At 49.8% G+C, this 126,356-nt stretch overlaps 1 protein-coding gene across 1 annotated transcript; it reads left to right on the forward strand.

Annotated features, from left to right (window-relative positions):
* The first annotated feature begins 13,683 nt into the window (after nt 1–13,683).
* Nucleotides 13,684–112,493, forward strand: LOC144125022 (mRNA-capping enzyme-like). Its single transcript, XM_077658053.1, has 6 exons — nt 13,684–13,806; nt 89,833–89,904; nt 91,071–91,171; nt 101,663–101,732; nt 102,856–102,979; nt 111,631–112,493. The coding sequence occupies exons 1-6, from the start codon at nt 13,684–13,686 to the stop codon at nt 111,756–111,758; spliced, it is 618 nt and encodes a 205-aa protein (XP_077514179.1). The 3' UTR covers nt 111,759–112,493.
* Nucleotides 112,494–126,356: the final 13,863 nt, after the last annotated feature.

Below are 126,356 nucleotides of genomic sequence, written 5' to 3' on the forward strand. Positions count from 1 at the left end.
AAAGTTGGTATATAAGACGCACCCGTGTATAAGACGCACTCGCCATATATGAAGGCTCTCAGTGAAAAAGTTGGTATATAAGACGCACCCGTGTATAAGACGCACCCCAATTTACCCACTTAGGCTAGTCAGGGTTAATTAAACACGCTTGATCGACCATCGCGAAATGAACCATGGGTGGACTCATCTGATCGCATAAAAGCTCCGTAGAGCTAAATAAAGTTATCCTACCCACCTACCTACCTATCTGTGAGAAGTTCTTGGTTTATGGTTTATGGGGTTTAACGTCCCAAAGCGACTCAGGCTATGAGAGACGCCGTAGTGAAAAGCCCCGGAAATTTCGACCACCTGAGGTTCTTTAACGGGCACTGACATCGCACAGTACACGGGCCTCAAGAATTTCTCCTTCAAAGAAATTCTAGCCGCCGCGGCCGGGATTGAACCCGCGTCGTTTGGGTCAGCAGTCGAGCACCATAACCACTGAGCCACCGCGGCGGCCTGTGAGAAGTTCTTAAGCAACGCTAAGTGATCGCAAAAGGCAACACTCACGCCATACCCGCCCACGTTTTAGCAAAAAAGAAAGAAAAATACGACGAAAGAACTCTCCCATATGTCCATAACAACATTTTATTTTTACTTAAAACCATCGAAGTCTTCATCTTCGGATGCGCTCTCAAAAAGCTCGCCCATTTCTGGAGGCAACGCGGCTGAAGCATTCTCTTCATACTCAGAACCGCTGGTCTGATTGTCGTCGTGCTCGGTTGGCGATGAAGCTAGCAGGCCAGCCTTCCGGAACCCTGCAGTTATGGTTGCCACTCTAACAGCACTCCAGGCCTCATGGACCCACTTCGCAATTTCGCTGTAAGAAGCGCGCCTCATGCGTCCAGTAGCTGTGTAGCTGTGCTCGCCTTCCGTCATCCACGCCTCCCAAATACGTCGCAAAACAGCTTTAAAGCTGCGGTTGACGGAAATATACAAAGGCTGTAGAACCTTCGTCAAACCACCGGGTATTATTGTAGGGGTACAGTTCTTCGCCTTGATTTGCCTCAGTGTCAAGTCAGTAATGTGCGCCCGCATGCTATCCATAACCAGAAGGCCTTTCCGGGAGTGAAAAAATCCATCCGGGCACTTCGAAAAGCACTTTTCGAGCCAAACTCCCATCATTTGCTCATCCATCCAGCCCTTCTGGTTAGTTGTGACAATAACACCAGGCGGAAAGCTTTCTTTTGGCATCGTTTTCCTTTTAAAAATTATCATCGGCGGCAGCTTTGTTCCGTCAGCACAGCACGCAAGTACGACAGTGAAGTGAGACTTTTCCTGCCCAGTTGTTCGTACTCTGACAGTCTTATCACCTTTCTGAGCGACACTTTTTGACATAGGGATGTCAAATGTTAGAGGCACTTCGTCCATGTTTACGATGTGGCTGTCGATGATGTTATTCTTTTCGACTTCCTTCTTCACAAATTCATGGAACTTCTCCACTTTCTCTCCGAAATCGTCTGGTAGTTGTTGAGACATTGTCGTTCGCGCTCTTATTGACAAGGCTTTGCGCTGCATAAATCTATAGCACCATGACGGCCCACCAACAAAATCAGCGGCACCGATTTCACTCGCCAAAGTGCGTGCTTTCAAGCGCAACTGCACGGTTGACAAAGCCCTACCTTGAGCCCGTTGTTCAAGAGCCCACTTGAGGAGCCGGTCTTCAAGTTCAGGCCACCGCGCCTTCTTCCCGCGGTCAGCCTTCTTTCCGCTCTTAATCGCCTGCAGTTTGGCGGACGACTGTCGCCACGTGCAAATCATCTTCTCGGTGACGTCGAAATGGCGGCCCGCAGCCCGATTTCCGTTTTCGGTAGCATACTCGACCGCAGATAATTTGAACTTTGCGGTGTAGCTCTTGCACAACTTCGGTGGCATACTGTAGTAAGACCGAGCACGACAGGTGTAGGTAGTGGAAAACACACGCCGAAGTCACCAACACAGACGTAATACGTACACGGTTGCGAAGTTGCAAAGAATGACTAAAAAAGAACGCCGGCTAGGCTTGTCTTGACAATGTCGAGAAGCGCGACTGTCGCCATCTTTGGGAATTTCACATTACTTTTGCTTGCGCCTCCGAAACGACCGAGTGTTTGCGATTCTGGAAGTCGTCATCCCCGCCGTTTCATGATAAAGTTCACCTAAAAAAAGTTGCGCACGGCGGTCCCCGTATTGAAGTATTAACCGTGCTACTACCGCATCATTGGTAGTGATATTTTTTCGGTGAAAAAAGCTTGACCATGAACCTGAATAATTTCTGAACCCGCAAAAAAAACGAAAAATTCGCATATAAGACGCACCCTTGTATAGGACGCACCAGCAAGATTTTTGGAAAAAAACCGCGTCTTATACACCGGAAAATACGGTATCTAGAGGGGGTGTAACTCGACAACGGGTAGACGTGCATCGTGATTTCAATGATAGATGGCGCTAGTCGTCGATCGCTCCGCTAGGTGGAAAAGTTATGTTACTTTCCCGAACCGCCCAGGGTTTTCTTCACTGGCCCCGCTGGATGTGGAAAGACGTTCGTTTTACCCATGGCCAATAGAGCTAACGCTCGTTACTTCAACGTCTTCCAGACGATGGCAGCCTATTTCTTATAACCTGCACACAAAGCTATTTCATGTGATCTGCAACATACGTACTTAAAGAAAAGTAATGCTTGAATTGGCGAACCAATCGGCCAACCAAGCGTACATTACTGTCCACAAGATCACTGCATTGAATTCAGGCCGAGGCGCCAAAATTCCAATGGACACGAATTGCAAGAACATACGTTCACTGTGTGACGTCAGTGCAAATTACAAAGCTTTATTTTTTCCCAGATTAATTTGTAAACCTTCGCTACAACTACTCTGCCTCATTTTCCCATTTGCTTCACCTGAAGCGGCGGTTTAGTGGCTATTGTTTTCGACTGCTGAGCCAAAGATCGCTGTAATGAATCCCGGTCATGGGAACCTCTTTTCAGTGAAGGCAAAATCCAAAACCCCGTGTGCTCTTCATATGCTTTGACAATAGCTTTTATTTTATTTGTGTTGACTTGAAATCAAGCAAATGCGTAGCACTTCGCCATTTTGAGAATGCTGGCAAAATCACTGCTGGTCACATTCCATGGTTCCATTCCTAAGGAAAGTTCGGCTCTCCATGCATGCACCGGGGCGATAACGAACTGCGTGGCATTTCTTTCCTAAACCAGTTGTTGGGCGAGTTGGTGCTGACGATGATCCATAACAGCGCGACAGACGGGACAAAGAAGAGGAGACACAACACAAAGCGCCGACTCACAACTAAAACGTTTATTGGCTGCCAGCCAGTATAAATACTGGCCTGGTGGCTGGGAAAAAGATACAAGCACGCTTGACTTGCGTGATATCAAAACATCGCCAGTTCATCAGGCACGTGTCAACATACAAGAGTCATCAGTGCAAAATATCACCCCTACAGCAGGCACGAGTTTTCATTCACAATCAAGGTAGCGGGTTTCCTTATCCGACAAGGCTACAGAGGGAGTGCTGATACACTCATCTGAAGTCCTAGCTATCAGGTGGGCTTCTATTATTTCCCTAGTTAGCGAGTCGCGGTTCTTACCTAATACAGAGCATTCCTTGTAAAGGGGAAAACAAGTTTTTGAGTCGTCGTTGTCTTCCTCGTCATCGTCATCTTCGTTGTCTTTGCAGTTTCTGCAATGTTTTGCTACGTGGCCTGTGATAGCGACACGAGAGACATTATATTGGTGCTCCTTTAATCTTTCGTTAACACATCGGCCAGTTTGGCCGATGTAACATTTGCCACATGACAGAGGTAGAGAGCAGATGACGCCTTCCCGGCAAGGCACGAATTGTTTCGCGTGCGTTATCAAGCAGCTGCGTGGTTCCCTTCCTACTGAATTTACTTTTTTGACCATGCTAGACAGTCGCTTAGGCGCCGAGAAGACAACTTCGACACCAGCATGTTTCCCAATTCTTTTCAAGTTATGCGAGACTTGGTGCAGATACGGTACTACGGCAATCTTTCTTTTCTTTTCCTCCTGTCTCGCTTCACCTATCTTATCCAGTCAGACCTTTTTCATCAGTTTCTCTGCAACAGAACCCAAAACGTCTGCATGGTAGCCAGCCTTGGACAGGCGGTTAAGTTGGTTGTAGAAGCTGTGCTCCAACCTGTGCGCACAAGATTTCATTACAGCGTTGTAAAGCACAGAAAAAGCGATCGCTCTCTTCACCAGCTTTGAATAAGCTGATGAAAAAGGCAAGATTGGCTTTGCACCACGGGGCTCAAAAGCCCAACAAACATGAGATGGAGTGAAATGAAGCGAAAGATCTAAAAACCTAATAAAATCATTCGATGGTACTTCGTGTGTTAAAATCAACGGATTAAGGCATTCTGAGAATACCGATAACACGTCATGCAATTGCTGCTCGAAATCGAGGTTGTCACAGTCTAAAAACACGAAGTAGTCGTCCACAAATCTAAAAATACGACAAACACTGGACCTGTCAAAACGCTCCTTCAACATTCTGTCGCGTGCAGCTAGAAACACATCGCTGAGAAAGGGTGCTAAACACGAACCAATACAAATTCCCTCTTTTTGAATAAAAACCTCGCCTTCCCATTCGGCAAACGCCGAGACAAGATAGAGTGAAAGCAATTCGAGGAAGCCGCCAGTGGAAATTCCGCCCTCATTTTGAAACGCTATAGCACCATGTTGGTCAATGAGGTCACTTACAGATGACAGAATTTCTGCTTGAGGCAGGGTGTAATAAAGATCCTTTACATCGACTGAAAATCAACAGAGCTTCTTATTGTAGTTGCATTTCAAGAATTCAATCATATCGTCCGAGCGATTTATTCTAAAAGGATCATCAATCGACAAAACATTCAGTTTCTGCTGCAGGAATTTCGCTACATTCTGCTGCCATGTTCCAATTTCGGAGACTATTACGCGGAACGGCCATTCAGGCTTATGGGTTTTCGCTGTGAAGAAAACTTCCAACAAGGATTTAGAGCTGCTGTTGATCTTACTTGACAGCGCATTTAATTTCAAATTATTGACAAGTTTTGACCTTGGCAATTATTGACCTTGGCAATTGACACATCGTTGCGCTTTTCAAACACAGCAAGAACAGCTTCTGATGCTTTTGACACATACACATCCCTGTCCAAAACGACAAAACCTCCGTCCTTGTCAGCAAGTAGGAGAGAGGGTGAATTATCTTTCAGCCAGCTAATGGTCTTCTTTAGAGGTGCCTTGCCGGGAAGGGGTCATCTACTTTCTACCTCTGTCATGTGGCAAATGTTACATCGGCAAAACTGGCCGATGTGTTAACGAAAGATTAAAGGAGCACCAACATAATGTCTCTCGTGTCGCTATCACAGGCCACGTAGCAAAACATTGCAGAAACTGCAAAGACAACGAAGATGACGATGACCAGGAAGACAACGACGACTCAAAAACTTGTTTTCCTCTTTGCAAGGAATGCTCTGTATTAGGTAAGAACCGCGACTCGTTAACTAGGGAAATAATAGAAGCCCACCTGATAGCTAGGACTTCAGATCAGTGTATCAGCACTCCCTCTGTAGCCTTGTCGGATAAGAAAACCCGCTACCTTGATTGTGAATGAAAACTCGTGCCTGCTGTAGGGGTGATATTTTGCACTGATGACTCTTGTATCTTGACACGTGCCTGATGAACTGGCGATGTTTTGATATCACGCAAGTCAAGCGTTCTTGTATCTTTTTCCCGGCCACCAGGCCACTATTTATACTGGCTGGCAGCCAATAAACGTTTTAGTTGTGAGTCAGCGCTGTGTGTTGTGTCTCCTCTTCTTTGTCCCGTCTGTCGCGCTGTTATGGATCATCGTCAGCACCAACTCGCCCAACAACTGGTTTTGTTAAACTTCATTTCTCGTACAAAGGGCTCTTTTGTTTGTGAGACTGAACCTCTTCAATTTGTGTCTGTCATCGCGGCTGCGTCGTGCATGGCAAGAACGCTCGGTTTTTGCATCCGCAAGAAAGTCCTCCCGCCCGGAGTCTTGGCTCTATTGGGTGGTGTCCAGCCGTCTGCCAGCCATGGAAGAAGACTGTGCAAGTTGCTCAGAGCGGAATGGCAGCAAAGGGTGAGAGTGTACAGGGAGCAACTCAAGCTTCGGATGCAGCTTTCCGTGGGACCGGTCCCCTGAAGCAATCAATGGCATCAGCTATCACGGTGTATCGACCACACCACAGATTTCCTTTGGCAGCAAACGCTTCCCGGTCTTCGTGCGCTGCTGCCGAAGAAGAGTGCAACAACTGCACAACAGATCTACACCACTGAGAGCGTCCCGTTTCCTGGATACGTCAGGAAAGTCCTGAGCCTGGGGCCCAAGTTTGCAGTGGAGCCAGAGATCGAGACCTGAACTTCTGGCCATGGTGAGGCAAGTGGCTAAGCAGGCCGACAAAACTGAGGTGGACCGATGCATATCAGAAGGTGTAGACGTGCTAACAAGGTACAGGTCGTCGGGGAAGAAGCTACCTCTACAGAAGACCATTAGCTGGCTGAAAGATAATTCACTCTCTCTCCTACTTGCTGACAAGGACGGAGGTTTTGTCGTTCTGGACAGGGATGTGTATGTGTCAAAAGCATCAGAAGCTGTTCTTGCTGTGTTTGAAAGGCGCAATGATGTGTCAATTGCCAAGGTCAAGAGCAGGGCAAAAAAAAAACTCGTCAATAATTTGAAATTAAATGCGCTGTCAAGTAAGATCAACAGCAGCTCTAAATCCTTGTTGGAAGTGTTCTTCACAGCGAAAACCCATAAGCCTGAATAGCCGTTCCGCGTAATAGTCTCCGAAATTGGAACATGGCAGCAGCATGTAGCGAAATTCCTGCAGGAGAAACTGAATGTTTTGTCGATTGATGATCCTTTTAGAATAAATCGCTCGGACGATATGATTGAATTCTTGAAATGCAACTACAATAAGAAGCTCTGTTGATTTTCAGTCGATGTAAAGGATCTTTATTACACCCTGCCTCAAGCAGAAATTCTGTCATCTGTAAGTGACCTCATTGACCAACATGGTGCTATAGCGTTTCAAAATTAGGGCGGAATTTCCACTGGCGGCTTCCTCGAATTGCTTTCACTCTATCTTGTCTCGACGTTTGCCGAATGGGAAGGCGAGGTTTTTATTCAAAAAGAGGGAATTTGTATTGGTTCGTGTTTAGCACCCTTTCTCAGCGATGTGTTTCTAGCTGCACGCGACAGAATGTTGAAGGAGCGTTTTGACAGGTCCAGTGTTTGTCGTATTTTTAGATTTGTGGACGACTACTTCGTGTTTTTAGACTGTGACAACCTCGATTTCGAGCAGCAATTGCATGACGTGTTATCGGTATTCTCAGAATGCCTTAATCCGTTGATTTTAACACACGAAGTACCATCGAATGATTTTATTAGGTTTTTAGATCTTTCACTTCATTTCACTCCATCTCATGTTTGTTGGGCTTATGAGCCCCGTGGTGCAAAGCCAATCTTGCCTTTTTCATCAGCTCATTCAAAGCTGGTGAAGAGAGCGATCGCTTTTTCTGTGCTTTACAACGCTGTAATGAAATCTTGTGCGCACAGGTTGGAGCGCAGCTTCTGCAACCAACTTAACCGCCTGTCAAAGGCTGGCTACCATGCAGACGTTTTGGGTTCTGTTGCAGAAAAACTGAAGAAAAAGGTCGGACTGGATAAGATAGGTGAAGCGAGACAGGAGGAAAAAAAAGAAAGATTACCGTAGTACCGTATCTGCACCAAGTCTCGCATAACTTGAAAAGAATTGGGAAACATGCTGGTGTCGAAGTTGCCTTCTCGGCGCCTAAGCGACTGTCTAGCATGGTCAAAAAGTAAATTCAGTAGGAAGGGAACCATGCAGTTGCTTGATAAGGCACGCTTAACAATTCGTGCCTTGCCGGGAAGGGGTCATCTACTCTCTACCTCTGTCATGTGGCAAATGTTACATCGGCCAAACTGGCCGATGTGTTAACGAAAGATTAAAGGAGCACCAATATAATGTCTCTCGTGTCGCTATCACAGGCCACTTAGCAAAAAATTGCAGAAACTGCAAAGACAACGAAGATGACGATGACGAGGAAGACAACGACGACTCAAAAACTTGTTTTCCCCTTTACAAGGAATGCTCTGTATTAGGTAAGAACCGCGACTCGCTAACTAGGGAAATAATAGAAGCCCACCTGATAGCTAGGATTTCAGATCAGTGTATCAGCACTCCCTCTGTAGCCTTGTCGGATAAGGAAACCCGCTACCTTGATTGTGAATGAAAACTCGTGCCTGCTGTACGGGTGATATTTCGCACTGATGACTCTTGTATGTTGACACGTGCCTGATGAACTGGCGATGTTTTGATATCACGCATGTCAAGCGTGCTTGTATCTTTTTCCCGGCCACCAGGCCAGTATTTATACTGGCTGGTAGCCAATAAACGTTTTAGTTGTGAGTAAGCGCTGTGTGTTGTGTCTCCTCTTCTTTGTCCCGTCTGTCGCGCTGTTATGGATCATTTCTTTCCTCTCGTTTAAAAGAAAGTAAGCCTTGGGAAAGGAGAGCCTGGTAGCAGAGCCCTAAGCTGGAGTATCTTGGAGTCCCCGTGCCGTTGTTCGGCGCCGCCACACCAACGTGAAACGCCCTCAGTTTTTTGATGGCCGTTGTGTCATCAATCCTTATCGTTTGCGAGATGAGAACGGTTGTTAGAGCAATAAGAGTCTGGGAAACAGCCGCTGGAAGTTGCCTACACTCGTAAGAGAGCGCGTGGGAGGTTTCTTCACGAAGGTCGGATGTGGAGACGTCAAATGCCTCGAGATAACCACCGGTTTACGGCTGCTTAAGGAGCGTCCGCCTTGAGGTATGCGCTTTATAAGGCCACTTTACACTATGCTATATAAAGCTTAATTGTCTCGCACGGATCTTGTTCAGGATATACTAAGCTTCTGAGTACATCATCTCTTTACTCGATAAACAATATGTAGGAGACGGCACGAACTTCATTGCCAGTATCTGGTACCCGTGTAGGCTGCCATGGCTTTATTGTACCTCTCAAGGGCCCGACAAATGTTGCAGAAAAGCATGTGAAGAGAACATTACGAAAACATGGAACAAATCCTGGCCTACTCTATTGATAGAATTGCTGAGACCGCCTGGCTAGTGTAATTTATTCTAGGTCAATGACAGTAGTAAGCAGTGGATCCTGTCAGGGCGCTATTAGGAATGAAACCTAAAAACATTTAACATTTAAACACTGTCGAATGAAGCCAATCCAATTGCAGCACTCTAAGGTTATTTGACACTAAATGAGGCTTAGGAGGGCGTAGCGACGGCAAGGTGCCTGCTCGACTGCAAAGTGTTGCAAACAACACACGAATCCCACTTCACAGGAGAGAAAAAGGCTAGAATCCCTTTATACATGAAGAAAATCGGGAAACGCCGGTGTATCGTTTAACATTTACCAATGAGTAGCAGTCATTGAAATGAGTATTGGGCATGATAAATGTAAGACAGTAAAGGTAGCATAGCTGTATTTACTAAAACAAAATCAATTACTCAAAACGCGTTGATATGGCTGTAATGTAAAAAAACACATCATTTTATCTTTCATTCATAGATACTGCACTCTAGAACAAACTTATGACTGCATAAGTACTGAAAAGTACACACGCATGCCATAAAAACAAAATCATTGTATGCAAAGCGATTACTGGCATCTTCAAGGGACATTAGAAAATTTCATGTGAAAGTTTCGTTCATCTTTTTAGCACAAGCACGGGAGGACACAAAAGACAGACAAACACGGGCGCTTTTTGTTTTTGACAAACATGGTGTGTTTGTCTTTCTTTTTTCTGTGTCTTGTGGTGTTTGCGCTAAAAAGATAAATGCTTTGTCAGAAAACCAACTAGCCCAACATTTGCTGCTTTTAAAGCTTTCATATTAAGATCAATCCAATTGAAAACCTCTATAGTGAAGAAGATATACTTGAAACCTGCATTTCGTGCAATCAGAGGTTTTATTTTAGAGCATGCATTCGTCTGGTGTTATAAACCAATACGTAACACAGGTATTTGAAGTATATGCTGCAGTGACCCTGGACCGATGGAATGAAATGATTTTATCGCAAAACTTGATTTATTCAGACACAGGGCGAACCGACGGGAGTTCAAAAGCTTGGTACCAGAATTATGGCACTGGTAATTAAAAATAAACAATCGGCGTTCGTTACAGTTCGCTAATATTCGTAGCTGCCAATAGATCCCAAATGATTACGCCATATTCCATCAAAGGGTGAATAAAATAGTTCTACGTTAGGAGTCATACACCTGCTGTCGGGGATTTAAAGAATTCCCGAAGAAAAACAGTTTACAAAGTGAATTAGCTGCAGAAATATCAATGTACTTCATCCAGGAAAGTGTACAAAAGCCATAGGTCCAGATATTTGCACTGCGTTGCCTCTGAGAGTGAAATGTTAAAAGCGTACACAAACAGAAAATGACATATCGTGTGCTTAGTTCTTACAAAAACTAAATAGAAATTTGCAGTAACTCTCATGAAACAATCGCTTCCTTGAGATCATTATTTAATGGCATCTTATCACTGTGCGAACTTTTTCATGCAGTACGCAGTCATCTGCACAGAGGATGAAATGAATCTAAAGAGTAGTAATAATGTTGTTAATAACCACTGGGAACTAAAGCGCTCCCTCAACACATCCCTGGAGCCACTTGTCTCAAGAATGACACATGTAGAAGTGTTGTTAAAGTGAGGAACTGAAGCCTTTTGGTAAGGTAGGCTTCTATCCATGACGTTTACTGTATGTTTTTGGCATACTGCAGCTTCATTTTTAATTTATTTCTTGTGCGAAGCGTTTTGCACTCTGTTGAAAAAATTCATATATATGGCTTATGTGCACTTTGATTTCTCGCCTTGGTTAAGAACTGCACAGTCTTAACTAAAAGCGTATTTGTACAATAGCTCCGCTTAAAGCCTACTGGACATATCATGTGCCTTGTGTTCCTCTAACAAACCTAATTTTTGCGTAGTAATTACATTCTTCCAAATTCTTGCATGCTCTTTATACCAATCAAACAGGCCGGATATTTAGTGTTTGTGTCTCTCGTTTTATGCAAAGCCTTAAGCTGTGCAGTCGACCAGTAATCCGGTAAAGAAGTTTCGTGTAACGACCTAGTGAATAAGGTATGAGAATACACCCCATACCATTCGACGCCGCGTTTAAAGAAAAGCGTTCGGAATATCATCAGGATCAGGCGATTTTTAAAAATTAAGCCTAAGCAGCCATTAAGCGTACCACTTATAAATAACATTAGTTATGTGGGACAATGATATGAAAAAAGGTGGAGGGCAACCACTGTTCTTCGTCAACAGCGAGTGGAAGAAATTTTGAAAAGCAGAACAAGCAAGTCTCATTAAGCACACATTTGCCGACAACATAGGCTTGTCGTCAGAAACAGATCAATGAATTGGCGCAGGAATGTCTAGGAAGATGTCTAAAGTCGACGAGAGAAAGATCCCACTATAATATTACTTTTGTCTTCAGTTCTAATATCTTATCAGCGATTGGTTTAAAAGTTACATTTATATTTCTTTACTTCTTGCCTCCAAACTTCACGCTCACATAATAAACTGATTTTGTTGGATTGTGATGACAGCTTTGATGAAGGCTCGCCCCTTCGCCCCTCCCCTAACGGTTGCGCATTTCGACATTTAGAGTAATAAATTGAAATTAAAATATTAAACTGAATTAGTACTTCACCGTCAGTTGATCACCGTTTTCTTCGCGTTTTCATTGGCGTTCTTTACGTCGTTCCTGATTTATATGTGATGTAGAGCCGATGTCCAGCATCCACTCATGCATGCGAACGTGCTTTGGTGAACGTGGCCTATGCGTGGGCTGTAGCTTGCGCCGAAATCCGCAGTTTTAATTAATCAATACGGGAACACACTGCGAAAACTGTCACTCACCGATGGCAGCTACTGCGATGAAGTTGAGCAGTGTCTTCAAGCGTCGATGCTGCCCATAAGTGCATGAATTACGGACCTCGCTTCATTATTCCAGTGACATGCGGGTGCGTCACATGCGTAGCATTTCTGTTCGCATTGTTTCTTGCAATGTTCTTTTTTTACTTTTTGGTGTTGTATTAGTATAGTCATCTTTCGGCGAAAAGTCATGGTCTCTGCGGCAATGTGAAGTGGATCGGTGCAGATGGGGCACTTGTCTCCTCCGGAGGGCTTTGTGGTGGATGAACCTCCGCCCAAGCAGCCTGAAAAATGCAACACACACACACACACACACACACACACACACACACACACACACACACACACACACACACACACACACACACACACACACACACACACACACACACACACACACACACACACACACACACACACACACACACACACACACACACACACACACACACGCACGCGCACGCGCACGCGCACGCACACGCACACGCACACGCACACGCACACGCACACGCACACACACACACACACGCACGCACGCACGCACGCACGCGCACGCACGCACACCTCTGCCGTTTTGTAGGCCTTCTCTCAACAGCCGCTCACCCACTGCCGCTCACCTTAACTCTCCAGAAGCCTCCACCCACCAGAAGCAGACGAAGAAGCAGAACAAAACAGCGGCGCCGAAGTCAAGTTGAAAGACCCAATGGGAAGGCACTGAGTTTAAAAGTGATATATCTGCCGGGGGAGGCGGCGGGAGCGCGCGTTTTTTGCACTCCGCTTCGCAGCTCGGAACCAGAAATTCGGTGGCAGGGTGAGACTGACATTCCGTGCGCTGCCCGTATTCCGAAGGAAGTCTCACTGGCGGCGCGGAATTCCACGTAACAGTGGAGTGGCTCTCCCGTAGCTGCTTCCGGTTTTCCCATGAGGGAGCTTGCCCCCATGCCGTGGCGGCACTGTGGATAGGATGATGATCGGCTGCGTCGAGGCGGAGAGTTTTAAACTCGGTCACGTTGCATAATTTTCGCCAGTAATGACGCTTGCATCGGGACTCATCACGGGCAGCTTTTGGCACTTTTGGAAAAAGACGCATTTAGCTTTACAGATCTAAGCAGGGCGCGAGGTAAGTTATTGGCGTTCACATGCCTAAATGAGCTGTGGCCCTGATTTTTAATCTAGGCTGTTCTTCATACTCCTCAACGTGGATAGCAGACAGGATAATGATTATGGAAACAGAACCCTCGTGGTACCTCTCTCGATTGTCGCAGTAGGAAAAAGGAATATCCCAGACAACTTGTTCGATATAAGACATCTCTTTGTACATGCGATAAATTTGCTTTATTCATTCAAATGACAACTGCGGCTTACGAGGACCAGAAAGCAATATTCAATTTATTTCGCCTTTGTCTTGATAGTACTGAAAAACTTTAACGGCCATTTCCTGAGAAGGTAACAAAGGGCACATAGACATGTGCTTACTCGCCTGCTTCACCGCCATGCATAAAGAAACACGTAATCCCGTTGCTAAAAATCGTCATCCGACTGACTCGGACGACAGTGTTGGTCGCCTTTCGGTGGAAAGGAGCTGACGCATGCCGCCTTTGCGTTGGAGGGCACCCAAGCTGAGGCACATTCTGGAAACATGAAGGCCCGTATCGAAGACGGCATCGTACTGTCTCCTTACCCGAGCATCGAGATCCCTATGTGCTCCTTCTACAACTTGGCCAGAGAGAAGCTGCTCACAAACCCAGGGAAGACAGCGCTGGTGAGCAAGTTTTTTTTTCGGTTCTACCCGATCAGATCTCTGCTATACTTCAGTACCGTGATTGCACGGCTAGTTCTAACTGGTTGTCTCTGGTGGTCGGAACTCGTTGCGTTTGGTGGGTGGTGGGGCATCCCGTGAGCAGGTCCGCAGCATTGGATCTTGACGCCCTTCCTCTCCTGGCCAGGCAGGCCAGCAATGAAGTCAACACGTTCGAAGGATCAGAGCAAAAAACTCGCTGTCCCCATTCCCATCCCTATGCACATAACTTTTTTTCCCGACAACCATACAACCTATCCATTTACCCATCCTCTCCGCTATGTCTCCCAGGGCAGATCAGGGGAGTCTCCCCGGGCACCCGGCTGCGCTTCGCTATGTAGCTTTTTACCCCACCCCCTTATTTTTTTCATTTTCCCCACCTACGTGTGGTAAAATTATACCGTTACCCTCGGGCCTTTTCATTTATCTTCACATTGAATTAAGCCTGTTATACGTAAGTGATGCAGGCAAGGGCATTTTATTTTTCAATCTTTTTAGGTTTCCCCTAACTAATATATGCGTGTGAGACACGTGATAGCAGCAGGTTATGGGCCCACGGCCCATCGATGCTTTCATTGGTGTCAAAATGCACAAAGACACCTTTCCGAATAGCATGCTCTATACAGATGCCCTTTCGGTGCGTGAATCCATAATGATGTTTTTTTTAAACATCTTCTTCAACCATCCTTTAAATTTGTGCCTCTGAAGCGTCATTAGCTTTTGTTTTTCGGCCTCATGTCATAATTTTTCTCTGTGTATTTTCATCTGCTCAGCTCATCTCATCATAGAAACCGCAGTTCATTGCGGTCTTAAATACGACCACTTTTCTCGTTTCACATTCCGAAAAGCGGTTGAGAGTCCGTGAGACAGGCATAACAGAGCCTAAAGTTGCTGTTGGCTCAGGAGTTACATTTTCTATGTTAGATACACAACATAAGTACGCCACACGCTCGCATCTTTCATGACAGTATATGTGAGATGAAACGTTCTTCAGTCGCCATGTGGGTGCTCCCGGTATAATATATCTCCATTGACTCCAGCGGATGTGATTCATGAACTTACTGACAATTTCTGCGAAAGCGAAGTAAGGTAGGACAACCCCGCTGCATGGAGGAGTGAAGAGTGGACGAGTAAACCAGCTTATTAGTTTATTCTCCAACACAAAGAATTTTACGCATATAAAACGCTATGCCACTGATTGCAGGTCGGTGATGTCACAAGCCTTACTCGTGCGGAGGTGCTGGCTCACATGAAACGGTACGCCATAAGGTTACGGCAACGTGGCATGGTCGCTGGTGACCACGTGTGCGTGCACCTGAAGAACAGCGTGGAAAATCTTATCGCGCTTTACGGCTGCGTTCTGGCAGGAGCGACCATCGTCCTGGCTAAGACATCGCTCACCGAAGGTAAGACGATGATGGAGAAAAGAATCGTGAGGTGAGGATATATGGTCAGTCGCTGAACAAGCGCGCATGCCTCATATTCAACCTACTGAACAATGCGTAAAGGCTGCACAGAGGACCGCGAAAAATTGGAAGGAATTAGGAGGTGGCCATACGGCAAATAGAGTAGCCTGCGGCTTACAAAGCTCGCGGGTATTGTCATGCATTTACCTAAGTATAACGCTCCATTATGCTCGAGTGCATCACCTTGCTGAGGATGCCTCATTAGTCCGTATTACCAACTAGCTAAAACGTGCGCACTGCTTCAAGTAACGTTACATTGAAGGTTTCGTAGTATAGCGAAGCACACCTAAAGTATGCCCCCACTATGGTTGGACGGACGGACGGACTGATGGATGGATAGATGGATGGATGGATGGATGGAATACTCGTAAACAGTGAGGTACTGTAATGAAAATATGGAAGGCAATGGTCCATCCTTTCAATGTGCACCAAAATCATTAAAAATTTTACCATCGCTTGAATCGAGTAGTTGACGATAGCAAGAAACGTTAACAGAATAAAAATGTAAGCATGTAGATGGGAGATTATTATATTCAGCTCTTCTTACACATGAGAACATGCGTTCATACACTCTTTTTTGTTGAAAAATGCTTTTGTCTTAAGTTATTGTGATGAAATGGTTGAGAATAAGAGAAGGCAAGCCTGGGTAACTGATGTGCGCAGGGGGGAGTAAGCTTTTTTCTCTTGCTAAACATGCTTGGTGTGTTGCACGTGTAATATTATTGGTGACCAGCTTTTGTTATAATTTACTAAGCATGCAGTGTTTAGCAGTAGAAAGCGCGCTAACGAAACTCACTTTTTTTTTGGCGAGTAAAGCCCTCCGCCAGTAACATAATGCAAAAAAAATTTCAGACTAACACCAACAGCGGCGTTATGCAGATGGTAGAGGCAAGGCCAGTGACCGCCTCATTATTCGGACGTTTGACGCCCGGCTCAATTTCCGAATTTACTATATGTGAATTAAGAGAAATAAAAGTAGTCAAACTGTTTGCTTGCACATGAAAGAGCATTTGCACATGAGTGATGGCTCTGCAAATAAACTGTTTTGGGGATGCGCGTGCGCAGTAATGTGCATCAAAATAAATATACCAAGCGTTTATCTCAATGGTAGTGATTAGACAAACTATAGCATTTTTTCTGTTAGCCATAAGCGAGCAGCTGGTAGGGGCATTTCGCGTGTGTTTTAGTTTTTCTCTTCATGTTCGAATTAAAATTATTTCCATTATTATGCAGTGAAAAACGTAAAGAAATCTCAACTATTTGGCCAAAAGAGTTGCGTGCACTGAGCTGTGTCCACTATTTCGTTGAACCTACATCTCAAGAGTGTACTTTCGCGATAGAAAGAAATGCGATCAGAGCGGCGCATACGCGCTCCGCTGTTATAATTTATTTCCGTAACGCTTATAGTTGGCTTGGAACACAAATACGCTAGAATCGCCCATGATGCAATAATATACCTTGCTAGCATCTTTTGGTTACCATTCAGGTACAAGCGCACTGAAGATAAATTCCAACGTCGGCGCCGCGCTGTTGGGATTTCTTTCTATCGCCCCTGTGCATTTTCCTAATCCTCTGAAGCTCATCAGCGTTCAAGCACGAGGGAAAAAGCACGCGACTGCGCGAACGGATTTGTAGGCAGGTCAGCGCGCGCGAAGCACGCGCAGAACTGGCCTTTGTCAGGAGAAAGCACGCTACTCGCGCAGCTACTCAATGGAAGGGGCGACCGGCCTGCCCGGTCAATTGTGGGGAGTCGGCCGGAGGGGGCGCTTTTCATTGGCGCCTGCAGCGTCCCCCTGCGAAGCTGCGGTCCCCGGGCGTAGCATGATTCCCAATCACAGCTACTTTGCTGCATCATTTTAGCAGGTTGCGTAAAGTTGCGTTGCTGCCTTGTTATAGCGCGAAAAGACCGAGAAAGTGGAAGGAACGTCACCACGAAGTCGTTTCCGTCCGTTCGTAAACGGAATTCTCGGGTTCACTACGTTGTCCACTCGTGGCAATATGCCTGACGAAATCGCATTCGGTTGCTTCGCTCATGTTATGGGGCGGATTGGATGGAACCTATGTACGAAAAGATTTGTGCAACGAGGAATCTGGGCATTATGAACAATCCTACCGGTGGTGATATTATTCCAGAGCCCTGCACTACGTCTGACCTCACTGCCAGTGTTTATTTAAAAAAACGAGAAAAAATATTCAGGTGCCGAAATGAATTCAGCAATTTGCCACGACCTTGACTCTGGAGTGTACGCTTAAAAACTTCACCATTGTTTATGAATAAAAAAAAACGATGCTCTAATCGTAGACAGCTGACACAGTATCGCAGCAGCATTACATCTAATCTCATATCATTGGTAATGCGTTTTGCTCGTGGAAACCTCGGTTGCATTTCCCCGGTGAACGACCGCATAACACATGGCGTTTAGGAACATACCCACAACTTGGCGTAATCTTATTGGGAAGGCCGGTTTTCCCTATATCTCTGAGTGTCAGCATCGCTTTCGTCATGTAGTCTGAGGTGTTTTCTCTGCTTACAAAATAGCTCCCGCGATGGTAATTGACTGGGTGAAATTATAGACATTACTCGAAGTAAATCTCAACTATCGCAGTACATTCATGTAAAATGTGAAACAATGAAACGCAAGCGGAAGAAGGGAAAACGTAACACCGAAATTAATTACGCGAATACGGTATGCGAGGCATATTCGAAAAGTAATGGCCGGTTGGTCGTAAACCAAGTGTATTCCTCTTAATGGCGGTTTTATAGTTTTAAGGCGAGAGCTTTTAATGGCTAATCGTTGTCCGTCTGTCCGTGAAATCTGTAACACTGTGACGTCATGAATGGCATAATTGCTATAACCCATATAATTTAGCAATTACTGTGTAATGAGTTATCAGTAATTAGTCAATATTTAATAATTAGTAATTGAATTTGTGAGTAATAAAAATAATAAAAATAAAATAAATAAAAAGGTAAAGGAAAATACGAAATAATAAGAATAAAAACATTAAATAAACAAAAACTTAAAATTTGAAAACAGATCACGACAAAAAAGAATAAAAACAAAAGCAAGAACGAAAACATAAAGAAACTGATAAACAAGAATTAAACAAAACACAAAGATTACAAAACAAAAAAAAGATGCAATGCCTATAGGCACCGTGGAAAAAAAAAAACCCGCGTTGTAAGAAGTTCCATGCCTTCGAATTTCTGCACGTAAGCAGACTTTAGTGCCCTCAGAATTAAAAAAAAATGGTGCGACTACGAGCCCTAACTAGAAAAATTTACTGCGCCATTTCGCATTTAAATAGCACCAGTCGCAATCAAAGAACACGGGGAAAATGAATGAAAGAACTGAAAAGAGTGAAATATGAACAAATTTTACCAGAAATGATAAACACGATGCTTAAATTGCAAGTCCACGTAAACGTCTATTGGGCCACGTCTCACCAGCAAGCGAGAGGTTGAGTATTTCTCGCATAAGCGATCAATTTTTTTTAGGGTTAACTTAGCTGATGGGGCGCAGAGGGATGAATATTTCTGGAGGGCTGTGCAATCTGCCTGGATGATTTCCCAAGTCAGATGGGCGATCTTATTAGCCGCAGTGTGCAATTCTTAAAGAAGTGGCTTGCATCTACAGGATCTTAGTTGCAATCGAACCACTAGACAGGAAGGTATATGGTCAATTTCGCATATATGGGCATTAGCCCTTCCAGATGGTTGACTATAGATTTAGCCGCACCTGAGGCACAGTGATTAAACAACATGATCGGCGCAGGAAGAACAAACCCTTTGTGGTGACTAGTATTACATTATCGATATTGAACCCACGGAGCGCTTATAAGGTACCAAATTATTCCCAGCTTGTTGCGAGCGGAGTCACGTTAATGCATCGGGGATGCAGAAGTTTTGGTAAGCCTCATAGCCACTTTACAGTGCGCCGACAGGCAGGCAAGAAGCAGTTTGCATACACACGTGCTCACATCTCCTGTGGCATGTTGTAAATGGCCGCAGGCAGAGTATATAATAAAGCGAGCTGGTGCGTCTTAAGTTAAACTCAGATGCTGCAGGCAGGCACTGACGGCGGTGATCAAGACGCCCGATATAACAGGTCCGCTGTAAGCTGAAGGGTGTCCCAGAAGCCTGAAAATTCACCTAAGAACCTGTACACCTATAACACTTTAGAGCACGGAAAACAGCTCGACGAGGTCCTGTCCAAGGTGGCAAGGCATGACTAGCTGAGGGTGGGTGCTGTTGATGAAGAAATGCTTATAGTTAAGTACGTGCTTTGACTCGCTGAAAAATGGCGATTCGTAGACCAATTCGGCGTTTAAGGCAAGGGGCCAATCGTAGACGTCGGAGCTGGCCGGAGGTGTCATCTGCGCCGTGGTCTGCTATGGTGCGCGGTGCGCTTTTATTCAGGTATCGTGCCGTTTGAGAACTCTTTTTCATGTAGAGCTGTTTAGTCTGTCCATACTGCACGAAAATATTAGTGAGCAAATGCAGCGCAAGCGGCACTATGTCGGACTCCACAAGAAACTTGGAAGTCCAACTCGAAGAACCCAGCTGACAGAGTACATGTTCAGTGGCATGGCCAGCTTCACAGCATAAATTTATTTTGACTTTTATAAAGATAGCATCGAAATGACGTTGCATACTTTGTCACACTCTTCTTCAACGCGCTCGCGAACAGGAAAAATATTAAAGGAAAAATATTCTGAGGACACTTAAGTCTTTTTACGTGCAGAAATGCGAAAGCATGGGACTTTCTAGAACGCGGGTTTTTTCCACGGCGCCTGTAGGCATTGCATTTTGTAGCGATAGCTACATTATTGTAGTATTTCGAGCCTTCAGCGTGGCGGTGGCGCCATGCTGTCATATGGTTGGTCACTTAGTGCGGAGCAGCTGCCGGCGGTGCGGCGCCGTGGCTGATCACGTGGGTCGTCAAGTGGTTGGTCACGTGACCAAGCTCCACTCAGCCAGCAGCAGCTATCGCGTCACTCCAGGTTTAACCAGAGATAAACCACCGGAAATTTTTTTCTGCGGGTTTTAATCTTTATGGTTTGTTTTGTTTTGTTTATTTTAAATTGTTCTTTTGTTCTTGTTGTCTTTCCTTGGTATTGCATTTTTACTTATGTTTCAGTGTTTATCTTACATTTTTAACATTTCCTTTTTTATGTTGTTTTCCGTTTTTCTTTTCAATTTTTATTTGGTTTTTATTTTTTACACTTTATTTTTCAAACTTTTTATTTATTTTGATTTAAAAAAATTGTTTAGTTTTATTTTTATTCTTTTTCAGTTTTTCATTTCGTTCTTTTTATTTTTACTAATTACTAATCAATGGTTAATTACTAATCAGTCATTACTTAGTAATTGCTAAGAGTATATGGGTTAGAGCAGTTATGCCTTTGATGACATCATAGTGTGGCAGATTTCGCGGTCGGACGGACAACGATGAGCCAATAAAGGCTTTCGCCTGAATATTTAGAGAAATATTTAAGAAAGATTTGTTTAGCGTGTATTTGTATGGGTGGCGCTCCGACCAGGTGCATTCACAAGCTTGACTAAGATATATTATACTTGACTTTTCTCACGAAGGGAGGGCAGGTTATGTGCACTGTGAAACAAGAAGACTGCTTTTCGAGCTTTTAGAGGGCTAGCACTAAAACACCCCGTCGTCGATTTCCCCACTGTTTTTCTGGCGACATGTGTTGAGCAGTCTGGGCCTCACAAACCCCACCGGCTGCAGCACCTGCCATCGCAAGGCACTGGCACACCACTGAGCCGCTGCAACACTGCACCAGGAGTGGTATGAAGACTCCTAGCGATCTAATGATGTAAAGTCGAGAATGATCAATTTCGCATATATGGGCATTAACCCATTAACGATATCGCGTCGTATACTCTTAAGATAGAGCTTAAGTGGCTTTGATAGTTTTAGTGCGCTAGCACTAAGCCCCCCCCCCTCCCCCCCCCCCCCCCCCCCCTCTAACCGATTTTGATCACTGATTTCGCCGATGTTAGTCCTGTGCCTACGTGACCTTGAAAACCGTGCCTCGAACCGAAACTGAGTCAAAACCGATCATTTTTTCCGATAATTCTTTGTTCGCATGCAAAATGCAGGCTTGTAACAGAGGTTCATTTCAGAAGAGGAGCTGACGTCTGTCCGTATCACAAAAAAAAACAAGTTGGCCACGTGCAACGGTTCATTGAAGGCGGCAGTGAAATTAATGAAATTCAGTGCAATCCCTACCTGTTAACTTCAGAACTTCGCATCAGCTCTGGTCGAGAGATATAGACAGCCTACCAAACAACTATCCGTTCCAAAGTGAGCCTGATGGGAGCTCGGGATGAACAGCATGGGTCGCGCAAGACCCACCGGTGGCTGTGTTTGAGACACTTGGCGGGGCAGCGGCACATCGCTTAACCGCGGCACGGCAGCGCCAGTAGTGGTATGAGGACTCCTAGCGACCTATGAATCAATGAGAGAGAAGGAATACTGGCACGCAGGGATCCCCAATGGTATCGAATTTTACTCCTAAGGGCAGAATAAGTACCAGCCATTTTTTTTTTCTACGGGCCGAAATACCAGGTTTTATCCCCGGCTGGCAGCAGCAGCGCCATCACATTTGCTTACGAGAGAGATCAATGTTGTACTTAATAGCTTTTCACGAGACTCAGAAGAGCCGGTGCTTTGGACTGTGGGGAGAGCTTTGCTCGCTCGCGATAACTCGGTCCCGTTGATCGAGCGCAGTGAAATGTCAAATATACTGACACTCTTCGACATGTTTACGAAAACGGTTTCCCCTTCCCTCCTAGGACACAACCCAGCCGAGCTACTGATCGTACTCGAAACTCGTACAAGCGTTCAGGTTCTTGCGTGGGTTTTGGTACTTCCGAAAGACCACACTGCAGCCTGCAGAAGGTCGTGGCGGACAAACCAGTGCTCGCAGAGGGATGCGGGTGATGCCAAACGAATCTTTGTTTGAAGATGTACAAGATGGGATCCGAATTTATCGAAAGCGTAGGTGACACAACTTAGCTAACGCTCGTGATTTCATTTTGCATTCGCGAATCATTCGTTGATGTAATAAGTTTGCTATTCGTTCGCGGGTATTCCTTTGTAGTTGATCTGTAGTACTTAGCAATTTCACGATAGGTGAGCATGCTATCCTTTTCTACTGCTAGGACAGGTTCAGAATTTTTTTCTCCCCTTTGAAAAAATAAGCCGCCGCCGTCTGGTAGACGTTGAAATGACTAGCGTTAGCTGTTTGGTAGTGCAATGTATCGTCCATCAGATTAGGCTACTTTTCTATCACAGTGAGCGGGCGCCTTCCACCTAATAATAATATTAATAATAGGATTTAGGGGAAATGAAACCACTGAGCCGCCGCGGTGGCTCAGTGGTTAGGGCGCTCGGCTACTGATCCGGAGTTCCAGGATTCGAACCCGACCGCGGCGGCTGCGTCTTTATGGAGGAAAAACGCTAAGGCACCCGTGTGCTGTGCGATGTCAGTGCACGTTAAAGATCCCCAGGTGGTCGAAATTATTCCGGAGCCCTCCAATACGGCACCTGTTTCTTCCTTTCTTCTTTTACTTCCTCCTTTCTCTCATGCCTTAAGGCGCGGTTCAGGTGTCCAAAGATATATGAGACAGATATTGCGCCATTTCTTTTCCTCAAAAACGAATTATTATTGTTATTATTATTATTATTATTATCTCTTTGGAGGCCCATTTTTTCTTATCTCAAGGCGGTAGTTGCCCCGTCCCCATGAGGTGTAAAATCATCAGCTGCTGAGTGCTGACGCTGCGGCCGCCATATTAATTAAGCCTAAACTTAACTAAATATGAGCCTAATTGGGCGATATTTGTGTCTAACATGTTCTGCTTATCGAACCTGTTACGAATATACCCTTACATTATGACGTAATCTGGTAATTAATTATAAGCAGACAAATTGAAGCCAGATATAAATAAATATTACCTTAATTATTTAATACTGGTGTCTAACGTGTTCTACTTATCTAGAGGATTTCAAATATAATTCGCTTTATCACGACCTTATTAATTACTGTGTTATAAGGGAATAAACATAGTCACGTGACTAGTTACTATGACGTCGCGAAATCAGTGACCTCACCAATCAATCACAAAATCGATATACTAATGACATCACAAATAAATCACCAATTGGGTTGTTATATCGATTTATATGGGGCCGCCATCCTGAATTTCTCGGACATGGAAAATTTCATGCCGAAGGTAGGTGGTAGCAGACCCCAAGAAATCGAGAAACGTGACGAATAAGAGCTAACGCTCTTAAAAATTGCTGGTGGTTTAACTCTGGTTAACCCTGGTCGAAAGGGAAAAGCTGAATCTCCCTGGCTACGTTTGGGGTTGAACGACTGGCGGGAGACACAGATAGCCATATGGAGATGCACAGTAATAGACATTTTTTTTATTGGGTAAGCATCTTGCTTTCTTCGAAACATTAAAGGCACACACACAAGACAGAATATATTCAATATAGCTTCGGTGATATTTACAACAGTATTATTGCTCGTTGGAGGCGGAGATATAGAAACAAATGCGGTTCCAAACGGCGCCCAAACCCTGCACATAATTTTTGAAAGCTAAATTGAAAAAGGAATTGGTTTTTCAGGGAAAGGAAATGGGGCAATGTGAGACAGGCGTCATTTCCTTTTCTTAAAACCAAGTTTCATTATCCTTCGCTTACGATGCGATTCGTGTCTGCACCGACGTATGCGAGACAGGCGATATTTCATTTTCTTAAAAACAATTATTATTTCATTCTCTTTCCCTTTCGCGTGCGCATTTTGCGCCACTATCACTGGTCGGGACTCCGATTCCTTGGCGTAAATTGGTGCGGTACCTTAGCCTGGACATCGACTGGCGCCATTACTTCCGCCCCGCGGCGACCAAGGCCTGTCTGCAGATGAAGAGGATCACCGCCGCCGTGTAAAAGCTCACCGCTCGAGGCCTGGGCATCTCCCAGCAAGCCGTGCTGCGGCTATACAGTGCCGCAGCTTTGGGGGCGGTGCTCTATGCGCTGCCGCTCGTCACGGTGCGCAAGCCGTGCTGGAAGAAACTGGAGCTCCAGCACCGGAAGTCCCTGCTCGTGTGCCTAGGCCTGCCCATAAACTCGCAGTACGCCGCAACGTTGGCCGAGGCAGGAGCGTGGCCACTTGATCTCCAGGCAAAGCGCAGGGCACTGAATCACATCGACCGGCTTCACCGCGCACGGGACGGCGGCTCGCTGCTGCAGCGTATGCGCACGCACCCGCACTCACGAATGGGCGCGGCGCTGCTCGAGTATGAGGAATTGATTCAAGGCACACCCCCCTACGGCTCCTGCGCGCCCTGGCCTGCTGCCTCGGAGGTACAGCGAGAGATCGTAAGCATCGCGGGAAAGCGGAGCACACCCCTCTGTGCTGTGCAGCAGCTGGCCAGAGCCGTCATACACGAGGAGCTCCATTACCATCTCCTCGTGTACACCGACGGCTCAGTGACCCGTGACAGCTGTTCCCTTGCAGCGGCGGCTACCATCCCCGCCCTGCGATTACACAGCCAGCAACACGCAACTTTTCTGGGCTCCTCAACCACAGCGGAGTTGATGGGGATCCGGCTCGGGCTGGACCTGCTGCTCACCCTCGGCCCTCCGCCGCCCATAGTGCTCTGCTGTGCAACTGCCGCGCCGCCCTCAGCCGCCTAAAATTTAACGGCCGCGGTACCCTACTAGTGCGGGAAATTCGCTCGCGTATCGAGCGCCTCGCGCAGAGAGGATGTGCCGTGCGTGCGCAGTGGGTGCCCGGTCACTGCGGCATCGGCGGCAACGAAGAAGCTGACGACCTCGCGACCGCTGCACATCACTACCTGCCAGCGATCTGCTCCTTGCGCTGGAAGACGTGAGTGCGGCAATCCAAGACCATCTCCGAAAGCAGCACCCCTACCCACGCATCGCAGTAGGTGAGCGCATCGACAGTATCACCGGCTTTCGCGCACTTACTCGGTCGCAACGTGTAATGATCCTCCGCGCGCGCATTGGCTGCGTGTGGCCCGGGGAACGACGGGAGTGTCACGGAATCGCGACGAGTGATGTGTGAGACGGATTCGGTGCAGTGGAAATACTAGAACGCCTGCTCCTTCACTGTGCCGCGTTCGCCGATGCTCGTCGCGATATGCTTGCGGCCTATAGGGCGCTGGGCATACTACCAGGCTCCCTCAAGACGCTATTGTGACCGCAGGGCAGTGCGCGCACTCGTGAGCGAACCTTGGTGAGCCTCTGTGCACTCCTCGAACACACGGGCTTGACGTCCCGCCTGTTCTCCGTCAGGTAGTTACACGCACTGACCGAACGCTACGTGAGTTCTACCTTGAACGAATAATAACTGGACGCCCCACTCAAGATGTAGCCTACAGAGTGTTGTGCGCGTTTTAATTCCTCCAACATGAACTAATCACGCGCACAACCTGGACACATTTCTTATTGTGTAAATAGTTAGTATAGATTACTTCTCCATTATCCTCTCTTCCTGTCCCCTCACCTCTTTCAGTTCATTTTTCCATTCTGCCTGCTATCCTTTATTTCCGCTGCCCCAGCTCAGGTGCTTCAGTATTGATGTCAGTTGCCAGGGCTAGCAATAATCTTTTCCTTCCTCTTTGCTATTATTTTAATAAAACCACCACTACCACCACCACCCTTACGGGCGCTGTGCGGGTGTCCACCCAGGGATTTGAGACAGGCGTCGTTTCCTTGTTTGACGTCTAGCTACATCCATGGTAAAACTTGGTGCCCTGCTTGCGGGTATTTAGGCAGCAGATTCCGCCTAGGAGAGGGAGTAAGAAAAAAATTGTTTAAGTGGAGTTGGGTGAGCTTATAGGTGGGGCCCACATTCCAGGGCTCAACTGGCTTGAGCTGCCTTGCTGACCTGTTGTATGAGGGCCGCTGATCCTCCAAGTTATCGCTGGTCAGCAGAGCCTCCCACCGCTCAAAAGACGTGTTTTTCACCTGTAGAGTGTTTGGTTTGGCCCCGCATCCCCTCGAAATGTGGGATAGTGTAGGGCGGGCCTGGCACCAGGGACAGGTGTCGGATATAATGTTGGGTGGGTGAGATATAGTCTATGGAGGTTTGGGAACGTGTTCATCTGTATCTGCCACCAAGAGACGGCATCTGGGGTGTCTAATTGCCTGTGAGGCGGAAGGAAGTGTGCTTAGAAGACGCGGAAACTCGATGCGTTCGCTATACCCAGAAGGTAGAGGGGTAAAAGCGAACACGGTTTGTGGCCCCGATCGGTTGATTATGCCTCGAGCTGGAGCATGTGCCTTCTCATTTCCCTCCAGTCCCTCGTGGCCTGGGGTCCAGGTGATTTGGTGCTGCTTGGTGAGGAGTGTAGTGCCCATGAGCCGACTGACTGGTTTGGGAACTCGGCTTCTCAGGAAGTTTCGACACGCGTGTAGCGAGTCTGTGATCATATGAGCGCTTTGGCCTTGGGATTTGTAATGCCTAATGGCAATGGCCGCGGCGGTGGTCTCCTTGGCCGCTGGTGTTTCGGCTCTTACATAAGTAGTGAATAGAGTGGAGAAGCGGTGATCCACTGCCACCACTGCGTGCTTGTCATGGTCCGGATGTGCTGCGGCGCCCACATAAACCACGTTCGGGGTATTGGCTAGGCGTTAGCGTAGGTAGGATATTCGCGCTCGTCGTCTGCCTGTGAACGTTTTTAAGCATATGTTTCGGTATCGGGGCCACGCTATGTATTTCGTGTGCTGTTTTTCTAGAGAGGATTGAGCATCTAGCGCGCGGATGTCCGAAACTGTGCCTACTCATCGTAGGATAGCTCGTCCAGCTTGGGTGGTCTGAAGTCTTAGTGTTCGAGATGCACACAGATGGCTTCTGTTCGTTCCGCAAAGGTGTTGAATATTCCTAGTATGGTCAGACGCTCCGTCGAGGTGTTTTTTGTACAGTTAAGAGCCGTCTTGTATACCCTCCTTATGATGGTCTAAACTTGCTGTCCTCTCCCATTTTTAGCGTGTGAAAGGGTAGTCCGTATGGGATTCGGCTAAGTACCAGTGCTTGCACCAACCGAAGAGTGTCTTCTTCTCGCACTCCTTGGCGATGCTTGGTAGTGCGGCTGATCATGCGAGCTATCTGGTTTGCGATGGTTTTGAGAGTCTGGATTGTGTAAGTAACACAGAGGTTGCTTTGTATCCAAAGATCAAGGATGCGGACCAGGTTAACTTAACTGATGGCTTGACCCTCGATCGGGAGGTTGATGGGACCTGGGGAGAAGTATCTCGGTCCATGTACTCGTATGACCTCCGATTTTTCCGGGGCGCAGTGGGGACTGCTTGGCGAGGCGAAGTCCTTGACGATCTAGGCTTCTGATTGTAAGGTTGTTTCTTTTTCGCCCAGGGAACCTTTTGTGGCCCATATATTATATTATCTGCGTATATGGTAGAGCCGACATTTGAGAGTGCTTGTATTGCTCGCGATAGCCTGAGCATGGCAATCTTGAAAAGCACGGGATAAATAATAGCTCCCTAAGGTGTGCCATTGTGTGGCATATTTTTGACCTCGGAGCTGGTTTGTCCGATGTCTATCGTGGCCGTGCGGCCCGTGAGGAACGCCCGCACGTAAGCAAATACATTTTCTCCGCAGTTAAGGTAATATATGGCTTGAAGGATCTCTTCGTGGGATATGTTGTCGAAGGCGCCCATTAAATCTAAGGCCAAGATGAGATGTTCTTGACCTTTGGATATGTTGGTAAGCACTTCATGCAGGAACAGGAAGGCGCCCTGGGCCGAAAGCCCTGGCCTGAATCTAACCATAGTAGGGGAAGAGATCATTGTCTTCAATATAATTTTCCAGGCGGGTGTGGATCACCCGTTCATAGAGTTTTCCTAAACATGATGTTAGGGAGAAGGGCCGGAGGGAATCAAGAGACGGCCGCTTGCCAGGCTTGAAAATGGTGATAATTTCGGCACGACACCAATCCTGAGATACAATGCCCTTCTCCCAGAGAGATCATTGAAGTAGTCAGTGACGGCTTTGATATGCGCATGACTGAGGTTACGAATAATAGCATTTCTGATTTTATCCGCTCCAGGAGCGATGTTGCGCTGCTATTCGTGGGCTGCCGCTTGCACCTTGGCTATTGTTATTGGGGCATCAAATCTGTGGTTTTGGAAGGCCATTATAGGTGGTGGGACACGGTGGTATTGGAGTGTCGCCAATGTAACGCATCTAGATAGCGTCTGTGTGTTCTTTGTCGGTCGCATGAAATTGTTGAGCTATTGTTTGGAGTGAACGATTTGTGGCCGATTTGGCTTTGTCGGGTTCAATGAGACTGCGGAGGACAGACCAGGTTTGAGCAGTACTTAGGGTTCCTTTCAAGGCGGCACAGAAGTGTACCCAATTTTGTTGAGCAAGTTGGGTGGAATGTTGCTGAGCTTCTTCCGTGGTGGAGGCAATGCGCAGGCGGAGTTGTTTATTGAGTCTCTGCTGTTTACAACGTCTTATGACTTTTTTTCTCGTCTCATACATCTGTAGAAAATGTCGATCGATTTTCAAAATGGCGGCCGTACGTTTTATGATTCGGGTACCGGAAGCATGAGTATCTCGTATGTGTCGTGTCCACTCTGTTATGCTCGTGATCCTTCCTTAGAGGGGGGGGGGGAATTTACGAAACGTTTCCCAATTAGTGATGAAACGTCTGAGCTTGGGAGTGGAGATTACTGAACTCAGGATGTAAAGTTCACTCTCTAGGGTCTCACCGAGGTTGGTCCATGCGACGTTAGTAGCGTTTTTTGTAAGATAGATCAGAAGTGGTGTCTGCATACGCTATTGCCGATTCTGGTAGGTGTCGTAAAGTCCGTGGCTATATCCCGAGTCCTTCCCTCTCTGCTGCTTCCAACAGGGAGGTGCCTTCTCTGGTGTCCTTTGTATACCCCCAGTCCGTACGGGGCGCGTTCACGTCGCCTAATGCTACAAGCTGGTTTTTGCCTGCTATTCGAGCGCATTCATAAAGTATGTTTTCAAACTGTTCTTGTTGCGCACGAGGTGGCCTATATAGGTTTAATATAAAGGTGCGGTGTTTCCCCCGCTTTTGTGGGAGGACTTCTAGTAATATGTGGTTAATCCCGGTAATTGAGGTGGAGTGGGAAACAGAGGCTATGGATCTTGATACATACACTGCGACGCGTGGTGAATTCCGATTTAAAATTCTATAGTAGCTTCTTAGGGTGGCGGATTGTGTTCCCATTTCTTGAGGGCAGAATATTCCGCCTAAATACTCAGCGGAAAGTATGATCGGTCCGGGACAGATTTCTGCCGCGGCGGTGAGGAAATTGCATTCCGCGGCGATAAACATTGCGGCGCTCTTCGAAGCAGGACCACTCGCTTCGGACTAAATTCGTCGTTTTTACTGCCTTTTTTGTTGCGTTCATTAGCCATAAATTTGGCACCAATCTCTCGGTGGTCTCAGCTCACGCATGAAAAGACGCACGAGTGAAAGATTTGCGCTATTTTTTTAATATCAAGTGACTATTCTGGCCCTTCTAGACTTAAGAGTAAAGTAGGTTTGTTGACAGAAATAGTTCCCTTCCTAACAACCAGATGGCGCCACTAGGCTAAGCTTATCTTCGCGTCTTTGTTTGCATTCGATAAACTTAAATTGGGGAATGTCAAAAATGCTAAATGTCCCAAAAATACCTGTGTTTAATATACATAAGCGTGCATACGATTATTGTACGTAGACAGCGTCAATTTACCTCCTTTTCTAACCACATCCGTGTACGCCGAGAGCGCCCAGGTTGCGACGAATTTCGCTCACTCTCGACGTGCCAGCGAGCTATAAAGCTGTACTAAGGCAAAAAGTAGAACGTAGCGTCGTCCGACCACGTTGTCATGTGAACAGTGGACGCAAAACTACTTTTGCTGGTGTCGCCTCGAATACCGGGAATACTGTAGCCACCTGGAGCCGGGAAAGACTAGTGTGGTGTTGTTGCCAGACTTGATGAGTGCGAGTAGGCCGAAATGTCCGTGGTCCGCCGCCAGAAGAAAATGCCCTCGCATTCCTTGCACGATTCAGTCCGCGCAACGTGCGCGGACTTCGTATACCGGAAGCTATGCCCCACCTGACCGCTAGTCTGCGGACTGAAACAGGTCCGTGGTGTGGATACCCCTTAACGGACGGAGGGACGGACAGGATCGCGAGCATGAGCCTTTAAAAGCTTTCGCCTTAAAACTCATCATCGTCGTGGGCGTCACAGCTCAAACGCCAGTAAATGTTATTTTTCATCACTTGCGTCTTTCGGAGCGAAGTCCTTCATCACTATGACAAACACGATAGGATTCTACCGTCCTTGCACTCGACGTACGAATAGGAGGGCGTTGCCATCTTCGATCGTGCACAGATCACGGCAGCGCGAGGAAATGTGCAAAACACTGGACGAAACAAGTTCAACGTGGACGAGCGAGCGTCAGCGCGTGTTTTCGCAGCTCCCTTGGTCTCCTCACTCTCAATTGAACAGCAGGAGAGAAAAACACCTGTCTCAAAGCAAGGCGGGAAAGGCGGGGGAGTACTTCTGCATGAAGTAAACGCGCTGTGACCGGACGCACTTAACAAGTAGTAGACTGAGACCCTCCTCGCCACTTCGTGGAAGCTAATGATGCTGAGTTTTTATGGCTCAAGGCCAGCTTTGGCCATAGAGCGCCATGGCACAAGCTAGTTTTCATTGCACAAGGTGGGGTCAAAGACCCATTTCCGAAGCATTTCACCCTAAAGAAGCCGAGCACCAGGCAGGGGAAACCTTGAACCCATTGTATCACCGGTGGGTACCCGGCGGCACTGGGAACGAACCCCGCACCTCCCGCATGCGAGGCGGACGCTCAGGCCACTTAGGCCACCGTAGCGGTGTTACTTCGTAGAAGCGTCGTGTGGGAAGGTGGGGGCGGCTTTTAATGTTGGTAAGTGCATCGTAGAGTGGGCCTCTCGTCGCCATTTCGGGGAAAGTGGCTGTAAAGGACAGGACAGAGACATAGAGGAGCCCTCTGGGAAGGAACAAAGCTCAACAGTAAAACCGGTGATAAGCAGGTTTTTTGGTTGCGAATGGACACAGAGAAAGCAGGTAAGGCGATGGTGAGGCGAAAGAAAAAGCTTGAATAACAATTTGCGCAAAGACATGCCACTCGTGTGACGTTTCTGAGGGTGTTTTTTGTTTTTCTTTTGTTCTCTCGAGTGCTGTCTTTTCGCTAGCCCGAAGTGTGGCCCTTTGAGAACACCCCAAGCTGCCGTTTCTGGAGAGCTAGCCTGCTCTCGCTCGTCGTTAGAAAGGTTCTGGGCGACTTGTGATTAGTATATCTTCCTTATATGCTGACGGGCGAGGCGTTTTCAGTGGTACGTGTTAGCTTTTCTTGGACAAGTTGCGTTACCATTGGGCTATCACATAGTGAAGAAGGAGCGCAAACAATGCCTGCACGAAAGCCGAGAATTTGCATTGTCTTCATCCACGCGTGGCTACTGCAGACGGCGGCTAGTGGACGTTAAGCTGCTGTCATGAGCGACGCCACTGACAAAGCTTCTGCAGCCTCTGGCGCAGTCGCCGGAGGCTCACTAGGTTAATCAACCAGTCGTGAAGGCCATGCGCCACATGTTGCATGGAGGCGATGAAAGCGCTTGTATTGCTAGCTTAAGTGAAGTGGCGACCGTACAACGCCATTAAAAATGCAGGGGTATATGCAAAAAATGCACAAAGAATCGCAGGTAAGGACGCGAGTTTTATTTTTATTATGACATCCAAACAGCAGCACTTCACAAGAGTGCAACATGCAAGGTTTTGGTATTTGGGCACGCTTAGCTGTTTTACATCCGGAGTAGGATATACAGGCAGGCTAAATGCGAGAATGTCGACTCTTTCCGTGTAGAGCTGATGTACGTGGGACTGTCGACAGGTGTTGCCATCACAACTCGCTATTTTGCGTATGACGTTTCTGCATTGTGAAGCCCAGATTAATCTGCGCAGGGCTCACGAAGGCTGCAGGCGGAAATATACTAGCTGTTTGCCCACAGACAGCCGCCTTGGTTTTGTCAGCGCGCTGCACGGGAAGTCCCTATTGCAGTTGCCCGCAATTCATTGTCATCTAGCCCGCGTCTTTCATGCGCACACTGCACGTTACAGTACTGTGCAGCCCACGCATAGCCCTTTTCTACTGGATATGAAGGATACAGGAGGGTAAGTTGTGGGAATGGCAAATGTGATCATGCCTAGCCCATGTATTTTCTATGCAGGACCCCTGTAGGCTACAGGCGGGAATACCGGTGTTAGCCCACAACAGCCTACTGGCTCCGTAAGGATGCTGCGCGGCAGGCAGCCTCTATTTGCGATGTCCGCATTTCAAAAGTGATGTAGCCCCATCTTTTATGCACACGAACTTCATGCAGTCCATGCTTAGCTCTTTCATACCCGATTTAGAATACAGGCGGAGCAGACATGGCAATTGCAAATGTGCCCATGGCCACCCTGTGCGGGACCGTCGCAGGTGTTGCGCAAGCAGACCAAACTACATGCCTATAATGCTTCGCCACTGTATTTTTTACGCGGGACCCATGTAAGATGAAGTTTGGAATACGAACTATTTGCCCACACAAAACCACTGCGGCTCCCTCACGGTGATGTACGGGCAGCCCCTTTTGGGGTTACCCACACTTCAGCATAATACAGCCTGCATCTGTGCTCATATGTATCTGCGGTGGGAACTAGGTGGGCTGTCCAGTCCGTTTAAGCCCACACATTGCCGACGGGGGTCCCATTCAGGTACGAAATGTGCAGCCCAAGCGTTCTGTGCCAGCAATGCACCCACGAGGGACACATGCAGGTTTTCTGCAGCCACCCACCAGCCTTTATTGCCCATGTCGGACCCACATGGGCTTGCCACCCTGTGCTAGTGGGCCAGCTAGCTTGTGGCCTCGAAAGAAGCTACTGTCATCTAAATTTTAATCTTGACATCACATCTGGTCAACGTTGTCTTTTATTATTGATAATATATTTTATGTGCGTTTTGCTTTTACGGCGTTGCGCTAGGATGCGCTTTCTCCATGTTTCAGCGGTTTTTTATTAGCTCGATAGCGAAAACTGTGACGTTAACCTGCTAGCTGAACAGAGTAATTTCAGGTTAGTCAGAGCCCTATGGGAGATGCAAGTGGAGCGGCTAAGGCTTTCGACAATGTGCCACTAACGCGCTCACATGGTCGATGTGAGCTTTAGGGCAGGCGCAGCCATGAAGACGAGGAGTGGGATTACTTGACGGTGTCCTCGCGTAATACTCCAGTAAGAGGCTGAACAGGAAGCTTTCTGGCGTCGCTTCTTTTTCTTCCAGGTGATTAAATCATGCGAACTCATGAGCGAAAGTCATGGTGTGATAGACACATCCGGCCATTTAGATTGTGAGCGTCTTTCTTGTGGCCATCACTTGATCTCCAGCTGCACAGTTGAAAAAACTAAGGATATTTTGGATTTATATTTTCTGAATGGGCGAAATTGTGTCTTTATAAGTGCCTGACATTGCTGGTTAGAAACATCTAGATGGTACAAGGGATCAACCTTTTGGTGTAGTTGTCAGGAGCAGCGAGGAGCTGGCGTCGCAGGCTACACATAAACAACTATACAAAACTGGTGTTTTTCTTCCCGTTATACACCCAAGTACTTAAGCACTCTCACGTCTCAGGAAACTAAGCTGCCACAGTGAAAGCTAAGATTGTTAGCATATTTGATAGTTCTCTTGAATTGTATGTGCGTGCCTATGTTTGTGCTTACGTGGTTGCTAGATATCTGCCATTAACTTTGCAGGTATATGGAGTATGTATGTTAATGCGAAACATGTAGGTTTTATTATGTCTACAATATTTCTGTTGTAACGCAGGAAGCTTCGAAGCTGTCTTGTTCAGAGTTTTTATGTGATAGGATTAGAAGCCCGATCGAGATGAAAAACTTTCTTCGCAAGGTAAATTCGCTGATTCGCGGGAGTGGTGTCTCTAGACAGGAGCATTCTTATTTGCTGCGAGACAGTGAGGTAATTTCTGGTTGAGAAAGAACCCTAGAGCGATAAAATTAATCACGTGCTTTCAACTAAGCTGCCAGTCATAGTTCGTGTGTCGCTTTGGGAGGTTAAAATAAAAAATTGAGTCTGTGATAGGATAGAATGGCGAGCATGGACAGCGAACAATAATGATATTGACAGATAGTGGCGAGTAGAGCTAAGGCTGAGAGTTATAATCAGAACGGGGAAAAAATACTTGTGGCTCTAATCCACGCTGTGAAGGCGGTTGGACAGTGAAGCCATAAAACGACCCCCAATTCCCCAAAGCGACGTCACTTGAAAATTCACACACGTGGCTCAACAAGGGGTGAAACCATAGACAAGTGCAATGTACTTATATATAGTCCTTATAGGTATCCCTGTTATATATGGAAGCGGGGCGACTTCACTATGTGATTTCTATGCTGTTGGGTACTTTTTTACTCGGAGTAGCATAGGCAACCCTAATATTTACAGGGAAACAAAGGCGAGGAGAAGGAACGTGCATCGCAATGTTTACAGGCGCCGTTATTATATAATATGTGGTTTGCCCTTCACACGAGGGGTTGGAATGATGGCAAGCCATTTCGAAGCAGCTGCAAAAGTAACATTTACCTTCAGGTCACGTCCGATAGTGTTGCCATTGCACAAACATGTGTTATCCATCATATGGTTTTGATGTATGTTTTGCGATTTTTCTTTTTTACTTTTACATTTTCTTTTCTTTTTCAATTTTTTTCTTCCTCTTTCTTCTTATTCTTTCTTTTTTAATTTTTGCAAACGTGTACTGAGCTGTTTTCTGTATGCCTGATTTCAAAGGAAATTTGCTGTTTGCATTCAATTTTTAGCTTGGCTTTTTTTGTTGATGACGACACTGACATTCACACGAAAATTTTCTTGGACGCTAAAGGTACACAGCTTCGCTGTAAAAATGCAGGGAGCACTTTGATGACGTGAAGTGCGGTGAGGCGAAATCCTTTAGCGCCGTGTTGCTGCTTCTGCTGCTATGTGGTGAAGATGTTGGAGAGTCTGTTGGCGCCTTGCGCATTAGCAGTGCAATATCGTATACTGAGTTCCCAGTTACGATACACTACACTAACCACTAATGTCACTAATTAAACAATGACTAATTCACATTTAGCTAATTATCAGTTTATCAATAAATCAATTGCCAGTTAAATATATACTAATACCGATTACTGATTAATAATGACCTATTGACTAATTACTCTTTGACTAATTACAAATTACCTAGTATATTTAGTGCACTATATATATAGCTACAACATAGAAAAACCACTGAGGACTTCATATGTTTGATTGACAGCTGTAGTGTGACAATTTTCTGCGAACATCCCCGCTGGCGAGTCATGAGCCTACAAAGGCTTTCGATTTAAAACTTTTTCGCCAGGAAGCCGAGAACTCCTCACTGGTGCAAAATTAGTGCGCGGTTTTCATTTATTAGGCAGATGGCCTAGAGGCTAGAGAGACAGAGAAAAAACTTCATTGTCAAGAAGAAGATGCTGATCTTCCTGGTCCAGGTGGCCGGCATTATATGTCGCCGAACTCCTGCGCTCTTGCCGCGTTTAGATGGAGGCGAATAGAAAAGGCGCCCATGTGTTGTGCGATGTCGGTGAACGTTAAAGATCCCCTGGTGGTTGAAATTATTCCGGTGGTGCTGCTGGCGAAAAATATTTTTAAAGTTGGTTTTTTTTGGGAAACGAAATGGCGCAGTATCTGTCTTATATATCGGCAGACACCTGAACCGCGCCGTAAGTGAAAGGATAAAGGAGGGAGTGAAAGCAGAAAGGAAGAAATAGATGCCGTAGTGCGGGGCTCCAGAATGATTTTGACCACCTGGGGATCTTTAACTTGCACTGGCATTGCACAGCACATGGGCGCCTTAGCACTTAATGTTCAAAAAGAGTATTTGGGAGTCAGAAAACTCTGGGACATGGTCGGTACCCTTAAGCTGGGACACAGCACGACGAGGCCCCGTCGCATGCCCGCTTTACCAGAGCATTTGGGGCTGCATGCCCTTCCCGCAGGAAAAGAGAGAATGTGAGGATTCTGATTACATGCCCGCACCATGTGAATCGAATTGGTTGTTGGGGAAAGGAAATGGCGCAGTATCTGTCGCACATATCGTTAGACACATGAACCGCGCCGTAAGGGAACGGATAAAGGAGGGACTGAGAGACAAATGAAGAGAGAGGTGCTGTAGTGGGCTCCCGAATAATTTCGACCACTTGGGGATCTTTAACGGGCACTGACATCGGACAGCACTCGGGCGCCTGTGCGTTTCGGCTCCATCGAAATACAGCCGTTGTGGTCTGGTTCGAACCAGAGAACTCCGGATCAGTAGCCGAGCACTCTAACCACGGCGCCACCGCGGCGGGCCCACATCATGTGAAAGGTATGAAAATTGATTTTAGGGAAAGGCATTGGTTTTTGGGAACTACCTGCCAGCGATCTGCCCCTTGCCCTAGACGACGTGCGTGCGGCCATCCACGACCATCTCCGAAAGCAACACCCCGACCCACGCATCGCAGGAGGTGAGCGCATCGACAGCATCACCGGCTGTCGCGCACTTACACGGTCGCAACGTGTAATGATCCTCCGCGCGCGCATTGGCTGCGTGTGGTCCGGGGAACGACGGGTGCGTCACGGAATCGCGACGAGTGATGTGTGTGACGAATGCGGTGCAGTGGAAACACTAGAACACCTGCTCCTTCACTGTGCCGCGTTCGCCGATGCTCGTTGCGATATGCTGACGGCCTATAGGGCGCTGAGCATACTACCTGACTCCCTCAAGACGCTACTGTGGCCGCAGGGCAGTGCGCGCACTCGTGAGCGAACCTTGGTGTGCCTCTGTGCATTACTCGAACACATGAGCTTGATGTCCCGTGTGTTCTCCGTCAGGTAGTTACACGCAGTGACCGAACGCTCCGCGCGTTCTTCCTTGAACGATTAATAATTGGACGCCCCACTCCAGCTGTAGCCATCACAGTGCTGTGGTCGTGTGTTTTATTTCCTCCAACGTGAACTAATCACGCGCACAACCTGGACACATTTCTTATTGTGTAAATAGTTTGTATATATTACTTCTCCCCCTATCCTCTCTTCCGGTCCCCTCACATCATTTATTTCATTTCTGAATTCTGCCTGCTATCCAGCATTTCCGCTGCCTCTGATCAGATGCTTCTGTATCGATGGCAGATGCCGGGACAAGAAAAATTTCTTTCCTTCCTTTTTAATAATATTAAAAAAAAAACCGCTACCAAAGACATCTCGAATCTCTCCAATATTTCCCGCCATCCTGCCTTCCCCCACAGCGCTGTTGGGGTGTTCACCGAGTAGTGAGACAGTTACTGTGCAATTTCTTTTCCTCAAAAACAACACTGAAGACAGATTATAACCTCAACTTTTACTGGTGTGCTGCCCAGCGTTAGTAAGTTCCTTAATAGAAGTAAGAAGTCTCTACACGCTTCTAAGGAACACAATTTGGAAATGAAATTATAAACTCCTGAAAGTTGTGAAAAGTAATATATTAAATGGTTAACAATGCCGGTATTTACAAAATTAATTACATGTTAGGTCAAGCGGTGTGCTTTCAACGAGGCCCCCTTTGCTACCTCTATGAAAAGTCGTGATGGCAGGAGTATGAATGCAGGTTTTACCTGCCGCGGTGGCTCAGTGGTTAGGGCGCTCGACTACTGATCCGGAGTTCCCGGGTTCGAACCCGACCGCGGCGGCTGCGTTTTTATGGAGGAAAAACGCTAAAGCGCCCGTGTGTTGTGCTATGTCAGCAGTAGTAGTAGTAGAAAACATTTATGTCAAAAAGGTAGGATAGAGAGGCGAAAATACAGATTTTGGGTGGAATCCTTATTTCAGGACCCCAATGTCCACCGCACTTGCTCTTGCTTGGGATATCAGCTTTCGCTGCGTCGCCAAGTCAGAGCTGAGCAGGGCAGACTCCCACTGTTCCTCGGAGCGATGTTTGTCTAGTTTGGGGGGCTTGGGACCGGAGCAGCCCCATGTTACATGATATGTTGGAATTCCGCCACACCAGGCGCAGATGCTGTCATATCTGTCGGGGAAGATTATGTGGTACTTGTGTAGGTTAGGAAAGGTGTTCGTCTGTAGTTGTCGCCATTCCCTCGCCTCTGCCGCCGTTAGCTTACGGTGTGGTGGGGGATAGACTTGTCTTTGTGTTCGGAGAAGGAGGAGGCGCTCGCCGTACGTAGAGGGGAGAGGGGTGAGGTCGGGGAAGTTAGTCGCTCGGTTAGTATATCCTCGAGCTAGACTGTCCGCGGCCTCGTTTCCCTCGAGCCCCTCGTGCCCAGGAGTCCAAGTAATTTGGTGCTTGCATGTGGAATTTTGAACTTGTGGGGTAGTCAAAATGGGAGCGACGGAGTGTGGAAGTCTGCCAGAGAGGAAGAGGCGACACGCGGACTGGGAGTCGGTAATAATTTTTAACTAATTTCCCGTAGCATCGCCGTGCTGGTTTGCGAGGGCAATTGCAGCAGTTTCTGCTACTGTGGGAGAGCAGTTTCGTAGGGAGGCGCTGTCGATTTCCTTGAAATTGGTGTCCAAGACGACCGCCACCGCGTTTGTTGAATCGAGGTACATGGCTGCGTTGACGTATACAGCATTTTGTGCCTGTCGATGTGTGCGGCGCAGATAGTTCACTCGCGCCTTTCGTCGTCCCTTTTGTGAGTCCGAGTGCATGTTCTTCGGGAGTGGAGCTACATACACGCGAGTTCACAGAGTTGAGGGTAGGTCTCGGTTGTCCTGGACGGCGCGTATGTCAGCCGGGGAACCCACTCTTTCCAAGATTGCGAGTCCAGCTTTGGTGGTGAGGAGGCGTTCCTTTTGCGATGCTAGGACGGCTTCTCCAATTTCTTCTACTGTGTTGGTCAGTCCCAGGTCCTCGAGGTGGCAGTTGGCCGTGTACATCGGGAGGCCTAACGCATGTTTGTAGGCGGTACGGATGATGGTATCCGCTTTGTCTCGCTCATTCCCCAGAAGTGGTAGGAATGGGAGACCGTATGGCAGGCGGCTCATAACTAGAGCCTGTATCAGTCGAATTGTATTCTCCTCTCTCATGCTTTTTCGGTTGCGCGTGATGCGCCGAATCATGCGGGAGATCTGGAGGGCAGTTGTCCGGAGACGCTGTAACGAGTGGTTGGCTTTCCTGTCGCTCTGAAGCCAAAGGCCCAGGATGCGGATAAGAGGGACTTCCTTTATTCTCGTGCCTTCGAGGTAAACCTCGATGTCGCCGGGAGATTTGTAGGCATAGCCCTGAAAGCGGATAATTTCGGATTTGTCGGGTGCGCAGCGGAGGCCGCAATTTGCTGCTTGTCTTTCTACGCAATTGACTGCCTCTTGTAGGGTGTTTTCTTTTTCGGCAAGGGAGCCCCAGGTGGACCAGATGGGAATATCCTCAGCGTAGATAGTATAGCCGATGCCTTCAATAGCCTCGAGTGCTTTTGCCATGCCGATCTTAGATATATTGAAGAGGAGAGGAGAGATGACAGAGCCTTGGGGAGTGCCTTTGTTGGGTGTCTGCTCTGTGCCGGAGCGGACATCTCCCATGCCAATCGTGGCCGTTCGGTTGCTGAGAAAGTTTTTGATGTATTTGAAGGTCTTGGGTCCGCAATCGAGGGCGTTTAGCTCTCAAGATAGCGTCGTGAGAAACGTTGTCAAAAGCGCCTTTCAGATCAAGTGTCATCATTAGGTGCTCGCCGCCCCTCGGGATGTTACTGAGTACTTCTTCCTTGAGAAGGAGGAAAGCGTCTTGCGTAGAAAGACCTTTCCTGAAGCCGATCATAGTGGGTGGAAAGAGGTTGTTGTCCTCTATGTAATTTTGGAGGCGGGTCTGGATAACGCGCTCGTATAGTTTGCCCAGGCAAGAGGTGAGGGAGATGGGTCGTAATGCTTCCAGGCTTGGTGGTTTGCCTGGTTTTGGGATAGTCACGATTTCGGAGTGTTTCCACTCTGCAGGGAGTTCTCCCGCCTCCCATAGGGTGTCATTTATGTAGGTAGTGAGGACCTCGATCTGCGACTTGCCCAGGTTTCGAATCATCCCATTTGTGATCTTGTCCGCGCCAGCTGCCGTGTTGCGTGTGGCAGATCGAGCCGTGGCGTAAACCTCGGCAGTGGTGATGGGGGCGTCCATCCTCTCATTTGGGCCTCCCGTGTACGAGATTGTGCTGGGAGGATGGGGGGCGCCGATGTATTTGGTTTTGAGGGCGGTGAGGAGAGCCGCGTCGTCTCCGGGGTACAGATGGGCGATTTTCTTGAGTGTACGGTTAGTGGCAGACCGCGATGTTTGCGGATCGACGAGGCTGCGGAGGATCGCCCAGGTGCGGGAGGTCCCCAGCGTGCCGCGTAGTGACTCGCAAAATTCCTGCCAATTCTGTTGAGAGAGGTGTTGTGCATACTCTTGTGCTTCTGCCGTGATCTGTGATATGCGGAGTCTCAAGGGACGATTGAGGCGTTGGCGTTTCCATCTGCGAACCAGAGTCCGTCGGGTCTGCCACAACTGCAGAAGGTGACGATCGACCGCCGGATTATCGGGTGTGCATTGTACTTCGGTGGTGGCCTCCTTGTGTGCTTTCCGAATCTGTTCACTCCATTCACTGATTGATTGAATGGGGTCTTCCGGAACGGGCTGTGCACGGTATTTAGTCCAGTCCGTGATTTCGGCTGTTCCCAGGGTGCGACGAATGTTTGCGGAGGTGATAGACATGCTTACGATGTAGTGGTCGCTACCTAAGCTCTCTCTGAGATTTGTCCACGTAGCGTTATGGATGTTCTGGACGATTGTAAGGTCACGGCATGAATCGCGCGTGACGCTGTTTCCTTCGTGGGTTGGGTATAAAGGATCAGTAAGTACTTCCAGGCCCAGGGCATCCTGAGCTCGTACCACGCTCAGACCACGAAGCGAGTTCGTTTTGTAGCCCCATTCCCTATGGGGGGCGTTAAAGTCACCGAGTGCGATAAGCTGATCCGAAAGAGTTAGCTGATCTGCCTCTTGAAGTATGTCAGAGAAATCGGCCTTGGTTGCTCGTGGGGGGTGATACACGTTCAGAACGAAGGTGCTCTTGCGGCCCCTCTTGTTGGGAATGACCTCGATCATGTTGTAGTTGATCTCCTGTTCTCTCAAGGAGTGTTCGACCACCGTGATGTCCTTAGAAACAAGGGTGGGAACTTTTGGCGAGCTCGCGTTGTGGACTGTGTAATATCCTGGGAGAGTCGGCGCCGGGTCGGCTCCTACCTCTTGCAGGCAGATTATATCGGGTCGAATGGGGGTGGCATTGATGTATTGTTTCAAGAGGCTTTGTTTTCTCCTGAAACTTTGGCAATTCCATTGCCAGATCTCTAGGCGGTCAGGAGTGCCTGATTTAGAGAGTGGAGCCATCCTGGTGGCTGGTAAAGCTCCTGACAGATTCGTTGTCACTACTCATAGCGACCGCCGCGGTCGCGGACCGGTAAGTTTTTGCTCGAGGGTTGTCAGAGCTGGTAACACGTTTTCTGCTTGGGGCTTTGGTGTTTATCAGTGCTTGTAGGGCAAACAATTGGGCGTCATGTGCGTCCAGGCACGCGCCTATTTGTGCGATTTGGGCGGAGAGCTGGGAGGCGAATGTTGTGAGAAGGGGTTTTATGTTGCTCATAATGTTATTCAAGAGACGTCCCTCTATTTCTTCATATGTGTTGGGGAGGGGGGTGGTTGTCGGTTGGCGGGGTGTGAGAGTGGGTGTCGCCACTGGTGGTAGCAGTGGTTTGAGGGAAGTCTCAACCTCCCGGGGCGCAGGAGGTGGGGTAGGTTGAACGTGGGGGGTGGTGAGAGGAGTGCACTTGCGGGCTAGCTCCGCTACCTGGGATCGTAGCTTGTCGATAGTGTGTGCCATTTTTGCGCAGTGTGAGCATTTGGGTGGAGTGGGTGTGTTTCAAGGAACAGTGGGAGAGTTCTTAACGAGCTCTGCCCAGCTCACCTTTTTGTCCGTGGCCTTGGCTTGCCCCTGGTGTGGCCGGCTAATTTCCTTTTTTTGCTTGGGTGCAGGGGGAGGAGGGGTTGACCGGTTGGTGGAGACGGATCTCGATCTGCTCCTACTGCTGCCGCTTTGGCTGGATGAATTGTCATCCGTGCTGAACCAGCGTGGCGTCCGAGTTCGGGCCTGGTTGTCTTTCCTGGACTGGTGTTGTTCCTTGATGGGTGGGGTGGAGGATCGGACGGATGGTGGCTTTTGCTTGAGTGGTTTGAACCAATTGGGGCACTCCTTGCGGCTGGTTTCGTGTGTTCCTCCGCACAGAGCACACTTCGGCAGGCACTGATGTCCGTCAGGAGGATTTTGGGCCCCGCATCTCCTGCAGGCCGCCAGGTCTGGCGTGGGGCACACATCGGAGCGATGACCCGGCTGCATGCACACATGCAACAACAACAACAACAACAACAACAAGGCAGTGGCGTAGTGGAGGGTTCCGGAATAGTGCATTGACATTGCTCAGCACATGGACGCCTTTGCGTTTCGCCTTCTATGAGACGCTGCCGCCGCGGTCGCGTTCGAACCGTGGTACTCCGGATCAGCAGCCGAGCACACTAACCACTGGTGTGGTTACTTTGTATGCCTGAACTCGAAAATTAAGTTCCAATTTTATACAAGCTGAGGCTGAGAGCAGCATGCATAGTGTTGGATGGTCTCTGAGCACGCTTGTTTGTGTTGCCACCGAGTCATACAGTTTCAAAGCGAAAACTTTACTGTGGAATGTTCTGTGGGTTTCCCCTCTTGCTAATTTGACCTGTGAAGCTGCGCCGAAAGCGATGATAGGATAGGACAGGAAAACTTTTATTGTCCAGCAGAAAGTTGTCCAGCAAAAAGAGGGTATCCAGAGGGATAGCTGCTTAGACGACGGCCGAAAAATCTTAACTCTCGGCGGTGGCTTCGGCCAGTCGGACGAGTTTTAGTTGAGTCGCCGGGTCAGAGCTCAGTAGTTAGGCCTCCCATTGTTCTTTCGTCTTTATGCCTCGTCCCTCCCGGAGGACATGAAGGCATTCCCGTAGTATGTGGTCCAAGGTGGCTCTAAGCCCGCAGTTTGCGCATTTTTCTGAAAATCACCCTAGGTACATTAGACTCCAGAGGGCCTGGGATGGAAAAGTAAGTTTGTAACAGGCGCCAGTTGAAGGCTTGGAATCTTTTCAAGGATCTATCCGCTGGAGCAGATTTAGGTCGTTGCAAACGATAGTGCTGTCTAATTTCTCCGTATCCCACCACGCGATCCCTGTCAGTGAAGACTACCTCGCTCTGGTCCGCCCAAAAAAATCCTCGGGCGAACTCGTGGGCCGCCTCATTACCAAGGAGGGATTTATGTGCTCGCGTGCAGACAAGTGTTAACTTTCCTGTCTATTATATGACGGATAAGAATTGCATTTTTCAGGCGGAAGAACCGGTGCCTGCTGAAATTTAGTATGGCAACTTTTGACTCACTGATATTATACCTCGCTTTTGTGCCTACACAAGCCAGTGATGAAGAGCGGGAGAGAGAGAAATAACATATATTTGCACCCGTCAAAAGGTTGATGGGTATCCGAGGCGCCGCTCGGTCCCAGCCATGTCCTCCCCCTCAGCCGTCGACTGGGATCTCTTGGATCTCAGCAGCGGCAAGGGCGATGCGGATGACTTCACATTGTTTAGTTTCGTCCTTGTTTTGAAGTAGTGCTTCCAGGACTCATCCGTTCTATCAAGTTGTCCAAAGCTCGTCGGACATGTCCACATCATATGGATCATGTCCGCAATGCCCTAGGAACTTTTGCACCTGGGGCTGAAAATCTCCGGGTGCCACTTGATATAAAGCTGAGGGTTAGGAAATACTCCGGTTTGTAGCTTGCGCCACGCAACCTCATCGTTTTTGGTTAGCTGCTTACTTGCTTTCAGAAGTGCCGGTCTGCCTAATTTGTAATGGTTTAGGATTGCGTGGTATGTATTAAGATCGTCATCGAACTGTAGGAGCTCCTTGACGCGCGAGGGGGACCGGGTTGTGCACAAGACGCTACTGGGATCCCGGAAGGTAGCTAATCCTCGGGCCAGTGTGTGCACTTTCTCGTTTCCCCTCAACCCTTGGTGCGCGGGTGTCCAAATGAGCGCTAGCTGTTCTGCCGGTGGTGGTCTGCCGGCCAACACTCGCGCTGCTGTGGCTGAAATGCAGCCCGCGTCAAAGTTTCTAATAGCTGATTTAGAGTCACTCACCATAATTTTGAACTGTTGTTGAGTTAGAGCCAGTTCAATGGCCAACTCTTCCGCCTCCGTTACTATCAAGTGACGGGTGCTGCAGCACGCGACCGGGCCTCCGTTTTCCCGAGTTGCTAGCGAAATGCGCCCCGTATTGTTCATGCATTCTGAAGCATACGTATACAAGACATCCTGTCATGCCTTGACAGCGGGCTTGCAACGCTACTACTCTCTCCCTCTTCCGGCTCTCATGGTAGATGACAATTACAATTGGTTGTTGGAGAAAGGATAGGGCGCAGTATCTGTCTCATCTCGGCGGACGCCGAACCACGCCGGAAGGGAAAGGATAAAGGATGGACTGAGGGAAGAACGGGAGATGGGATGCATGTTTTGGGGGAGTGGAGGTATCTTTAATATGTCCCTAACCAGTCTAGGAACCGGGTCAGTACGTCTCGAGCACGCTCGAGGCTCGTGCCCCAGCTTCTCCAAAATGCTTCGACCAGTACGACTGCGCAGAAGTGTCTGATATGGCGATGTCCTTGCGGCCTCAATGAACTCTTTGAGTGCATTCCAAACCACTAGACTCTAAATCTTGTCCGTGGGCGCACAGTGTTTACCGGTAAAGCTAGTGCTGTTTTAACGCGAAAGCGTTAAGAAGCTCGTGTTGTTGAAAAGCCGGTGTCGTCGGCGTCGCCGTGTTTGGCCGTGAGCGAAAAATGGCGCATCTCGGTGGACGCCTGAACCGCGCCGTAAGGAAAGGCATTTTAACGCGATAGAATTAAGGATTGATTGATTGATGGATTGATTGATGGACTGATTGATTGACGGATTGATTGATTGAGCAATTGATCTATCCGTTCGATTTATTGTTTAATTGATTGATAGTTTGATTTATTTATTGATCGATCGAACGAATCGATCGATCGATTTTTCTTTTCGTTACGGCGCGATCCGGGTGTCCAGCAAGAAATGTGAGACTAGCGTCATTTCCTTTCCTTGGCAGCATTTGTTCATTTCATTTTCCGTCCCTTACGGCCCGGTTCGGGGGTCCGCCGAGATATGTGAGACAGGCGTCCTTTCCTTAAATTCTCCAACGGGCCACGCGTCGCGCACACCCGCCACGGTGGCTCAGTGGTTAGGGCGCTCGGCTCCTGATCCGGAATTCCGGGGTTCGAGCCCGACCGCGGCGGCCGACTTTTTATGGAGGCAAAACACCGAGGCGCCCGCGTGCTGTGCGATTCAGTGCACATTAAAGATACCCAGGTGGTCGAAATTATTCCGGAGCCCTCCGCTACGGCACCTCTTTCTTCCTTACTTCTTTCACTGCTTCCTTTATCACTTCTCTTACGGCGTGGTTCAGATGTCGTATTATGATACATCGTTCTGGCGCACGAAAAACACGGACGAAGGAAGAACAGACACACAATCGCCGGCATCAACTGAAGTTTATTCACAGAAACCAGTCCTATATGTACACATGTGACCACCAGGTAACTGATATCAAAAGCACAAAATCGGGAAAACCAAAAAGCAATCAACCAGAGCCACAGGTTCCATATCGCACACGTGCCTTCATGCAAATCGCCCACAATTTCTGTGCCTAGCTGACACGATCAACACCGTTAGCCTTCAGATAATCTAGTTCCTTTCTTCTAAGCACAATAGAGGGAGTACTGACGCAGTGATCTTTATCATTGGCAATACAGAGGGCTTCAAAAATTTGAAGTTCACGCACGAACTGCCGCAGGAAGGGCACATCCAGTATCTAGATGTGTGCTTTATTTTTGAGGAAACGCGCGTGTGCTGGCAGTACAAGCCACGGTCGAGAAAACAAATTATTAACTACAAATCGGCTCATTCTAAGCTCGTGAAGAGAGCTATTGCAAAAAAACTGCATCCGCTCTGCTCTAACCAAGTCGTGTGAGCATCGAGTCCGGGAGAGTGTCCATGCCCAACTAAGGCGTCTGGAGAAGGCAGGTTTCCAGAGAGAAATCGTGGCCTCAGTGATCGAAAGCCAGATTAGCGAAGTAAAATCTGGTGGACGGCACAGGCAGGTGGATAACACACTCCCGCAACAGCGACCTGTCGTTGTGCCTTATTGGCACAAGGTCTCGCACCGCCTCAAGAAGGTCGGGGACAAGTGCGGCGTCCGTGTAGTGTTTTCAGCTCCGGAGAAGCTGGGACGCCTGTGCCGCCTAGTAAACGAACCCAAAAAGAGGTCTGCCTGCAAAATTAGGCACACCAAAGCCCTCGTCGACTGCAAGGTTTGCGTGGTGTATAACATCCCTCTCGCCTGTGGCAAACGCTACATTGGACAAACCGGGCGCTGTATCAACGAACGCTTGCTAGAGCATCGCAGGACAGTAACTTCGATTAGTTGCGGAGGTAATTTAGCTGACCACATTCGCCGTTGTTCGTATAAGCCAGCATGCAAGGCGTTTTTGGAAGAAACAAGTGTGTTAAGAAAGTTCAGGACTAAGAAAAGCCGGGAAATTTTTGAAGCCCTCTGTATTGCCAATGATAAAGATCACTGCGTCAGTACTCCCTCTATTGTGCTTAGAAGAAAGGAACTAGATTATCTGAAGGCTAACGGTGTTGATCGTGTCAGCTAGGCACAGAAATTGTGGGCGATTTGCATGAAGGCACGTGTGCGATATGGAACCTGTGGCTCTGGTTGATTGCCTTTTGGTTTTCCCGATTTTGTGCTTTTGATATCAGTTACCTGGTGGTCACATGTGTACATATAGGACTGGTTTCTGTGAATAAACTTCAGTTGATGTCCGGCGATTGTGTGTCTGTTCTTCCTTCGTCCGTGTTTTTCGTGCGCCAGAACGATGTATCATAATACGACTGTGAACCAACTAGCCCAGCTGTCTACGCTTAGCGTTCAGATGTCCAACGATACATGAGACAGATACTGCGCCATTTCCTTTCCTCAAAAACCAATTATTATGAATTAATATTATTCCATTTACCTGCCCGATACACCACAGCTTTCGCGCTCTAAACAGGTTCATCAGTTGTTAAACCGCAGCTAATTATTTGAGGCAGAAAGCTTAACTACGCCAGTTTTTCGAGCCTGCAGTGCGGCTGCAAGTCGGACCTTGAATGTAGCTAGAAGTCACGGTGGCCGCAAGTTTCACCTTGAATGCAGGTAGACGTCAAGCCATAAGAATAACTGGTGGTAGTCAGGTTCGACAGACGACATCAGTTACAGCGGCACCAGTGGCTATGTGTTGAGTTGTGTTAGGGTTTATGGCACATAGGCAGCTAAGGCCATCATGCACCAAACACAAAGTATAGAAAATTGTCTTGTGCTAGATTTTATATGATAGAAATGAAGCGGTGGAGTAAAGACCTAAAATGTTATTTCACACCATCTAGTGAAGGTAGAAGGCAGAATTTTTCGTAATGGCCAATGGTAAAAGCTTTAAAAAAGGTCAGGTAACGTCAGCGGCCATCCTTTGCAGAGGAAGGATGTCAAGGCCCCCAACCAATGAAATACACACCTCAGCATTCTTCTCAGGAATGAGAAAGTGGCTGAGGTGTATCACATAAAAGTGAGGCATTCACAGTTCATTAGGACAACCAACCTCTCGTAAAAAGTTAAAAACAACAGAAATGTCAACAATTGCATTATCACTCAGGAGTAGTGCTGGGTGAAATGGAATGTATTGATTATGAAAGTGACTAAAATACTTCTTTCTTAGCTTTTCTAGGTATGAACATGTAAATAAGATAAGTTTAGTGTGAGCTCATCGCCGCATCTTTCACAATCGGGTTTGGCTTTTTTGTAAGTAAGTAGTTGTGTGTCAAGTGTGTGCGTCCTATGCGAAGGCGACACAAGATAACTTCAGTGAAACGTTCTTGGTGGCTCCATGACTTTCATTCCCCCAAGGTGGGCTTTATGGAGTGTAATTTGTTGTTTAGTTCATTATCCCACTCTTTCTGCCATTTGTTCTTTAATTTGGTATGTAAGAAATTCATGCAGTCTTTAAAGGGTATGTTCACATTTTTGATTTCACCATTTTGAGCTTTTACTGCTGCTGAGTCTGCTCTCTCATTACCCTCTATGCCGACGTGGCTCGGAACCCAGCAGAACCTTATCATATGTCCGTGTGTTGTGACTTTTTCTGTGCTGTGTATGATGTGGCCCACTAAGGGTTCAATTGCATTTCTTGACTGCAGCGCTGTGAGTAGGCTCAGAGAATCGGTGTATATTATACTGTTTTTGATGTTCTCATGTAATATTTGGTCCACAGCCATACAGACTGCATAGCATTCCGCAGTAAAAATTGATACATTACTTGGCAATCTTACTGGTTTTTCCCATTTCCCTTGTACTACGGCACTCCCAACGTGCATCGCTGTTTTAGAGCCGTCTGTGTATAACTCTATGTAGCTTGAATATTTCTCTTTCAAAGCCAAGTATTCCTGTAGTAGATGTTCATGTAATATTTGTTTACCAGTTGCCATAAAACCAACTATCTGGACTTTGACCTTGACCTTGGAGCTTTGATTTTTTAACTTTTGACCTTGGCCTCCGGTAAAAAGGGAAAGCGTCTGCCGGTATCGCATGCGCAGGCCATCAAAGTGGGTTCTGCCTAATACTGTGATGCACTTGCGTTCAGCCAGCAGAACCCAAGTTGTGATCATGCCACGCCTGCCATGGACACCTACACCCGAACAGCGCCTCTCAGAGGAGGAAAATAAAATGAAATTTGGTTTTAAGGAAAGATAATTGCTTCTGTCTCACATATCACGGTGAACACCCGGTCCGCGCTTGTGTGAGCGTCATTAATGTCGTTTCGAAGAAAGCAAGACGTTTAACAAATAAAAAGTCCCTACTACTGTGTGTGTCTCAGTCTGGCTATATATGAAGACCGCCAGTAGCTCCACCACAAAAGTAGTAAGGGAGATGCAGCTTTCCTCTTTCGACCAGGGTTAACGAGAGCTAAATCACCAGCAATTGTTTTGTGCCCACAGGACATCGCTGTGAAAGGTGCTTCCGGAAGCATTTTAAAGCGGAAGTTTTACCACGCCATGTTCCGCGAGTTTTGCCGCCTCCGTCGCTTTTACCTTCTCCGACCTTTAGCCGCTGGTGTAGATGAAAAGCGTTTATTTAGCTATACATACAGAGAGGTGCTCGGGGAGAGGCCCTTAGTGGGTCTCGCCGCTTACAATACAAAACAGAGTCCCCCAATCAGGGACCCCGTTGCTCCTGACCACTGCGCAGGTACGCCGAACCAGGGCCTGTTGGGCCGATAGGTCCTGGCAGCCGTGCAGAACCGCCTCCCAGTCCTCTCGGGTAGGGGAAAGGGTAAGAGGGGGGAGAGAGGGATTTTGCCTGCATGCCCAAACAATGTGAAAAGTGTCGGCTACCTTCCCACAAAATGAGCAGCGGCAGTCGAAACAAGAGCCAAAGTGCTTGGGAACCGCCAGGCACAGAAGTGTGTTTGTAAAGAGCCTAAGGAGAGTTTGTTCGCCATGTTTACCCAGTTCCTTCATAGAAACCTAGTAGCGCTAGTGTTCGGCATGATAGTGCTTAGTAATGTCCTTAAAAGAAAGACGTGGCTGTGATCTGGGTTTAGGTCCTCCCAAAGAACCTCTGGTGCCCGGCAACTGAGGGCGCGGGCTTCCTCATGGGCGGCTTCGTTACCTGGCATGCCTTGGTTGCCGGGGACCCATATGATTGAGCGATGGGTTGCATCGCAGTCGCGAGTACTGTGGCGAAGATTTTGGTGTGTAAATGGAGTGAGTTTTTTGTTACCGTGTCAGATTATTGATGTTTCACTCTTCTGTGAATAGGTATGGTATCCCGTCTTATACCGCTCACAAGCAGTTCCTGTTAGTTGCTCAAAGATGCTTATGCTACCTCTTTAACTGGTTCGTCTAACATGCTTAGCGTCATGTCTACTTTTGAATGTCAACGTATCGGTAACCTTGGAATGTGTACATATGTAAATAATTTTTTTCCAATCATGTCGAATGATCCAACCGACATCAAAGTTATGACAGACTCCGCGATAGTCTGTGAGGATGAATTTACACTAGGGATGGGAGGCGGCGAGGGCGATCACTACCTCCTGCGCATGAGTTGAGCAGGGCGCTTTGAACGAGAGGCCGTCCACCTGTTTTCCCTCGTGTATGACTGCAGCCGTGCACCATTCTCCCCTGGGGTAGTAGGGGCGTGCAATGTCGACGTAGAAGACATGTTTCTTTCAGCCATAGTGGCGGTGCAGGGCATTCGCCCGCGCCTGGCGCCCACCATTATGGTCTTCTTTGTTCATCTTAGTCTCAAGGGGTCGAACGTAGAGGGTGCGTCTCCACAGTTCGGGCACTGGAACACGTTTTATCGTATATGATGGATGGAAACAACTTTTATTAAAAAAAATAAGAAAAATGAATGAAAAACCTTCCAGGGTGGCCTCATGCTGGTCCAGGCGTCCACAGGCTTGTGCCTGACATAAGGACCGATCCACCAGCCATTTCTGGCCAGCGGGCTGAGCGGTCCGTAAAGCAGCCTCCAAGGATGAATGAGTGGGATTGAGGGTACTGCCTGTGGGGAAGGACATTCCAAAGGTAGCGGAAAAGTGTGGATCTGGGCACGCCACAGGTGTTACAATGAGGGGTAAAGTGGGGTGAAAGCATGAGAGACTATAGGGTGAAATAAAGCATCCCGTCTCTAATTGTCGCCATGTGGCGCTGCGTAAGGGCGACAAAGTACTGTGGGGTAGTGGTAATGTCATGCGGCTGAGTTTGTAGAGTGCGGTGATTGATGATAATGCCAGGTGGCGCTGAAGCAAAAAGACGTTGACGCTGTTGGCGCGCGGATTGAAGGAAGTTGAAGTTCGCTGTTTTCTCCCACTGAAGGACGTGCTGCAGAGTCCTCTCTTGCCGGGTCCCTGTCCTGTCAGCAACAGCGGGACAAATCTTGTGGAGGTAGGGTCGATCTCATGTCCCGCACCCCAACGGTTAGCCGGCGCTCCAGTCCTATACCCGTCAAGACGCCAGTTCACCGTCTCGCCGCCGGATTCGAGGCTTACCACCCGAGCCTGATCCATCGATCCATCGGGTATGTCCTCGGAGCAACTTGGCGCCGCTTCAATGCCTGACGCGACCACCCCTATGCCTGGGGCGCCGACACCCTACTTCACGCTCCAGAACCCCCCGCATCCCGTAAGTCCTTCCATGGTGACATCTTTGAAGACGTGGAAGACTGGTTGCAGCACTACGAGCGAGTTGCCGCATTCAACCAGCGGGACGACGCCGCCCACCTCAGAAACGTCTTCTTCAGTCTACACGACGGCGCTCGGACCTGGTTTGAAAACCATGAAGATCAGTTGTCCTCTTCGAATGAGTTCCGGCGTCGTCTCCTAGAAACATACGGCAGCTCGGATCGTCGCGAATGGGCAGAACGCGCTTTGCAATCGCGCGCTCAGCTTCCAAATGAAAATATTGCAGCGTATGTAGAGGACATGACGTGCCTCTTCAGGCGCGCGGACCCTGCAATGCCCGAAGACAAAAAGGTGCGCCATCTCATGCGTGGCGTTAAGGAGCAACTTTTTGCTGGCCTTGTTCGCAGCCCTCCGAAGACTGTAGCCGAGTTTCTCGCAGTCTTCCACGATTGAACGGGTTCTTCAGCAAAGAGCGTACGCGTACGATCGACCCGTGTCCGCCGTCTCCGTGTCCGGCGAGTTACCATTCCTCGGCACCGACGCCTCCCCGCTACGCGATCTCAAACGTTCGATTGTGTGCGACGAACTCCGCCAGCTGTACGGGGCCCCTCCCAAAGCTCCAAGCTCCATAGTGACCTTTGTCCGCGAGGAGGTGCAGCAAGCGCTCCGGACGTCCTTTCCTGCCGATGAGCCTCGACCATCCCCTCCTCCTGTCTCGCCTGACCGTCGTCTGATCTACACCGAAGCCCTGCGGGGCCCTGCTCCGGCTTCGGCGTCCTTCGTTACGGCTCCTGCTGAAGTGCCGCCTGCACCCGTTCTGCATTACGTGGAAGCTTCCCGACCATCCGCGCGCAAAGCCGACGTGTGGCACGCATCCGACCGACGCCCCCTATGTTTTCACTACGGCGAACCAGGTCACCTGTATCGGCACTGCCCCTAACCGCCGTCTGGGCCTCGAAGGCTTTGCCGCCGATTCTCCTCGACCCCCCTATGGCGAACGACCCCGGCCCATCGCAGATTTCCTTGAGGACTAACGTTGACTTCAGTCTCGTCGCCAGCAGGCTCGATCTCTATCCCCAGGGGTCGTCCTTCACCATGTACCGCGAGTTTTTCCCGGGCGGCGCAAGGCCGGTCGCCAAGCCCACGGCGGGAAAACTGCAGCCAGCGACCTTAGGGAGTGGGTTTGCTGGACATCGTTGTGCGTGGGACCCCCCATCGACTCGGACACGACATGCCGACGCCTCGACGGTTCCGAAATGCATGGTCACCGTTCACTCCGACACAGCGACGCTTCCTCGACACACGATGCTTCGACGGTTTCGAGGTCCGCAGTACCCGCTCGCTTCGGCACATGGACGCTGACACATGACGGCGCCTCAACGATTACGACGCCAGCGCTCTCCGGTCCCTGCGACGCACTGACGCCATTAGAAAGCACACACCACGCCGACGAATTCCCGGTGCCAAGGGCTGCAGACAACGCCTGTGCCCGATCATCCCCCCCCCCCCCCCGAAGCTCCAACTCGCGAGCGGCTTTCTTTAGACCTTCCTGATACTGGATAGTCGCCATGTTCGAGCGTTATTAGATACTGGTGCTGATTAATCGATTCTCAGCAGCCAGCTCACCACCATTCTCAAAAAGGTTCTCACGCCATGGGCTGGCACACACGTTCGCACTGCGGGCGGTCATCTGGTTGCACCTCTCGGCACGTGCACCACCCGAGTTCAAATCCGGGGGTCCACATTTGTCGTGTGCTGTCTTGTTCTGGATAACTGTTTGCGCGACCTCATCTGAGGCGTCGATTTTCTGCGTAATATGGGATGATTACTGACCTGCGCGATAACAAGGTCACGTTTCAAAATGAAAATGCGGTCGCCCTCAGCAGTGCACCGCGACCAAGCCATAAGCTTCGCGTTTCTACGGACACTGTCACCCTGCCGCCTCGAACCAGCACCTTCATTACGGTTGAGTGCGAATGATTTCAGGACGGTGACGCCATCGCCGAAACCACCCTTTCATTACTGCTTACGCAAGGCGTGTGCGTGGCCCGCCATCTGATCCATCTTAATAGCGGTCAGTCACAGGTACTTGCTACCAATTTTACACATGAGCATCGGCATCTTTTTCGCGGCACTTCCATAGCCTTTGTCGAACGCATCTCCGATTTTTCCGAGTGCTTCACCTCAGAACCAGTGCAGCCCCCTTTCTCCCTCGAGAGCATCGGTGTCAAATCCGCGCGCCAACAGCGTCAACGTCTTTTCGCTTTTTCAAAGTGGTCACTGATCACCACTCCTTGTGTTGAAAGAAAAACTGGTAATGGCGCAAGAAACAGGGACACAGAAGGCACACAAAAGACAGGACTGACGCCTTCTGTGTCCCCGTTTCTTGCGCCATTACCAGTTTTTCTTTCAACATGAACCAACTCGCCCAAACTAGAGTTTTACTTGTCCTTGTGTTGGTTGGTCAACCTGCGTGACCCGTCTGGACGCCTGGCGCGATGGAGCCTTCGCCTGCAGGAGTTAGACCTCTCCATTGTCTATAAGTCCGGACACAAGCATGAAGACGCCGACACCCTCTCTCGTGCGCCTGTAGAATTCGCTACACCCGACACTGTGGATGACATCGGTTTCCTGGGGCGATCCATTCTCCTTATTTGTCGACTCAGCAGCGCGCCGATCCAGTGTTACGACCCCTCATCGATTATCTGAAAGGACAGTCGGCCACCGTTCCTAAATGTTTTTCTCGACACCTGCCGTCCTTTTCCCTGCAACGAGGCGTACTCTATAAGAAAAACCCTGGTTCCAGTTCGCGATCGTACCTCTTCGTAATGCCGACAACACTTCAAGAGGAAATACTTTCTGCGTGCCACGACGAACCAACCTCTGGTCATTTGGGATACTCCCGCATGCTTTCCAGATTACGCCAGCTGTTCTACTGGCCCAAACTTGCCACTGTTGTGAAACGCTAAGTGCAGAGTTGTCGGTAATGTCAGCGCCGTAAGGCCCCGGACGCCAAGCCTCCGAGGTTCCTACAACCTATTGCACCAATACGTGATCATTTCGATCAAGTCGGTATGGACCTTCTCGGACCTTTCCCTTTGTCCTCGGGTGGAAACCGGTACATCATCATTGCCACAGACTACCTCACTCGATACGCCAAGACCAAAGCCTTACCTCGTGGCACAGCGTCCGAGGTTGCGGATTTCTCTATGAAACAGATCGTCCTTCGGCACGGCGCCCCGACTTACGTCATTACCGACCGAGGGACCTCCTTTAATTCCCAGCCGATGGCCGAAATTTTTCAGCTGAGCGGTACGACCCACCGTAAAACTACTGCTTACCACCCGCAGGCAAATGGGCTGACAGAGTGGCTTAATAAGACCATGGCGGACATGCTGGCGATGTACGCCGATGTGCAACACAGGACTTGGGACATCATCATACCTTATGTGACATTCGCCTACATCTCCATCGCGGAGTTTCTCCAGCGCGGAGTTTCTCCATCGAGGATTTTCTCAAACGCGGAGTTTCTCCAGTGCGGAGTTTCTCCAGCGCGGAGTATCTCCAGCGCGGAGTTTCTCGAACACGGAGTTTCTCTAGCGCGGAGTTTCTCTAGCACGGAGGTTCTCCAGCGCGGAGTTTCTCGAACACGGAGTTTCTCTAGCGCGGAGTTTCTCTAGCACGGAGGTTCTCCAGCGCGGAGGTTCTCCAGCGCGGAGTTTCTCTAACGCGGAGTTTCTCCAGCTCGGAGTTTCTCCAGCGCGCAGTTTCTCCAACGCGGATTTTCTCCAACGCGGAGTTTCTCGAGCGCGGAGTTTCTCCAGTGCGGAGTTTCTCCAGTGCGGAGTTTCTCAAAGCGGAGTATCTCCAGTGCGGGGTTTCTCCAGCGCAGAGTTTCTACAGCGCTTTTTCTCCAGCGCAGACTTTCTCCAACGCGGACATTCTCTAACGCAGACATTTTCCAGCGCGGACTTTCTCCAGCGCGTAGTCTCTCCAGCGCGGAGTTTCTCCAACACGGAGTTTCTCCAACTCGGAGTTCCTCCAACTCGGAGTTTCTCCAGCGCGGAGTTTCTACAGCCCGCAGTTTCTCCAGCGCGGACTTTCTCCAGCGCGGACTTTCTCCAGCGCGGAGTTTCTCCAGCGCGGAGATGCTCCAGAGCGGAGTTTCTCCAGAGCGGAATTTCTCCAGTGCGGAGTTTCTCCATCGCGGAGTTTCTCAAACGCAGAGTTTCTCCAGTGCGGAGTTTCTCAAAGCAGAGTTTCTCCAGTGCGGAGTTTCTCCAGCGCGGAGTATCTCCAGCGCTGAGTTCACCAGCGCGGAGTTTCTTTAACACGGAGTTTCTCCAACACGGAGTTTCTCCAACACGGAGTTTCTCCAGCGCGGAGTTTCTCCATCGCGGAGTTTCTCCATCGCGGAGTTTCTCCAGCGCGGAGTTTTTCCAGCGCGGATTTTCTCAAATGCGGAGTTTCTCCAGTGCGGAGTATCTCCAGCGCGGAGTTTCTCGAACGCGGAGTTTCTCCAGCGCGGAGTTTCTCTAGCACGGAGGTTCTCCAGCGCGGAGTTTCCGCAGCGCGGAGTTTCTCCAGTGCGGAGTTCCTACTGCACGCAGTTGCTACAGCGCGCAGTTTCTCCAGCGCGGACTTTCACCAACGCGGACTTTCTCCAGCGCGGACTTTCTCCAGCGCGGAGTTTCTCCAGCGCGGAGTCTCTCCAGCGCGGAGTTTCTCCAACAAGGAGTTCCTCCAACTCGGAGTTTCTCTAGCGCGGAGTTTCTCCAGCACGGAGTTTCTACAGCGCGCAGTTTCTCCAGCGCGGAGTTTCTCCATCGCTGAGTTTCTCTATCGCTGAGTTTCTCCATCGCGGAGTTTCTCCATCGGTGAGTTCATCCAACACGGAGTTCCTCCAACACGGAGTTTCTCCAGCGCGGAGTTTCTCCATCACGGAGTTTCTCCAGCGTGGCGTTTCTCCAGCGCGGAGTTTCTCCAGCGCGCTGTTTCTCCAAATAGCAGTTTCTCCAACGCGGACTTTCACCAGCGCGGAATTTCTCCAGCGCGGAGTTTCTTCAACACGGAGTCTCTCCAACTCGGAGTTTCTCCAACACGGACTTTCTCCAGCGCAGATTTAATCCAGCGCGGAGTTTCTCCAACGCGGAGTTTCTCCAGCGTAGAGTTTCTCCAGCGCGGAGTTTCTCCAGCGCGGATTTTCTCCAACACCGAGTTTCTTCAACACGGACTTTCTCCAGAGCGGAGTTTCTCCAGCACGGAGTTTCTACAGCGCGCAGTTTCTACAGCGCGCAGTTTCTACAGCGCGGAGTTTCTCCATCGCTGAGTTTCTCTATCGCTGAGTTTCTCCATCGCGGAGTTTCTCCATCGCTGAGTTTATCCAACACGGAGTTTGTCCAACACGGAGATTCTCCAGCGTGGAGTTTCTCCATCGCGGAGTTTCTCCCGCGCGGCGTTTCTCCAGCGCGGAGTTTCTCCAGTGTGGAGTTTCTCAAAAGCGGTGTTTCTCCAGTGCGGAGTTTCTACAGCGCAGAGTATCTCCAGCCAGGATTTTCTCCAACGTGGAGTTTCTCCAGCGCGGAGTTTCTGCAACGCGGAGTTTCTCCAGCTCCGAGTTGCTCCAGCGCGCTGTTTCCCCAACTATGAGTTTCTCCAACGCGGACTTTCTCCTGCGCGGACTTTCACCAGCGCGGAGTTTCTCCAGCGCGGAGTTTCTACAACACAGAGTTTCTCCAACTCGGAGTTTCTTCAACACGGGCTTTCTCCAGCGCAGATTTTATCCAGCGCGGAATTTCTGCAACGCGGAGTTTCTCCGGCGCAGAGTTTCTCCATCGCGGAGTTTCTCCAGCGCAGAGTTTCTCCAGCGCAGAGTTTCTCCAGCGCGGAGTTGCTCCAGCGCGGATTTTCAACAACACCGAGTTTCTTCAGCTCGGAGTTTCTCAAGCGCGCAGTTTCTCCAACGCGGAGTTTCTCCTACGCGGACTTTCTCCAGTATGTAGTGTCTCCAACACGGAGTTTATCCAACACGGAGTTTCACCAAAACGGAGGTTCTCCAGCGCGGAGTTTCTCCAGCGCTTAGTATCTCCAGCGCGGAGTTTCTCCAACGCGGAGTTTCTCCAACGCGGACTTTCTCCAACACGCAGTTTCTCCATCGCGGAGCTTCTCCAGCGCTGATTTTTTCCATTGCGGAGTTTCTCAAACGCGGAGTTTCTCCAGTGGGGAGATTCCTAAAGCGGAGTTTCTCCAGCGCGGAGTATCTCCAGCGCGGAGTATCTCCAGGGCGGAGTATCTCCAACGCGGAGTTTCTCCAGCGCGGAGTTTCTGTGGCGCCGACTTTCTCCTGCGCGGAGTTTCTCCAGCGCGGGGTTTCTCCAGCGCGGAGTTTCTCCACGCGGAGTTTCTCCAACGCGGAGTTTCTCCAGCGCGCAGTTTCTCCAACGCGGAGTTTCTCCAACGCGGAGTTTCTCCAACGCGGAGTGTCTCCAACGCGGACTTTCTCCAGCGCGGAGTTTTTCCAGCGCGGAGTTTCTCCAGCGCGGAGTTTCTCCAGTGCGGAGTTTCTCAAAGCGGAGTTTCTTCAGTGCGGAGTTTCTTCAGCGGGGAGTATCTCCAGCCAGGATTTTCTCCAACGTGGAGTTTCTCCAGCGCGGAGTTTCTGCAACGCGGAGTTTCTCCAGCTCCGAGTTGCTCCAGCGCGCTGTTTCCCCAACTATGAGTTTCTCCAACGCGGACTTTCTCCTGCGCGGACTTTCACCAGCGCGGAGTTTCTCCAGCGCGGAGTTTCTACAACACAGAGTTTCTCCAACTTGGAGTTTCTTCAACACGGGCTTTTTCCAGCGCAGATTTTATCCAGCGCGGAATTTCTGCAACGCGGAGTTTCTCCGGCGCAGAGTTTCTCCATCGCGGAGTTTCTCCAGCGCAGAGTTTCTCCAGCGCAGAGTTTCTCCAGCGCGGAGTTGCTCCAGCGCGGATTTTCAACAACACCGAGTTTCTTCAGCTCGGAGTTTCTCAAGCGCGCAGTTTCTCCAACGCGGAGTTTCTCCTACGCGGACTTTCTCCAGTATGTAGTGTCTCCAACACGGAGTTTATCCAACACGGAGTTTCACCAAAACGGAGGTTCTCCAGCGCGGAGTTTCTCCAGCGCTTAGTATCTCCAGCGCGGAGTTTCTCCAACGCGGAGTTTCTCCAACGCGGACTTTCTCCAACACGCAGTTTCTCCATCGCGGAGCTTCTCCAGCGCTGATTTTTTCCATTGCGGAGTTTCTCAAACGCGGAGTTTCTCCAGTGGGGAGATTCCTAAAGCGGAGTTTCTCCAGCGCGGAGTATCTCCAGCGCGGAGTATCTCCAGGGCGGAGTATCTCCAACGCGGAGTTTCTCCAGCGCGGAGTTTCTGTGGCGCCGACTTTCTCCTGCGCGGAGTTTCTCCAGCGCGGGGTTTCTCCAGCGCGGAGTTTCTCCACGCGGAGTTTCTCCAACGCGGAGTTTCTCCAGCGCGCAGTTTCTCCAACGCGGAGTTTCTCCAACGCGGAGTTTCTCCAACGCGGAGTGTCTCCAACGCGGACTTTCTCCATTGCGGAGTTTTTCCAGCGCGGAGTTTCTCCAGCGCGGAGTTTCTCCAGTGCGGAGTTTCTCAAAGCGGAGTTTCTTCAGTGCGGAGTTTCTTCAGCGGGGAGTATCTCCAGCGCGGAGTTTTTCTAGCACGGAGGTTTTCCAGAGCGGAGCTTCTCCTGCACGGTGTTTCTCCAGCCCGGAGTTTCTCAAACGCGGAGTTACTCCAGCTTGGAGTTTCTCCAGCGCGCAGTTTCTCCAACGCGGAGTTTCTCCAAAGCGGTGTTTGTCCAACGCGAACTGTCTCCAGCGCGGACTTTCTCCCGCACGGACTTTCTCCAGCACGGAGTGTCTCCAACAAGGAGTGTATCCAACACGGAGTTTCTCCAACACGGAGTTTCTCCAGCGCGCAGTTTCTCCATCGCGGAGTATCTCCAGCGCGGAGTTTCTCCAACGCGGAGTTTCTCCAACGCGGAGTTTCTCCAACGCGGACTTTCTCCAGCGCGGTGTTTCTCCAGCGCGGAGTTTCTACAGCGCGCAGTTTCTCCAGCGCGGACTTTCTCCAACGCGGAATTTCTCCAGCACGGACTTTCTCCAGCGCGGAGTTGCTCCAGCGCGGAGTTTCTCCAGCGTGGTGTTTCTCCAGCGTGGAGTCTCTCCAGCGCGGAGTTTCTCCAACACGGAGTTCCCCGAACTCGGAGTTTCTCCAGCGCGGAGTTTCTCAAAGCGGTGGTTCTCCAGTGCGGAGTTTCTCCAGCGCGGAGTATCTCTAGCACGGAGTTTCTCCAACGCGGATTTTCTCCTGCGCGCACTTTCCCTAGCGCGGAGTTTCTCCAGCGCGGAGTTTCTCCAACACGGAGTTTCTCAAACTCGAAGTTTCTGCAACACGGACTTTCTCCAGCGCAGATTTTCTTCAGCGCGGAGTTTCTCCAACGCGGAGTTTCTCCGGCGCAGAGTTTCTTCATCGCGGAGTTTCTCCAGCGCGGATTTTCTCCAACACCGAGTTTCTCCAACACGGACTTTCTCAGCACGGACTTTCTCAAGCGTGGAGTTTATCCAGCACGGGGTTTCTCTAGCGCGGAGTTTCTCTAGCACGGAGTTTGTCCAGCGCGGAGTTTCTCCAAAGCGGAGTTTCTCCAGCGCGGATTTTCTCCAGCGCGGACTTTCTCCAGCACGGAGTGTCTCCAACACGGAGTTTATCCAACACGGAGTTTCTCCAATGCGGAGTTTCTCTAGCACGGACTTTCTCCAACGCGGAATTTCTACAGCGCGGACTTTCTCCAGCGCGGAGTTGCTCCAGCGCGGAGTTTCTCCAGCGCGGAGTTTCTCCAACACGGAGTTTCCCAACTCGGAGTTTCTCCAGCGCGGAGTTTCTACAGCGCGCAGTTTCTCCAGCGCGGACTTTCTCCAGCGCGGAGTTTCTCCAAAGCGGAGTTTCTCCTGCGCGGAATGTCTCCAACACGGAGTTTATCCAACACGGAGTTTCTCCAACATGGAGTTTCTCCAGCGCGGAGTTTCTCCAGCGCGGAGTTTCTCTAGCACGGAGTTTCTCCAACGCAGAGTTTCTCCAGCTCGGAGTTTCTCCAGCGCGCAGTTTCTCCAACTAGGAGTTTCTCCAACGCGGACTTTCTCCTGCGCGGACTTTCACCAGCGCGGAGTTTCTCCAGCGCGGAGTTTCTCGAGCGCGGAGTTTCTACAACACGGAGTTTCTCCAACTCAGAGTTTCTCCAACACGGACTTTCTCCAGCGCAGATTTTATCGAGCGCGGAGTTTTTCCAACGCAGAGTTATCCAACGCGAGTTTCTCCGGCGCAGAGTTTCTCCAGCGCGGCGTTTCTCCAGCGCGGAGTTTCTCCATCGCCGACTTTCTCCTGCGAGGACTTTCACCAGCGCGGAGTTTCTCCAGTGCGAAGTTTTTAGAGTGCGGAGTTCTACAACACCGAGTTTCTCCAACTCGAAGTTTCTCCAACACGGACTTTCTCCAGCGCAGATTTATCCAGCGTGGAGTTTCTCCAACACGGACTTTCTCCAGCGCAGATTTATCCAGCGTGGAGTTTCTCCAACGCAGAGTTTCTCCAACGCGGAGTTTCTCCGGCGCAGAGTTTCTCCATCGCGGAGTTTCTCCAGCCCGGAGTTTCTCCAGCGCAGAGTTTCTCCAGCGCGGAGTTTCTCCAGCGCGGATTTTCTCCAACACCGAGGTTCTCCAACACGGACTTTCTCCAGCGCGGAGTTTATCCAGCGCGGAGTTTCTCTAGCGCGGAGTGTCTCTAGCACGGAGTATCTCCAGCGCGGAGTTTCTCCAGCGCGGAATTTCTCCAGCGCGGAGTTTCTCCAGCGCGGAGTTTTTCCAACGCGGAGCTTCTTCAGCGCGGAGTTTCTCCAGCGAGGACTTTATAGAGCGCGGACTTTCTCCAGCGCGGACTTTCTCCAGCGCGGAGTTTCTCTATCGCTGAGTTTCTCCATCGCGGAGTTTCTCAAAGGCGGAGTTTCTCCAGTGTAGAGTTTCAACAAGCGGTGTTTCTCTAGTGCGGAGTTTCTCCAGCGCAGAGTATCTCCAGCGCGGATTTTCTCCAACGCGGAGTTTCTCCAGCGCGGAGTTTCTCCAGCTCGCAGTTTCTCAAGCGCGCAGTTTCTCCAACGCGGAGTTTCTCCAACGCGGAGTTTCTCCAACACGGAGTTTCTCCAGCGCGGAGTTTCTCCAACGCGGAGTTTCATCAACACGGAGTTTCTCCTACGCGGACTTTCTCCAGCGCGGAGTTTCTCCAGCGCGCAGTTTCTACAGTGCGCAGTTTCTCCAGCGCGGACTTTCTCCAACGCGGAATTTCTACAGCGCGGACTTTCTCCAGCGCGGAGTTGCTCCAGCGCGAAGTTTCTCCAGCGCGGTGTTTCTCCAGCGTGGAGTGTCTCCAGCGCGGAGTTTCTCCAACACGGAGTTCCCCAACTCGGAGTTTCTCCAGCGCGGAGTTTCTACAGCGCGCAGTTTCTCCAGCGCGGACTTTCTCCAGCGCGGAGTTTCTCCAAAGCGGAGTCTCTCCAGCGCGGAGTTTCTCCAACAAGGAGTTCCTCCAACTCGGACTTTCATCAGCGCGGAGTTTCTCCAGCGCGGAGTTTCTCTATCGCTGAGTTTCTCCATCGCTGAGTTTCTCTATCGCTGAGTTTCTCCATCGCGGAGTTTCTCCATCGCGGAGTTTCTCCATCGCTGAGTTTATCCAACACGGAGTTTCTTCAACACGGAGTTTCTCCAGCGCAGAGTTTCTCCAGCGCGGCGTTTCTCCAGCGCGGAGTTTCTCCATCGCGGACTTTCTCCTGCGCGGACTTTCACCAGCGCGGAGTTTCTCCAGCGCGGAGTTTTTAGAGCGCGGAGTTCTACAACACGGAGTTTCTCCAACTCGAAGTTTCTCCAACACGGACTTTCTCCAGCGCCGATTTATCCAGCGCGGAGTTTCTCCAACGCAGAGTTTCTCCAACGCGGAGTTTCTCTGGCGCAGAGCTTCTCCATCGCGGAGTTTCTCCAGCGCGGATTTTCTCCAACACCGAGTTTCTCCAACACCGAGTTTCTCCAACACGGACTTTCTCCAGCGCGGAGTTTCTCCAGCGCGGAGTTTCTCTAGCGCGGAGTTTCTCTAGCGCGGAGTTTCACTAGCACGGAGTTTCTCTAGCACGGAGTTTCTCCTGCGCGGAGTTTCTCCAGCGCGGAGTTTATTTACGCCGAGTTTCTTCAGCTCGGAGTTTCTCAAGCGCGCAGTTTCTCCAAAGCGGAGTTTCTCCTACGCGGACTTTCTCCAGCGTGGACTTTCTCCATCGCGGACTTTCTCCAGCACGGAGTGTCTCCAACACGGAGTTTATCCAACACGGAGTTTCTCCAACACGGAGTTTCTCCAGCGCGGAGTTTCCCCAGAGCGGACTTTCTACAGCGCGCAGTTTCTACAGCGCGAAGTTTCTCCAGCGCGGACTTTCTCCAGCGCGGACTTTCACCAGCGCGAAGTTTCTCCAGCGCGGAGTTTCTCTATCGCTGAGTTTCTCCATCGCTGAGTTTCTCTATCGCTGAGTTTCTCCATCGCGAAGTTTCTCCATCGCTGAGTTTATCCAACACGGAGTTTCTCCAACACGGAGTTTCTCCAGCGCAGAGTTTCGCCATCGCGGAGTTTCTCCAGCGCGGCGTTTCTCGAGCGCGGAGTTTCTCCATCGCGGACTTTCTCGATCGCTGAGTTTCTCCATCGCTGAGTTTCTCTGTCGCTGAGTTTCTCCATCGCGGAGTTTATTCAACACGGAGTTTCTCCAACACGGAGTTTCTCCATCGCGGAGTTTCACCGGCGCAGAGTTTCTCCATCGCGGAGTTTCTCCAGGCCGGAGTTTCTCCAGCGCAGAGTTTCTCCAGCGCGGATTTTCTCCAACACCGAGTTTCTCCAACACGGACTTTCTCCAGCGCGGAGTTTCTCTAGCGCGGAGTTTCTCTAGCACGGAGTTTCTCTAGCACGGAGTTTCTCCAGCGCGGATTTTATTTAACGCGGAGTTTCTTCAGCTCGGAGTTTCTTAAGCGCGCAGTTTCTCCTACACGGACTTTCTCCAGCGCGGAATTTCTCCATCGCGGACTTTCTCCAGCACGGAGTGTCTCCAACACGGAGTTTCTCCAGCGCGAATTTCTCCAGCGCGGAGTTTCTCCATCGCAGATTTTCTCAAACGCGGAGTTTCTCCGGCGCATAGTTTCTCTATCGCGGAGTTTCTCCAGCCCGGAGTTTCTCCAGCGCAGTTTCTCCAGCGCGGAGTTTCTCCAGCGCGGATTTTCAACAACACCGAGTTTCTCCAGCGCGGAGTTACTCCAACGCGGAGTTTCTTCAGCTCGGAGTTTCTCAAGCGCGCAGTTTCTCCAACGTGGAGTTTCTCCTACGCGGACTTTCTCCAGTACGGAGTGTCTCCAGCACGGAGTTTATCCAACACGGAGTTTCACCAAAACGGAGGTTCTCCTGCGCGGAGTTTCTCCAGCGCGTATTATCTCCAGCGCGGAGTTTCTCCAACACGGAGATTCTCCAACGCGGACTTTCTCCAACACGCAGTTTCTCCATCGCGGAGTTTCTCCAGCGCTGATTTTTTCCATTGCGGAGTTTCTCAAACGCGGAGTTTCTCCAGTGGGGAGATTCCTAAAGCGGAGTTTCTCCAGCGCGGAGTATCTCCAGCGCGGAGTATCTCCAGGGCGGAGTATCTCCAACGCGGAGTTTCTCTGGCGCCGACTTTCTCCTGCGCGGAGTTTCTCCAGCGCGGGGTTTCTCCAGCGCGGAGTTTCTCCAGCGCGGAGTTTCTCCAACGCAGAGTTTCTCCAGCGCGCAGTTTCTCCAAAGCGGAGTTTCTCCAACGCGGAGTTTCTCCAACGCGGAGTGTCTCCAACGCGGACTTTCTCCAGCGCGGAGTTTTTCCAGCGCGGAGTTTCTCCAGTGCGGAGTTTCTCAAAGCGGAGTTTCTTCAGTGCGGAGTTTCTCCAGCGGGGAGTATCTCCAGCGCGGAGTTTTTCTAGCACGGAGGTTCTCCAGAGCGGAGTTTCTCCTGCGCGGTGTTTCTCCAGCCCGGAGTTTCTCAACGCGGAGTTACTCCAGCTTGGAGTTTCTCCAGCGCGCAGTTTCTCCAACGCGGAGTTTCTCCAACGCGGTGTTTGTCCAACGCGAACTGACTCCAGCGCGGACTTTCTCCCGCGCGGACTTTCTCCAGCACGGAGTGTCTCCAACAAGGAGTGTATCCAACACGGAGTTTCTCCAACACGGAGTTTCTCCAGCGCGCAGTTTCTCCATCGCGGAGTATCTCCAGCGCGGAGTTTCTCCAACGCGGAGTTTCTCCAACGCGGAGTTTCTCCAACGCGGACTTTCTCCAGCGCGGTGTTTCTCCAGCGCGGAGTTTCTACAGCGCGCAGTTTCTCCAGCGCGGACTTTCTCCAACGCGGAATTTCTCCAGCACGGACTTTCTCCAGCGCGGAGTTGCTCCAGCGCGGAGTTTCTCCAGCGTGGTGTTTCTCCAGCGTGGAGTCTCTCCAGCGCGGAGTTTCTCCAACACGGAGTTCCCCGAACTCGGAGTTTCTCCAGCGCGCAGTTTCTCCAGCGCGGAGTTTCTCCAACGCGGAGTTTCTCCAACGTAGAGTTTCTCCAACGCGGAGTTTCTTCAGCGCGGAGTTTCTCTAGCACGGAGTTTCTCCAGCTCGGAGTTTCTCAAGCGCGCAGTTTCTCCAACGCGGAGTTTCTTCAACGCGGACTTTCTCCTGCGCGGAGTTTCTCCAGCGCGGAGTTTCTCCAGTGCGGAGTTTCTCCAACTCGGAGTTTCTCCAACTCGGAGTTTCTGCAACACGGACTTTCTCCTGCGCAGATTTTCTCCAGCGCGCAGTTTCTCCAACGCGGAGTTTCTACAGCGCGCAGTTTCTCCAGCGCGGACTTTCTCCAACGCGGAATTTCTTCAGCACGGAGTTGCTCCAGCGCGGAGTTTCTCCAGCGCGGTGTTTCTCCAGCGTGGAGTCTCTCCAGCGCGGAGTTTCTCCAACACGCAGTTCCCCCAACTCGGAGTTTCTCCAGCGCGGAGTTTCTCAAAGTGGTGGTTCTCCTGTGCGGAGTTTCTCCAGCGCGGAGTATCTCCAGCGCGGACTTTCTCCAACGCGGAGTTTCTCTAGCACGGAGTTTCTCCAACGCGGATTTTCTCCTGCGCGGACTTTCCCTAGCGCGGAGTTTCTCCAGCGCGGAGTTCCTCCAACACGGAGTTTCTCCAACTCGGAGTTTCTGCAACACGGACTTTCTCCAGCGCAGATTTTCTTCAGCGCGGAGTTTCTCCAACGCGGAGTTTATCCGGCACAGAGTTTCTTCATCGCGGAGTTTCTCCAGCCCGGAGTTTCTCGAGCGCGGATTTTCTCCAACACCGAGTTTCTCCAACACGGACTTTCTCAACACGGATTTTCTCAAGCGTGGAGTTTATCCAGCACGGGGTTTCTCTAGCGCGGAGTTTCTCTAGCACGGAATTTGTCCAGCGCGGAGTTTCTCCAAAGCACAGTTTCTCCAGCTGGGAGGTTCTCCAACGCGGAGTTTCTCCAACGCGGACTTTCTCCAGCGCGGACTTTCTCCAGCGCGGACTTTCTCCAGCACGGAGTGTCTCCCACACGGAGTTTATCCAACACGGAGTTTCTCCAATACAGAGTTTCTCTAGCGCGGAGTTTCTCCAGCGCGGAGTATCTCCAGCGCGGAGTTTCTCCAACGCGGAGTTTCTCCAACACGGAGTTTCTCCAACGCGGACTTTCTCCAGCTCGGAGTTTCTCCAGCGCGCAGTTTCTACAGCGCGCAGTTTCTCCAGCGCGGACTTTCTCCAACGCGGAATTTCTACAGCGCGGACTTTCTCCAGCGCGGAGTTGCTCCAGCGCGGAGTTTCTCCAGCGCGGTGTTTCTCCAAAGCGGAGTTTCTCCAGCGCGGAGTCTCTCCAGCGCGGAGTTTCTGCAACAAGGAGTTCCTCCAACTCGGAGTTTCTCTAGCGTGGAGTTTCTCCCGCGCGGAGTTTTTTTAGCGCGCAGTTTCTACAGCGCGCAGTTTCTACAGCGCGAAGTTTCTCCAGCGCGGGCTTTCTCCAGCGCGGACTTTCTCCAGCGCGGACTTTCACCAGCGCGAAGTTTCTCCAGCGCGGAGTTTCTCTATCGCTGAGTTTCTCCATCGCTGAGTTTCTCTATCGCTGAGTTTCTCCATCGCGGAGTTTCTCCATCGCTGAGTTTATCCAACACGGAGTTTCTCCAACATGAAGTTTCTCCAGCGCAGACTTTCTCCATCGCGGAGTTTCTCCAGCGCGGCGTTTCTCCAGCGCGGAGTTTCTCCATCGCGGACTTTCTCCTGCGCGGACTTTCACCAGCGCGGAGTTTCTCCAGCGCGGAGTTTTTAGAGCGCGGAGTTCTACAACACCGAGTTTCTCCAACTCGAAGTTTCTCCAACACGGACTTTCTCCAGCGCAGTTTCTCCAGCGCGGAGTATCTCCAAAGCGGAGTTCCTACAACGCGGACTTTCTCCAGCACGGAATGTCTCCAACACAGAGTTTATCCAACACGGAGTTTCTCCAACACGGAGTATCTCCAAAGCGGAGTTTCTACAACGCGGACTTTCTCCAGCACGGAATGTCTCCAACACGGAGTTTATCCAACACGGAGTTTCTCCAACACGGAGTTTCTCGAGCGCGGAGTTTCTCCAGCGCGGAGTTTCTCCAACACGGAGTTTCTCTAACTCGGAGTTTCTGCAACACGGACTTTCTCCAGCGCAGATTTTCTTCAGCGCGGAGTTTCTCCAACGCGGAGTTTCTCCGGCGCAGAGTTTCTTCATCGCGGAGTTTCTCCAGCCCGGAGTTTCTCTAGCGCGGATTTTCTCCAACACCGAGTTTCTCCAACACGGACTTTCTCAACACGGACTTTCTCAAGCGTGGAGTTTATCCAGCACGGGGTTTCTCTAGCGCTGAGTTTCTCTAGCACGGAGTTTGTCCAGCGCGGAGTTTCTCCAAAGCAGAGTTTCGCCAGCTGGGAGTTTCTCCAACGCGGAGTTTCTCCAACGCGGACTTTCTCCAGAGCGGACTTTCTCCAGCGCGGACTTTCTCCAGCACGGAGTGTCTCCAACACGGAGTTTATCCAACACGGAGTTTCTCCAACGCGGACTTTCTCCAGCGCGGAGTTTCTCCAACGCGCAGTTTCTACAGCGCGCAGTTTCTCCAGCGCGGTCTTTCTACAACGCGGAATTTCTACAGCGCGGACTTTCTCCAGCGCGGAGTTGCTCCAGCGCGGAGTTTCTCCAGCGCGGTGTTTCCCAACTCGGAGTTTCTCCAGCGCGCAGTTTCTCCAGCGCGGACTTTCTCCAGCGCGGAGTTTCTCCAAAGCGGAGTTTCTCCAGCCCGGAGTCTCTCCAGCGCGGAGTTTCTCCAACAAAGAGTTCCTCCAACTCGGAGTTTCTCTAGCGTGGAGTTTTTTCAGCGCGGATTTTTTTAGCGCGCAGTTTCTACAGGGCGCAGTTTCTACAGCGCGAAGTTTCTCCAGCGCGGACTTTCTCCAGCGCGGACTTTCTCCAGCGCGGACTTTCTCCAGCACGGAGTGTCTCCAACACGGAGTTTATCCAACACGGAGTTTCTCCAATACGGAGTTTCTCCAACGCGGACTTTCTCCAGCGCGGAGTTCCTCCAACGCGCAGTTTCTACAGCGCGCAGTTTCTCCAGCGCGGACTTTCTCCAACGCGGAATTTCTACAGCGCGGACTTTCTCCAGCGCGGAGTTGCTCCAGCGCGGAGTTTCTCCAGCGCGGTGTTTCCCAACTCGGAGTTTCTCCAAAGCGGAGTTTCTCCAGCGCGGAGTCTCTCCAGCGCGGAGTTTCTTCAACAAGGAGTTCCTCCAACTCGGAGTTTCTCTAGCGTGGAGTTTCTCCAGCGCGGAGTTTTTTTAGCGCGCAGTTTCTACAGGGCGCAGTTTCTACAGCGCGAAGTTTCTCCAGCGCGGACTTTCTCCAACACGGACTTTCTCCAGCGCAGATTTATCCAGCGCGGAGTTTCTCCAACGCAGTTTCTCCAACGCGGAGTTTCTCCGGCGCAGAGTTTCTCCATCGCGGAGTTTCTCCAGCGCAGAGTTTCTCCAGCGCGGAGTTTCTCCAGCGCGGATTTTCTCCAACACCGAGTTTCTCCAACACGGACTTTCTCCAGCGCGGAGTTTCTCCAGCGCGGAGTTTCTCTAGCGCGGAGTTTCTCTAGCACGGAGTTTCTCTAGCACGGAGTTTCTCCAGCGCGGAATTTCTCCAGCGCGGAGTTTATTTAACGCGGACTTTCTTCAGCTTGGAGTTTCTCAAGCGCGCAGTTTCTCCAAAGCGGAGTTTCTCCTACGCGGACTCTCTCCAGCGCGGACTTTCTCCATCGCGGACTTTCTCCAGCACGCAGTGTCTCCAACACGGAGTTTATCCAACACGGAGTTTCTCCAACACGGAGTTTCTCCAGCGCGGAGTTTCCCCAGAGCGGACTTTCTCCAGCGCGCAGTTTCTTCATCGCGGTGTTTCTTCAGCGCGGAGTTTCTCCATCGCGGAGTTTCTCAAACGCGGAGTTTCTCCAGTGCGGAGTGTCTCCAACACGGAGTTTATCCAACATGGAGTTTCACCAAAACGGAGGTTCTCCAGCGCGGAGTTTCTCCAGCGCGTAGTATCTCCAGCGCGGAGTTTCTCCAACGCGGAGTTTCTCCAACGCGGAGTTTCTCCAACACGGAGTTTCTCCAACGCGGACTTTCTCCAACACGCAGTTTCTCCATCGCGGAGTTTCTCCAGCGCTGATTTTTTCCATTGCGGAGTTGCTCAAACGCGGAGTTTCTCCAGTGGGGAGATTCCTAAAGCGGAGTTTCTCCAGCGCGGAGTATCTCCAGCGCGGAGTATCTCCAGGGCGGAGTATCTCCAACGCGGAGTTTCTCCAGCGCGGAGTTTCTCTGGCGCCGACTTTCTCCAGCGCGGAGTTTCTCCAACGCGGAGTTTCTCCAGCGCGCAGTTTCTCCAACGCGGAGTTTCTCCAACGCCGAGTGTCTCCAACGCGGACTTTCTCCAGCGCGGAGTTTTTCCAGCGCGGAGTTTCTCCAGCACGGAGTTTCTCCAGTGCGGAGTTTCTCATAGCGGAGTTTCTTCAGTGCGGAGTTTCTCCAGAGCGGAGTTTCTCCTGCGCGGTGTTTCTCCAGCCCGGAGTTTCTCAAACGCGGAGTTACTCCAGCTTGGAGTTTCTCCAACGCGCAGTTTCTCCAACGCGGAGTTTCTCCAACGCGGTGTTTGTCCAACGCGAACTGTCTCCAGCGCGGACTTTCTCCCGCGCGGACTTTCTCCAGCACGGAGTTTCTCCAGCGCGGAGTATCTCCAGCGCGGAGTTTCTCCAACGCGGAGTTTCTCCAACGCGGAGTTTCTCCAACGCGGACTTTCTCCAGCGCGGTGTTTCTCCAGCGCGGAGTTTCTACAGCGCGCAGTTTCTACAGCGCGCAGTTTCTCCAGCGCGGACTTTCTCCAACGCGGAATTTCTCCAGCACGGACTTTGTCCAGCGCGGAGTTTCTCCAGCGCGGTGTTTCTCCAGCGTGGAGTCTCTCCAGCGCGGAGTTTCTCCAACACGGAGTTCCCCCAACTCGAAGTTTCTCCAGCGCGGAGTTTCTCAAAGCGGTGGTTCTCCAGTGCGGAGTTTCTCCAGCGCGGAGTTTCTCCAGCGAGGAGTATCTCCAGCGCGGACTTTCTCCAACGCGGAGTTTCTCTAGCACGGAGTTTCTCCAACGCGGATTTTCTCCTGCGCGGACTTTCCCTAGCGCGGAGTTTCTCCAGCGCGGAGTTCCTCCAACACGGAGTTTCTCCAACTTGGAGTTTCTGCAACACGGACTTTATCCAGCGCAGATTTTCTTCAGCGCGGAGTTTCTCCAACGCGGAGTTTATCCGGCACAGAGTTTCTTCATCGCGGAGTTTCTCCAGCCCGGAGTTTCTCGAGCGCGGATTTTCTCCAACACCGAGTTTCTCCAACACGGACTTTCTCAACACGGACTTTCTCAAGCGTGGAGTTTATCCAGCACGGGGTTTCTCTAGCGCGGAGTTTCTCTAGCACGGATTTTGTCCAGCGCGGAGTTTCTCCAAAGCACAGTTTCTCCAGCTGGGAGTTTCTCCAACGCAGAGTTTCTCCAACGCGGACTTTCTCCAGCGCGGACTTTCTCCAGCGCGGACTTTCTCCAGCACGGAGTGTCTCCCACACGAAGTTTATCCAACACGGAGTTTCTCCAATACAGAGTTTCTCTAGCGCGGAGTTTCTCCAACGCAGAGTTTCTCCAACGCGGAGTTTCTCCGGCGCAGAGTTTCTCCATCGCGGAGTTTCTCCAGCCCGGAGTTTCTCCAGCGCAGAGTTTCTCCAGCGCGGAGTTTCTCCAGCGCGGAGTTTCTCCAGCGCGGATTTTCTCCAACACCGAGTTTCTCCAACACGGACTTTCTCCAGCGCGGAGTTTCTCCAGCGCGGAGTTTCTCTAGCGCTGAGTTTCTCTAGCACGGAGTTTCTCTAGCACGGAGTTTCTCCAGCGCGGAGTTTGTCCAGCGCGGAGTTTATTTAACGCGGAGTTTCTTCAGCTCGGAGTTTCTCAAGCGCGCAGTTTCTCCAAAGCGGAATTTCTCCTACGCGGACTTTCTCCAGCGCGGACTTTCTCCATCGCGGACTTTCTTCAGCACGGAGTGTCTCCAACACGGAGTTTATCCAACACGGAGTTTCTCCAACACGGAGTTTCTCCAGCGCGGAGTTTCCCAAGAGCGGACTTTCTCCTGCGCGCAGTTTTCTTCATCGCGGAGTTTCTCCAGCGCGGAGTTTCTCAAACGCGGAGTTTCTCCAGTGCGGAGTTTCTCTAGCGAGGAGTTTCTCCTGCGCGGGTTTTCTCCAGCGCGGAGTTTCTCAAGCGCGGAGTTTCTCCATCGCGGAGTTTCTCCAGCTCGGAGTTTCTCAAGCGCGCAGTTTCTCCAGCGCGGAGTATCTCCAAAGCGGAGTTCCTACAACGCGGACTTTCTCCAGCACGGAATGTCTCCAACACAGAGTTTATCCAACACGGAGTTTCTCCAACACGGAGTATCTCCAAAGCGGAGTTTCTACAACACGGACTTTCTCCAGCGCAGATTTTCTTCAGCGCGGAGTTTCTCCAACGCGGAGTTTATCCGGCACAGAGTTTCTTCATCGCGGAGTTTCTCCAGCCCGGAGTTTCTCGAGCGCGGATTTTCTCCAACACCGAGTTTCTCCAACACGGACTTTCTCAACACGGATTTTCTCAAGCGTGGAGTTTATCCAGCACGGGGTTTCTCTAGCGCGGAGTTTCTCTAGCACGGAATTTGTCCAGCGCGGAGTTTCTCCAAAGCACAGTTTCTCCAGCTGGGAGGTTCTCCAACGCGGAGTTTCTCCAACGCGGACTTTCTCCAGCGCGGACTTTCTCCAGCGCGGACTTTCTCCAGCACGGAGTCTCCCACACGGAGTTTATCCAACACGGAGTTTCTCCAATACAGAGTTTCTCTAGCGCGGAGTTTCTCCAGCGCGGAGTATCTCCAGCGCGGAGTTTCTCCAACGCGGAGTTTCTCCAACACGGAGTTTCTCCAACGCGGACTTTCTCCAGCTCGGAGTTTCTCCAGCGCGCAGTTTCTACAGCGCGCAGTTTCTCCAGCGCGGACTTTCTCCAACGCGGAATTTCTACAGCGCGGACTTTCTCCAGCGCGGAGTTGCTCCAGCGCGGAGTTTCTCCAGCGCGGTGTTTCTCCAAAGCGGAGTTTCTCCAGCGCGGAGTCTCTCCAGCGCGGAGTTTCTGCAACAAGGAGTTCCTCCAACTCGGAGTTTCTCTAGCGTGGAGTTTCTCCCGCGCGGAGTTTTTTTAGCGCGCAGTTTCTACAGCGCGCAGTTTCTACAGCGCGAAGTTTCTCCAGCGCGGACTTTCTCCAGCGCGGACTTTCTCCAGCGCGGACTTTCACCAGCGCGAAGTTTCTCCAGCGCGGAGTTTCTCTATCGCTGAGTTTCTCCATCGCTGAGTTTCTCTATCGCTGAGTTTCTCCATCGCGGAGTTTCTCCATCGCTGAGTTTATCCAACACGGAGTTTCTCCAACATGAAGTTTCTCCAGCGCAGACTTTCTCCATCGCGGAGTTTCTCCAGCGCGGCGTTTCTCCAGCGCGGAGTTTCTCCATCGCGGACTTTCTCCTGCGCGGACTTTCACCAGCGCGGAGTTTCTCCAGCGCGGAGTTTTTAGAGCGCGGAGTTCTACAACACCGAGTTTCTCCAACTCGAAGTTTCTCCAACACGGACTTTCTCCAGCGCAGTTTCTCCAGCGCGGAGTATCTCCAAAGCGGAGTTCCTACAACGCGGACTTTCTCCAGCACGGAATGTCTCCAACACAGAGTTTATCCAACACGGAGTTTCTCCAACACGGAGTATCTCCAAAGCGGAGTTTCTACAACGCGGACTTTCTCCAGCACGGAATGTCTCCAACACGGAGTTTATCCAACACGGAGTTTCTCCAACACGGAGTTTCTCGAGCGCGGAGTTTCTCCAGCGCGGAGTTTCTCCAACACGGAGTTTCTCTAACTCGGAGTTTCTGCAACACGGACTTTCTCCAGCGCAGATTTTCTTCAGCGCGGAGTTTCTCCAACGCGGAGTTTCTCCGGCGCAGAGTTTCTTCATCGCGGAGTTTCTCCAGCCCGGAGTTTCTCTAGCGCGGATTTTCTCCAACACCGAGTTTCTCCAACACGGACTTTCTCAACACGGACTTTCTCAAGCGTGGAGTTTATCCAGCACGGGGTTTCTCTAGCGCTGAGTTTCTCTAGCACGGAGTTTGTCCAGCGCGGAGTTTCTCCAAAGCAGAGTTTCGCCAGCTGGGAGTTTCTCCAACGCGGAGTTTCTCCAACGCGGACTTTCTCCAGAGCGGACTTTCTCCAGCGCGGACTTTCTCCAGCACGGAGTGTCTCCAACACGGAGTTTATCCAACACGGAGTTTCTCCAACGCGGACTTTCTCCAGCGCGGAGTTTCTCCAACGCGCAGTTTCTACAGCGCGCAGTTTCTCCAGCGCGGTCTTTCTACAACGCGGAATTTCTACAGCGCGGACTTTCTCCAGCGCGGAGTTGCTCCAGCGCGGAGTTTCTCCAGCGCGGTGTTTCCCAACTCGGAGTTTCTCCAGCGCGCAGTTTCTCCAGCGCGGACTTTCTCCAGCGCGGAGTTTCTCCAAAGCGGAGTTTCTCCAGCCCGGAGTCTCTCCAGCGCGGAGTTTCTCCAACAAAGAGTTCCTCCAACTCGGAGTTTCTCTAGCGTGGAGTTTTTTCAGCGCGGATTTTTTTAGCGCGCAGTTTCTACAGGGCGCAGTTTCTACAGCGCGAAGTTTCTCCAGCGCGGACTTTCTCCAGCGCGGACTTTCTCCAGCGCGGACTTTCTCCAGCACGGAGTGTCTCCAACACGGAGTTTATCCAACACGGAGTTTCTCCAATACGGAGTTTCTCCAACGCGGACTTTCTCCAGCGCGGAGTTCCTCCAACGCGCAGTTTCTACAGCGCGCAGTTTCTCCAGCGCGGACTTTCTCCAACGCGGAATTTCTACAGCGCGGACTTTCTCCAGCGCGGAGTTGCTCCAGCGCGGAGTTTCTCCAGCGCGGTGTTTCCCAACTCGGAGTTTCTCCAAAGCGGAGTTTCTCCAGCGCGGAGTCTCTCCAGCGCGGAGTTTCTTCAACAAGGAGTTCCTCCAACTCGGAGTTTCTCTAGCGTGGAGTTTCTCCAGCGCGGAGTTTTTTTTAGCGCGCAGTTTCTACAGGGCGCAGTTTCTACAGCGCGAAGTTTCTCCAGCGCGGACTTTCTCCAACACGGACTTTCTCCAGCGCAGATTTATCCAGCGCGGAGTTTCTCCAACGCAGTTTCTCCAACGCGGAGTTTCTCCGGCGCAGAGTTTCTCCATCGCGGAGTTTCTCCAGCGCAGAGTTTCTCCAGCGCGGAGTTTCTCCAGCGCGGATTTTCTCCAACACCGAGTTTCTCCAACACGGACTTTCTCCAGCGCGGAGTTTCTCTAGCGCGGAGTTTCTCTAGCACGGAGTTTCTCTAGCACGGAGTTTCTCCAGCGCGGAATTTCTCCAGCGCGGAGTTTATTTAACGCGGAGTTTCTTCAGCTTGGAGTTTCTCAAGCGCGCAGTTTCTCCAAAGCGGAGTTTCTCCTACGCGGACTCTCTCCAGCGCGGACTTTCTCCATCGCGGACTTTCTCCAGCACGCAGTGTCTCCAACACGGAGTTTATCCAACACGGAGTTTCTCCAACACGGAGTTTCTCCAGCGCGGAGTTTCCCCAGAGCGGACTTTCTCCAGCGCGCAGTTTCTTCATCGCGGTGTTTCTTCAGCGCGGAGTTTCTCCATCGCGGAGTTTCTCAAACGCGGAGTTTCTCCAGTGCGGAGTGTCTCCAACACGGAGTTTATCCAACATGGAGTTTCACCAAAACGGAGGTTCTCCAGCGCGGAGTTTCTCCAGCGCGGAGTTTCTCCAACGCGGAGTTTCTCCAACGCGGAGTTTCTCCAACACGGAGTTTCTCCAACGCGGACTTTCTCCAACACGCAGTTTCTCCATCGCGGAGTTTCTCCAGCGCTGATTTTTTCCATTGCGGAGTTGCTCAAACGCGGAGTTTCTCCAGTGGGGAGATTCCTAAAGCGGAGTTTCTCCAGCGCGGAGTATCTCCAGCGCGGAGTATCTCCAGGGCGGAGTATCTCCAACGCGGAGTTTCTCCAGCGCGGAGTTTCTCTGGCGCCGACTTTCTGCTGCGCGGAGTTTCTCCAGCGCGGGGTTTCTCCAGCGCGGAGTTTCTCCAGCGCGGAGTTTCTCCAACGCGGAGTTTCTCCAGCGCGCAGTTTCTCCAACGCGGAGTTTCTCCAACGCCGAGTGTCTCCAACGCGGACTTTCTCCAGCGCGGAGTTTTTCCAGCGCGGAGTTTCTCCAGCACGGAGTTTCTCCAGTGCGGAGTTTCTCATAGCGGAGTTTCTTCAGTGCGGAGTTTCTCCAGAGCGGAGTTTCTCCTGCGCGGTGTTTCTCCAGCCCGGAGTTTCTCAAACGCGGAGTTACTCCAGCTTGGAGTTTCTCCAACGCGCAGTTTCTCCAACGCGGAGTTTCTCCAACGCGGTGTTTGTCCAACGCGAACTGTCTCCAGCGCGGACTTTCTCCCGCGCGGACTTTCTCCAGCACGGAGTTTCTCCAGCGCGGAGTATCTCCAGCGCGGAGTTTCTCCAACGCGGAGTTTCTCCAACGCGGAGTTTCTCCAACGCGGACTTTCTCCAGCGCGGTGTTTCTCCAGCGCGGAGTTTCTACAGCGCGCAGTTTCTACAGCGCGCAGTTTCTCCAGCGCGGACTTTCTCCAACGCGGAATTTCTCCAGCACGGACTTTGTCCAGCGCGGAGTTTCTCCAGCGCGGTGTTTCTCCAGCGTGGAGTCTCTCCAGCGCGGAGTTTCTCCAACACGGAGTTCCCCCAACTCGAAGTTTCTCCAGCGCGGAGTTTCTCAAAGCGGTGGTTCTCCAGTGCGGAGTTTCTCCAGCGCGGAGTTTCTCCAGCGAGGAGTATCTCCAGCGCGGACTTTCTCCAACGCGGAGTTTCTCTAGCACGGAGTTTCTCCAACGCGGATTTTCTCCTGCGCGGACTTTCCCTAGCGCGGAGTTTCTCCAGCGCGGAGTTCCTCCAACACGGAGTTTCTCCAACTTGGAGTTTCTGCAACACGGACTTTATCCAGCGCAGATTTTCTTCAGCGCGGAGTTTCTCCAACGCGGAGTTTATCCGGCACAGAGTTTCTTCATCGCGGAGTTTCTCCAGCCCGGAGTTTCTCGAGCGCGGATTTTCTCCAACACCGAGTTTCTCCAACACGGACTTTCTCAACACGGACTTTCTCAAGCGTGGAGTTTATCCAGCACGGGGTTTCTCTAGCGCGGAGTTTCTCTAGCACGGATTTTGTCCAGCGCGGAGTTTCTCCAAAGCACAGTTTCTCCAGCTGGGAGTTTCTCCAACGCAGAGTTTCTCCAACGCGGACTTTCTCCAGCGCGGACTTTCTCCAGCGCGGACTTTCTCCAGCACGGAGTGTCTCCCACACGAAGTTTATCCAACACGGAGTTTCTCCAATACAGAGTTTCTCTAGCGCGGAGTTTCTCCAACGCAGAGTTTCTCCAACGCGGAGTTTCTCCGGCGCAGAGTTTCTCCATCGCGGAGTTTCTCCAGCCCGGAGTTTCTCCAGCGCAGAGTTTCTCCAGCGCGGAGTTTCTCCAGCGCGGAGTTTCTCCAGCGCGGATTTTCTCCAACACCGAGTTTCTCCAACACGGACTTTCTCCAGCGCGGAGTTTCTCCAGCGCGGAGTTTCTCTAGCGCTGAGTTTCTCTAGCACGGAGTTTCTCTAGCACGGAGTTTCTCCAGCGCGGAGTTTGTCCAGCGCGGAGTTTATTTAACGCGGAGTTTCTTCAGCTCGGAGTTTCTCAAGCGCGCAGTTTCTCCAAAGCGGAATTTCTCCTACGCGGACTTTCTCCAGCGCGGACTTTCTCCATCGCGGACTTTCTTCAGCACGGAGTGTCTCCAACACGGAGTTTATCCAACACGGAGTTTCTCCAACACGGAGTTTCTCCAGCGCGGAGTTTCCCAAGAGCGGACTTTCTCCTGCGCGCAGTTTTCTTCATCGCGGAGTTTCTCCAGCGCGGAGTTTCTCAAACGCGGAGTTTCTCCAGTGCGGAGTTTCTCTAGCGAGGAGTTTCTCCTGCGCGGGTTTTCTCCAGCGCGGAGTTTCTCAAGCGCGGAGTTTCTCCATCGCGGAGTTTCTCCAGCTCGGAGTTTCTCAAGCGCGCAGTTTCTCCAGCGCGGAGTATCTCCAAAGCGGAGTTCCTACAACGCGGACTTTCTCCAGCACGGAATGTCTCCAACACAGAGTTTATCCAACACGGAGTTTCTCCAACACGGAGTATCTCCAAAGCGGAGTTTCTACAACGCGGACTTTCTCCAGCACGGAATGTCTCCAACACGGAGTTTATCCAACACGGAGTTTCTCCAACACGGAGTTTCTCGAGCGCGGAGTTTCTGCAGCGCGGAGTTTCTCCAACACGGAGTTTCTCTAACTCGGAGTTTCTGCAACACGGACTTTCTCCAGCGCAGATTTTTCTTCAGCGCGGAGTTTCTCCAACGCGGAGTTTCTCCGGCGCAGAGTTTCTTCATCGCGGAGTTTCTCCAGCCCGGAGTTTCTCTAGCGCGGATTTTCTCCAACACCGAGTTTCTCCAACACGGACTTTCTCAACACGGACTTTCTCAAGCGTGGAGTTTATCCAGCACGGGGATTCTCTAGCGCGGAGTTTCTCTAGCACGGAGTTTGTCCACCGCGGAGTTTCTCCAAAGCAGAGTTTCGCCAGCTGGGAGTTTCTCCAACGCGGATTTTCTCCAACGCGGACTTTCTCCAGAGCGGACTTTCTCCAGCGCGGACTTTCTCCAGCACGGAGTGTCTCCAACACGGAGTTTATCCAACACGGAGTTTCTCCAATACGGAGTTTCTCCAACGCGGACTTTCTCCAGCGCGGAGTTTCTCCAACGCGCAGTTTCTACAGCGCGCAGTTTCTCCAGCGCGGACTTTCTCCAACGCGGAATTTCTACAGCGCGGACTTTCTCCAGCACGGAGTTGCTCCAGCGTGGAGTTTCTCCAGCGCGGTGTTTCCCAACTCGGAGTTTCTCCAGCGCGCAGTTTCTCCAGCGCGGACTTTCTCCAGCGCGGAGTTTCTCCAAAGCGGAGTTTCTCCAGCGCGGAGTCTCTCCAGCGCGGAGTTTCTCCAACAAGGAGTTCCTCCAACTCGGAGTTTCTCTAGCGTGGAGTTTCTCCAGCGCGGAGTTTTTTTAGCGCGCAGTTTCTACAGGGCGCAGTTTCTACAGCGCGAAGTTTCTCCAGCGCGGACTTTCTCCAGCGCGGACTTTCTCCAGCGCGGACTTTCTAGAGCACGGAGTGTCTCCAACACGGAGTTTATCCAACACGGAGTTTCTCCAATACGGAGTTTCTCCAACGCGGACTTTCTCCAGCGCGGAGTTCCTCCAACGTGCAGTTTCTACAGCGCGCAGTTTCTCCAGCGCGGACTTTCTCCAACGCGGAATTTCTACAGCGCGGACTTTCTCCAGCGCGGAGTTGCTCCAGCGCGGAGTTTCTCCAGCGCGGTGTTTCCCAACTCGGAGTTTCTCCAGCGCGGAGTTTCTACAGCGCGCAGTTTCTCCAGCGCGGACTTTCTCCAGCGCGGAGTTTCTCCAAAGCGGAGTTTCTCCAGCGCGGAGTCTCTCCAGCGCGGAGTTTCTCCAACAAGGAGTTCCTCCAACTCGGAGTTTCTCTAGAGTGGAGTTTCTCCAGCGCGGAGTTTTTTTAGCGCGCAGTTTCTACAGGGCGCAGTTTCTACAGCGCGAAGTTTCTCCAGCGCGGACTTTCTCCAGCGCAGATTTATCCAGCGCGGAGTTTCTCCAACGCAGTTTCTCCAACGCGGAGTTTCTCCGGCGCAGAGTTTCTCCATCGCGGAGTTTCTCCAGCCCGAAGTTTCTCCAGCGCAGAGTTTCTCCAGCGCGGAGTTTCTCCAGCGCGGATTTTCTCCAACACCGAGTTTCTCCAACACGGACTTCCTCCAGCGCGGAGTTTCTCCAGCGCGGAGTTTCTCTAGCGCGGAGTTTCTCTAGCACGGAGTTTCTCTAGCACGGAGTTTCTCCAGCGCGGAATTTCTCCAGCGCGGAGTTTATTTAACGCGGAGTTTCTTCAGCTCGGAGTTTCTCAAGCGCGCAGTTTCTCCAAAGCGGAGTTTCTCCTACGCGGACTCTCTCCAGCGCGGACTTTCTCCATCGCGGACTTTCTCCAGCACGGAGTGTCTCCAACACGGAGTTTATCCAACACGGAGTTTCTGCAACACGGAGTTTCTCCAGCGCGGAGTTTCCCCAGAGCGGACTTTCTCCAGCGCGCAGTTTCTTCATCGCGGTGCTTCTTCAGCGCGGAGTTTCTCCATCGCGGAGTTTCTCAAACGCGGAGTTTCTCCAGTGCGGAGTGTCTCCAACACGGAGTTTATCCAACATGGAGTTTCACCAAAACGGAGGTTCTCCAGCGCGGAGTTTCTCCAGCGCGTAGTATCTCCAGCGCGGAGTTTCTCCAACACGGAGTTTCTCCAACGCGGACTTTCTCCAACACGCAGTTTCTCCATCGCGGAGTTTCTCCAGCGCTGATTTTTTCCATTGCGGAGTTGCTCAAACGCGGAGTTTCTCCAGTGGGGAGATTCCTAAAGCGGAGTTTCTCCAGCGCGGAGTATCTCCAGCGCGGAGTATCTCCAGGGCGGAGTATCTCCAACGCGGAGTTTCTCCAGCGCTGAGTTTCTCTGGCGCCGACTTTCTCCTGCGCGGAGTTTCTCCAGCGCGGGGTTTCTCCAGCGCGGAGTTTCTCCAGCGCGGAGTTTCTCCAACGCGGAGTTTCTCCAGCGTGCAGTTTCTCCAACGCGGAGTTTCTCCAACGCGGAGTTTCTCCAACGCCGAGTGTCTCCAACGCGGACTTTCTCCAGCGCGGAGTTTTTCCAGCGCGGAGTTTCTCCAGCACGGAGTTTCTCCAGTGCGGAGTTTCTCATAGCGGAGTTTCTTCAGTGCGGAGTTTCTCCAGAGCGGAGTTTCTCCTGCGCGGTGTTTCTCCAGCCCGGAGTTTCTCAAACGCGGAGTTACTCCAGCTTGGAGTTTCTCCAACGCGCAGTTTCTCCAACGCGGAGTTTCTCCAACGCGGTGTTTGTCCAACGCGAACTGTCTCCAGCGCGGACTTTCTCCCGCGCGGACTTTCTCCAGCACGGAGTTTCTCCAGCGCGGAGTATCTCCAGCGTGGAGTTTCTCCAACGCGGAGTTTCTCCAACGCGGAGTTTCTCCAACGCGGACTTTCTCCAGCACGGTGTTTCTCCAGCGCGGAGTTTCTACAGCGCGCAGTTTCTCCAGCGCGGACTTTCTCCAACGCGGAATTTCTCCAGCACGGACTTTGTCCAGCGCGGAGTTTCTCCAGCGCGGTGTTTCTCCAGCGTGGAGTCTCTCCAGCGCGGAGTTTCTCCAACACGGAGTTCCCCCAACTCGGAGTTTCTCCAGCGCGGAGTTTCTCAAAGCGGTGGTTCTCCAGTGCGGAGTTTCTCCAGCGCGGAGTATCTCCAGCGCGGACTTTCTCCAACGCGGAGTTTCATCAGCGCGGGGTTTCTCTAGCACAGAGTTTCTCCAACGCGGATTTTCTCCTGCGCGGACTTTCCCTAGCGCGGAGTTTCTCCAGCGCGGAGTTTCTCCAACACGGAGTTTCTCCAACTCGGAGTTTCTGCAACACGGACTTTCTCCAGCGCAGATTTTCTTCAATGCGGAGTTTCTCCAACAGGTAGTTTCTCCGGCGCAGAGTTTCTTCATCGCGGAGTTTCTCCAGCCCGGAGTTTCTCCAGCGCGGATTTTCTGCAACACCGAGTTTCTCCAACACGGACTTTCTCAACACGGACTTTCTCAAGCGTGGAGTTTATCCAGCACGGGGTTTCTCTAGCGTGGAGTTTCTCTAGCACGGAGTTTGTCCAGCGCGGAGTTTCTCCAAAGCGGAGTTTCTCCAGCTGGGAGTTTCTCCAACGCGGAGTTTCTCCAACGCGGACTTTCTCCAGCGCGGACTTTCTCCAGCACGGAGTGTCTCCAACACGGAGTTTATCCAACACGGAGTTTCTCCAATACGGAGTTTCTCTAGCGCGGAGTATCTCCAGCGCGGAGTTTCTCCAACGCGGAGTTTCTCCAACACGGAGTTTCTCCAACGCGGACTTTCTCCAGCGCGGAGTTTCTCCGCGCGCAGTTTCTACAGCGCGCAGTTTCTCCAGCGCGGACTTTCTCCAACGCGGAATTTCTACAGCGCGGACTTTCTCCAGCGCGGAGTTGCTCCAGCGCGGAGTTTCTCCAGCGCGGTGTTTCCCAACTCGGAGTTTCTCCAGCGCGGAGTTTCTACAGCGCGGTTTCTCCAGCGTGGACTTTCTCCAGCGCGGAGTTTCTCCAAAGCGGAGTTTCTCCAGCGCGGAGTCTCTCCAGCGCGGAGTTTCTCCAACAAGGAGTTCCTCCAAATCGGAGTTTCTCTAGCGTGGAGTTTCTCGAGCGCGGAGTTTTTTTAGCGCGCAGTTTCTACAGCGCGCAGTTTCTACAGCGCGAAGTTTCTCCAGCGCGGACTTTCTCCAGCGCGGACTTTCTCCAGCGCGGACTTTCTCCAGCGCGGACTTTCACCAGCGCGGAGTTTCTCCAGCGCGGAGTTTCTCTATCGCTGAGTTTCTCCATCGCTGAGTTTCTCTATCGCTGAGTTTCTCCATCGCGGAGTTTCTCCATCGCTGAGTTTATCCAACACGGAGTTTCTCCAACACGGAGTTTCTCCAGCGCAGAGTTTCTCCATCGCGGAGTTTCTCCATCGCGGCGTTTCTCCAGCGCGGAGTCTTTTGACGGACGGTCTTTTGATCTTGCCGCCCGGCGTCTGAGCATGTTCACCTTCGGCCATCCATTCTGCGTACAGCCTCCGGACGTTATCTTTAAATGGCTTGTTCAAAGATACGTCAAGAGGCTGTAGCATTGATGTGGGGCCGCCGGGTATAACAGCCAGGTCCGTGCGCAGTTCCTTGAACTTCGTCTGAACCGACTCTTGAAGATGGCCCCGAAAGCTATCAAGCACGAGGAGCGACGGAAAAAGAAGCGCTCCCGGTCGCCGCCCCCACACAGTCTTCACCCAGTCCACCATAAGGTCCGCGGTCATCCACCCCTTTTCTTGGACGCGCACGTGTATACCAGGGGGGAGCTTTCCTTTCGGGAGGGTCTTCCGCTTGAAAATGACGTACGGTGGGAGCTTCCGCCCGTCCGCTGTCACGCCTAGCATGACCGTGCACCTCTTTTTCGGCACCTGTAGTCCTGACGTGCACAGTCCGAGCGCCTGTCTGTTCGACTGTCCTGCTGCTGGGCATATCGAAATTCAGCGGAGTTTGGTCCGCGTTCTCTATCTGGGAGAGCAAGAAGTTTTTCTCCTGCCGGATCCTGATAACGAATCGATGGAAGTCCACTATTTTCTCTTCATAGGCTGCGGGCAGGCGCTGGCAAAGCGTCGTTCGCCTCCTGAGCGAGAGTCCATTGCGCCGCATAAATCGTGTGGCCCACCTGTTACTAGCGCGGAAGTCTTGCACCGGGATGCCCTCCTTTCTTGCGATTACGAGCGCCTGGTTCCGTATCAAATCAATCGACACAGCACAACCATCCGCTCGTCGAGCCTTGATATATTCCAGTAAAGAGGATTCGACGGCAGGAAATTTCCCAGTCTTCGGTCCACGGAAGGCCCGGCGCGTCTTACCAGTCGTCTTGAGTTCGTCGTGCTGCCGTCTTCAATACCGGACGCAAAACTCGTTGACGCCGAAGTGTCTGCTGGCGGCGCGGTTGCCATGTTCCAACGCATACTCAATAGCTTTTAGCTTAAAAGCAGCTGTGTAGTTTGCGTAGCGTTGCATGGCGAAGCGGCACAAAGAGCACGGTGCAACATGCAAACAAGGCAAACGAGGCCTACGAGACACCGGAGAGCTGGAGACACCTTCGCAAAATGGCGTAGGGGTGGTGAGTGGATGAGCGGTAGCGGCGGTGGCAGCGGATGATAGCACAGTACCGCCGCCTAGTAGCACGCACGCTCAACCATGGCAGTTAGTTGTGGCTGCAGTCAATAGATGGCGATCGCTACGACAAGCAGACGGCTCGCGGCAGTAATTTTGGGGGTGCGATGATTATGCGGGGGAAAAAAAATGTTCCAACTTTTGATAGCCAATGGGGGGGGGTGCGAGCATTACGCGAGTGCGAGCATTATGCGAGTAAATACGGTAATAAGCATATCAGTTTTTAGAATTTTGAAAATGTGGTTACTCTTAGAGGTGTGGCCCAACAAACTTTGGCTGCATCGCACCAAAATACATTCCTTTGGCCATGTATTGTAGCTTAGGTTTCAGCTGTATTATGAAGTACTTCACTGTTGAAAATGCTATGCCAAAAAAAAAAGCTCTCTTCTCACTCAAAACACCTATTTTTAAAAACTGTGTATACAAGGACCACACCCATGTACAAGCCGCACCCTGTTTTCCCAGAGGAAATATTGGAAAAAAAAAATTCCTGTAAGGGCTGCATCCAAACTTTCCATGACCCACGCCGGAATAGCCTTCAAAATGCACATTCTTTAGCCTCTGTGATTAGCTCTGGCTGCGAGCAACGCTGCGCTTGATTGCGGAGGCCACGCATGCGCACAGGAGCTTGCAAGTGCCACCCACAGATGGTGCCTGAGGCTGCGAGCCTCACATATTCCAAGAGGCTATTTCACAGATATTCCATATTCCACAATATTCCACAAATATTCAATATTCCGTAGATATTCCAAGAAGAGGGGGGAACCAGAAGCTGAAGTAGACAGAAAATGGGTTACCTTCATAAAGTGTAGAAGGGACGCATCCTATTTGATTTAATGAGAAAATTAGAAGAAAGGGTGCCCAATGGATGTCAAAAGTAAATAAAAAGGATAGAAAAGCAGCCCAAAAATTCTGCAAACATCTAAATGCAATGAGCAATAAGACTAGGCTAGAGCAAAGGTTTATTGTTACAGATCAGGGTATTCGACTAGAACGGGATGAAGCAATGAAACACATAGGAACAAGGATGACAGAAAAATTTAGAGAAAGAAATGTTGCACACAATTTATCCAAGGAGGATAGACTGGTTGCTGCAATAGCTTCACTTGAGCAAGGAGAGTGGGAAAGGGCAGAGAAGAAGGTTCCTAGTGGCACATCAACAGGACCAGATGGTATCCCGATTATGTTGATAAAGAAGCTAGGACCAAAATCCAAGCAAACATTAATACAGGTAGTGAACAAAATGATAGTGGATGAGAAAGTCCCCAATGGCGATTAAGTAGAATAAACATGATATATAAGGGAAAGGAGGTCAAAGCTGATGTAAGTGACTATCGTCCTATAACAGTGACATCTGTGGTTTACAGGGTGGTGATGCAAATTATAAAGGACAGATTGCAGGCTTGGGTGGAGAACGAGGGGGTGTTAGGGGAACTACAAAATGGGTTCCGGAAACAAAGGAGGTTGGAGGACAATCTGTTTTCATTGACACAGTGTATAGATATTGCTGAAAAGGAACACAGGCCCCTATGGCTAGCATTTCTGGATATTAGGGGAGCCTACGACAACGCTATTCAGGAGTATCTGTGGGACACACTGGGCACATTGGATGTGAAAGATGGAGTAATTAATCTTTTAAAAGGTATATATATATATATATATATATATATATATATATAAAGGAAACAGAGTGCTTATAAAATGGGAAAAAAATGTATCAGGGCCTACAGATATTTAGCGGGGGCTTAGGCAAGGATGTCCTCTGTCTCCTTTGTTGTTCATGTTGTACCTGCAAGGGTTGGCGACCAAGCTAGAGGGGAGCGGACTGGGCTTCAACCTTTGTCTTTTTCAAGCAAGGGGAATTGATGAAACAGACATTACCGGGACTAATATACGCGGGTGATATAGTGCTAATGGCTGACAACAAGGAAGATTTACAGAAGTTGATAGACATATGTGGTACAAAGGGAGATAGATTAGGTTTCAAGTTTAGTAAGGAAAAATCTGCAGTCATGATATTTAATGATAAGGGTGGCGAGCATAGAATACAGGAGTTCACGCTAGAAGTAGTGGATGAGTACAAGTATCTTGGGGTGAGGATTATCGGTTAAGAAAAAAAGGTTAAAGAAACAGAGAGAGCTCTGTGGAAAACAGGGATGCTGACGAAATCGGTGCTGGGAACATACAGGATGTAAGCAGGAAATTGCCAAAGAAAATATCTGTGATAATTGTAGGGGAAGCTCTTTGTTGTTTGAGGCCAGGATGGGAGTTTTGCGGACTAAGACGTATAGAGTCAGGCAACACGAGATAGACACTGTGTGCATCGCGTGCGGTGAGGAGGAGGAAACGGCTGAACACTTGATACTTTTCTGTAAAGGGCTTCACCCTACAGTGGAAAGCAGCGGGGCTGACTTACCCAAGGCATTGGGGTTTAGGGATAGTGAAGGGAAAGTGGATTTTAAGAGGTTAGAAGTAACCAAGCGAAGGTTATCTGATTGGCGGCTGAAATCAAGAGAAGAGTAAAATTTCATGTCATGGCTAGGCGGCTTGAGCCACCGCCCGATTTAAAGGGTTCAGCCATATCCAGCCATCCTTCCATCATCATCAGTGTCAACTTTTAATTAAACTCTGCTGCGAGCTCCTGTTATCTATATAGGCATCAGTATCACCAGCTCCAGCTTTTAGTGGCAGTCACGGTAGTTGCGGTAGTGTGTTAGTTCACCGTATCTGTGGCTTTCGTATGCTCCCGACAAGCGTTGCAATTTTAGCACGATGGGGAAGTACCTTAATAGCTACATGGTTGGGAGTTTGCTCTCAAACACGTCAAGTGTGCGGCAGGCAGGGAATTTGATGTAGCCGAGAAGTGCGTCTGACGGTAATGCAACCAAAAGGATGCATTGTGGAACACAAGCTGCAAAAAGTGCGCTTTCCGAAGCAAGCCTTGCAAGCTTCCAGAACTGGAAGAAGAGCTGCTCTGCTGTGTGATGGAAGAGCGGAATAACAGCCTGCGCATTGACAACGGACGTGCTGCACGACTTGTGAGATGAGCATGCACCAGCGCACAGCACCAGGTCGGAGTCTAAAACTACGTGTGTGGCGATTGAACATAGAATAGATGCTGCTCAATCCCTGATTGGTGTGCGCTTACTTAAAAATGTTTTCCTTTCATGCACATCACGTATATGGGCAGCACCAAGAAAATTGGCCCTCATATCTGGAAAAAAAAAATATGCGGCCCTTTCATGTGTTTATGCGGTATTTTTGTGTTTCACTTTCGTGTGTAACCCACTCCCCTCTGTTATGCCCTCGGGCCCTGAGGGTAACGAAACAGATAAATAAATAAATAAGTGAGTGAGTAAGTGGGTGGGTGGGTGGGTGGGTGGTTGGGTGAGTGAGAGTGAGTGAGTGAGTGAGTGAGGGAGGGAGCGAACGAGCTAGCTAGCTAGCTAGCTCAAACTTGAAATATGCAGAAAAATTGGTTGGAAACAGGTGTGATGAATCATGCTGGGAATGAATGTTAGAAGTGAGTGAAAGAGGTAGCGAGCGAGTGAGCTAGCTCAAACTTGGAGTATGCAGAAAAATTGGAAACAGGTGTGATGAATCATGCTGGGATGTATGTTAGAAGCGTTGGAAGGACAACTGTTTTCTGCCTCCTCTAGTGGTGTTGCCCAGTCTCATTTGGCCGAGGTTCCTAGTTTTACACAAACGGCCTAGAGAGCCTGCCCAGCTGTCCGTGGCAAGGCACATCATGGCAAGCTCGTGTTGCACAGAGGGAGCTGCCACCTGAGGTGCGAGGTGATAATGTATAGTCTGCTCACACTAGCATGATAGGGGTGACAAGGATTCTTTCAATGCGAGGGCCGCTTCCCGCCTAAATCACGACCCGTATTCTAGAGTATACAGCCTCTGACCGATTTTTCGGACTTGACAGGACCCGAGAAATGGCCTGAATAATAGAACTGTCTGAAAAATCCATGAACTTAAAAAAAATTACTTTGCTGCGAAAAACCGGTTTCAAAAACATGAACTTTACCATTTCCCGAGACCAATTCCGTTTGCAAGCGATAATATTAGATTGTATTCAAGTCAGAGTCGAGCTTTAGTCATGTCCATGCCACCTCACGTGTCACCGATACCAGATTGCGATGTGGCCACGCGTCGTGCCGGAAATGTGCGACGCAAAACGAGAATCGTGTGTTGCCTGAGGCAACGACGGTCATGAAGCACGAAATTGGGCACTGACTGGAAGAAGCGAGATGAAGCGAGCGCCTCCAGCTGCAGTCCCAACCTCATGTCTCCCTGTGTGCCCCGAACCCTGTGCGGCATTGTCTAAGCCTTGGCAGACGCTGTTCCGTTTTCAGCACGATCATGTGCCCTTCTTTGTAGGACACCCCAAATCGCAATGTCAACGAAAAGCGTGCTGCTATCTCGAGTGGTAACTTTGAGGAACGGATAGCTAAGCCTACTCAAGTCGGTCCTTCCGATTGCCTCCGCTTTAAACCAAGATGACTCCTTTCGTGGCAATGAAGGGCTGGCTGTTCGCAACAGCGGTGCCTGCTCGTGTCTGTGTTGGGTTGAGAAATGAACTTTCAGTGAGATCATCGTAGCATATCTGGAGGCTTATTTTAGTCCGAGAAATCGAACTTTTGGACTCCACAGGGTCTGAAATATTGGCTGTCAGTATGTACACATTTCCTTTGAGATGTGTGAGGGTTCTTCAACAAAGTCTGAAATATTGTGCCAGTCTGTGTTATTGGAGTCCGAAAAATTGGCCGGCTACTGTATGTATACTCTGACGTTCTCAGTGTGTGCAAGGTCTGTGGCCAGGGTTGGATATATGAGGTCAGTGGCACATGTTTAAGGCGCATGTGCTGAAGGGCTTCGGATAAGAGCAGCTGTCAGTTGAAAGTGACTGACAAGGAGAGGGAACGTACAGTCCATCCAGGTTGTCCGGGGCTGGTGCAGTGTATATTTTGTATTGACAAGTGCGGCATGCTTAAAATAGGGGCTACTTTATAGTGGTGCTGGTGCTGCCTCAGCATGCCGTATGCCGCCAAATGTGTTCGTGGTCAGGCGCAAGTGAACTGCAGAGGATGACTTTGGCCAGTGAGAAGTCACTGTAGTGTACCTAAATTGGTTTTGAGGAAAGGAAATGATGCAGTAACTGTCTCACATGTATCAGTGGACACCCGAACCAGGGAAGGGATAAAGGAGGGAGTGAAAAAAGAGAGGAAGAAAGAGGTGCTGAAGTGGAGGGCTCCCTCTGGAATAATTTCGACCACCTGGGTATATTTAACATGCACTGACATGCCTTTTGCGTTTCGCCTCCATTGTAACACGTGTTGGGTTTGAACCCGGGTACTCCGGCTGAGTTGACAAGAGCCTTAACCACTGAGCCACCGCAGCGGGTTTAAAAAGTTGTAGTGTTGGCTCTCTCTGCCAAGTGGTACGTGAGACAATAAAGAGTCCACTCAAGGATTGCTCCACTTAATAGGAGCTCACGATGCAATTGTAAATGTGAGTCGCGTGACGCTGCATTATCAGTGAAACTTGGCATGCCCAAGTCTATGGCATACGTTGCCCCTTGGTCTTAAAATAGTGAAACCTGTAAAAGCTGCCAGCTTGAAGATGCTAGTTGAAATTACACTAGAAAGTATAGGATGACAGAAATTCTTGAAATTATCCAGGAATTTATAATTCTTTGATAACGAATTTTGGGGTTGCCACTGCTCCCTTGCTTGGTCTATGCAGGCTATCTCATGCAACGGATAGACTATGCCTTTTTGAGCATCTTGGCTAAGTTTACGTAGTCCTGTGCAGTGTATAGTGCAAATGTCTCGCTCTTTTCTTACAGGGTCTCTGTTGTGCATTCGTAAACTTGATACTATAGCCATAGCCAGCATTAGAAGGGGGGTTCAGTGCCTGATCTAAAGCATACCACCACCTGACATAGTGGTGGGAGCTGGGTTGCCCGGGGCAGCTGCTGTGGCCACGGACTTGGTAAACAGGGTGTGCGACCAAAGTTGTTGGTAAATCAAGGGAAACAAGAAGAGGGTGGTTAAGTTGATGGAAACAACAGTCTAAATTTCTCCTGTTGAAGTTTTTTGTGATTGTGCCTTCAGGAGAAAAAATATTAGAGATGTCGTCGGTAGTAGTGGACTCCACAATTCCATCTAGGCGTTTCTTGTGGCTGAAATGGTGCCTTTCATGCTTTGCTCTCAGTAAATTTTGGTTTGCCTTTATGTTCAACCATTGGTAGGTGGGGTGGTGGCATGTGACTTTGTTGTAACACTTCCTTTTTTGTGTGTTCCGTCTTCTGTGTTACGTGCAGTTGCTGAGTGACAAGTTTGCCCCAAAGCATGCCACACGAGCTGGATGGACTCATCTTCCAGCCACAATGGATGTGAGTGCAAGGCCCCTCCCCACTATCTCATTTCCACCATGTTGCTCATACGTATTGCAGTGTTTGGTTCAGTTTATTTCACTCGCATTAGAAGCACACTACATGTACAAATCTGCCTACAAGAGCAGGGGCTAGAGTCAAAGGCTATGCAGGGACATTGTGTAATTAATTTGAGCACCGTAGGAGCTCATTGGGCCAAACTGTTAGTCTGTTTTTATGTACCCGATGCAAAAAAGAAACAACTACGTTTGCTTGATGCGAATAACGTGTAGTTCTTGACAAACTTTTTCAGTGACTGTTAATCACCCTGGCTCCATGTTTGGAGGCCAGGGTGATTGGAGCACCCATTTGGTGCTATTCTAGAAAGAAGGCAAGAAGGAGAAAACAAAAAAGTTCCTCTGTGCAAGTTCATGAGCATGTTGAACTCTATGCCTTAGCACCTGCATGAGACGGGTGCTGTGGCTGATGCACGCTTGAGGCTTGTGTGCTCATTGTTGCACCAGGAACCAAAGGTTGCTCGAGCTGGGCGTGTAGTTGAAGGAACATGCAGTGCAGATGGCTGGCAGGTCAGATCTTGGCACTGCTGGGGGCATTCGCAACTGCATGGGCTCCATTCTTTCTCAGGTGTAGGTGTGTGGTGCACTCGCACATGCACTTGGCAGCAGCCCCACTGCACAGGGAGGTAAGGAAAAAGAGAAGTGACGGCGGTCATGTGATCTCAAATATTGTGTATTGTGTGGGGCACCCACGGAACCAGAGGGAAAGCGAAAAATACAGGAACTGCTCGAGAGAAAGAGGGAGATCACAAAAAAAAAATGTGAAAAACTTGATCAGTGCTTGGACCTGAACTAATGCTGGCAAGTAGGTTACTTATTTTTTTTCACTCTGTAAGAATAGTATGTTTTCACACTGCTGGCGTCTGCTTCTTGTGCTCTATTACACTATGGAAAGCATAATGGATAGGTTTTACTTCCTTGCGTACAGTGTTTGACTTCAAATCAGGATATCAGGGCACGCTGAAGAGAGAGAATACAGGCTAGGAAAGAGAGCTGAGAAAAGTAGGAACGAGAAACGAGGTTCAAACAGATTTCTTTTTTCTGTGCGTAAAAATGTGAGGTGCAGGAAATGAGGTCGAGCCGTCCCATTTTTCCTTTCTCCCTGCACAGCCATATGTGTTTGGGCGCTGCAAGGAAGTCCTCAAGTGGAAACCCCCGCAGCTGAACACCATTGACTTCCGGCTCAAGATCACGCGGGAGTCGGGCATGGGGTGAGTGGCGGTTTCTGGCTGCGTATGCAGACCTGCGACAGGAGTGCCCTCAGCTGGAAGCAGCTGTACTGACCTTCATCACAAAAACTTGGATTTTTTCGCCAAAGCAATACTACGCCAGGTCTAACCGCGTGTTGCGTATGCTGTACGCCAGAGCCGGCGCCACGCTTGGCAGGTGATGTGACGTCAGCTCACTCCGTTGCTATGACGACGCGTGACCGTCAGCTTGCTCCCCGCCGCAGCTAAAAGGGAGCCACTCGTCGCGTGTGCCGTCACCCCCCAGCCGGCGCCGCGTCTAGCAGGGTGTCTCTCCGTTGATATGACGACCTCCTCGCCTTGCACTCGCTCCCGTGGTGGCTTCCCTGGGATATACCCAAGAGTGATGCAGAAAGGGCCAACATACGTCGGGACCAGTATCCCCCCTCTCCCCACTTCATAAAGCAACAACCACCACTGCACCACCACTGGGATATATAGCGGTGCGATACGCGTTGTTTGGTTGATCAGTCTCACCATGGAAGTTACTGAAGAAGAGTCTATATCTGAATCTAGTTGCTCTGCTGCTTCGGAACAGTTAAATTCTTATGGCGAAAGCTAAGCAAGCTTTCGCAATTCAACCCAGGTTTAACCAGAGCTAAACCACAGCCAATTCTTTTTTTTCAGTGTTGCTTGTTGAAGTCTTACCGATCGTCAAGGCTGTGCTGTCTCGGACAGCATTTGTTGATTCAGCCGTGCCAAGTCATGGACAGTGGAACATTGTTGAAAGGACCAGCAGGAATTTTCTTTTGTGTTGTAATGAGGCCAACAGCCCCTGCCTTTGTTTTGTGCACTCGTTGGCAGCCGTAGTAGCAGCTATGCGGGGCAAGCAGGTGGAAAGCCTTTTATATACAGTCAAACCCACTTATAACAATACCGCTTTTAACAATATATCGGATATAGCAATGGACAGTCGCGCACGTCACCTTTGCAATGTGTTCTATGTAAAATAAACCGCTTATAACAATGCTATCATACTAGATTGTCGGTTATAAAAATTAAATGTAGTCATTTGAGCCAACCCTCAAAGAAAAAAACTTGCAAATGCAGCTACAACGCCAGCCAAACTACGCATTACGGCGCAAAAAACACGCACGTATGCGGAGCGCCCGCACAGCGGCCACAGCGGCTGTGAAAAGATCACGTGACGACGCATACGAGGCGAGGCGCATAGGGTGAGCCGGAGAAGCTTGTATGACTCGGAGAGAGGAGAAAAGACGGGCACTTTCCTCAGAGCAGAGGTGGAGAGGGTAGGGAGGCGCTTCCTTTTGTTGCTTTTGTATCCCGTGGGGAGCAGTCCATTCTGAGGGGTGCGCCGCCCGTTGAAAACGCGTCACGGCATTTCAGCATGGGCTGCCCCATCTTTCCCACTTTCTTTGGCTTCCTGCTTTCACGAGCTGCACATGTTCCGAGGCAGCGTACAGCGTCAAAGCACGTGCGTTGCCAGCGTGGTTTTTATCATCTGCCATCACCGGCCTCGGTCCTGCTGGTTCTGCAAGCCCATCGGATTCCTCCCCAGAGTTCAACAATGGACGATTCTCCTTCAGAAAGCGCGGCCAGCGTGGCTCTACCGGATCAACTGCCACAGAAGAGAAAGCGAGCGGCAATATCTTTGGAAACGAAGCGGAACATTTTGAGGGAGCACCGAGGTGTTGAAAAAGTGTGCAACTTAGTACACAAGTACGGCCTGTCACAGCCGACGGTTTCAACCATTATCCGCAACGCGCTCAAGATGACTGAAAACGAATGCCATGCTAGTGCTGGCCATGCTATGGAGGACGGCCGGAAGAGGATTCGGCATGGTGCCTACAAAGACGTGGAGGAGGCACTGTATCAGTGGTTCCTTAGCGCACGTGCTATGAACTTGCCAATTAGTGGCCCGATTTTAGCGGAGAAGGCGAAGCACTTTGCGTATCTTCTTCAAAACACCGATTTCCAGCCTGGTGGTGGCTGGATTCAGCGCTTCAAGGAGAGGCACGGAATCATTTACAAGGCAGTCGTGGGCGAGGCAGGGTCGCTCGATGTCGACGCTAGACGGAAGTGGTTGGAAGAGGACACTGTCGTACATCCGCGAAGCATATGCAGACTGGGACTTGTACATTGGTGACGAGACCGGGCTATTCTTCCAAATGCTTCCATCGAAGACGCATGCACTCAAAGGCGATCCCCCTGTAAGGGCGGCAAGCAGAGCAAATTGCGGGCGACCGTTTTTCCTCTGTGCGAATATGGACGGCAGCGACAAGTGCCCCGCCTTTCCGTAATGGAAAATCTAGGAATCCCTGCTGTTTCGTGGTGCTGCGAGGATTCCAGTTCGTACCGTCATAATAAGAAAGCGTGGATGACGCGTGAACTTTTTCCGCGAGTGGCTGTGCGAGTTCGATCAGCGGATGCAGCATGAAGGCAGGAAGGTGGCGTTGATCCTTGATAACTGTACTGCACACCAGAACTGCCCAGAAGCTGTCGCATGTGAAAATTTTCTTCCTGCCGGCAAACACGACTGCAGGCTTGCAGCCCATCGACGCAGGCGTGATTGCGTGCTTCAAGGCATTGTATTGCCGGCGTGTGTTGAGCAGGCTTGCTCTTAACCTGGACATTGCTGTGCATGAATGCCGACCCGCTCCAGACTTTGCTCCTGATGGCTGTTCAATTCATTTTTGGGCATGGGCAAAAGTGAGCTCCTCCACCTTCATGAATTGCTTCCGAAAAGCGGGCTTCGCCGGGGATATCAGTGACGCGGAGTGTCACGAAGCTCCTGCCGAATGGAGCGATTACAGAACTTAGGTCCACGGTGCGCGGCGATGACGGCGACGCGGAAGGGCCTGAAGAATTCTTGCACGCCGACGATGCAGTCACCACAAACGAAGAATTGACTGACGAGGCGATCGTTGCAGCAGTCATCGGCATGGAAGACGATGACAGCAGCTGATGGCGAAGATGAACCGAGACTGTACAAGTTGTCCTCTCATCAGGAGGCCTCAAGAATGATCGAGTTCCCTGCGGGACTTCATTTTTGCAAAAAACCTTTCACTCGGACATGTCCAACATTTGGATGTCCTCCAGAACGATGTCAGCAAGATTGCCGCGAAGCAGTCGAAACCTCACCGATTACGGGTTTGTTTCAGCAAAGAGTGAAAAGTGCAAGCTATTTTGCCCTATTTAAATGCTTTCAAGTTTTAATGTTTTCCTTTGTTTTTTTCGGGCACTAAGGGATTTTCCAAGCTGAGAGGCAGCCGCAGCAACCTTCTCGTATTTTTTACAATGCCCCTTTCGGTGCACCAAAACGATGTCTCGGTGGAGCTCGCATGTCACTTGCCGTCCGTGACCCCTCTTTGCAGTTGTTATGCTTTTTTTCGTGCAACCCTTTATAACAATTATCGGTTTGTTAACAATGGAATTTTCGTGGCACTTGAACATTGTTATAAGTGGACTCGACTGTATATTTTTTCTACCACATGCGAGGAAGGTTGCCAGTGCACTCAGTGATACATCTGTAATGTTAGCGATGCTGGAAAAGTGAGCAGCACATGTGTGCACTGTAAACAAATGGATGAGCTGAGGCTGTGGTTCCACAGTGGTGTTTTAAATAGAAGTACCTATTCACCGAGCGATAATTAGGGCTCATCAGAGCTTGGCGTGAGCTGTAGTGCTCGTGATTGCACCCTGGGCTGCACCCGCTGTATTGAAAGCAATGCGATGGACTGTTTGCATTTGGTTCTAGTATGCGCAGCACACCAGTTTGCCGGGAGTCGCCAAATCATTCGTTGGCTGCATGGGAGAGAGAACTTCCTTCGCAGAAAACTTTGAAAGATGTTTAATGGGGACGCCGGTCTGAAATGCGGAAAAAAATCACAAAAAAATCGGGTTCTCAAAACCTCACATTTTTGGCATGCTTATTGCATTCACCCTTCTCTAGAGAGTTAAGAATATCAGAGTCCTAGAAATATAAAAAAATTGAAGTTTTATGCGCCCGCGTGACTAAAAAATGATCGTGAATGGCGAGACAAAGCCAAATTTAGTGCCGCTCGATCCACTTCTGCTCGTCTGAACGCGGTCATTTTGGTGTCGTTCGAAAGCTCCAGTTGCCGGGAGTCGCCAAATCACTCGTTGGCTGCATGGGAGAGAGAACTTCCTTCGCAGAAAAATTTTGAAAGATGCTTAATGGGGACGCGGGTCTTAAATGCGGAAAAAATCACAAAAAAATCGGGTTCTCAATACCTCACATTTTTGGCATGCTTATTGCATTCACCCCTCTCTGTTAAGAATATCAAAGTCCTAGAAATATAAAAAAATTGAAGTTTTATGCGCCCACGTGACTAAAAAATGATCGGGAATGGCGAGGCAAAGCCAAATTTAGTGCCGCTCGATTCACTTCTGCTCATCTGAACGCGGTCATTTTGGTGTCGTTCGAAAGCTAGCTTCCTCCACTACTTTTCCAAAAAGGCACAGGTCGAGCAGTGTGCGCCTGTCGCCGCTGAATGGTTGCTCACGTCATTCCGGTGCCGACAGCTCTCGAATGTCAGGAGAGGGGACACATGGAGTGTGTTGGTTTGGTGATGCAACACAAAGAGTCCCGTTTCCTGGGGCAGCGGTGGGGGCAGACCGAGAGAGGGAGCATGCAGAAAGAAAGAGGTGCCTCCGCGGCCAGTCTACCGGCGGCAGCATAACTGCGCACGCTCTCCTCTAGTCCGGTTATGTTGCCTCCCAACTCCCTTACTCTCTCCACCCCACTTGTAGCGGCATTGTGTGAGGTGGTGGCAGCTGCTGCCACAGTTGCGCTATCAGCCAGTGCGAACGTGAAACATTCTCCGCGTTTATGACTTCGAGTTATGGGGATTTACTGTAAACATTTCCAAGGTGATTTCACCTACATTTATTTCTTATTTTGGTTTCTGTTGCGCATTGCCATTTCGAGTCTTCATGCAAAGGCTGCATTAACGAAAGCCTGGATGTAACCAAAAATCGCAGACTTCTTTCAATTGCATTATATCCAGGTCAAGCTGTGCTAATACAGTACTGCCATCGCCTTGGCTAGGTTTCAAGTCCCAAATTTTGCTGAATTCCTAATAATGATGATTATGTATTTTTATGCCTCAAGGGCATCTGCGGCCAAAATGTGCCATGGCACAAGGTGTTTTCACTTGCTCAAGGTGACGCCAAAGACCCATTTCTCAAGCATTTCACCCTGATTAAGCCGAGCACCAGGCCAGGGGAAGCTTGTCCCCCTTGTATCACCGGTGGGTACCCGGCAGCACTCCCACATGCGACTTGGATGCTCACCCACTAGGCCACCACTGCGGTCGGTTTTGAAATTGGGAATAGCATGTCATTTTTACGGGGCTACCAACCGTTCATCTCGTAACATACGGATAGAAACTTCAAATGCAGTTTTCGCAGTTTCATATTTTTGGTTGATTTCCTACGCCTTATGCACCTTTTTGATAAACTTTTTTTGTTTTATAAAAACAACTTTTGTACCATTATCTTCAGGGAAAACTGAGGCACCCAGTGACATTCTTACTTTTTTATTGAGGCCATGTATAAAAAATAATTCGCAGTTAGGTTAACGAGCTGCAGTGTCAACTAATGGCACCTTTTATGCTTTACGTAATTTTTCAGGATGGCATGTTTGTAGAGAAAAACTACAAATGTCTCCGGGTATGGGAACTCTTTGCCTATCGATTCATGCAATTAAAAGCAGCAAAATGCAATGTGAAAATTTATTAAAGCTGCATAAGAAATTACCTAATTATGCTCTAGACTTTGTAAGGTTACTTTTGATTTAAGTCCAGCAGCTCAAATGTGATTGCATATTTCAAATCTACAGAGCAAAACACGTTTGCGTGCTGACTTTCGTTGTATTCTAGACATAAATAAAAAGTTCCTCTGTGATTGGAAAATGGCCATGCTCCCAATATGCTGGGATGATTGTTAATTGGCAACAAGAATAATAATTTAATAATATCATAGTGATATAATAATATAACATAATAAATCATAACATAATAACAATAAAATATTAACCGACAATTACTTTACGGGCAAGCACGTGTTGATGTCCCAGGCCTATGAGACGAAGTTTCGCAATTGAAACTGAAATCTGACCATTCCACGTGGTTTCTAACTCACCACTGCTGCTTAAAAAAAAAACACTATAGGAACTGCCAAAAGTGCTCAGTGTAGCCTTTGCCTTCGAGAAGGGCGCAGCACAACGGACCCCGTGATCGCCAGCTGGCGGACTATGTCCGGTGAAAGTTTCATTTTTCACGTCGCCTTGTCTCGTTAGAAAAAAAAAGAAGAAATTGAAACTGAAGAGATCGTGTTATAGAAGCAGCTTGTCCAGGAGCACTGACCTTATTTTTGGCAGCAGGTTCAAAATGTCGATGCGATGGCTTATGGCCTTTCTTGACATCATTATAATAAAAAATCTGCTGGTGCATTTGGTAAAATATCTTGGCAGTAGTGTGTTGCAAAAATTCTAAAGCACTGGATAAAACCACTCTCGTCATTTAAAAATCAAGCACATTGCATGAAATACAAAGTGAATAGTAAAACGAAACACGTGCGACCATGTGCTGATATTCTGGGCCTCTGTGACGAAATCTTGAAATCTTGCAAGCAAAACTGAAATCCAATTATTTTACATTGTTGTCTAACTCACCACTGCTGCTCGAAAAAAATAAAAGAAAGCGTTAAAACTGACAGAAGTGCTTTTGCTTTTGGGGAGGAATAGATTTCGATATTTGCACACCTCTAATTAAAACGCAATTTTTGACTCTGTGGATCCAGTGTTGCCACAATATTTTGCTTTCGTGCTTTGAGAGAATGACATGGGTGCGAACTTTTATCAGTGGGTTTAGTAAAAAAAATGTGAGATTCTGCCGTGAAAAAGCGAACAAAATCTGACAAGCAGCCAGGATGAGAAAGTAGAGATTGACAGTGATCATGGAGCATGGCACAATGTTTACCACAGCATACCTGCCAACTCTTTCGAATTATCCATCAAATGTACGATTTTGGAAGGGTATTACAATTTTACAAATCTTACCCCAAATTTTACAGAAAATAAATTTTTTTTGCGAAAAACGTTTGAAATTCTGTGGAAAAAAAACCACACCGTTGCCAGTGGTACCTTGTGCCGCCACGAGGACTCTATATATGTACCATCTGTGAAATTAGCAGCAGCAGCTGGAACATTGTAGATATAGTAGATGAGTAAAATAGAAGAGGACTCCCCACTCCACACAGGTTGAGGTGGAGAAGGGAACCTCGCCCGCATCACTTATGCATTCCGGGTTATGTATTAAAACATTATTAATTCGACGCAACTATTTAAACGTTTATTCCTGCTCCTCAACACCCATTAAAGGGAAGCTGAGATGGTTTTCTGAGAATTCGAGTCTACGGAGCTTCTAGGTAAAGCATGCAAAGTATTTTTGCACTAGTATTTAAAATGGTGACGTAATCGTCGACTGAAACTGAGACGATGTTCATGCTTCTCCTCACTGCGTTAGAGAAGTGCGAGAAAACTGCGAGGAAACTCGTTGTGACATCATTATATCGAAAAATGTCTGCTGTTTTCGCCTGCATGTTACTGTGCATTGCCCGATGCCGCGAAACAATGCTTTGTGAGATCCACCTTCAATGGCGCTAGTTTTCTTAAATGAATCAACTGTTTATTCGCTGGAAACGTAGTGCCATCGTATGTGGCGTCATTAATGGGTCCTCTGCTCGTCGCTGTGCACTGCAGAAAAGCCTCAACGCCGACCCCGCTGTATTCGGGGATTACATCGCCATTTCAAATGCTATGGCAAAACGATTTTGCAGGCTTTACCTGCATGTTTCAGATATTCGTCCGTTTTAAACTCATCAAATTCTAAAACTTGTTCAGTTGCCTTTTAATTCGGATAATTCGGACTGCCGCCAGTCTTGCCAAACGCCCGTGTGCTGTTTGTTTGGACGGCCAGGCACTGGTATCAGTCAATTCGGACAGACTTCCGAGGTGGTGCCATGTCGCGGTATCACCTGCTCGGCAGACTGATTGCCGATATATTCGTCCCCAGGCCTGAACTGCATGCTAAATAGCGTCCGGCGCTCTTCTGACATGCGCGCAACTACAAGTGTTTTGACAAAAGGCAGGCGCCCGACGATAGGCCGGCCGATGAAGTGTCTGGCCATGTAGCTTCATTTTCGGAGCTTCGCCGCCAGCTCGGAGCGGCAGCGGCTATCGGCTGCGCTCGTTCAAGCCCCCCAGCACTTGTCAGTCAGTCAGCCGAGCTACACACTGTTTAGATGGATGATTGCATTGTCCTGGACGTTTTTTGTATGTTTGGTTGTTTGTTTATCGAAGGCATCTTAATTGCCGTTCCGGCAAGGCTCTGAACCGTTGCTCGCATCGGTCGGTTCTTGCTGCGTGGTACTTTCATTTTTCCAGCGTGCCGAAATTCCGCGCTTGTCACATGCCGTTCGTCGTTTGTGCGTTTACTCACAAGGAACGCCACGCTGGTGCGTCGTAGGGCCCATTCACACTTGCGAGTCGCAGAGGGCACGTGGCTAGCAGTCGCTTGCGACCAGGCAGCAGCTTGACAACACCGTTGTTCACACTAGCAAACGTGATCTGCGAGTAGCCTTCTCATCAGATTCTTGTTTGAAGCGAAAACTCTCGGGAATGACGTTCGCGCACTTTCGAGAGTTTCGTCTGCTTTGGCCACGTCTCCTGCACTCGCGCTCTGTCCTCTAAAGTGCTATTCCCATAGTATTACGACAACCTGTGCGAAGAGGAAGATGTTGTGGCGGTTTTGGCCATACAAGTGTCATGATGACAGGGGTGCACATTTAGGGCTGCCCTGCCAGCCTGTATGCCAGCCAGCAGCGCCAGAAAATTGCACTAATATTGTTTTTTCACGTTCATATCAAGGCCTGGAGTAGAGGAATTTCAAACATGAATCATTTTCGAGGATTGTTGGCCAATACCGAGTTGCTGGCAAAAGGGATAACTGCGATTCAAGCAAATTTCTTCCCTTAGCTGGTTTGCTGCTGCTGCCCAATGTGGCTCGCCTGTTGTCTACTAGCTCTGCTGCTGAAGACATTGCAGAAATCGAGCATATCTTTATTTTATTATGAGACGGAGTTCACGTAAAGCTGCAACGAGAGTAGCACATTTATTACAGTGCTGGCCAGTTCGAAAGCGCCCTCAGTTGCTTGCGGCATCGAACGGCTATGCTTAGCGACGACTAGGGCAGCCAGGGAGCAGCGCATTTTTTTGCCCGGCGTGCCCGCGAGCGGCGTCATTGCCGAAAGCTCGGCTGGCTCGCTGATTGTTTCAGCAGCTTGCAACTCGCAGTTGCAGGGCTGGAAAATCGAGCAGCGAGCGACTGGCCTGGTTTTCGACCAGTGCGACCGTTTGCGAATGGCGCTTTTCGACCAAAATGGTTCTGCAATTTCTGCGACTTGCAACTGCGAATGGGCCAGTACACTGAAAGAAGTGACACAACACGACATTTTGCTTTAAAATAAAAAGTATGCTGGCTACCCCCCATTTTGGTTGCGAAGGTTTTACGAATTTTGCAGGTATGCCAGAGGCATACCATTAAAAGGACCGACCACTGACCGAAATACATCATGAGATTATGACAGAAATGAAAAGATTGTTTGAGCACTGCAGTTCTGAAGGAGCACTGATTGATAATTGTAATTTGCCATTGAAAATTGCATAAAAAGGCATCATACAGTGAAAATATCGCTGATTTGTTTTAAGTGCACTGTGCTTTTTCCTTCAGGAGAGTTCGTCATGTTTTCCTTTAGTTTACACTCTGACCAGTGTGCTCTTTGATGAAAAGCAACACTCTTTCGCATTGTCGACCATGTGCTTTTAGCTTGTATTATTAAATGGTGCCACAGTGCTTTGCATTTTTTAGATTGAGAGGCAGCCATGGTCCACTAAAACCGTCGATGAGGTATACATCACAGTGCTGTAACAGCTTTGGGCGTGGAAACTAAAATGGACACTGCCCTATACTGTAAAAAGGTCTGATTACTGTTTGGCGGGTGAAATTCATATTCGTTTGTGGTACAGCACTTTTGCCGACATGCAGTCCCCATCGCGCTCGCTGATCATGGTTTCGAGCAGTGGGATACATAAAAACGGGTGCATGAACTAACTGAAAAATAATTCGGAAAGCTTCTCGCTGTGCTTATAAAAATTGGGTGCCTAAAATTCAGTGTTCGGTCACTTTAAGCATGGCAATTCTCATGCGTGATTTCAGTGTGGGCTGTCAGACTGTCCTTAGTGTCTGCATTCCTGCCGCTGGGAGCCAGCTTTGTCAGTTTCCTTGGCCGGTTTTGTGTGCGTTTCCTTTCTTCGGTATAGCAATACTCCATCTGACACTTGACGCGTCTGACATATTTCTGCCCATGTCTTGTGCTCATGTTGTGCGTCGCTGTTGTTTGCAACTGCAGCCTGGTGCCAAAGTCGATCGGGCTGCTCTTTGTGGGAGGTAAAGAACAACCATACAGCCGGATCACAAAGGTGCGTTTCTAATGCCCATCCCTCTCTTTGCAGCACAGTTTCTGGGCGTCTTATGTCACATATAGCACATGCTGCTTATGAGATCTTGCTGCAGGCCCTGAGGGTGTGATCACTGTTGTTTTTCTCCTCTGAAAACGGCTCTCCAGCCAGTGGCGTTGACCGATTGTTGTGATGTCGTGGTTAATCTCATTTCATGGAGGCACCTGCCTTCATCTGTGGTATCGGGCTAGGTGTAGTAGGTAACAGCAACTTCATGACAGTTGGTTGGCGCCGTTGGCTGGAAGGCCTTCTTTGAGGGACGTTTGCCGATTTGTTATTGAGTCATTCTGAGTACAGTTTGCCCCACTGCACATAGACAGTGCCACAAATTCATGATGGGGCTATTAATGAGCAGTTGGCATGAGCAATAGTTCGCACTGCTGCGCGAAAAAAGGGCGCCACAGATCTGGACAGGGCACTTGGCCAGCACGGTGCAGCGCCTCTCACATTTCCTCCTCTCATTCCTCCTCCAAATGCTCCAGGTGATGCTGCAGAACTGAGAATGTGCTCGTAGCTGCTCCTATAGTAAAAAAGCGCAAAAAATATTAGCCGACAATTACTTTCTTGGTACTGCAGTTTTTTCGCACAACTGCTGCAGTACTCGGAACTGCACTTAGCACCGATCAGAGGCAGCTGTACGTTTCGACTTGGGCGATGTGCACAGCGTTCTGCCGCTGATGAGCCTTGCCTCGGAGCCTTGCCTTGCGCGCGGCATACCTTACCAATGACGGCATTGGTGGGCAGATGACGGTGCGCGCTACTCTGATGCCATGGGTCGCCATCGGGAACCTGCCTGCCTTCACGCTACCACCATGCCCTTCTCCTGCATTTTCCTCCTCGTGCTCTCTTTCATCCTCCACTGCGCACCATGCTGAGTTACACCGAGGCATGCCGCTCAACCCGATAACGAGTGCCTGTGAGCTGAGCTCTAAAAGGATGTGGTCTAAAAGGAGTAGGCTATAAAGTGCATGAAGCAGTGCCAAGTTGAATCTTGTTGTTGCCTTTGTATCCTGGTGTCTGCTCTGTTCATGGTGGCTCCCTCTGCCTCATAGTTGACTGGCCTCACATGATGTGACACATGCAGGTGACAAAGCAGTTGAAGGCGTTGGACAACAAGATAATCGAGTGCCGTGTCGAGGATGGCCAATGGGTTTTGCTGCGGGAGCGAACTGACAAGTCCTTCCCCAACAGCTTCTCAACAGCTGAAGGTGCGTGCGTCTGAGCACATTTACGGTTACTGTGTTCAGGTGTTGAGTCAAGTGCACGGCAGGCATTGTTGTGGGTGGCTGACCATTGCTGGCTTGATGGCAGTGGCGAAGACTGCACTGGATGAACTTTCTTCCAATTGCTCTCAAGGGCAGCTTGCTGCAGAGGCCAAGAAGTGTGCATGCGCAGGTTATCATATTCCTTGTTTTCAGGAAAGGGGTGAATACTGTAGGGGGTGTACGAATACTGAAATAATTTTCGAGTACGAATTGAATATCGTTCAGTATGAAAAAAAGTTTCAGGAATTGATATGCAGGCAAATGCTGTTTTCATTTCTTTCAAAATAGTGTGCAGTCTTTATAATTGAAATAAACAGAACTAGGCTGACTCAGCACCCTATAAAAAATGACATGCGCAGAAATGTATACTACCTGATTAGACAGCATAATAGTACCCAACATGTAATGTAGTCATGCAAAATGACGAATGAAATGAGATCCATGAATTGACCTGTGACTGGCAGCTAAAAAATGACATCATCATCATCATCGCCACCACCACCACCACCACCACCACCACCACCATTTATTGTACTCTTAAAAATGCCGTCTGGGATATTACATAAGGGGGGTGGGGAAGACAGTGGTGTAAAGCGGTCATACAAAAGCATGTGAACATCAAAAAACAGCACAAAAATAACAAGAATAACAAGTTTGACGTGAAATTAACGTTAGGTAATCCAAATAATCCAAAATAATATATGACAAATAATGTGGTAGTATATAAAAGTAAACATCAAAATGTGTGGTCAAAGCAAGCTGCAATAAACATGCAGAGTGGCGTAAAGTGGGAAAATAGTTGTAGGAGATGACACACAATGACACAAGCTGTTCAAATTGCAGGCAGAGCAGCGCGAGGGAAGTAGTAGCTATAGTTGGTTCAGGTGGTTGGTTAGTAGCTGCCTAAATCTGGTGGGACTAGGTTCGATGACAGTGGTTTCAGGAATGTTCCATCCTTCTATGGCGATGGGAAGGAAAGATTTGTTGAAAGCATTGGATGAGCTTTGCAACCGCTGAATGCTGAGGGAGGTGTATAATCGGCGAGATGAGCATAAGGGAGCATGTAGCAAAGTGCTTAGGGTTCAAGGTCGAGAGATAATTTTAGGTTAGTAATGTCGAACCCCTCAACTACATTAGTACCGTATTTACTCGAATCTAGGCCGGCCACGATTCTAAGCCGAGACCCGAAAGTTGAAGGCCACAGAAAAAAAAAACTTACCTCGATTGTAGGCCGGTCGAAAAAACAACACTGTTTATACCTCATTATCACAATTATTTTTATGACGCGACACGACTGTTCTTATGTCGCCGCGCACGTGAAAGTGCGTGGCGCGAAACGACTGCACCATGTGTCTGCGCATAGGCGACTTGGTGTAGAGAGAGGAACTCGAGTGAGACACAGCGGGAAGCATCGTGCCTGCATGCTCTGCCGAAGCGTGATTGATGGCCCCGAGAGGGACCGTTGAAAAAAAAAAGCTGCCAAAGGAGCTTTGAGAGAAGAGGAGGAGGAGAGGCGGCGTTGGGCGAGGAGACATATGCAACGCCAGCCCGGGATCAGCCCCCGCTCATTCGTCATCATCATCGCTGACTTCTTTATCGCTGGCCTCCTCGAACAGTGCACTATCTTCACTGCCATCAAGTGCATTAGAGATGCAGCACTTGCGGAATGAGCGTGCAACCAAGCTTTCTGGGATGTCATCCCAGGCTGCAGCTATCCAAGTGGCTACAACTCCCAGTGAGGCGCGCTTTATTCGGCCTGTTGGTGTAAGCTCACGCCGCTCTTCACTAAGCCAGTCCACGTAGTACTTACGCAGCCGATCCTTGAAAGGCTTATTGAGGCACACATCAAGAGGCTGCAGCTGTCCTGTCATGCCACCGGGTATGATGGCGACGTCTGTACCGGCTTCGGAAAGCGCAGCTTTTACGCCGTCAGTGAGGTGTCCACGGTAAGAGTTCAGGACGAGGAGGGAACGTTTGGCCAAGAGGGCCCCTGGACGCCGCTGCCAAACCATTCTGATCCACTGCTCAACCATATCGCTCGCCATCCATCCATTTTCGTTGGCGCGGACGATCACATTTCTTGGAAACACTTCCCGAGCTGGTAGAGTCTTCCTCTTAAAAATTATATATGCCGGCAGCTTGTGGCCATCCGCCGTGCAGGCCAGCATTACAGTCATGCGCTGCTTTTCGTATCCGGCCGAGCGCACTTTCACTTCCTTGGCACCTTTTTCGTTCACGGTGCACGCCACTGGCATGTCAAACCATACCGGCGTCTGGTCAGCGTTTCCCATTTGTCCTACGGCGTAGCCGTGCTCCATCCTCTTCCTTATTACGAATCGCTGAAATGAGATCAGCTTCTCTTCGAAGTCGCCCGGCAGCTTTTGACAAATGAACGTGCGACGTCGGAGGCTGAAGCCAAAGCGCTTCATGAACTTCTGCAACCAGCCCCGGCTGGCTTTGAACAGTTCCCGGGGGACGCCTCGCTCTCTCGCCAGCTCTCTTGCTTTGGCTTGCAGCACTTCCGTGCTCACTGGAAGTGCCGCTGACCTCTGCGTCTCCACAAACTCGGCCAGAGCTACTTCCACTTCTGGATGGCGGCCTTTCTTGGGGCCCGTGAAAGCCGTTCTCGTTGCCGCGCAAGCAAAAATTTCGTTACGCTGCCCCCTCCAACGGCGAACATTCTTCTCATCCACGCCGAAGTCCCGCCCGGCTTGAAGATTTGACGACTGCTCTGCAGCGACTATAACTTTCCGCTTGAAGGCGGCACTATAATGGCACCGCCTGTTTGGTGCCATGGTGTTGGTGATAAAAACTACGCACGAAAACTTCACTGCTGCGAATGTGCTCACGCCACCGCACGATAACAGAACAAGGCCAAAATGGCAGCCAGTGCTCATGTGTGCTTTGATCAGTATCGGCTACGGATAGCAATGGCTACAGTGCTGTCTTTCGTTGGCGTTTTGGGGGGGGGGCGCCACCTGCGTGCTACATTTATTCGTATTTTACGAATACGAAACCTCGAAACGAAATCCTCGAATCTAAGCCGACATAAGAGTTCTACATCTCGTTTTTTTGAAAAAACTATCGGCCTAGATTCGAATAAATACGGTAATGCTGTGTTGAGGCAAATACTGCGACACGTTATAAAGCGAGCTGCCCGGTTCTGGGTAGCTTTAAGCAAATGTATTAAGTGGGCCTGGTGACGGTTCCATATTGTTATGGGGAAATACTATTTACATTTATTTACAAGCGTTAGGGGTTAGAATAAAGAGTTCCTAGCAGGGAGCACCATCACGAACAGGGAGCCACATTAACCTCTTCTTCGTTCGTCCTTTCATGCGAGAGGCCACTTCGTCTTCCACTGCCACTTCGTCGTAACATGACTCCCGGCGGCACGAGCGCCGCCTCGGCGCTAGGCCGGTGGTCGAGAAGCGACGTGGTAGGGCTTGAGGCGCATGACATGAACAATATCTGTGGGTGGTCTACATGATGAGGATGCAGGCGTATGAGGAGCAACTTCATACGTGACGTCGGTGACCTGACGCACCGCACGATAAGGGCCATGGTAGGGGGATAGAAGTTTCTCAGAGAGACCGACGCGGCGAAAAGGGGACCATAGAAGAACGAGCGACCCCGATTCGTAGGCGACGTGGCGATGGCGATTGTCGTACATAGACTTCTGTCCCTTCTGGGACGCTTGGAGCCGACTGCGGGCGCCTTGGCGAGCGTCTGCAGCTTGAGCAGTGGCGTCACGGGCGTAGGCGGTGACGGAACGGTCAGCGGATGGGACGAGTGTGTCCAAAGGCAGGACGGCGTGTCTCCCATATAAAAGATATAACGGAGAGTAACCAGTTGTGTCATGCCGGGAGGTGTTGTAAGCGAACGTCGCATAGGGCAAGGCGAGGTCCCAGTCTTTGTCGTCGGGGGAGACGTACATAGACAACATGTCTGTTAATTAAGTCCGGTTCAAACGCTCGGTTAGCCCGTTCGTCTGCGGGTGGTAAGCTGTGGCAATCTTATGCTTGGTAGAACATGAACGCAGGATGTCGTCAACAACTCTGGACATGAAATAGCGTACGCGGTCCGTGAGTAATTGACGAGGACACCATGTTGTAGAATAAGATTGTGCAAAAGAAAGTCAGCGACATTGGTCGCGGAGCTCGTGACTAGCGGTGAAGGTTAATTGTGAGCAGTTAGTCAAAAGGCAGCGAATCCAGGAAAAGACTAGAGGGTTGAGTGACAGGCATGCGAGTTTACAGATGAGACATTGGTGAGGAATGCAATCAGATGTTTGAGAAATTTAAGTAAATGATGTCTGTTTGAAATAATGAATCTAGACTTAGATGAAGATCAGTTGTGAATTCAAAAAGTTGTATTTCACATGAGAAGCCTGCCCTGAAACCATGTTGTTTGGGAAAGAAAAAAAAAGTTTTTATCAAGGTGATTTGCAATATGGGAGTACAGTATATTCTCGAAGAGTTTACACGAGATGCATGTTAATGAAATTGGACGATAATTCGAGGGGCCAGTGCAGCCACCGGACTTAAAAACTGGCACAACTTTGCTTGCTTTCCAGTCGTCCGGAATTTGACCAGTTTTGCGAGACTGGTCGAAAATGGGCTGTAGGATTTGGCTTGACAGTTCTTTAGTTCCTTTGAGGATTTTGGCAAGTATGTTGTCAGGTCCGGGGGAAGTAGATGGCTTGAGATTATCGATGAGCTTAGGAATTCCGTCAGATGTGATGGTAACAGGTCGCATTGAAGAAAATTAGGTTGCGGTAAAGTAATCCTGTTTTCCGGTGGTTCGTGGGTGAGGACTGAGGTGAAGTAGGAATTCTGTATCAGAGCATTCGGAAAGCGGAACGTGTGTGCCATCCGGTCTTCTCAAGGATATGTTGCACAAACTGTTTTTGTTGGGCGTTAGCAAATTTCAGAATTTCTTTGAGTTAGTGTGCATTATGTCTAAGAGATCATGATTGTAGAATTTTCTTTTAGATGACCGTAATAACGGAGTGCATTCGCGAAGGCTGGGGAAGTATTTATTCCATTTCACAGATGATGCTGAATTTTTGGGATTACGGAAGAGGCGTTTTTTTTTTCCGCGATAATTTGCGCAATGCATTGGAATACCATGGCTTAGTGGCGTCGCTGCAGATGCAGATAAGTGGTACGTAAGCGTCAATGGGCGATAAGAGTTGTGTTTAAAATGGCACCAGTTTTCATTAATGGATCTCGTAGGCATGGATAGGAGAAAGGTAGCGAAAAATTGTTCGAGGTCAGAGTTCACGCTCGCTAAGTCAGATCGCGGATGTATTTGACGGATGGTTGTTGGGCAGAGATTTCAATGGTTAGGTTGAAAAACAAGAGGTTGTGATCTCTGAGTCCACTAGAATATGAAAGAGATTGGAATAATTCTGGACTGAAGACGAGAATGAGGTCAAGGATATTTGAGCCTCGTGTTGGCTCATGAACAGCTTGGAGAAGGTAGAAGGTAAGAACCAGTTCAAGTAAGTCTTTAGATTGGCGAGATGATGCAGTCAAAGCTTCCCAGTCGATATCCGAGTAGTTAATGTCGCCACAGAGCATAATATTGGGGTGGGGCAGTCGAGAGTGCAGGTCTTGAAGCACAGAGTGAAGGTCCGTAATAAAAGACTGATCTGTGTCAGGTGCTCGATAGCATGCAATTGCTATGTTTGTACAAGATGGAAGACAAACTTTAAGGCACAGTATTTCGGTGCGGCTTCAACTATTTCCTTTTCTGGAAGGTAACTACGGATATTTCTCATTAGGACAGAAGCTTTCTGATAAGTAGTGGTAGGGCGCAAGCATTTGGATGGTTGGACCTGTGGTAAAAATGGGACTCATGGCGCCTGGGCTAATCGCTATGGTTTTAGTTCTACAACGAAATCCGTTTCGGCGTTAAAAGGGAACTGTCTTTTGCCGATAAGTACTTGTTGTAGCAGACCTTAATGAGGCGTTGCTTTGTTGGCCGCAAGAAAAAAAGTTTTTTCCTAGCTTGTCGGAACTTTCGCTGAATAATCCTCATGGACTCAGAATGAGGTTTCTTTCAAGTTTATGCCCTGCAACAAGAATTTTTTATTTATCTTTATTGCGTGCGAGCTTAACAATGATTGGGCGGTTTTGCCTGTTTGGAAACGGCCCAGTTGATGCGCACGTTCTATGTCTTGGTCATCAATTGTAATGTCTAGGTGTTCAGACGAGAAGGAAATAATATGTGCTTCAGACTGTGCCCAACTTTCGCTGGGTATGATCTAGTATGATGAGTATGATCTAGTGCTAATGTGAAACAAAAATAGATTTCCTCTGCCTGTGCCACTAATGTGAACATGATGGGTAATAAAACCTCATAATTTGGGCTTCATTGACTGGTAGAAATGTCCACATTATTCAGATGTCAACTTATAAAATGCCCCCCCCCCCCCTCCCCCCCCTCCAGAAAAAAAAGACTGCTGTTGAAATGTGGTAAAGCCTTATGAGGAGGCTCATCGCACAAACAGTGAAAAGACCGTGATGACCGTGGAGTTTCAGTGTGCTGGAAGAACAACGTGGACATAAGCGAAGGGAACGCCCAAACGCGCAAATGGGCGTTTGAAGGGTGAAAGACAAAAATAGGTTATCAGTGACTGTCAGTTGGTGCCTGAAAGTGCTGAGTTTGGACAGCTGGAGATTGCGCTGCTGATAGCCGCCATTGCCGCCGGATGGTGGCGAAGGTCAGAAACTAAAACTGCGGGGCTCCGATCGTTGCTAAGCCTCCTGTAATGCACGTCACAGGTATGGTGGTTACGGTGCACCACGCACTAGGCATGATTTTTAAGGCGCAAGCCTCACCTGGCTCATGAGTGGCGTGGATGGAAGTTGTAAACGAAGTTGTAGATGGGTGTTGTCCGTACAAACTGACAATCATGAATTGTATCGTAATTAAAATAAAATGTAAATGTTGAATAAGCAACATATATGTAATTCAATAAAAATGACGTAAAAATGTAAGGTAATAATAATAATAAAAATAAACTCAAGTAAATTAATAAAGATAAAAATAAACACGAAAATACAACTAATAAAAATTGAAAAAAAAGAAAAATGGAGGGAGAAAAGAGAGAGAGAGAGGAAAAGGGAAGGCTTTCGCATTTCCGCCCTTAAGCAGACTTAAGTGCAGTCCTGTAATTTCTGCATGATCGCTTGCCCTGTCGATGAGGACTTGACTTGGCCCTTGTCGCAAGGTGAATAAAGCTGTGTAAATGGTACCTTGGTGCAGAAATATTGGACAAAAAATTAAACAAAAAGTAAACAACTTATTGACAACATGATATCCCCTGGAAGAAAATAATTTTGAAAGTTCTAAAATGTACATAACATTTCAAAATTGTTTAGTAACTGCCTACTAAAAGTTTGAAAATGTAACTAAAAAATTTATTGTCGTAGAAAATGTTTTCTGACACTACTACATAAAAAAAACTCTCTTTTCAGAGTGTTCTTATGAAAGTTTTTCACTCGGAGCAAAAAATTTTCAAAGCACAATGTAAAACATCAAAATATAGCTTGGTAAATGTACTTTTCAACATTTCGAATCTTAATTAAGAATGACTTTGAAGAAGCTGAAAAAAAAATTGTAGAAGTACAAGTAGATCTCTCATACTATTTGTGATGATTTGCTCACATGAAAATGAACAAAGGTAAAAAAAGAATACCTGGAAAAGCTGCAGAATGCTTTGGTTTTACAGGAACATATTTCAGAATATGTTGTAGAAGATTTAGGACCGGTTGGAAGATGTCGACAGTGCCGCCTTGGAGGGGCTACTACAGAGTGTCAATCCTAGGTTGATGCCCTGGTTTCTACGGGGCTTGTGGAAGTAGATCTTTGCCCATATGATGTTGTGGCGCTACAGTAAGCAGAACATCGTTCATGACATCAATAGGGAGCGTGAGCTGGTTCTAGTAATGAGCAGGCAGACAAGAAGCGGAGAACGAAACGTTTGGTTAGACAGCTGCCGACGTTCCGTACTGAGGTTACACAGTTCCATCGTCTCAATCAAAATCCACTGATGCAGTTTCATCATGAGAGTAACTGCTGCGTGACGCATTGAAAATATCTGTTAGATGTAGCAGAATCGTCCAAAGTGGGATTTTCTTGAACACGCACTATTCTTGCGGCTGACGCAATGCTGTGAGCATACTGTGCTGAAACCTCAACTTCACAGGTGTTTCAAAAATTTGCTGCCTTGTGGCAAAAATACAGACTATGTGTAAAATGAAGTATGGTGTCTAAACAACCCACAAGACATCGCAACAAGTTTTCGGTGGCCCCAGTAGCACTAAAATTGGACTTTGAATTCTTTGATCACTGGTGATTGATTTATACTGGCATGGTAACGAAAGATTTAAGATCTACAAACCATTTTTAAACAACCAGTTATGGGTGCGATGACCTAAGCCTCAAGTAATGTGCACTGCTCGTTAAGTCATAGAATATGCATAACTACATGGCTTCATAATGGCAAGGGCATATCCGAGGCCAGCGAGCGGCTTTGCCCTGTGCGAGTGCCTATCGAGTGATGTTGTACTGTTTGTCCGCAGGTGTCATGGAGAGCATACGGAATCCTATCGACAAAGAATACCTGCTGGATTTCATCAGCAAGCATCTATGGCGGAAGAAGCCGACTGACAGTGAACTGATGCCGCCACCAAACCGGGTTGCGCATTGATTGTGTGTTTCAGTGGTGTTGAAACTCGCAGTGTCTGGCCCCATCGAATAGGACAGTGCTACTGCATTGCACCTGGAGCGGTGATGCCCCAAGTGGCTTCAGAGCTTCGGGACACGTTATTCAGTGACATCATCCTTCGCTCGCACTACGCATCCACCAGCGCACCGTGTACTTTGATCCTCAGGACTCACGACTGGGTGTAGAGAAAGGTTGAACGTGGTTGTTAGCAGCATTGTTTGCACCATCTGGTGTGCCATCCGCTTACTACGTCTGCACTGACAAGGAATGCACACCTGTTCTTGAATGCAAAATGGTGGCTTAACAGCTGCAGCACCTCAACTAGAAGGAATGCCCCGCTCGCTTTGCATGGGAGATGCAGCAGAGTGCTCAGTTGTTAGAAACACAGTGGAGTGTGCAGTGCATCAGGCAATGTCTGCAAGATATGCTTTTCACGGACACTGCTGAAGCCGCATCATCTCATGGACATTATGGCACCGCTGCCTGCCCCTTAAACCATGTCTTTTCTTTTTTGTTTTATCCACCTTCACCGTGTGCTTTGCACGTTGTTGCCATGTGTGTGGCACGTGCAGGAAAGTTAGTTTTGTTGGTGTCAGCCTCAGTTTAGAAGTATGCTTGTTGTGTTGACGATACTTGTTCATCTTGGACATGAGTTTTTGTAAAAGCTTTCTGGATTTCTGTGATGCAGTCAATCACATTAAAGTAAGTACTTTGCCATTGGTTTGCCTTTCGAGACAAGAAGGTTGGTTATCAGCACATCATTGAAAGATTGAAAGGCGGGCAGTTAAGCAGTTATCTCTGATGCTTCCTGCTTTTATTAGGCCAAAATATCGAGGGTTCAAACAAAGTTGGTAGGGCTGGGGAGGGTTGCCCTGGGAAAGAGAGCAAAAGATTTTGCTTGAATGTTACTGTTTTTGTTGCCTCTTATTTTCTTTATTATTCTGGTTTTGCTTTCCACTTTAAGTTATGTCCAAACCACATGGTGTGGCCCCCCACTTTCAGTGCCCCGAAATATGGTGCTGGTAGTGACAGATGCTACTCAGCGTTGCACATACGTGTGGGCAGGCATACGTATGGCTGTGTTGAGGGGTGTATACTATGACTAGCTGTTCTTATGTCAAGTATTGCACTGGTTGCTGTGTAGTTCCCACTCCGTGTGATGAAACTACATTAAAGCAAATGAGAGTGGAGATTTTTATTGCTCTGGTGATAATCTGTAAGGGGGGGAGGGATATAGTTTCTGGAGTGTGGCCTGGTCTTCTGTGATTGCCTTGCAGGTATGTTGCTGTTAAGCAATGCAGATGCAAACACTTCCTAAATTCTGGTGTCCCTAAATTTCCTGCTGTGCGCATTCTAACTAGTGGCATGCCTGCCTGGCCTAACCGTATATTCTCACAAACTGTCGAGATGCGCTGTGCGAAGTGCACTGAATGGCGTTCATTTGCAAAAAGGCTGCCGTCAAAGTTCTTTTTTTCGAGGATTACAGTAGATATGCATATGGGGCTTTGTTTTTAGTGGCCTTCTTTGCTTGAATAATTGGCCGCATGGTTCCTGATATTTCCCCTGCCTCTGTGACATTCTAGCTGCAAAAAGCTTATTGTATTATGCCTCCACACCACTTCTGTAATAATGACTGACACTTCAAAGTTTAACGTAATCTTTATTTCAAAGACAAGAACTGTGTCTAGAGGGTGTTTCTGGAGTGATGAGTGGTTGTGGTGCATGCATCAGATATTTGAAAAGTGGCACTTTGTTTGGGCCAGTAGTAAGGGTGATATGAAAAGGCAATGCGTCTTGAGGTACACACTTGTCTGAAAAATCATTACTAGTATTGCCTGTAACAGCTGTAACTGTGACCTAGACTTGACACTTTTAGAGCGTGCTTACTGTGAGAAGACAATGTATATATATGTACCAAATCCATTGGCTTTTCGAGGAGTGTTCAGTAAGCTTATTCTCCTTGGTTGTAACTTTTTTAAGTGACGGAATTGAAAGGTGTTGCTCTGAAATAAAATTTTGGAATGCCTTTCTTTTTCCCAGTGGCATGTCACTTCTTGGTATAATACCACTGAGTGGCAGTGCACTTTTGCCCAGCAGTAGAGTATTATTTACATGTTGTCATCAAAGAGGGAAAGTGCCTGTTGACGATGCCAAGAGCACACTGCATTTTTGACCTTCTTTGTCAGATGAGAAGCATGTACCCTTCAGATGTTCCTGCTTCGTATTAAACAGGAAGAAGTGTGGCAGCATGAAGTTCAAGGTAAAATGTGAGCGAGTTGAAACATGCTTTATCCTCGCTTCTTCCATAATAGTGTACAGGAACCTAGTGGCAGAACTGCATCGCTGTTGGTGTGGACTAACGCTGTTGGTGTGGACTAAAGTGAAAAATTATGTGCACCTAGGATATAGGACATTCCTGGCTTACGTCATAGTGTAGTATACCTTTCAATCGCATCTGTTGATGAGAAAGTCGCATCCTAAGAGGCAGAACTTAAAAAAAAAAGCTTACTTTTGGACAGCCTAGATGCATCGCGGTGCCTAATTTTGAGGACTTTGAGAGGTGCCATCAATTCACCAGATTTTATTTAGACTGGTGTGGTATTTATATTTATGCTTCGGTGGCATAGAGTTCTTGGTGCCCTGCGAGCTAGGCTTCGTTGTTTTGTTGCAGGCTTTGTCACGTTTTTGTATGTGTGATGCCCAAGTGATGATTTATTTACTTTTGTTTGCGGTACATGTAGCCTACAATGTTTTTTTTACTACAGTTTCGAAAGTGCTGCATGAGTGGGAACATGTTTGCCATCATAGAATAAACTTGGTAAAGAGCGCTGTTTCATCGTTTAATTTGCAGCCTTGCTTGCATGAGGGCAGTAGGCAAAGCCAAAACCGTGAAAATGGGCTTGCATACACTTCTGGCCGATACAAGGGAAAACACATCAGCTTGTGAATTGTGTTCCAGGCAGCATAGTGTGTCTTTCACAGTGGTGGCTACTTCGGGAACCTACTCCGGATAGCGGCCTTGGCGTCACGGGCTAGTGCAATGACGCAGGTGCAGATTCAGCAGTGCGTGACTCCAAAAGGGAGGCAAGGAATCCTCGGATGCGATCAAAAGCCTCAAAAGCTGCGAATGTTTTGCTTAGAAATTCAGGGAGAGCCCATTGGGATTTATTTGTAAAGCCTGTTGTGGCTGAAATTCACATTGCAAATTGTAATGGCGGCAACTGTCCGAGTCTTTTTGTAGCGATAGCTACATTACGCTAGCATTTCGAGCCTTCGGCGTGGCGGTGGCGCCGCCGCCACGTGGCTACTTTGTTGGTCACGTGGTGCGGAGCAGCTGCCGGTAGCGCGGCGCTCCGGCGAAACCGAGTAGGGGGAGGGGGGAGAGAGTGAATCACGTCCAGGGTCGAAGATGAAGGAATGCCCAGACAAGGAGACCGCCTGGAACCTCCGAGGAGAGCGGTCGCGTTTCTCGGTGCTCCCGCTGAAACGTCTCCCAATCTCGGCGGCAATCGCATCCCAGCATCCGGCCTGAGCGTTCGCGCGCGCGCGCTGTGCCAACGACTTCTCTTCCTGTGTCCGCGCTCGCTCGCGGTCGCGCCCCCGTGAACACTCCACCATGGAGGTGCAGGGAGAGATTCTTCACCCCCGCGACAACGACCCAAGGGACTGGACTCACATCCTTAGTGTGCCTGCCCGCTCCAAGGACCGCTGTACGTCAACAAGCCGGGAAACCTCAGCGTCTGCAAGCGGTGCCGCCATCTCACCTACTGCAGGCCCTGACAAGTCGCAGCGTTCGCGGCAGCAGCCGCCGCTCCCGGCTGCTGACTACAAGATCATCTTCAGGTCTCGAGGCGGGCTGCAGCTGGACCTGCTCCCGCCCCGACTACTACGGGAAACCATCCTCCGAGCGGCGTCCCAGCTTCAAGAACCAACGCGTACCCAAATCAGGGTTCACCCAGTCAACAACACGTGCACAGAAGCACGCCCCTACAAGCTGACGCACTCGCGCTGGTTCGCGTAACCCAGATCCATCACCAAGCAAAGGACTTCGCAGTCGCAGCTTATATAGCGCCACCGGACGGAGCGGTACGCGGAGTAATCTCCAATGCATACTGGAAGGAGACCCCGACAGCTCTCCTCCAGGACCTCATCACCGGCAACCCGGAAGCCCCCATCGTGGACGCCCGCCGAATAGGGGCCACGCGTTCCATTCTAGTCACCTTTCGTGTTGGACCTGTGCCACGCGCCATTCTTTATGGAGGAGCCCTCCACAGGTGTACGCCGTACCGAGGGCATATAGACGCCTGCACGAACTGCCGCGTCCCAGGCCACCGGGAGGATGTGTGTGTCCACCCAAGATCTCATAAATGCCCCCGCTGCGGGAAATCCCACCCCAAAGAAGAAGTGCCATCATGTACCCCCAGCTGCATTCTCTGTGGGGGCCCACATGACCGGAACTGGGAACTGCAAAGCACGGGGCCGTAAACTAGCGTCCCCTTGGAACGCTCTCTCTCCTCCGTCAAAATCGCGGCTGTCTCGCCGTGATCAACAAAGCACAACCAACGGACGCAGCTCGATGGCTTCCCGGTCAAGTTCCAGAAACCGACAGAACAGCAGCAAAAACTCCTCACGTCTCACTTGGGCAGACCGCGTTTCCGGCAACGCCACTCGTCATCCCCCGCCACCCCAGTCCTCCCAAGAAGATTCGAGAGACCAGGAACTCCGGGCCTCGCGCGACGAGGTAAGCCGTCTCTCCTCCCTTTTAAGCAGCCCTACCCCTTCTCTGCCTACTCAACCCGCACCCCCTCTCGTTAACCCGACCTCCCCATCCACAGACACTTCGAGCACCCCTCCTGCAAAGAAGCAGCGCACCTCAGTTGCCACACCGCCTCCCATACCCCTAGAAAGAGACGCTAAATTCGCTGCACTGGATGCCAAATTTGACCACAAACTAAGCTAGACGCCCGCCTTGGAGGCCAGATTCAATCACCTTGCCGCCACCCTCACCGAAAAACTTGAGCAGCGCATGGATGCTATGCTTACCAAGATGATGGAGCTCATGGAACATAACCTTACCCATCGCTTCACCCAAATTCAGACCACCTCCACTCCCCCCCCCCCCCACTACCTCCGCAAGCACAAACCCCCTTTGCTGAACACATACCAATTGACACCCGTCTCACTCCCCTCCTCAACCCCCCGACTCTCCAATATGGCGGGGTGGAACACTAATTCTCTCCCTATTTTAACTTGGAACTGCCGCGGTTCCCGGCCAAGCGCGCACCTTTGCAACTTCTCCTTCCCACCCTCACGCCCACTCCCCATATACTTCTTCTCCAGGAGACTGCACACCGGGCAACCCTCCCCAGCTACACATCTACACACTCAGACTCCACTAGCAAACCCAGGGCGTCCACACTCATCCACCGCAGCGTCACCTATAAAACTCATCACATCACGTCTGAGACACCCTGCGTGATCACTGAACCTATACATAACACACATACACTTCTTTCAATTTTTATGGCAAATATATACCACCCCCCGTCCCAGCCGATGGCCTCGTTAGAATCACTTCTGCGAGAGCTACACCACCTAGCAAGGAAACATCCTCTACTAATTGATGGGGACTTCAACAGTAAGCATACTGACTGGGGATACACAGCCACGCCACATCGAGGTCGCAGGCTGTGGCTGCTTCTGCAGAACCTCCAGCTCACTGTTCACAACACGTTTCAGATGCCCACGCGGATCGGCAACAGTGTCAGCATGGACTCCAGTCCGGACCTGACGCTGAGCCGCTACATCCGCGGCGTTACCTGGAACAGAACTCAACATGCATTGGGCAGTGATCATTACATTATACAAATCACTGTCCCGTACAAACCACCCCGTCACTCCTATACAACACATAAACTGGTTAATTGGGATGCACTTCGCGCTGCACGCACCGCCCACCCAAACACTCCTATCACAGAGATCGACGCCTGGGTGCAATCACTCAAGCATGACGTTCACCACAACACGCAACACATTGAAACGACTACCGAAACCCCTGCCCTGGAAACACATCTAGCCCACCTCTGGGAGGCTTATCACAACCTCCTGGAACGCCGGAAAGGCACTAAATATAACAAGACACTTAAAAAGCGGCTGGCCGCGCTGCAGGCACAAATCCAACAACACTCGGAGGAGCTCTGCCGATCCAACTGGGGACAGATATGTGACGGCATCGCCGGAAACCTGTCCAGCAAACGCGCATCGCAAATCCTCCGACACCTCATCGATCCCACAAACACCAAATCATCAACACAACACCACGTGACACGCCTCACACACCAACATATTGACGATCCCGAGGCCCTCATAAACACACTTCAGAACACACACACCTCTCCGGGTGCCCCCACACCTCTACCCACCTACACAGGACCAGCCAATCCAACACTCGACACAGACATCACTGAGACGAAGTCAGAGCGGTCTTCCTGACTCTCCGAACCAACCCCGCACCTGGTGCAGACCAAATCATAAACTCCATGCTCCGTAATCTGGACGACCAATCGATCACCCAAATTACGCAATACTTCAAACAGTGCTGGAGGGAGGGTATCCTCCCGCAGTCCTGGCGCCACGCGAAGGTAATATTCATACCCAAGCCCAACAAAACATTTACACTTCAAAACCTTCGCCCGATTTCGCTAACCTCATGCCTCGGAAAGCTCTTCGAGCATGTTGTGTTAGCAAGACTCACAACGCACATGGCGGACAACAATCTACACCCGCATAGCATGGTGGGATTCCGCCCCCATCTGTCCGCACAGGACGCCATGCTGCAACTCACACATGACATTTTTGACCCGCTTCTGCCTGGTCACACAGAGGCAGTCTTAGCTTTGGATCTCTCCAAAGCTTTTGATCGCATCGAACATCAGGCTATCATGACTGCCCTATCTCCATTGAATGTGGGTGCGCGCACGTACGCCTACATTCAAGCATTCCTCACTGACCGCACGGCTGAGATACATTTTGGACCTCTCTCTTCCCCCTCCTACACGCTTCAGAGTATCGGAACCCCTCAAGGGTCCGTCCTCTCCCCCTTCCTCTTTAACATCACCCTCATCCCCCTCGCCCGAAAATTGGCAACTATTCCCCACCTTAAGCACACTCTTTATGCCGACGACATCACACTGTGGACCACCCACGGCAGTGACGGCGACATAGAGAACACCTTACAGGAAGCAGCCACCCTCAACCAAACTTATGCACAGAACATCGGAATGTCTTGTTCCCCAGAGAAGTCCGAACTGCTCCTCATCCGGCCTAAGAACCAACGCTCCCCCATTGCTATCGAACTGAATGGGGACCCGGTACCGGAGGTTGACACCCTCCGTGTATTGGGCCTGCATATCCAGAACGATGGCAAAAACACCACCACCCACAAGAAACTCAAGCAGGTTGCAGGCGCGATATCGCATCTCATCCGCAGAGTTTCGGGCCATCATAGAGGCATGAAGGAGCGTGACCTCTGTCGCCTCATTCATGCATTTGTCCTCAGCCGTGTGCTCTACACTACCCCATACCTAGAACTATCCAAACACGACATAAATGCTTTGGATGCCTTGATCCGCAAGGCATTGAAAGTCGCACTTAATCTTCCCCTCAACACCCCACAGACAGATTACTAGGCCTGGGCCTCCACAACACGATCGGGGAACTCGTGGAGACCCATCGACAGGCCCAATACATAAGGCTTACACAAACCTCCACAGGCCGGTATATCCTGGACTCCCTCGGAATCAGAATACCGGCCAACGACCCAACCCTCCTCCCCATTCCTCGATCCCTTCACCGAGAGCTGGTCATCAAGCCACTGCCAAAAAATATGCACCGCTCCCACCATGAGCAGCGCCGCAGAGCCCGTGCGAAGGCACTCCACCGAGTGTACGGCCGGACGCCGTATGGGTGGACGCCGCCTGCACGGGTGACGAAGCAACCGCAGCCGTGGTGGACTCCTCTTCATCCGCCCTCCTCACACTACCTCTCCCTCCAGACACCACCCCAGAGGCTGCAGAGGAAGCCGCCATCGCAATTGCCATCACCCGCACGGAATCCCAGTACATTTTAACAGACTCTAAAACTGCAATTCTAAATTTTGCGCGAGGCCGAGTCCACGTCCCTGCTTTTGGCATACTGGGCTCGCCCGATGCACCCCCACCCCGCCATGTAGAGCTTATATGGGTGCCTGCGCACTCCGGTAATCCCGGAAACGAAGCCGCCAACCTTTTAGCCCGAGGGTCTTTAAACCGGGTTCAGGTGGCCTCGGATCGGGGATTCGCGAGGGAGCGAATTCACTCGTTCAGCGAGATGACGCAGGCCTACAGAGCCTCGCGCCAGCTCTACCCCCCCCCCCCCAAACCTTCCTAGATAACAAACACGCAACACTCTGGCGCAAACTACAGACACACACACTCCCCTCACCCCTGACCCTAGCCCACTATCATCCCTACTTCCCCACTCCTGCCTGCACCTTGGGCCGAGAACCTTCGCCTCTTCCCTCCACATCCTCTCCCTCTGCCCGGCGGACCCTCCCCCGCGCGGCCTAGAGGACCTCAAGACCTGGGAGGACTGCGAGACCCTGCTTCGCTCGGAGGACCCGGCCGCGCAGACAATCGCCACTGGCCGGGCTGCCAGTGTTATGGACCTTATGGACATAAACACTTGAGTGCAGTGGGGTCGTGCGGACACACAGGGGCGTGCCCCGACTTCCTCTCCAACAATAAAGTTTTTTTCTCTCTCTCTCTCTCTCTCCCAGACAAACGGAGCGGCGGAAGACTGACTTTGCAATTCAACTGAGCGAGTTCCACTCGGCCAGCTGTAGCTATCGCGTCACTCCCGGTTTAACCAGAGGTGAACCACCACCAATTTTTTTTTACGGTGAGAGCCTGTTACGGTAACAGCGTAATGTGCATTGTATGCATTCGCTGTTGTAAGCGCAGCTAAACCGAAGACACGCAAGTGCGGTGTCACGAACAGGGCAGATGACGCACCAGCGCTTCCACGAACGGCGCCGCGAGCGGGAGAAAATGCACCGTGCAGTCGTGGACAAAATAAGATTGACCATGCGAGCGCGTGCGTAAAAGCACGGTGCCGCCAACTCTGGCTGCGAGAACAACTCGAAACCGAAGCGGAAAATGCCCCTCAAAAAAGACCCTGCAGCCAGTAGCTTTGACCTATCGCATTGTAACACGCAAGCATGTAGCAGTGAGGAAAGACACTTCATTCCGAAACTTCTCGGGCTGTGACATACGCAGCGGTCGCCGCGTGTGCGAATGCCGGTTATGACGTCGGGTTCAATTGTTCAGCTACCTATAGTGCCATACTAGCAGGTGCAAGGCAGCTTGCACCAGTGTTCGAGCCTACGACGGCAAGGCGTTGCCAATGTCGGCGGCACACGTGCAGCTTTTGTCAAAAGTTCGGAGCCCACCGCGACCCTGGCAGAAGCTGGAGCGCTGTCATTGGCGGCGTTGTACGGCGCTTGAGGCTAATAGAGTCGCTGGTGGTGCATTTTTCGTGATTCAACACTTGGCTAGGCTTGCGTAAGTTGGTGTGAATTAAAACTACACTAAATTAAAATTAGGAAAGCAGCGACCCACACTGCAGTTTTTTAATGCCTCACGTGATCTCAAATTCTTAAGTCACAACCGTCGTTCCGCTATTAAATCTGAAACAGCATGAGAGAAAAAAAAACTGATTATAAATTGTTTCCCGCTTATTCGCGCAATCCACGTGGCTGTTCATTATTTATAATGTGCTGCGCATAGTTATCAAAACTAACTTTAGTTGTTTTAACAGATGTCGCTGAACGATTGGTGGCTCAAAGAAGCAGAGTCCCAAATTCTGCATTGCATATATGTTTTCTGTAATGATGCGCAAGACATTATTATACATGACTCCTATGGCCGCTAAATAATTTATGCAATTTATTCTCTCACCTGTTTCGGTCGCAAGAGCCTAGAGATGTCTATGACGTCAAAAGACCGCATAGAACCACGTGAAGCATTGTCTCTTGAGGCAGGCTGGCCTTAGCGTTGCATACTCCGACGTAACAACGCGCGCGCGCGCCCGGCTCGGCGACGTCACGTTGACCCCATATCTAGGCGCCCAACGTGGGGCTGCACAAACATGCATGGAATGGACGACGCCAGTGCAAATACCTCCCATGCCCATGCAACGTCCAGGCTGTCTGCCGGCGAGCGCCGTCGCTCTGTATGCCGTACAGGCAGATTGTAGTTCTGCCTACGACGCAAGTTATAGCGCGACACGGGGCCCGTCGGCAGATCTCTGCAGCGCTCGCTGTCCGGCTGCGACTGAGGCCGGATTTTGTCCTCGGCCCACTCATCTCCACGTAATACGTTGCGTTTGAGGTCGCATACGTGTACTGGACCACCAGTCGGCTTTGACCGCATGTCCTCGAGCCTGTACACGAGCGCCGAGAGTTTTCTCGCTCTCGATACGGGCCCGGTCCACTTCGGCGCCAAGTAGTAACTGTTTTATTAAAAATAATAATAAACAAGGATGGAAAAGATCTTTGCTAGCCCCGGCATCTGCCATCGATACTGAAGCACCTGAGCTAGGGCAGCGGAAATAAAGGATACCAGGCAGAATGGAGAAATGAAATGAAAAAGGTGAGGGGACAGGAAGAAAGGATAGGGGCAGAGGTGATGTTTACAAAAACTGTTTACACAATAATAAATGTATGCAGGCTGCACACGTGATGACAACGAAGCCGCAAGCTGTCTGCTGGCGTGCTGAGCACGTGCTGGCGCCGAAGCACCAGGTCGCGCACTTCGAAGTGACCTTCCCGATGCGAGCGGTCGTACTTCGCTCTCTGCTGCGCTCTGGCAGCGCTCAGATTACGGCGAGCCTTACGTATACGGCTTCCGGCATTGCATGCAGCTGCGTCGCGTACTCAGCGTGTGCTGAGAAAACGACTGGCACGTCTTCCCTCGAGGATACGGTCCATCGGGTTGAGTACCTCTCTCCCCAGATTGAGAGATGATGGCGTGTAACCAGTCGAGCGGTTGACGGCCGAAGGCAACACAAACGCAATCTCGGGTAGATAGGTATCCCAATCTTTGCGTCTCTCGCTCATTTGCCTTTCCTTTTCGCACCGACTGGACGCACTCCTGAGGGGCCTTTATGGGGATTCCTTAAGGAAGTTGCTGACACCTTCATTTTCCTTACTGTGCGCTTTTCTTTAGACTACCTGTATAGCCTCTCCAGAAGGCAGATGACTCAGCCACTTGCACAGTATTTTTTCCCTGTACCGTTGTATCGACAACCTTTTCTGGAGTTCCTTGACACAAGTGTCTTAAAACGTGTTAGGCCCGTTTCACATGCAGCGAATTTTGCCGCACCGACACTGCGAAATCGGTGCCGCCGCTGACTCCGCAATGCGATTGCCGCTCAGTCCTTTCACATGCAACGCAGAACCTGCGAATTCGTTCGGTTGTGAGAACAGTGTTGCTAGATGTCTGCTTATCCAACCTGTGAATAAATGGGCCAGTAATGTAACATATAATGTGTTTATGTTGTAGTCATGCGCACTTTTAGATGCAGGGTAACATTTCGTATCTTTTTATCAAAGTAAAGTTCCGAATTATTCGAAAAGTACACGATGGCCAAAGCTAAGCCTGGCCGCAGCCAAGTCTGACAGAGAGCCAATCAGTGTATGCTCCCTATTGGTCAGTCGCAGAGCGAATACACCGACGCTGCAAATGAATTCCAACCGGACGGAAATCGTTCGCAAGCCGTCTGCGGCAAGAGCGGCGGCCTTCTCCAGCCGCAGACCGAATGAATTCGCAGTGCCGGACGGCGAAATTCGCAGCATGTGAAACGGGCCTTAGGCGAATGTGTATTTCTTCTGCCGCAAAAACATTCTTCTTTAAACTGCACACATCCACGCTGCCAGTGAAGGCATGGCTTCATGCTGAGGAGATGTTTGGGCCATGGACGGTGAATTTCCGTCTGTGCAATAAACCAGATACCATTGACAATTTTTTTTAATTCTCTGCAATGATGCTATGTGCTTCTGGGACATATTACAGCGAACACTTAAGAAGGACATTGAAATCACACCCTAGAGTACCCATTGTGGCCTGTGGAGAAACGCTGTGTTTTGCCATGTGATCTATTTATGTTGATGGGACTATTTAGTCTCTGGAATAGCCGCATGATGGACCGCCACGCCGAATCACCACGGTCGTCGAAATCTGTGTTTCGTGCGCAATGCGCTTTGTTGCGGGGAGTATATGCCGCCTAGCTGGCTCCCCTGTCTGGATGCATGTGTGTGCCTCCCAGACTTTTGATGTTTGGGAAGGTGGGGACGTGCAGGGGTATGGTGACCTAGTGTTTTCTGGCGTAAGCGTGCTTAGACTTTATTTTCGGCACTATTTTCATGCAATAGAGAAAAAAATTCCAGTCGTGGCAGAGTGGAGAGTCCCCGTCTCGAATGCCAAAGGCCATGGTTCGATTCCCGGCCTAGACGCTTAGGTGCGCGTGCCTCCTGATTTTTACGCTCCCCCGAATATTTCCGACGCGCGGTGCCGACTACAACTGCTATAGTACTACGGCGTTGACGGCTTTTCGACCGAACGAGCTGTATACGTTCTCGCGTAAAAGTAAGCTTTTCGCTCAATGCTGTTGCGCAGAGAATTGGAGATATGCCCCGATATTGAAAACTTGAATTGACGTCGGGGAATTCGAAGCCCTTTTTCTTGCCATTGATGAAAGCACCGAGATTACAGATACCGCTCAGTGTGACCTTCACTAGGGGCGCAGACAGACAACAATCTCAACGTGACAGAACTACTCACTTGGTTTTGATGAAAAGCACTACTATAGTAGCGAACATCATTTCGATGATTGAATGAAATGTTTAACGCACCGGCTTGTATTAGGAGTCGACTCTGTGTGTGGCAACTAACGGTGTGTTATCAATGGTCGGAAGCAAGAGTGGTCTTGTAGGACGCGTTTACGAAAGAAGGTTGCGGGTCACTGAGCAGTTTGTGGCGGTGTAGTCCATATTGCACAAAGAAGCACCCGGAAGCAAAAGATTGATTATGAAATCGGTCGGGGCAGTGAACTGTGGTCGTTAAAGAGCGCTCAGCCACCGCCAGTTCACCTCTCTTTTACAAGAGGTAGACTCCATATCTTATACCACGCAGACGTGCGCTGCTTTAGCCGCGGAAACGTGTTGAAGAGATTTTCTGACCTGAGAGAGGAAATGACAACTTCTTGAAGAAGAAAATTATGCAAGTTGTGGAGTAGTCAAATGAGCAGTGGCTTCGTTTCCTAGCATTTCTCAGACATATGGATCACCTGAACATCTTGAACGGAAAACTTGAAGAAAGAGAAAAAAGTCATAACGAAATGAGCGACGACAGGGGCGCATTTCACTTCAAGTGAGAACACTGGCAGCACCAGATTGAAGCGAATAAGCTGGGCCATTTACCTAGGCGCAAGTTACTGGCTGACGTTGCCCAAGAATCCTGCGAGGTTTTCGCGTATTTGATCCGGAATCTGGAGGAAGAATTTGAAACACGGTTTCGAATCATCCGCCGCTACTCCAAGCGGTTACAAATTTTCTCTTCCCTATATGTGGTGTGCGAGTCGACGATTTTGAGCCTGAGTTGCAAATGGAGCTTATTGAACTTCAAGAAAACGTCAAATTGCAACTGCTGTTTGAAGACGTAGGTGTCCCGGAGGTTTGCACTTTTTTGAATGAGACAATTTTTGAAACCCTGTGGTACCAAGCGACAAGAATCATTGTCATGTCCGGGAGAACATACCTGTGCGAGCGCCTGTTCTACTTACTGACAGTTATCAAGTCTGCGCTGCATTCAAGGTTGACAAACTACCACTTTAGAGCCATTATTAAAATTATCTCCGCTCTAGACCTAACGCCGGATAGTACATTCCCTTGCCGCTGCTAAGCGTTGTCAAACCTCAAGCCGGCAGCGTGCTTAGAAATGAGGGTTAATTACTGCGGTTCAGAAATAAAACCACTACATTATAAGGCCAATTATCTTTGTTGATTCTCTTATTTAAGATACTAGAAAATGCGCACTGTTTACAAAAAGTCACCGTTGTCAGTTACTCTCCCCTTTTTCAGGTATTTGCGACGCCTGGCCTGTGTGAGGCGAATTTTTCTCAATGCGTCCCACATAACATTATGAGTCTGAGACCCCCTGAGGTATATATATGGTCGGGCTCTAGTCAGCTTTCCATCTTTGTATGTTGGATGAATGAATTTTTTACAGATAACACGTATTGCAGCAGGTGCAAAGTTCTGTCCTCAGCGTTAGATTGGTTAGAAACAAGAGTCTGTAGCTTTTTATATACGTCTTACAGCCAGTTCTATTTCGTGTAAATGTGAGAGTGAAGGACGGAATGCCGGGTTCATCGCGAGCAACGGTAGAAACCGCAACGATACGTAATTCGTCTTATAGTTGAGTAATGAGCTGACCAGTAAAAATACCACTTCCTTTAGTTAGCACAAAGAAGGCTGTGTGTTCC

The sequence above is a fragment of the Amblyomma americanum genome, chromosome 1 (assembly GCF_052857255.1).
Source record: "Amblyomma americanum isolate KBUSLIRL-KWMA chromosome 1, ASM5285725v1, whole genome shotgun sequence".
Classification (NCBI taxonomy): Eukaryota; Metazoa; Arthropoda; class Arachnida; order Ixodida; family Ixodidae; genus Amblyomma; species Amblyomma americanum.

What these genes read in the sequence shown, in the direction of transcription:
- LOC144125022 (XM_077658053.1), top strand. Translation starts at nt 13,684, where the DNA reads ATGAAGGCCCGTATCGAAGACGGCATCGTACTGTCTCCTTACCCGAGC. An exon ending in ACGCGGGAGTCGGGCATGGG is followed by an intron (nt 91,172 to 101,662) that starts GTGAGTGGCGGT and finishes TTGCAACTGCAG; the next exon opens with CCTGGTGCCAAAGTCGATCG. An exon ending in CAGCTTCTCAACAGCTGAAG is followed by an intron (nt 102,980 to 111,630) that starts GTGCGTGCGTCT and finishes GTTTGTCCGCAG; the next exon opens with GTGTCATGGAGAGCATACGG.